Source organism: Cherax quadricarinatus, chromosome 45 (assembly GCF_038502225.1).
Source record: "Cherax quadricarinatus isolate ZL_2023a chromosome 45, ASM3850222v1, whole genome shotgun sequence".
NCBI lineage: Eukaryota > Metazoa > Arthropoda > Malacostraca > Decapoda > Parastacidae > Cherax > Cherax quadricarinatus.
This window is the reverse complement of record NC_091336.1, coordinates 25,688,268-25,810,163: the sequence shown is the minus strand read 5'-3', so window position 1 is coordinate 25,810,163 and position 121,896 is coordinate 25,688,268. Positions and strand designations below refer to the sequence as shown.

Genomic DNA, 121,896 nt, shown 5'->3' with positions numbered 1-121,896 from the left:
CATCACACCGTCATGGAGGTAACATCACACCGCCATGGAGGTAACATCATACCATCATGGAGGTAACATCACACCGTCATGGAGGTAACAGCACACCGTCATGGAGGTAACATCATACCATCGTGGAGGTAGCATCATACCATCATGGAGGTAACATCACACCATCATGGAGGCAATGTCACACCGTCATGGAGGTAACTCCATACCGTCATGGAGGTAACATCACACCGTCATGGAGGTAACATCATACCATCGTGGAGGTAACATCACACCATCATGGAAGTAATATCATACCATCATGGAGGTAACATCATACAGTCATGGAGGTAACATCACACCGTCATGGAGGTAACATTACACCGTCATGGAGGTAACATCATACAGTCATGGAGGTAACATCACACCGTCATGGAGGTAACATTACACCGTCATGGAGGTAACATCATACAGTCATGGAGGTAACATCACACCGTCATGGAGGTAACATCACACTGTCATGGAGGTAACATCACACCGTCATGGAGGTAACATCACACCGCCATGGAGGTAACATCATACCATCATGGAGGTAACATCACACCGTCATGGAGGTAACATCACACCGTCATGGAGGTAACATCACACCGTCATGGAGGTAACATCATACCATCATGGAGGTAACATCACACCATCATGGAGGTAACATCACACCGTCATGGAGGTAACATCACACCGTCATGGAGGTAACAGCACACCGTCATGGAGGTAACATCACACCGTCATGGAGGTAACAGCACACCGTCATGGAGGTAACATCACACCGTCATGGAGGTAACATCACACCGTCATGGAGGTAACAGCACACCGTCATGGAGGTAACATCACACCGTCATGGAGGTAACAGCACACCGTTATGGAGGTAACATCACACCGTCATGGAGGTAACATCACACCGTCATGGAGGTAGTAGGACAGGACAAGTTCAAAACAATCTTGATCCCTGAAAATATAAAGAACTGAATCTTGGGCGCAAGGGATTTTCTGGATCGCGATTAGTGAACTGAGAATCGAGACTGCACCTCTATTCAAGATGCTATAGCCAATCCTAATATCTAGTGGGCAATATTTACAGTGTGAGATCATACAGGTTCAGAGACTGGTGGGTGCAGCCACGCCCCTGCCTGCCATTGACAACTCCTGGTCCCGAAAGTGAATGTAACTCTGTAACCTCCCACACATTGTGTGCTAGTCTCAGTGTACACACGAGCCGTGCTCACGAGAGCACCTTTGTGTGTGTGTGTTTGTGTCTGCCTCACTGGCTGTGTCTACCTCGCTGTCTTCCTGCGAATTAACTTTGTTGCTCTAGTGTTGTAGCTGTTTCTTTCTAGACGTAGCTACAAGAGGTAATTTTATGGGTGTGATCTGCTTCATTAAGCTGTGTTGTATTATTATGGTAATATTCCACGTGGTATGCTAATTGTTAGGAGGATATTCCATGTGGTATACTAATTATTACCAGGATATTCTACTTGGGTGAGATTGAACCCATGGCGAGTGAGTCATAAAACTCTAGCCCAGTGGCTTATGCACTGGCCTATAGTTTTATGACCCACTTGCCATCGGTTCAAACCTCGTCCGTACCGTGGCTTCTTTGCATTCGTATTATTACAATTTCGTGAGTCAGATATTAACTCTGCATAATGTGTTCGTAGGTACTACAGTACACATGTAAATAATACAATTAATGCTTCAGCATTATTCATTTACAGCATTGTCACCAGATATTTCACTGAAAGCTCACGCTTACTGAATATCTGTGTTAACCGGCACATTGTCATTGTCTGGTATTACGCCATAAACACGTGAGCGATTCTGCAGCCAGTTTTACATGAAATAAATTACAAGATTGGAGAGGTCGCAACTAGGGACCCAAAGCATGGGTTTCACATGTTTACATGTGATTATCTAACACCACATCTTAAAAAAATGTTACATAGCTGTGAATATTGCAAATGTGTTCCACCACACTGGAGCACATGTTCGATCACACACACACACACACACACACACACACACACACACAGTATAGGGGACCCAAGACATCATTTCCTCAGTTACTCAGCCAGTGACGGGACACGTGAATATATTTATAAATTCATAATGTCAAAATGTCTGTAAAAATATTGATAATATCGAATTGTTTGGTAAATATTTCTTGCATGTAACATTTTAATGGCACCTAAACATTAAGTATTTCTCTTTATATAAAGCTTTCCTTTATTTGGATATAGTTTAAAAAAAAGAGCCCTTTTTGTTCTGTTCCACAGATTGAATAACATCATCCAGGAATAATGAAGAAGAATCCAAGTCTCTTGCCACTGCTGCTGGTGAGTGTTTGTGTTATATACTTCAGTTATTTATACCTGAGTTCTATTAAGTGTTGTTCTGAGACTAGTACCTCAAGGAAGGGTACTTCTGGTCTAGTGCCTCAAATGAAGGTACCTCAGATATTTTTGACAGTATTGGAAGGTGACACTGGTCTGTGTTTTTATTTTTAATGTGACTTATTCAGTCCAAGTAGTGATGGGAACCTCGATCTTCCGTCTGTTACTCGTGAGACAGACACCTCCTCTCACAGACTCCCTCGTAGCGAGTCATAACATTTAAGGTAACAGGTAAGGTAATTAGTCAGGAAAGGGTCTCTCATTATGCGTTAATAAATTTTGCAGCACTCTACTGTGATCCCAGATGTGTTGCGTGAACTTCAATTAGAAATTTCATAGGATTACATAACAAATTTAGCGACAATGAGAAGGTAAACTATAAGACAGTTGCTCCGTCTTTTAATTAATAAAACAGTTCTCTTCTGGGAAGGTCAATATGAGTGCCACTGGATGGATTAGTTCACTAGTTCACAACACTATTCTATTTTTTCTGTAATATAATTCACCGTAAACCAAGGGGAAAATATCACTCTCATAAAGGATATTCATGTTTCCCCCAAACACTGTTGACCCACAAACCTGGTTACCCTTCACAGTGATGTATTACCCTTCCTCTTCCCACCACTGAGGTTACCTAAATCTTCTGAATACTTCAAGTGGAAAGAGAAAAAATAAATTCACTGAAATATTTCTCATAGTGGTACACTCACTTTTTACAAATGCTTTACATTAAATTTACGATATCTGTGGTAGTTAAGGATGACACAGTGCAGGGGTACAATTTTCTTAACAACTACTGATAGCGTTCCTCTACATTGACTAATTTTTAATGAAATCACATGAAATTCCTAAATGACTTTCACTCATCACTATTGGGATCTCAGTACAATATTATAAAATTTATTAACACACAATGAGTGACCCTTTCCTGACTAATTTCCAGACAAATCGCTAGATCAGTTATAATGCTAAGTGACTTACTCATGGAAGCAGTGTAGGACAGAACAGTAGTGAGCCACAATACAGGGGCCTCGTGTCGAGTTTAATAGGGCCCTTGGGACTTACTGTATTTACTCACCACCATCAGTTATATCACACCGACTCATATAACAGTCGAGACACATAATACATACAACTGTTGTGTGAAAAAGTGGCATTTAAATTAACAAGGTTTCTGTTCAAAACTTTACTTAGTCAAATATTTAAATATAAACAATATTCACAACACAGCTGGAGTAATATTGCTAGGAATGGATATTTAAAATAAACTCGTCGCTCACAGGCACAGTGTTACGGCCTCAATATGTGGACATTCATCATCAAGTTCCGGCTCCTTAGATCTCGCCTTCCAAAATCCTCCACATAGCCTAATGCCAGCTCTTATTTCTTTTAAAGCAAGTTTTCTTTCGTAGTTTGAAGCCTAATTTCCCTCTGCTTCCCATAATGGTGGACTCGAATACTCGACCCTGGTTTCAACGTCAGTTGTGTCACCTTGGCGACTAGTTTATTATGCAATCCATGTATATCCTGTGAGAGGCTGTGCTAAATAACAACAACAACTGGATTACAGAAGTCACAATTGTTTTTTTTTATCAGACCTATTGATCATAGTTACATCAAAAAATGTTATAATTTCAGATATTACATTTACTTCGTATAGTTAATACATTTAAAGCAGAAGTTATCCACGTAACCAAGTAATAGGAATGATGTCAAACGAAATTATCCTTCAAAATCAAAACTGTTCGTTAAATCCCTAAGATACTTCGCCTCTGGTAAGAATTTCAGAAAGAATAACAGTTTCCTAGAGAATTTAGAAGTGTCGTGTCTTGCTGAGGCGAGCCAGTGTCTTACCACTCTTCCTTGTTAAGATATTAAGAGAGTTCAACATTAGAACTTTGTTGTCTTGGCTGGAGACGTCTGGTCAACTCTGGCCTCCTGAAGGGCCTTCACATTCTCCTTCTCACATCACGTAGCGTGTCGGCTTTATGCAAGTATTATGATTTAGATTAGCAGTCACCATATTCGTCTACCCATCGCTAACCCACATCCAGCCGACTACACCAAACATTAACTACACATTATGCCCACCACACTACACACGATGCTTACCACAGCACTACATTACTCCTCCTACACCACATCCAGCCTACCACGCCACATCTTGCCCACCCCACCCCACCACAACCTGTGTTTAAATCAATAATGCTAAATTTAGGATTGTTATTATATCAATGGCAAATATTTTCACTGTCTCTCATCTTGGATAATGTTTAGAACCACTGTTTTAATAACCCACATTTTCACAATTTAAAATTTTTGTTCTTGTGTGGAAGGATTTTAAACATTGTGATACTGAGGGAGCCGGGGGTAGTCTCATCCTGGTAAGAACTACCTACCAAACAAGCTGCGAACGTCCAGTCCCATCCCCCCTTTACTTACTCAGAGGATATTGGGAAAACATTCTCTCGCTGATTAGGGCAGATATGAGCGGCCGCTCTTCTCCATTGACAAAGATATCTTTTAAATTCAGTCAATTTTGGGAGTTAGAATTTATGCATTGTTTTGTGTCTGCTACGTATAATGTGTGGACTCTGCCATAATAAATGAATTATTGATAAAGCTGCTGAAAGGACTGGTCGTCATTCTGAATTGGTCGTCATTCTGAATTGATCGTCATTCTGAATTGATCGTCATTCTGAATTGGTCGTCATTCTGAATTGGTCGTCATTCTGAATTGATCGTCATTCTGAATTGGTCGTCATTCTGAACTGGTTGTCATTCTGAATTGATCGTCATTCTGAATTGGTTGTCATTCTGAATTGGTCGTCATTCTGAATATCCATAAAACACTGCCACACTCTCCCAGCAGATGTAAGGAAACATTCCCAACATTCCCACCTAGTAAGTGGCGGAATATATATGACAAACAACTTTTTTAAACTTATTATGAAACAATATTTTAATTATATTCTATCATGTACTACTATTTCTTATGCAGACTGTAACAGTATTTGTACAAAACGTCTTTACTCAGTATAGGTGCATTTTACACTTCATTTATTACCATATTCCTAGACCGGTGACTAGAAGATTTTCGGTTTTTAACGGTGAGATGACTTGCCTACAGAAGGTTTGCTTCGCAAGCATGGACAGGCACGTCTCGCAAGAAAAAACCTCACAAGAAAAAACCTCACCCTGACCGACATGACAAAAACCAACAAATCTTTTTCTTTTTATCTCCAAGACCTGGAGGAGGGGAGTCATTACTGGAAATCTTTTGACGTTGCGGTTAAAAATATTCTGGAGAGGAGGGGAATTCCCTCAGACAGGATATTGATTGCACCTAAATATAGACTGGTGTTGTGCGTGTGGTGGCGCCGAGGAACTTATGAGCTCATGTTGACTTGAGTGGCGCCGAGAATTTCCTGATGATGATCGATGTGTCCTCCTCTGAACCCATAATAAAACTTGACTCCACGAATGAATAAAGTAAATTAGTTGATTTATGCGATGTGATGTGTGTGTGTGTGTGTGTGTGTGTGTGTGTGTGTGTGTGTGTGTGTGTGTGTGTGTGTGTGTGTGTGTGTGTGTGTGTGTGTGTGTGTGTGTGTGTGTGTGTGTGTGTGTGTCTGTATGTGCACTCATCGAGCTTTCTTTTTTTTTTTTTTTGGCTCGAGACACTCCTAGACTCTGTCGTACCTACTCCTAACACAGTGAATGAAGTAAGTTTCCACAACCTCTTCGTTTACCTCATTCCACTTTCAGTCACAGCAAGGTTAAACGTATTATTTTCTAACGTCACTATGGCTCATCTGTTTCATTAGCTTCCATCTGAGCCATCTTGTCGTTAGTCCCCTCGCCTCGGAAAGCATTCTTTTGTCTACGCTGTTGATGCGTCTTAGGATTATAGACATGTTGATCATATTTCCTCTTTCTCTCACTTGAGTCTAGGTTAGAAAGGTTTGGTTATCAGAATGTTTCATGTTATCGCATTTCCTTCGGTCTCAGATTTACAAAAAAAAAAAAAAAAATATCTTTCTCCTCTGCAAACTTCCTCATGTACAGTTTTACAAAGTTGCTCCATAATGGAACATTCATACATTATTTTCTCCTACGAGATTCTTTAATTAGATTCCTGAATATTATTTCAAGATTTGCAAGACTACAGAGACGCAAGACCCATCGCCAGGGAAGACACTCAGTATCACATTCTACAAGACTGATGGACTGAACACATCGACTCCAGGCTGAGGGACTGATTACCTCAAACTCCTCCTCTCCTTACGCCTTTCTACTTTGTATTGGACTGATGAAGCCACTTTGTGGCGAAACGTTTCCTGAATAAAGATTCCCATATGTTGCATAAGTGTCTCAATCTTAAACGAATCTTGGAATCATTACTTTTTGTACATCTAACACTTTCAACCAGGCTTTTACAACGTAGCTGAACCCACTTGTCAGGAAACTTCACTGTTATCATACATAACATCGTAAACACTCGCCCGTTCCTGGCAGGTCCGTCTCATATCCAACCTGCCCAACATTCTGCATCCTATACATACTCATGTACTCTTACCCAAGTAGATCTGTTTATGACTGATAAAGCTCTCTGTATGGGCGAAAGGTAGTTAATAAAGGATCGCATTATACTGTATTTGTCTTTATTTATTCCATCGCGCATTCTACTGACCTTACCTCTTTTATTTGTATCTCTTGTAATGCCGAACCCGCGGTTCTTTTCCTCCGCTGTTAGACTCAGCTTTTTTCCATTTCCGATCCTCAAAATCATACATGTACTTTTCCATTTTTTTTATTTAGTCACCGGCTTCACATCATTAGCAAACAGATACAGAGGAATCAACCTCAATAGTTAGACAGTTCTACTGATATAGGAAGTTGCAGAGACCCAGTAACGAGCCTTGTGATACCTCACTCGTCATCCTCGTCCATTCTGATGCTTCTTGTTATTCTCTGTCGCGACTCTCATGTACTCCATCACTAGAACACTTAACACTTACCTCTTTTCTCCTGCTTATTTGTACTGCCTCTTAATTAATTTCTGTATCAAACACTTTTTTAGTCAAGAAAATTACTATATCAAACACTGTTCTTCATTCAAGAAAATTAATGAATTAAACACTTTAGTCAAGAAAATGTGGAATACCCGTTCTTGTTTTATCTCGGCAGCCTCATAGTGTGTGTGTGTGTGTGTGTGTGTGTGTGTGTGTGTGTGTGTGTGTGTGTGTGTATACTCACCTAATTGTACTCACCTAATTGTGGTTGCAGGGGTCGAGACTCAGCTCCTGACCCGCCTCTTTACTGATCGCTACTAGGTCCTCTCTCTGCTTCCTGAGCTTTATCATACCTCTTCTTAAAACTATGTATGGTTCCTGCCTCCACTACTTCACTTGCTAGGCTATTCCACTTCCTGACGACTCTATGACTGAAGAAATACTTCCTAACGTCCCTGTGACTCGTCTGAGTCTTCAGCTTCCAGTTGTGACCCCTTGTTCCTGTGTCTCCTCTCTGGAACATCCTATCTCTGTCCACCTTGTCTATTTCCCGCAGTATCTTGTATGTCGTTATCATGTCTCCCCTGACCCTTCTGTCCTCCAGTGTCGTCAGTCCGATTTCCCTCAACCTTTCCTCGTACGACGTTTCCCTGAGCTCTGGGACTAGCCTTGTTGCAAACCTTTGTACTTTCTCTAACTTCTTGACGTGCTTGACCAGGTGTGGGTTCCAGACTGGTGCTGCATACTCCAGTATGGGCCTAACATACACAGTGTACAGTGTCTTGAACGATTCCTTATTAAGGTATCGGAACGCTTTTCTCAGGTTTGCCAGGCGCCCGTATGCTGCAGCAGTTATTTGGTTGTGTGCCTCCGGTGACGTGCTCAGTGTTATGGTCACCCCGAGGTCTTTCTCCCTGAGTGAGGTCTTTGTCCACCTAGCCTATATTCTGTCTGCGGTCTTCTTTGCCCCTCCCCAATCTTCATGACTTTGCATATGGCAGGATTGAATTCGAGAAGCTAGTTTCTGGACCACATGTCCAGCCTGTCCAGGTCTCTTTGCAGTCCTGCCTCATCCTCATCCGATTTAATTCTTCTCATCAACTTCACATCATCTGCAAATAGGGACACTTCAGAGTCTATTCCTTCCATCATGTCGTTCGCATATATCAAAAATAGCACTGGCCCTAGAACTGACCCCTGTGGGACCCCGCTCGTCACAGGCGCCCACTGTGATACCTCTTCACGTACCATGACTCGTTGCTGCCTCCCTGTCAGGTATTCCCTGATCCATTGCAGTGCTCTCCCTGTTACATGCGCCTGATCCTCCAGCTTCTGCACTAATCTCTTGTGGGGAACTGTGTCAAAGGCCTTCCTGCAGTCTAGGAAAACGCAATCAACCCACCCCACTCTCTCGTGTCTTACTTCTGTTACCTTGTCATAAAACTCCAGGAGGTTTGTGATACAAGATTTGCCTTCCATGAACCCATGCTGGTTTTCATTTATAATCTTGTTCCGTTCCATGTGTTCGACCACTCTCCTCCTGATAATCTTCTCCATGACTTTGCACGCAATACATGTCAGAGACACAGGTCTGTAGTTTAGCTCCTCGTTTCTGTTTCCTTTCTTAAATATGGGGACTACATTTGCTGTCTTCCATTTCTCAGGTAGATGCCCAGTTTCAAGGGATGTGTTGAAGATTGTGGTTAGAGGCACGCACAGCATCTCTGCTCCTTCTCTAAGGACCCATGGGGAGATGGAAATAAATGGTATAAAATACCGACACAATGGCAATATAAACACAAATGCAGTATAATGTGATCCTTTATTGACTACGTTTCGCCCACACAGTGGGCTTTTTCAAGTCACAAACAGAACTACCTGGGGTGGAAGGAAAGCGAGTATTTATAGTCCGGCTGAGGTCAGGTGAAGAATGCTGCATCTGATGATGTACCGAGTTGGGTTGTAGAGTCTAAAAACTTGGGTAGCTTGGAAAGGAGACTGGACAAGTTTGTGAGCAGACCTTCTACAGTGTTCTTATGTGGGATAGCGATGAAGAAGTTTCTTGGCAAGTGGTTCAGCTATGTTATAGAAGCCACTATTCTGGTTGAAGTTGTCGGATATAGAAATAAGTGATGATTCCAGGATTCTTCGGTATTGGGTGTTGTCTTCTGTGGCGATAAGTCTTGAGTTTCTGTAGTTTATTAAGTGGTTGTGTGAATTACGGTGTTGTACGCATGCATTCCTTGTGTCGTCAGACCTGCTTGCGTATTGGTGTTCTGAAATACGTGTTTGGAGGTCCCTTGATGTTTCGCCCACGTATAACTTGTTGCAGTCATTACAAGGGATTATGTATACCCCTGCAGAGGATGGAGGCTTGTCCTGCCTACTACTGGTGATGTCCTTGATGGTCGTGGTTGTGGAGGTAGATACTTGGAATGATGTTTTGGCAAAGATGTTGGAAACATGTTTGGCAATGGAGTTGGTGGGAAGGACTATGTATCTCTTCTCGGGGTGTGTTGAAGATGTTTAGTGCTCGCCGTCTGCAGTCTCTGATGAAGTGACGAGGATAGTGGAGTTTGGAAAATACCTGTTCAATTATAGTGCATTCTTCCTCAAGGAACTCGTTGCTGCAGATTCTGAGTGCACGCAGGAAGAAGCCTATAATTACATCACGTTTGGTTTTGGTGTCGTGGTGAGAGTAGAAGTGGAGAAGATCGTTTTGGTTGGTGGGTTTTCGATAGACTTTAAAACGAAGTTCGTGGTCAGCTTTGCAGAGTAGAACATCAAGGAAAGGAAGAGTGTTGTAGAAGGTCTGCTCACAAACTTGTCCAGTCTCCTTTCCAAGCTACCCTAGTTTTTAGACTCTACAACCCAACTCGGTACATCATCAGATGCAGCATTCTTCACCTGACCTCAGCCGGACTATAAATACTCGCTTTCCTTCCACCCCAGGTAGTTCTGTTTGTGACTTGAAAAAGCCCACTGTGTGGGCGAAACGTAGTCAATAAAGGATCACATTATACTGCATTTGTGTTTATATTGCCACCCATGGGGAGATGTTGTCCGGTCCCATCGCCTTTGAGGTATCAAGGTCACTTAGCAGCTTCTTCACCTCCTCGGTTGTTCGTATGTCATCCGACACTTGTTGGTATATTCCCTCTTGATGTTCCCTTTTGTGCTGTCTTCCCACAGCCCTTCCTGTCTCTACTGTAAAAACTTCCTTAAATCTCCTGTTTAGCTCCTCACATACCTCCTGGTCATTTCTTGTGAGTTCTCCCCCTTCTGTCCTTAATCTGATCACCTGGTCTTTGACTGTTGTCTTCCTCCTGATGTAGCTATACAACAGTTTCGGGTCAGTCTTGATTTTCGATGCTATGTCATTTTCATACTGTCGCTGGGCCTCCCTCCTTACCTGTGCGTACTCGTTCCTGGCTCCGCGACTGATCTCCCTATTTTCGTGTGTTCTCTGCCTTCTGTACTTTTTCCATTCTCTATTGCACTTTGTTTTTGCCTCCTTACACCGTCGGGTAAACCAGGGGCTCGTTCTGGTCTTCCCGTTGTTTCTGTTGCCCTTGGGAATAAACCTTTCCACTGCCTCCTTGCATTTTGTTGTTACATATTCCATCATTTCATTTACTGGCTTTCCTGCCAGTTCTCTGTCCCACGGGACCTCCTGCAGGAAGTTCCTCAACCCTATGTAGTCCCCTCTTTTATAGTCAGGCTTTTCCCATTCAACTCCTGTTACTCTCTCCACTTGCAGCTCTACTATATATTCAAAGCACAGAACCACGTGGTCGCTAGCTCCTAGGGGACTCTCATACGTGATGTGCTTAATGTCTGAACTGCCCAGGGTGAACACAAGGTCCAATCTTGCTGGTTCATCCTCCCCTCTCACTCTGGTAGTGTCCTTAACATGTTGGTGCATGAGGTTTTCCAGCACCACGTCCATCATCTTGGCTCTCCATGTTTCGGGACCCCCATGTGGGTGTGTGTGTGTGTGTGTGTGTATACTCTCCTAGCTGTGCGCCTACATGCATTTATTTATATGTTATATGTCCCTGTCCCTGCCTTCAAGCAGGGTGTCACTAGATTCATTCCAAACATCGTCGGTCCTGTCATACCTCTCCTCAAAGCTATGTATGGACTCTGCCTCCACCAGGTCTTTACACGACCTAACCACTCTGTAACTGAAGAAATAAGTTTTCTTATCCTGATAAATGTGCTCCATAAGCTTACTCTGTTGGTAACTAAATTTACTAAAAGGTCTCCTCTTTTTATTGTTATTACCTGGTTTTTACTTCCATCTTTCTTCTCGTGTGACTGTGTAGTAGTTGTGGTTCACCTCTGGGTTTTGTTGTGTCCTTTTCTGAAATTTAGATATTACAAATGAGTAAAAATTATCATGACGATGTTTGCTGGGTGTTATCATGGAGATATCTCTACCTCACTTCTCCCTTCCTCACTTGGCTCTAACCTGAATACTTCCCAATCTCCAGGTTCTATGCGATCCATATGTGTTTACCGCTTCCCGTGATAATAGTTGTAGTAGTAGTAGTTGCTTTCAGTACCAAAGTCTTTCTTCTCACATAACTCTCCAAGTATTATCGTTCACAAAATTTTCACTATTTCCAACAATTCATGCATCGAGATTTTCACTTTAAGGTTGATCCTTCCCAAAATATATTTTTTTTAGTCAGTGTGGGGAAGTACATACCATATATTCCCCTCACCACAGTCATTCATCCTAGTGTATAATCTAGTGTGGGGAAATATTTTTCCCGAACATACGCATTCTCTCTCTCTCTCTCTCTCTCTCTCTCTCTCTCTCTCTCTCTCTCTCTCTCTCTCTCTCTCTCTTTCTTGCCTAGCCCACCTAAAGTTTTATGGAGGAACTGAAAGCGGCTCAGTGAAGCCGCTATAAAAGATTCTGCCAAACATATTTACTGTACTGTTATATTTTGTTTACAATAACAGGGACAAAGTCTTCATAGATGTATGTACATAGACCGTCAGAAGCCATGTGATAAAGTACCAAACAGGAGATGTCTAAGGAAACTGACATAAAATACTACTGGAACAAGTGCAGAGTTATTAAAAAAGAAACTGGACTACTACCTTCGTAAAGTGCTGGCATGGCTATGTGAGCCTGAGGGCCACTGACAGTAAAGGTTTAGGTGAACTGGTGATGAAGAGGGAAGGCTGATTTCAGATCGGTCTGCCAGGGTAGAAAACCATCGAACCTAGTCGAACCCTTAACTCCGTAGTCCAGAGGTCACCCTCCATGGCTAGCACACCACCGCAGTGTGAACATTAACATCCTCTCCTAATTTAAGGGTATTCGCTTACTTGAACAATAATACCCGAGAAGCCAGACTACAGGTGTTCTTTCTTGGGACATTCACACTCTCGTCTCGTGGTCTAATGGCCGCAGATTAGGGGGACTCATGGTGACCTGGTATATATGAGATGGTTCATCCACTTGCTGTGGACAACAAAACCGATAGGACACTTGGCTTCGTAACAAAATAAAAAAAAACTGAGCACAAAACACCTGAAATATTATTAACATTATACAGTGTTCTTGCCATATCTCACCTTGATAAAACTGTTCATTTCTGGTTCCCTAATTATATACAAGATGTCATTAAACTCAAGAGGGAGTAAAGAACAGTACAACTTATTTTAAAAATCGTAGCCATATACAGAAAAACTTAAATCAGCCAACCTCTCTTTACTCAAAATAAGAAAGATATATGGAGCACTGGAAGCGTCTTTTCCCAAACGTAGACGACACCAAAGCAATTCATCCCTTTAAGAATCGACAGAACGAACACTTTCGCAAATGCAGCATTATAGTAGCCACAGACAATAGCCGCCGTCATAGTTCCAGGGAGTTTTATAATTTCACAGGATGATCGGTTAGTTATGCTACCATCTAGAACACTGCATGAGAAGCAGTGGTAATAGTTGTAGACTATGTTCTCTCTCAACTTGTAGCTTTCCAATTAAATGCTTATAGCTGTTTTTTCCAGTGCAATATGCATTTTACACCGTTTTTCTGCAGGCACTGGTCTGATAATAGTAGAGAGTCCTTCGTCGAAACAGTAGTACACAGAACTTCTCGGTACACAGTCTAGGTGCGAACTATCAACTCCTCGACTATCTGTCTTACCCTATGTACTCTCTCTCTCTCTCTCTCTCTCTCTCTCTCTTTACACAGGGTTTGACAAGGTTAGGTTAAGGATCCCTAGCTTTATTGACAAGCTATTTACAGGTTAAGGATTCCTAACTTTATTGACAAGCTAAGAGCTGTTACCTACATCAGCTCATTTGAAAGCATTTTTATTATGAGACATACAAGTAGGGAACAGGATGAAGTTGGAGCCATCTGTGGGCCAGCATTTTCATTTGATCAGCTGACTTTATCTCGTTGACATCATTATGCTGTACAAATGTGTTCCATACTCGAGTCATCCTGGGTATATATGATCTCAGATGGAGTGATGTTCTGGAGAAGGGTACAGCCAGAGTGAAGTTGCTGCTTTCTGCCCGTCTTGTGGCATAAAAGCTTGTTTCACGCTGTCCTCGAAGTGGATCCAAGTGTGATACTTTGACAATATTGGCCTTGTACATAACAGTAAGGCCACCCATATCCCTCCTGTGTTGAAGGCTCTGTTGAAATGACAGATCTATCCAGGATGGGTCCAGGCGAGAGATGAGACGTCTTGCTCTGTTCTCTACTTTGTCAAGCAGGCTCTCTCTCTCTCTCTCTCTCTCTCTCTCTCTCTCTCTCTCTCTCTCTCTCTCTCTCTCTCTTCTCAATCTCTCTGTCCACTTCAGCTCGAGGACGACTCATCCCTATTACCTGCTCTTGCCCTCGTTTCCCAGCCCAACTCTTGACCTACTGCATCTTAACCAGTTAATCCCAGTCGTAAACTCTCTCTCTATCTCTCTCTCTCCTACTTTAACTCTTCCTTCATACCCTTCACGAGGACTTGTACACATTGGCCATCGTCCTTGCTGAAATCTGAACTCCCTTTGTACTTCTTTTGTATTTGCCGTGAAGTAATTCATTAACTTCATGACAAACACATTAACTGTTTAGAAAATGGAGGTGAATATATCTGGGGAATGTTTTTCGCAGCCTGGAATTTACAGGCAGTAAGTTATTCTCCCACCTGAGCTTATTTTAAAACCCAGCCGTGTCTAAAGTATACTACCATCCTTCCTCCTCCACAGGTAGCCAATTCTTCAACTTTTTTTTTTACTGTTCGTGAGAAAATGTATGCTTGAGGTTTTACGATACGGCTCTCCTCGCTGGCAGATATAAGCCACCCTGTTCTGAATGTTTTTATTGTCGGGTAATTATGTTTAAATATAGGTTAACATGAAAAAAATACCACAATGGAAAATAAGAAATAAAATCTGAGCGCTTTCATGTGCTTACACACACACATTCAGATAAAAATTGTGAAGAAATAAATGTCTGGAACATCAAAAGATTAAAAAAGAAATTTGGTAAAGATATATTTCAGATCATATCTTTTTGCATGCAATACTTGGTTGTGACATCACGTCTGTCTTGTATATCTTGGAAAAAATCAAGCAAATAAAATCTTTCCAAAAATGCTAGCTTTCAAAGCCAGGCAACTGTTTTCACCAATATTTCAAATAAAGGAAATTTACTTGCAAGCTAAGCTGCATCCGCGTCTGTATGAAGGCAAGACAGGTGACCTTGTCAAATAGCCTTTTTCTTGGGACTCAAGTCGGAAATAAACAAAATCGGCTCAAGTAATGACATATGATTCACAAGGACTTTGAAAACATGGGGAACATGAGCAAGCCAATAATAACTTTGTATCGAGTGGAAGTCATGCTTTGAGCATGTAATAAGAAATCAAAAGTTTAGAGTCTCATAGGAGGGCCTGTGGCGCTCGCGATGGAGCTTGGCCTTGTGTAACAGACTACAGAAAAGATTAGTCTTCGCTCTTGACCAGAGGAAGAAAAATTGCTCTCGACACTCCACTTGAAACTAGAGCAATAAAGAGTCTGATGGTAAAGACAAACATCCAGAAGGGTTTCGCAAGGAATTCGTGGAAGAGAGGAAAGGAGCTTATGACGTGTGTGGGCCCCGGGAATCTCCGTGCAGCAGTGGTCAACTGAAAGACGAGAAACTAAATGTAAGTCACTTGTCCTGTTTCCTGACAAACCTTACCTAAGAATTCTTGAATTCAATTAGAATTTTTCGCTTGTTGCATTCAGTGGGGAATTTTCCCATTTTGAAGTGCATAAACAATTTCCCCAGTAAATTTCACCGTCAACTCAGTATGTCCCTTTCTGCCTCTCTGATGTGTATAATCTTGTGTTGATGGTGAAAATATAACTATTGGGTTGCCATAATTTCTTGCAGCATACTGTATAAAGTTTACAAATATTCCTGATTGTAGCCATAAGTGGCCAATGTAGGAGAGAGCCACCATCAAGGATGTACTGAACACTGTTGTATTGTACGTGAGTCTCAGCGCTGGGACATGACCATAATGCATCAGCATTAATACCAGTTGGAGCTGCAAGAATAAATGACCACTTCAGATCTCAAAAAAAAAAAAAAAAATCACAAATTCACACGAAAATGTATTTTTCTTTACGCATTTGAAATTAACTCTTTTTAGACAAACTATTTATAGGTTATATTAATGAAAATGCTATTTACCTATGTTACCTAAATTGTCCAAAAATAAAATACATTTACACTAATTAAAATCATGCATAGGAAATAATTCCCAGAAAAATTATAATTTAGTTTCACAAAAAAATTTCACAATCATATTTTTTTTTGCATCATGTAACATTTCTCATGTATATATAAGCTATATATATAGAATTCATTTTGTCAGATTTTTTGGCATAATGTTTTCGAGTGTAGGATGCCAGGTATTGCCCAAAAGTATAGAAGGATACTTGGAGCACAACGAAATCAGGGCCACACCACTCTCACGAGCCCTCTTAGGGCGAGGAAGGTACCAGAGCCAGAGCTTGCTACCACCTGCAGCTCACAAGACTGCCACTCCCATGGGCCCCTCCCTGGGGCGGGGCAGATGGCAGACCAGAGGCCTAGCTTCTCCCTACGAGCCCCATGAGGGCGGGGAATGGGGCTAGGCCTGGGGACAGTTGGTCCCGAAGATGAGGAGGTCCTTGTACCTCCTCTCATGGGAGACACAGGTCTCAAGACACTCCTAAGACAGGGAGCCAACGCCGGGTCACCATCTGGAAGAGACCCGAGCCGGGAGAGCACCGGCTAATCAAGAACAACAATACAACAAACCATTTTTATGGAAGTGTCTTTCAGGCCCCAGCTTTATCAGGCATGAGATGTTCTCAGAAAGCTACGAAAATATGGTTCTAGAAACTCTAGCAAATTTCTTAGAATTAGATGATGTTATACAACACATATTTTCCTAGGCTTTCCATATGTAAATCAGCAATGATTTCCGAGGACACTTAAATGTTACTACTCATTATTTGGCCTCTTTTGTTAATTACTGTTTGTCAGAAGCACTTGTTGATAGTGTGCATGTGTACTCACTTGTTTGTGGATGCAGGGGTCAAGTCACAGCTCCTGGCCCCTGTGTGTGTGTGTGTGTTATGTTTTATAAGTAATGTGAGTCATCAGTATATAAACGAGTTTTATGAGTTCTGAAGAGATAAAAAAAAATATTAACAACCACATCTCTGGTAGATGCAGAGTTATTGATAGTTGAAAATTAATAATGTGTGTGAGCCAGCTGACCTTGACCTAATTATTTATTTCCGTCCCCCTCCATGAATGCCAAAACCTCTAACGCATATTTCATTATTAATAATGACTCTGATGTTGGTCACATACACTTCATAACCATCATTCATGGTCACTGTAGTTTTTAATAACATTGTATCAAAATTCGTTCCTAGACATGCTCTCTCTCTCTCTCTCTCTCTCTCTCTCTCTCTCTCTCTCTCTCTCCATCTGTCTCTCTCCATCTCTCGCTCTCTCCATCTGAGACGAGAGAGCAACCAAATCAAAAATAGAAAAAAAAAACTGTAACGTAGAGACTAACTTATAAAGCTCTCACAAGCAAACAAAGCTGAAAAACTCAAAGTTTAGACCTAAAGGCTATAATAAACGAAAGCAAATCTCGCATTCTATATCTAACTAAAGCCAAACTGAAAAAAAAAATCACTTTCTAAATGCAGTAGCGAATTACTTTGCGGAAGAGACAAAGTAAGGAAAACAAGGAGATCTCGCAACTCTGGTGAACTACCTCGAGCTTCTGAGATCGAAATCCACATTATAAATATTGTCGATACTTGAGGTACAGAGTCCAAGAAGAAAGATGGAAAACAGGCCATTGTAAATGCATTCTGTTCTCTTTTGGCATTACTTAATACGTGTAGATTGTTTGTTTAATTCATGTTAAGCACTAAACCCATGTGGGTTATTCAGTGCAAGACATGGTGGAGGTTTAATCCTCCACCACATCCTGCGCTTCCTATTGACACTCCTGCGTTTCCTATTTGCTCTCTTGCGCTTCATATAATGAGGATATCAACCATGATGAATTATTTTGGCTGGCCATCGAGGCAGCATCGAGTAACATGTTGTCCTCTAGCTCTCTCAGCACAGTGACTCAGATTCTCTTTTTTAAGCATTGCGGAGAAAACACACGCTTCAGATATGACAGTGCCACCCGCACTGCCTGACGTAGCAAGTTTCCTTTTTTCTATAATCTTGTTATTGCTTTTCAATATGTGCAAAATATGTATGGAATGTGTGAAAAATGTGTTAATATAAGTTAATCACACCTAACGTAGGACAGACTAAGAAAATATAAATTTTCTGGAATATTTTAAGCGTGCAAAGTTGAACGAATGGCAAGTCAGAAAAAACATACGTTGTCCTAATATATATATATATATATATATATATATATATATATATATATATATATATATATATATATATATATATATATATATATATATATATATATATATATACACCACCGTCTACCAACACATCACAAATTTCAACACAATGTATGAGCCCCATCCTGTGTAATGGAAAAAGGACACAAGTGCAACTAATGTGACACTGTATTGTGTATATGATGCACATATGTCCTTTTACCTAACACATAGCCGCTATGTTGCAACATCATTGCAACATAGTTTTTGTTCCCACTGCGTAACTATCCCATAAAATAAGGTAAAAACTGATGAATCCAATTTTCCTAAAAATTGGATTCATCTCGGCAGTCACATTTCCTCTATTACCGAACATTTTACCCAATAACTGTGGAACCAGTGGTGCGGCATTTATTTATCTAGAAATAGTTATAATTGCAACACATATTACCTTAGCATAGTTACATTAAATTTACCAATAAAAGTTATTTATTACTTTTTATTATTTTCACTCTAACCAAAAAAACTTTCAAGAGGAGGGGTGCTTTGATGATGGTGAGGGGGTGCCTTGATGATGGGGAGGGGGTGCCTTGATGATGGGGAGGGGTGCCTTGATGATGAGGAGGGGTGCTTTGATGATGGGGAGGGGGTGCCTTGATGATGGGGAGGGGGTGCCTTGATGATGGGGAGGGGTGCCTTGATGATGGGGAGGGGGTGCCTTGATGATGGTGAGGGGGTGCCTTGATGATGGGGAGGGGGTGCCTTGATGATGGGGAGGGGGTGCCTTGATGATGGGGAGGGGGTGCCTTGATGATGGGGAGGGGTGCCTTGATGATGGGGAGGGGGTGCCTTGATGATGGGGAGGGGGTGCCTTGATGATGAGGAGGGGTGCTTTGATGATGGGGAGGGGGTGCCTTGATGATGGGGAGGGGGTGCCTTGATGATGGGGAGGGGGTGCCTTGATGATGGGGAGGGGGTGCCTTGATGATGGGGAGGGGTGCCTTGATGATGGGGAGGGGGTGCCTTGATGATGAGGAGGGGTGCCTTGATGATGAGGAGGGGGTGCCTTGATGATGGGGAGGGGGTGCCTTTGATGATGGGGAGGGGTGCCTTGATGATGGGGAGGGGGTGCCTTGATGATGGGGAGGGGGTGCCTTGATGATGAGGAGGGGTGCTTTGATGATGGGGAGGGGGTGCCTTGATGATGGGGAGGGGGTGCCTTGATGATGGGGAGGGGGTGCCTTGATGATGAGGAGGGGGTGCCTTGATGTTGGGGAGGGGTGCCTTGATGATGGGGAGGGGGTGCCTTGATGATGGGGAGGGGGTGCCTTGATGATGGGGAGGGGGTGCCTTGATGATGAGGAGGGGTGCTTTGATGATGGGGAGGGGGTGCCTTGATGATGGGGAGGGGGTGCCTTGATGATGGGGAGGGGTGCCTTGATGATGGGGAGGGGGTGCCTTGATTATGGGGAGGGGATGCCTTGATGATGGGGAGGGGGTGCCTTGATGATGAGGAGGGGTGCTTTGATGATGGGGAGGGGGTGCCTTGATGATGGGGAGGGGGTGCCTTGATGATGAGGGGTGCTTTGATGATGGGGAGGGGGTGCCTTGATGATTGGGAGGGGGTGCCTTGATGATGGGGAGGGGTGCCTTGATGATGGGAAGGGGGTGCCTTGATGATGGGGAGGGGGTGCCTTGATGATGGGGAGGGGGTGCCTTGATGATGAGGAGGGATGCTTTGATGATGGGGAGGGGGTGCCTTGATGATGGGGAGGGGGTGCCTTGATGATGAGGAGGGGTGCTTTGATGATGGGGAGGGGGTGCCTTGATGATGGAGAGGGGGTGCCTTGATGATGGGGAGGGGTGCATTGATGATGGGGAGGGGGTGCCTTGATGCTGGGGCGGGGGTGCCTTGATGAGGGGGAGGGGGTGCCTTGATGATGGGGAGGGGTGCCTTGATGATGAGGAGGGGTGCTTTGATGATGGGGAGGGGGTGCCTTGATGATGGGGAGGGGGTGCCTTGATGATGAGGGGTGCTTTGATGATGGGGAGGGGGTGCCTTGATGATGAGGAGGGGTGATTTGATGATGGGGAGGGGGTGCCTTGATGATGAGGAGGGGTGATTTGATGTTGGGGAGGGGGTGCCTTGATGATGGAGAGGGGGTGCCTTGATGATGGAGAGGGGTGCCTTGATGATGGAGAGGGGTGCCTAGATGATGGGGAGGGGGTGCCTTGATGATGGGGAGGGGTGCCTTGATGATGGGGAGGGGTGCCTTGATGATGAGGAGGGGTGCCTTGATGATGGAGAGGGGTGCCTTGATGATGGGGAGGGGGTGCCTTGATGGGGAGGGGATGCTTTGATGATGAAGATGGGTGCTTTGATGGGGAGGGGGTGCCTTGATGATGGGGAGGGGGGTGCCTTGATGATGGAGAGGGGTGCCTAGATGATGGGGAGGGGGTGCCTTGATGATGGGGAGGGGTGCCTTGATGATGGGGAAGGGGTGTCTAGATGATTGAGAGGGGGTGCTTTGATGATGGAGAGGGGTGCCTTGATGATGGAGAGGGGTGCCTAGATGATGGGGAGGGGGTGCCTTGATGATGGGGAGGGGTGCCTTGATGATGGAGAAGGGTGCCTTGATGATGAGGAGGGGTGCCTTGATGATGGGGAGGGGCGCCTTGATGATAATGAGGGGTTCATTGATGATAATGAGGGGTGCCTTGATGATGGGGAGGGGTTCCTTGATGATAATGAGGGGTGTCTTGATGATAATTAGGGGTGCCTTGATGATAATGAGGGGTGTCTTGATGATGGGGAGGGTGCCTTGATGATAATGAGGCGTGTCTTGATGATAATGAAGGGTGCCTTGATGATAATGAGGGGTTCATTGATGATAATGAGGGGTGCCTTGATGATGGGGAGGGGTGCCTTGATGATGGGGAGGGGTGCCTTGATGATAATGAGGGGTTCATTGATGATAATTAGGGGTGCCTTGATGATGGGGAGGGGTGCCTTGATGATAATGAGGGGTGTCTTGATGATAATGATTACTTTTGGCTTTGATGAATTCTTCGAGAAGTTATGGTCTGTCTTACTTTAACGAAGCATATGACCACGACACTATTGTGTACTACTCACATGACAGCTTTATAGCGACCATAACGACCAGCAACTCAACAGATTAATTGTTTTACAACACCCAGCTCCAGAGATCACTTGTAGAGCTACCAGAGGGTCCACAGATCTCTTGTAGAGCTACCAGAGTGTCCACAGATCACTTGTAGAGCTACCAGAGAGTCCACAGATCATTTGTAAAGCTACCAGAGGGTTCACAGATTACTTGTAGAGCTATCAAAGGTCCGCAGATCACTTGTAAAGCGACCAGAGGCTCCACAGATCACTTGTAAAGATACCAGAGGGTTCAAAGATCACTTCTAGAGCTACCAGAGGTCCGCAAACAACTTGCAAAGCTACCAGAGGGTCCACAGATCACTTGTAGAGCTACCAGAGGTTCCACAAATTAGTTGTAGAACTACCAAAGAGTCCATAGATCAGCTATTTTGCAATGAGAACTCTCGATACTTACAAGGCACTCATCTCATACACCTGGACATGTATAAAGCGATGTATCTGTCCTTCTGCCAGTAAGGTGTCACTGGCCATGTTCCCACGTTCTTCCTCTCACACAAGATTTCTTCTTTAGTGAGACTAATTTTCAGTTTCCTTTTGCATTAATCCATTTGTTCCGATAAGAGGAATCTTTACTTGCTGTCTGGCGAACAGTTCTTGATGTGAGATTTTTTCCCCTGTAAGATGACTCTCACTATTGCAATATCTCTTTCTCTCACTCTTAACTATATTTTGCTTTATCTTAACAATGATTTCGAGTAGTTAATTACTTTTCTAAAGGTTCTGTGCATCAACGAAACATCTGAAATCAGTTATTATTATTATTGAGGCTTCACTTCCGACGAGGTTGGCATTATCACGAGACAGCCTCGCATGATTGATAATTTTGATATTGTCTTTCTGGTGTTACCATTACGATAATACTTTTTGCATTATGAGAGTATTTATTTGTGTTCTGTGTTTATGTTCGTTGCTTTTATTGTGTATGCTGTATATTTTTTTGGCTGAGCTCTGAGTGACCAACGTGGCCAAAATGCTTCGTTAATGTCACAACCAGTAAAATAATAACGAGTACCGTTTCTCTCTCTCTCTCTCTCTCTCTCTCTCTCTCTCTCTCTCTCTCTCTCTCTCTTCTGGTGGTAGAAAAAATAAAACTAATTAGGTACAGTTAGGCAGTGTACCTGTCTAGAGCTAAGTGAACGGTGGACCGAGTCTCCACTGCTCCTTGCTCTCAATAACGTGCTTGGAATGAGTGATTCAAATGTATAAGAATGAGCTGTAAAAATTGTAAAAAGCGTAGCTAAGAGCATCGCACAACTAAACGGCTAATGTTTCTCATTGTTGCTTTCTTACACAGGTGAGCAGCGTCCTTGTTCTCATTGAGTCACCAAGATGCGGAGCACTACCCAGTCACACCCTGGCTAGCTCTCCCAGCCACATCCTGGACAGCTCTCCCAGTCACATCCTGGCCAGTTCTCCCAGCAGTGAGCTACTCGGCCACACCCCAGCTAGCCTTCCCATCAGTGACCTACCCAGCCACACTCTGGCCAGCTCTCCCAGCCACATCCTGGACAGCTCTCCCAGTCACATCCTGGTCAGCTCTCCCAGCAGTGAACTACTCGGCCACTCCCCAGCTAGCCTTCCCAGCAGTGATCTACCCAGCCACACCCTGGGCAACCCTCGCAGCACCGCATCGGAGTGAGTAATAATGTTAGATACCAGATAAGGTACGATACTGATAGTTAACTATATTAGAAGCCATAACGAAGTTAATATGAGAGTGAGAGGGTAATAAAATACCGTGTCTAGGAGTATTACCTGGAGTTTACCTGGAGTTTACCTGGAGAGAGTTCCGGGGGTCAACGCCCCCGCGGCCCGGTCTGTGACCAGGCCTCCTGGTGGATCAGAACCTGATCAACCAGGCTGTTGCTGCTGGCTGCACGCAAACCAACGTACGAGCCACAGCCCGGCTGGTCAGGAACCGACTTTAGGTGCTTGTCCAGTGCCAGCTTGAAGACTGCCAGGGGTCTGTTGGTAATCCCCCTTATGTATGCTGGGAGGCAGTTGAACAGTCTCGGACCCCTGACACTTATTGTATGGTCTCTTAACGTGCTAGTGACACCCCTGCTTTTCATTGGGGGGATGTTGCATCGTCTGCAAAGTCTTTTGCTTTCGTAGTGAGTGATTTTCGTGTGCAAGTTCGGTACTAGTCCCTCTAGGATTTTCCAGGTGTATATAATCATGTATCTCTCCCACCTGCGTTCCAGGGAATACAGTTTTAGGAACCTCAAGCGCTCCCAGTAATTGAGGTGTTTTATCTCCGTTATGCGCGCCGTGAAGGTTCTCTGTACATTTTCTAGGTCAGCAATTTCACCTGCCTTGAAAGGTGCTGTTAGTGTGCAGCAATATTCCAGCCTAGATAGAACAAGTGACCTGAAGAGTGTCATCATGGGCTTGGCCTCCCTAGTTTTGAAGGTTCTCATTATCCATCCTGTCATTTTTCTAGCAGATGCGATTGATACAATGTTATGGTCCTTGAAGGTGAGATCCTCCGACATGATCACTCCCATGTCTTTGACGTTGGTGTTTCGCTCTATTTTGTGGCCAGAATTTGTTTTGTACTCTGATGAAGATTTAATTTCCTCGTGTTTTCCATATCTGAGTAATTAAAATTTCTGATCGTTGAACTTCATATTGTTTTCTGCAGCCCACTGAAAGATTCGGTTGATGTCCGCCTGGAGCCTTGCAGTGTCTGCAATGGAAGACACTGTCATGCAGATTCGGGTGTCATCTGCAAAGGAAGACACGGTGCTGTGGCTGACATCCTTGTCTATGTCGGATATGAGGATGAGGAACAAGATGGGAGCGAGTACTGTGCCTTGTGGAACAGAGCTTTTCACCGTAGCTGCCTCGGACTTTATTTAAAAATATACCACCCTAAGCCTCCACACTCCGTAAACTACACAAAATGTAAACAGATGGTCAATACTTTAGGTTTGATTACCAAGAAGAGCAGATAAACTCACCTTTTTAAAAATAAACATATACAAAGCAATATATACAACACAAAGCCTGCCTTCTACACATTTCACATATTATAAAATAGCTCAGTAGTACACTGCTACTAGTTAATTAAAGTTAGGTCATATGAAATACATATCCAGAGCAATGGGTGTCCATGGCCCACATAGGCCCCACATAAATACCAGGGCCAGGCCCAATGCCAGGGCCAATCAAGGATGCGCCAGTGCACTAATTGCTATTTCCAACACCACAGAACACAGAGCTGGGAAAAACGTCAAGTCAACTACACTTACAAATGTGATACTGTGTCACGCTGATTCCCTATTGCCATAGGCAGGTACGCCCATGATGCCTCGTATCTTATCACAAAGTCCTTGAGCTTGCCAAGACTAATATAATTCCTAAGATGTGCACCCTCACGTGACACTCCATAACTGAAGGAACACAACATTCTCCAGGTTGGTAGACTGAGGTCGATATTCAGGTGTCACTGAACGGGTACATTTATGTGCTTGCCTGAGGTTTTTTTTTTCTTCTTTTTCTTTAAAACTTTCGTTCATAACTTGGTAACGTCTCATCCGCTCGGCTTCAAATTTTCAGGCGCCGTTTAATTGTACCGGGGAAAAGGTTCATGCAACTATTGTCCTTATGAGAAAGGTCATAGAGCTCGTTCTTCAAGTGGCTTTTGCCGTGAGATAACTTAAGAAAGCCTCTTCTGATCAGCTTCAAACATCAAAAACTGTGACACTTATGCAGCATATGGGAATCTTTATTCAGGAAACGTTTCGCCACACAGTGGCTTCATCAGTCCAATACAAAGAGGAAGGCGTAGGGAGAGGAGGAGTATGAGGTAATCAGTCCCTCAGCCTGAAGTCGATGTGTTCAGTCCATCAATCTTGTAGAATGTACAGCATAGGGCCGTAGACGTGGCTTATATACTGTAGTGAGGTGAGGTGAAGCAGGCGGAGGCGGGGTCATAGTGGTACCATCCACTAGTCGAAGTAGGTCTTCGTCCAAAGGTTGAACAAGTGTTGAAGAATTTCTTGGTTTTTCAAACCATTCATCACACACATCAAAAACTGTGTATCGTAAATAGAAGAGTTTAAATTATAACTGGAGTTTGGAGGTAACAATTTTGCCAGTGTGATGTGTAAGTATGAATTTTCCCCCTTCAAATCAGGAAAAAATATAAATGAGTATACCTCTTTTGAACGGCTTTATAGCTGATCGTAAGATTATGTTTGGGCAAACTGGTCAATATACTAAATTACCTGCATAACTCTGAATCTCTGGAATCCATGCAAAAACTGGAGAATGCCTTTTTTTGTTCATCTCAAATTTTCAGCCCTTGTATGTTTTCCAGGGATCAAGGTTTGTCTTGTTATTGAGCCACATAAGTCCCAACTAGCTAATTTTATTAAATAAATAGCGATTCTGAATTCCATTCAGTATTTAAAGAAAACCTTTACTTATTGATTTCAAAAAAATAACTCTGATTCTTTTCATGAAAATGATGATACTCTTTAAGTTTAAGCTGAGAAGGTAAACATTTCAAGTTTCACCGAATTTGCCGAGAAAGAAAACTTGGTAGAGGTTGAATGACGTGGAGATGTCGTGTTTGAGGGCCGTGTGTGGTGTGAATATTATGCAGAGAATTTTGAACATGGAGATGAAAAGGTGTTGGGGAAGCTAAAGTATCAATGAGAGGACCGAGGAGCAATTATTGAGGTGGTGTGGGCACTGACAGTGGAATAAAATAGGACGACTAGGAGGATACAAAAATCGGGAATGGGGAGAACGAACGGTAGGGGTAGACACAGGAAGGGATGGAAGGAGAGGGTAGAGGAGGTTTTCAGTGCTAGGGGCTTCGACATCCAACAGGCTTTTGTGAACGTATTAGATCGAAGTAGAGACAAGGAGTTTTTGTGACCTGACTTGAGTCCTGCAGGTGAGAAGCACAGTCTCTGCATTCTGAAGGAGTGAGAATACTGCGCTTTGGATGCATATCTTTCAGTATATTTATACTTCGTGAGGTGCATACCTCTTAGTATGTATACCGAAGGGTGCAAATCTACGTGTATTTACAAAAAGGTGTATATTTTAGTGTACTTACACTGTAAAATGTGCATTTCTCAATTCATATACTCCGAGATGAGTGAATATCCTAGTGTATAGTTACTTTACTTTGATTCCTATTTCAGAGGTAAAATATTTTATGCTGTTAATAAAAGAGTAAATTCAAGCAAAATGACTCACGTGCAGTCCAGAGGAATTTAAATCTAACAAACTTGATATAACAGTAAACTATAATTACGTACATATATATATATATATATATATATATATATATATATATATATATATATATATATATATATATATATATATATATATATATATATATATATATATATATTCCTTCCGTCTGACAGGGGACACTGATCGCTATATTTAAGCTCTTAATCCCCTGCTATTCTCGGGTGCTGTTAAAAATAGCCATCCAGGAAAGGTAAGCAGCCATTGGAGTGACTCATGCAAGAATTACCTGCTACGTCGTATGAGAGTACAGTAGTGAACAGCTGTTGTGGTACAGTGATCATTTGTTGTTGTGGTGCACTGACCAGCTGTTGTGGTGCAGTGAACAGCTGTTGCTGTGGTGCAGTGATCGGCTGTTGTTGTGGTGCAGTGATCAGTTGTTGTTGTAGTTCAGTGATTAACTGTTATCATGATGGAGTAATCAGCTGTTGTTGTGGTGCAATGATCAGTTGTTGTTGTAGTTAAGTGATTAACTGTTATCATGATGGAGTAATCAGCTGTTGTTATAATACAATGATCGGCTGATATTTTGAGCTGTAGTAATCAGCTGTCGTGGTTCACTAAGCAGTTCTTCTGTTTCAGTGATCAGCTGTTGTGGCTCAGTGAGGTGTGGTGGTGATCGCTTTGTGCATGATTGAGATTGGTGAGGCATGTTGGGTAATGGTGAGATATGATGGGTAATGGTGAAGCGTGGTGGATAATGGTAATACATGTTGGGTAATGGTGAGACATGGTGGTTAATGGTGAGATATGGTGGGTAATGGTGAGACATGGTGGGTAATGGTGAGGCATGATGGGTAATGGTGAGGCGTGGTGGGTAATGGTGAGGCATGGTGGGTAATGGTGAGGCATGGTGGGTAATAGTGAACATCATGGAACCTTGGTTCAGAGGGTATCTACATAACCTTCTTCACGGCTACTGCAACTGCTACCACCACTAATCCATCCCTTGGGTATGACCTACTTCCACTGAGGAATCCCGCCTACCAGTAACTGTGCCCTCGTCTGCGCTTTCTTTCCGTGACAGTGCTCTGGTTTGTGCTGTCTGGTCTGTCTGTTTTAGGAGGCCTGGTCACAGACCGGGCCGCGGGGGCGTTGACCCCCGGAACTCTCTCCAGGTAAACTCTCCAGGTAAACTCCAGGTATGTATGTGTGTGTGTGTGTATGTGTGTTTACTCACCAATATGTACTCACCTATATGTAGTTTCAATGGTAGAGTCACAGCTCCTGGCCCCGTCTCTTCGCTGTGTGCTATTGTGTGTGTGTGTGTGTGTGTGTGCGTGCGAACGCAGACCCGTTTTTGTGTCAGTTCTAGTTTTTTAGTGTCGACCTCGTAGCTTCCTCCGCATCAGGAAACTTCAAGTGATACTCGACCTTTAACGAGGCTCATGAGTGGGAAGAATCACACTGCAGTTTAACACTTGACAAGTGGTGGTCCCAACACACTGCAACTTAATACTTGACAAGTGGTGGTCCCAACACACTGCACTTAATACTTGACAAGTGGTGGTCCCAACACACTGCAACTTAATACTTGACAAGTGGTGGTCCCAACACACTGCACTTAATACTTGACAAGTGGTGGTCCCAACACACTGCACTTAATACTTGACAAGTGGTGGTCCCAACACACTGCAACTTAATACTTGACAAGTGGTGGTCCCAACACACCGCACTTAATACTTGACAAGTGGTGGTCCCAACACACTGCAACTTAACACTTGACAAGTGGTGGTCCCAACACACTGCAACTTAACACTTGACAAGTGGTGGTCCCAACACACTGCAACTTAACACTTGACAAGTGGTGGTCCCAACACACTGCAACTTAATACTTGACAAGTGGTGGTCCCAACACACTGCACTTAATACTTGACAAGTGGTGGTCCCAACACACTGCAACTTAACACTTGACAAGTGGTGGTCCCAACACACTGTAGCTTAACACATTATAAGTGGAACATCACCACACACTGTAAAAACACCTAACAACAAGTGTAGCATCAGTACTGTAGTTCATATTCTATAACTAATATATAACTTATCACTATATATCGAACCCGGTCAAATTATCCCATATCAATTCGTTGTGTCAAAAAATATACAGAAATTTCTGGTGGGGCAATTTTGGTAATGTCGTGCCGAATAGATAAACCTTGAGATTTTGGCTTAAATAGCAACGCTCTTCTTGTCGAATAAGGCAAGCGAAAATTTGTGTGTGATTTCTTCGCAAAAATCATTCAGAACCTAACGAAAAAAAAATATATTTCATTGTATTTATTATTAAATTATTGTAAACTTAACTGAAATATATTTAGTTGGAGTAGGGTAAATTAAATCGCGCTTGTTATAATAAGGTTAGGTAAGCTTTCTAAGGTTCTTTTGGTACAAAATTATTAATTTTTCCATTAACATAAATGAAAAAATATATCTTTAAACGTATAAGAGAAAATTTTAGAAAGAACTTCATTTTAAATGAGTTCTTCCTAATTGACCAATTTTACCTATTCGGTATCTGCAATATGTACCAATGTATGCTTTGTCAGGATGTAAGATTGTAGTCATAATCTTTGTGTTTAGTCGTTCAGGTGATTGTTGTATTTCAGAATCGCAAACTAGTATATAAATCTAACAATAATAAATGGATGGGTATTGTATAATTAAACTTAATTGCGTCAATTCCAGGCTTCGATTTTTTTGCAGACCAATATATTTCCAACACTATAAATTCATAACCTTGTAAGTAGTTATCACAGCCGAATCTCTTGGCAATCAAGTTACTGGTTGTAAATCAATGTAGGTCAGGGCAGATGAGGTTACACCTCGTAATGGTGATGGTTGACGCTCACTTTCCTCATGTCAAATACAGAAGCTATGTGATGTTGCACAAGGAGTTATTTGTCTTTTGTAATAGTGTAGATGTTGCAGTTCTGAAGATCATCCGAACTGTGATGTTAGCACAGTTGCGGTAAGAGAGTGACTGACTGCATGACTTTTTTCCTCTTCTTATGGAGGGTCTGCCTTGGTGTACTCACCTAATTGGGATTGCAGGGGTCGATTCATAGCTCCTGACCCCGCCTCTTCACTGGTCGCTACTAGGTCACTCTCCCTGCTCCATGAGCTTTATCATACCTCTTCTTAAAGCTATGTATGGTTCCTGCCTCCACTACGTCACTTTCCAGACTATTCCACTTCCTTACAACTCTATGATGGAAGAAATACTTCCTAACATTTCTGTGACTCATCTGAGTCTTTAACTTCCAGTTGTGACCTCTTGTTGCTGTGTCCCATCTCTGGAACATCCTGTCTCTGTCCATCTTGTCAATTCTTCTCAGTATTTATACTTCGTTATCATATCTCCCTATCTCTCCTGTCCTCCAGTGTCGTCAGGTCGATTTCCCTTAACCTCTACTCGTAGGACATACCCATTAGCGCCGGGATTAGTCTCGTTGCAAACCTTTGCACTTTCTCTAATTTACTGACGTGCTTGGTCAGGTATGGGTTCCAAACTAGTGCTGCATACTCCAATATGGCCCGGTGTACAGAATCTTGAACGATTCCTTACTGAGATGTCGAAATGCTATTCTTAGGTTTGCTAGGCGCCCATATGCTGCAGCAGTTATTTGGTTGATGTGCGCCTCAGGAGATGTACTCTGTATTATACTCACCCCAAGATCCTTTTCCTTGAGTGAAGTTTTCTGCTCGTTGGCCCCCTAGACTGTACTTTGTCTGCGGTTTTTCTTGCCTTTCCCCAATCTTCATGACTTGGCACTTGGTGGGATCGAACTCTAGAAGTCGGTTTCTGGACCAGGCCTGCAGCCTGTCCAGATCCCTTTGTAGTCCTGCCTGGTCCTCCTCCGATTGAATTCTCCTCATTAACGTTACATCGTCTGTAAACAGGGACACTTCTGAGTCTATTCATTTCAGCATGTCATTCATATATACCAGGAATAGCACCGGTCCTAGGACTGACCCCTGTAGAACCCTACTCGTCACTGGGGCCTACTATGACATCTCGTCACGTCTTCCCGTCAGGTATTATCTGATCCACTGCAGTGCCTTCCCTGTTATACCTGCCTGGTCCTCCAGCTTTTTCACTAATCTCTTGTGTGGAACTGTGTCAAAAGCCTTCTTACAGTCCAAGAAAATGCAATCTACCCCCCCCCCTCTCTCTCTCTCTTGTCCCTGAATCCATGCCGGTTGTCGTTGATAAGCTCATTCCTTTCTAGGCACTCCACCGCTCTTCTGATAATCTTCTCCATGACTTTGCGTACTATACATGTCAGCGCGCGCGCGCGCGCGTGTGTGTGTGTGTGTGTGTGTGTGTGTGTGTGTGTGTGTGTGTGTGTGTGTGTGTGTGTGTATGTGTGTGTGTATGTATGTGTGTGTGTGTGTGTGTGTGTGTGTATGTGTGTGTGTGTGTGTGTGTGTGTGCTCACCTATTTCCACTCACCTGTTTGTGGTTACAGGGGCCGAGTAATACCTCCTGGCCCCGCCTCTTCACTGATCACTATTAAGTCCTCTCTCTCCCTGCTCCATAAGCTTTATCAAACCTCGACTTAAAACTATGTATAGTTCCTGCCTCCACTACGTCACTTTCTAGGCTATTGCACTTCATGACAACTCTGTGACTGAAGAAATACTTCCAGACAGCCCTGTGATTTATCTGAGTCTTCGGTATTTCATACCATTTTAATGTTCATTGTGACAACTTTGTTTCTGTGTCCAGTCTCTGGAACATCCTGTCTTTGTCCACCTTGTCAATTCCTCGCAGTATTTTATATGTCGCTATCATGTGTGTGTGTGTGTGTGTGTGTGTGTGTGTGTGTGTGTGTGTGTGTGTGTGTGTGTGTGTGTGTGTGTGTGTGTGTGTATGTGTGTATGTGTGTGTGTGTATGTGTGTGTATGTGTGTGTAATAAAACCAAAATGAGAGGTAACAAATCTCATAACGTTTTTGTGAGTTTTTTAGTCACTTCCTTGAGAATGTGATAATAATAATAATAATAATAATAATAATAATAATAATAATAATAATAATAATAATAATAATAATAATAATAATAATAATAATAATAACGATAGTCTTGTTTTCTACAAGCACATAATATTGAGAGATTATCTAGTGCAACATTATGTATCATTTATTGACGTAGTATTTCGTGTGGGCTACAAGCTTTATCAATCGTATAGAGGGATGAATTATAATCCTGGAGACAGTGGAGGAAGCAGAGAGCGTGAGGTAATCGGTCCCTGAATCCTGGTGGAAGATCAGGCTAAGAGACTGTTAATCTTCCATCAAGGTTAAGGGACTGATTACCTGAAACCACCTCTCCACATCGTCTACTGTCTCCAGCAGAACTGTTTCGTAAAGATACATAGCGACTCCCATGCATCTTTCCATTGAACTTGTCGGATTGATTTTTCATCTGAAGTTCTCTCTCTCCCAGATGTAAGTTTTTTTTGATTGGTTCTAACCACAGAAATGTGATTTTTATTCTTCCTAATACCCGCTATATTTCTTTTAAAGACAGCTCACATTACTTACTCCAACATCATACACCATCATGACGCTGCTGGCAGCTCTATCGCTGCAGAATGTTCTCTTTATTTAACCTTTGACCTTTGCTTGGCCTGTGATGAGGAACCTTCAGTAAAGTGACCCAACCAACTGACGCCAGCAGCGGCTGCCTCTCTCTCTCTCTCTCTCTCTCTCTCTCTCTCTCTCTCTCTCTCTCTCTCTCTCTCTCTCTCTGCCTCTGTCTCTGTCTGTCTGTCTCTCTCTGTCTCTAACAACCCAGCTCCGTCTTGGATGAAGATGCTGTCAGATGGTTATAATTGACTCAGTCGTCAGTCTCTACGTACTTGTGTGTCTGAGCTAGATACAGAGGCGTTCTAACGAGAGTGCTGAAAAAAAGACACAGGCACAGAGGAAAATTTTGACCTTGATAATGCTTCACGGTCAAACGTTGTCACAGCAAATGCTTGCTCTAAAGCTCTTGTAACCCATTCTCAGTTTTGTTACGTCAATTTTGGAATTGGTGCTCAACATCATGGCGATACTCCAGCCAAGACTCACTAAACTGTGAGGTGGCTAATTTCTGAGCCCCTGCTCTTATGAGCAAGAGTGGGTACTAGATCTGAGCGCTCTGTGAGTATTCTTTGGAGCACTGAAACTGACTGGAGATGGAATCAGAGAGAGAGAGAGAGAGAGAGAGAGAGAGAGAGAGAGAGAGAGAGAGAGAGAGAGAGAGAGAGAGAGAGTGAATGATAAGTGTCCTGGGAAACTGTAAGTGCTGAAGAGTAGTGTGGCTTGATTTTTGACAGGTCTTACACAGGGACCCAAGGAGGAAGGTACTTGCTTTGCCAGCGCTGGGAAGTTCACGAAATTTTAATAACACGACTTCAGACAAATCATAAAACGGATGGGACCTGAAAATATGGCAAGTGAGTTCTAAAGCTCACAGGCCAGTGTATAAAAATATACCTAGTTGGATAAATCTTAGTAGAGGCAACTGGCCCAGTGGTTAACGCACTGGCTTGTGAGTTGTAGAATTCCCTTGCAATGAATTCAAATCCCACCCGTTCCATGATTACGGGTCATTTTTAAGGAGGATGAACTGGAAGGACAGACTGACTAAGTAACAACGCTGCCTTATACAAGAAAAATGTTCGTCAATTTAACTACGAAATACATTATTTAAATGTTTATTGACGACCGTAATCGACATTCCCAAATTACTTCACGTAGATTAAAAAAACAAAAACTATATAAATCCAATACGCTATAGGACGGGTGCCTAGATGCTGGCGACGAGCTCTTGATCACAGAAACTGGAGCTACCCTTCCATTCACTGGACAAGACATGATTCCTTTTCATACCCCAAGACTTGTAAAGTGCCTCAACTTGCGCTTTACATAATAATAATAATCATAGTAATAATAATAATAATAATAATAATAATAATAATAATAATAATAATAATAATAATAATAATAATAATAATAATAATAAGGAGGGGTGTTAATGTTGCAGTTTAAAAACTGTAGTGTAAAGCACCCTTCTGGCAAGACAGTGATGGAGTGAATGATGGTGAAAGTTTTTCTTTTTCGGGCCACCCTGCCTTGGTGGAAATCGGCCAGTGTGATAATAATAATAATAAAAATAATAATAATAATAATAATAATAATAATAATAATAATAATAATAATAATAATAATAATAATAACACTACGTTCTATTAAGTAACATAAATTCCTAAAATAAATTATTTATGACAGAGGATTGTTAGGTAAGACACATATGCAACAGTTAGACAACTTTATTCCGAAACGTTTCGCCTACACAGTAGGCTTCTTCAGTCGAATACAGAAAGTAGGCAGGAACAGAAGAGATGTGAAGACGATGTAATCAGTCCATCACCCTTAAAGTCGTAGAATTTGAGGTTGTCAGTCCCTCGGCCTGGAGAAGTTCAGTTCCATAGTCAGGAACTATCTGATAGTTCCTGACTATGGAACTGAACTTCTCCAGGCCGAGGGACTGACAACCTCAAATTCTACGACTTTAAGGGTGATGGACTGATTACATCGTCTTCACATCTCTTCTGTTCCTGCCTACTTTCTGTATTCGACTGAAGAAGCCTACTGTGTAGGCGAAACGTTTCGGAATAAAGTTGTCTAACTGTTGCATATGTGTCTTACCTAACAACCTGTCGGTATTATATACCATTTTGATGTTCATGACAGAGGATTGTTTCACTGTATTTCGGTTCAATTTCACGCATTTATTCTGTTCATTAAAGGTCATGATTCCCTTTAATAGTCATCCGTTGGCCCAGGAAAAGTTTCAGAAAATGAAGGCAAAGGTTACCTTCAGGGGGATGAACGTCTGTATTATCCGGGTGTCTGGTTCATTCTTAAGATCCTCTTGCCTTCCATAATATTATTTCAATTTTGATATTTTTCATTATAGATAACTTGAGGATTTAAGAACATGAGAACATAAGAATGGAGGAACACTGCAGAAGGCCTACTGACCCGTGCAAGGCAGGTCCTTATCAAAACGACCTCTACCTAGAGCTACCCAAGAAATAACTCCCGTGCCCAATGACACCAATCAAACCCAGCCCCTCCCATTCACATATTTGTCCAATCTCTTCTTAAAGCTACCCAAGGTCCTAGCCTCTATCACCCCACTGGGAAGATTGTTCCACGCATCTACAACTCTGTTAGAAAACCAGTACTTACCTATGTCCTTTCTAAATCTAAATTTATCCAATTTAAATCCATTATTTCTGGTTCTTACCTGGTTCGACACCCTCAGTACTTTATTAATATCTCCTTTGTTTATGCCCGTCATCCACTTATACACTTTAATGATATCTCCCCTCATTCTTGTATTTCGACGACCTGGCTCACTCTTGGCACTCTTCTGGCCCTCTCCTGGTACACTCTTGGCGCTCTCCTGGAGCCTTCGTGTTTTGTCAACGAGTTCCACTCACCAAGTTTTATTAAGCTGTAGTCACCAAGTTGTGAGTGAAAGACACGTTTCGCCACGAGTGCTTCTTCCATTAGGGCTGAAGAAACCACTCGTAGCGAAACGCTTCCTTGATAAATGTCTTGATCAATGCTCATACGTCTTTTGCTTTCCACTTGTGTGTGTCACCTCAGCAAGCACTTCCACCAACACGGTGTGACTGTGAGAGTCAAGTCCCACCAGTTAGTTTACCTCTCAACCTACAATCGACCAGCGTCGAGTGTATCGTGTTGGTCCCTATCATGTGTAACTGGGCATAGAATTAGCTTCCACATTATCTTGCAGTTCAGTCCACTTTATTATATTCAAAAGACTGAAAAAGTACTTCCTAATATCTCTGAGATTCATGTTTTTTTAGCATATATTTATAAACCCCTCATCCTCGTTTCTCATATGTGTATCAAACTCTTTCTATCCATCCTGTCAATACACCTGTGTAACTTTTGTCTTGATCATGTCTCCTCTGGTTTTTCTCTCTTTCAAGGCTGTGAGATCTAGTTCATTTAACCTGTTCTTGTAGTTCATTCTTATTAGTTTTGTCTCATATTTGCATGTAACCTCTGGACTTACTCGAGTTTCTGTATGTTCTTGTACAGATAGGATCTCCCTACTGGTGTAAAATACTCTGAAGAAGAATTGGACATATATCGTGTATAGTGTTATAAAAATCTGTCTATTTGTCTGTTTCTCTGTCTATCTCACTCACACATACACTCTGTCTCTGTCTCTGTCTCTGTCTCTCTCTCTCTCTCTCTCTCTCTCTCTCTCTCTCTCTCTCTCTCTCTCTCTCTCTCTCTCTCTCTCTCTCTCGCTCGTCCTGAGACCAGATTTCAGCTTGGCCTGTGTTACAGATGTTGCCGATGTGATTCTGTTAATGCATGTCTCGGGCGAGATGGTCCATGTAATTTTCGCTTCGAGGTCTTTTTTCACCTTTTCCGATATTTGAAGTTGCATCTTTCTTAGTTTATCCTTCGTGGTAGGTTCCTTGATACTAGTGGAATATTCTTGATGCAAGAATTCGGAACTGCCATCCTATCATCTACATTTTTTTTTTTATCACACTTGCTTCTCCCAACCAGACAGTGTGACCCAAAAAGTAAAACACATTCACCATCGTTCATTCAGTAGCTGTCTTACTCAAGCGCTCATTCACCATCGTTCATTCAGTAGCTGTCTTACTCAAGCGCTCGTCTAAACTGCAACAGCCCAGACGTTCTTCAGAAAGCGGGTTTTGTACTTCCCACCTCCCGAAGTGAAGTCCGGCTAACCCGCTTTCATAAATCCCCTCCTAAGTGTAACCTAACTCACACTCCAATTGTCTCGTCAGACCATAAGAAAAAACACTTGTCTCCATCCACTCTGACGTTCTCTTACACTAGATGCTCAGGCCTCTACCACTAAACCACTTTTCCCCACTCTTCCAACCCTTCCAGGGACGACCTTGCTTCTCTCAACCCCAGACTTGCTTCGAGTTCTTCATTCTTCCTATACATAGGCAGTTCAAATTTTCACAATTGAACAATCTGTTATTTCCATTTACCCATTGGTAGTCTGTAATTAATCCTTATGTTCTGCCTACAGGACGTGACAACTATTATTCGCCACAGACTGAGATGCACGAACACCATTAGTGTTAAAATGTCATATATTTAATAAAATGTTCAATACCTTGAGAATACCTCGTTCGGTAGACCGTAAACACAAGCTGCGTTTCATGAGGTTGAACTCTAGCTCTTCGGTCTGTTGAGGGAGATTGAGCTATAGATCTTGGGCACACTACTGATCTATTTAGCTCCTGGGCTTGTTATAGGTGGTGGAATCCAACTCCCAGCACCGCTACTAAGCTTCAAGATGTGCTGGAGGAGATTGAGCTCAATCTTCTGGGTAAGGCACGTACCACACTAGGAGACTGAGCTCAAGCTTCTGGGTCAGGCACGTACCACACTAGGAGACTGAGCTCAAGCTTCTGGGTCAGGCACGCACCACACTAGGAGACTGAGCTCAAGCTTCTGGGTCAGGCACGTACCACTAGGAGACTAAACTGCAGATCTCAAAATTGTTGAGGGTGTTAATGTTCAGTTTCTCTTCCAACTACTCCTCTATCTAGCTTAGACGCTACATCCAGCTACTTTGCTTTTCGACCTCAACCTGCTAAGCTCTCTTATGAGTAAACTTAACTTCTGGGCCTGACACTTAACCCTAACTTCTAGTCCTGCTACTAATCCAGCTGTAATTGAAAGGGTTAAATTCCAGCTCTTGGAAGTAACATCAGCCGTACTGATCGGGAGGCGAGTTAAGAGCGGCCGACGAAGAATCTATCCTCTACCACTCCTCGCGCTGAGTGACCCACACTGGTTTAGCACTTCATTGGAACACAACCTGCTTCTCATCTATTTACCTGTGTAATGTGGGTCGTACTCTAACCTGCCAGCGTCGTACATGGGTCTTCAAGGGGCTGAGCTCCAGTTTTTGTGTCTGCTATAAAAGGTTGTCTTTTAGCTTCTGGGACAGTTAGTCGTCGTCTCCTAGAGTCCCACAACTCGCTCTACACCTCTACCTCAAGAGTTCTGGTTCTTTTGAATCCTAGCCAGAAGCCATGATTCATTGTTGACTGCAGTTCTAATATTTTGAAACCTAGTCAGAAGCCTTGCTTCGATTCTGACCGCAATTCTAATACTTCTGAAGTCTAGCAGGAAGCCATGTTTCATTTTTGACTGCCATCTTAGCCCAACTTTCGCCGTGACATTTATCACAGCCTGACAGCTTAGAAATTAATGCATTAGTTATGTTAAATAAGAGGCGAATTGCATTCGTAATGAGGATGAATGAGACACTTATGCATCTCTTGGAAATCTTGATTCTGGAAGCTTTTCTCCAGCCAGTGGCTTCTTCAGTCCAGCACAGAGAAACAGTAGAAGATATGGAGGAGTTTGAGGTAATCAGTCTCTCAGACTGGACTCGATGTGTTCAGTCCATCAATCGTTTACCAAAATTGATGGACTGGACACATCAACACTAAGTTGAGGGACTGATAACCTCAAATTCCTCCTCCTCACCTTCCACCATTCCTCTGTATTGGATTGAAGAAGCCACTGGCTGGCGAATATGATTCCCAAAAGTTGCACAAGTGTCTTAGTCGTCATCCCGTAGGTGGTCAAAACCATTTATTCAAAATTTTAATGACCAACGAGCAGTCGATAGTGTTCAGACTGCGCCGCATAAACAATGCGAGTCACTAAGGATGCACTGGAATGCATACAGGGTAAATATTAGAGTGGTGAGTGGGGCTGAGTGTAGACGAGTAGCAGTGGTAGAGGTTGTTAGTTAGTGAAATGTTATGTGGGACACGCACGCCTGCACCCCCGGTTTAAAGATGACTCTTCACAAGCGATCCCACTGTGTTCTCCTTCCTAATGGCCTGATCCACTGACTGTCTGTACTAACAACCTTCTGCAGTGGCTGTCTGTACTAACAACCTGCTTCAGTGACTGTACTAAAAACCTTCTGCAGTGGCTGTCTGTACTAGCAACCTTCTGCAGTGTCTTTCTGGACTAACAACATGCTGTAGTGACTGTTTCTACTAACAACCTGCTGTAGTGAATGTAGTGGTCCACTCCAGTGATGTAGTGGTCTACTCCAGTGAATGTAGTGTCTACTACAATGACTGTAGTGGTTCACTACAATGACTGTAGTGTCTACTACAGTAACTACAGTAGCCTACTACAACAGCTGTAGTGACTATTACAATAGCTGTAAGGGCTTAATTCAATGTCTATCTCTATTAGCCATTTCCAATATTTACGATACCCTTTTAAGCTCATTCAATTCATTCGTACACCCTACAACCCATTCTACAACTCATTTATACACCTCTACAACTCATTTTACAATCTGAAACTCATTTTTACACTACTGAAACTAGTTTTTGTGGTGCAGGAATAAGTGGTAAGGGGCATGCACTACCATGCGCCTTACCACAATCATTCCCACACCAGTAAAACTCATTCCCACACCAGTAAAACTCATTCCCACACCAGTAAAACTCATTCCCACACCAGTAAAACTCATTCCCACACCAGTAAAACTCATTTCCACACCAGTAAAACTCATTCCCACACCTACGCAGCTCATTTAATATCCTATAACTCATGAAAGCTCATTTCCTTTGCTCTAATTCTTCAACCTTTATCTAACAGCTCATTCTTACCCTCACATCTGTTCAACTCACTCCTCCCACACCTGTACAACTCACTTCTACTTTTACACACCTGTACTGCCCGCTCGTCACACCTGTACATATCACTCCTCCCACACCTGTTCGACTCACTCCCACACCTGTTCAACTCACTCCTTCTCCCACACCTGTACAACTCACTTCTACTTTTACACACCTGTACTGCCCGCTCGTCACACCTGTACATATCACTCCTCCCACACCTGTTCGACTCACTCCCACACCTGTTCAACTCACTCCTTCTCCCACACCTGTTCAACTCGCCACTTTCCCCAAGTCTTTCCAACTCTCCCCCTCCAACAAAGACAGAACGCATTCCTATCGTCACACCAGTGCAACTCTCACATCCATCCCACGGACACTACCACTCCTCTCAGTCATCTACATTTCCTGTGCGTTTAGTATATTTCACCAACTCATGGTCCAGAAAAAAGGTTTTTTATTTTTATTAAATGCTCTGTGTATGGCTGACTTGATAAAGCTCTATACAAAGTGAAATTTCGTCCCGATAAAAGATCGCTTTACAACATGTCTTTCCACTATTCTCGGCAGTACAAAATTTAAATCCATCTCTTCAACCCGGACTCTCATTCATCTAATTTTCTCTCACACTTTCCATATATTTTAAAACCCAATAAAATTTATTTTATTATTTTTGTACTATGCACTCACACTCAACGCACTCATGAGTACTCAACCAGCAGACGTGCCTACCTTCTGGTTGAGTACGGTGCACTCTCTGGCTTCTGCTTTGCCCTCTGTTACCGTGGTATACACTCAATATTATTCCATCTGCCCATGTTATACATGGTGTACATACCTGTATATAGTGGGTGAAGGCAAAATATACATTATAGCCTACTACTAAGTTTGTTTGCTCCAATTCCCTTTACGACCAGGTCTCACAGGCCATTTATTACATGTATTTGTAATAATCAGTCTGATTAGTGGTCTTCTATTGCCCTCTTCCTTGTGATGTTGCTGTGTAGAGGTTTTGGTCGGATTTGGCGTTTCCTGCTATAATTATGATAATGAAATACGATACCGACAAGTAGATGACTGGATATCTGTGTTTTCAAAACGTTTCGCGCATACAGCAGGTTTTTTCGGTCGAATATAAGGAGACACCAGCAGCAGTAGAGAGATAAAGATTATGTAATGAATCTATCGTCCATGAAGAAGTAAAGTTTCTTCAAGATTGATGGCCTGCTTCTGCTGTCTCCATATTTAGTCACCTCTGTATTCGACTGAAGAAGCCTACTGTGTAGATGAGACGCTTCGACATCAGCGTTTCCTGATTTGTCATTCTCATATTGTAAAAATGTTGGTGGAAACACCGACACAAACACACAACATTCTCAGACTGCTACTTAGCTTCTCTTACCAGCTGATCCGACCTCTTGACCTTACTGATGTCGCCCCTCATCACTGCTGTGACCTCTGATGTCAATGGAATATGTCTTTTCACATCTTTTTTTGTGATTTTTGACATAACTGTGTAAAGTCTGACATCATTTATGTGATTTAAGGGGCACGAAAGTTCCCCTGTCTTCTAATAACATGTTAATTTTTCCACTATAATCTACCTTATCCATAATTACAATCGCATTTGCTTTGTTTCGTAAGGTGAAGTCTTAGATCTTTCCTTAATTCATTGTATAACTTAACAAATCTTTGAGGACAACTGTGCTGCAGAGGTTTGACGCGCTTGTGATTCCTGATATCAGTGATTTGACCTCTGTCATCAGTGCAGTGTGACTCCTGACATCATTGGAATGACTCTAACATCAATGGCGTGACTTCTGAAGGCCTTCATGTGAACTATGACAAGATATTTTTGATCTGACATCACTACTGCGGTTTCCAGAAATCACTGGTGCAATCACTGACGTCCCAGCTGTGGCACTTTACATCACTGCTCTGACCTGGTATCATTGTTGTAACCTGACGTCGTTTGTTACCTTTGACGTTACTGATGTGATCTTTGACATCACTTTTGTGACCTCTGATGTCATTCCTATGATCTCTGATGCCACTCTTGTGACCTCTGACGTCGTTGCTGTGACCTCTGACTTCAGTGATGAGTTTGGCCATGTAACACTGTTATGGCTACTATAAGAGCTGACGTGACTTTTGACCTTTTGTGTAAAGGTTGGTGCTATGTCAACGTTAGGGATCTCGTCTGACCTTTACCTGCTAATGACCTCTTAGCTTCTTTTCATGGTGACCTCTCAGCTTCTTATCAGTGTGATTTCTCAGCTTCTTATCATTGTGACCTCTCAAACTCTTATCATGGTGACCTCTCAGCCTCTAGTACTGACCACTCAGTCTCCTCCCATGCTGACCTCTCACTTCCTGCTCATGTCAGCCACTCAATACCTGCTCATGTCTACCTCTCAGTCCCTGCTCATGTCGATCTTTCAGTCCTTACTCATGTCAACCTCTCAGTACATGCTCATGTCAACCATTCACTCCCTGCTCATGTCAGCCACTTAATACCTGCTCATGTCAGCCACTTAATACCTGCTCATGTCAGCCACTCAGTACCTGCTCATGTTTACCTCTCAATACCTGCTCATGTCTACCTCTCAATACCTGCTCATGTCTACCTCTCAATCCTTACTCATGTCAACCTCTCAGTACCTGCTCATATCAACCTCTCACTCCTTGTTCATGTCAGCCACTCAGTATCTGCTCACGTCAGCCACTCAGTATCTGCTCATGTCAACCTCTCAGTACCTGCTCATGTCAACCTCTCAGTACGTGCTCATGTCAACCTCTCAGTACCTGCTTATGTCAACCTCTCAGTACCTGCTCATGTCAACCTCTCAATATCTGCTCATGTCAACCTCTCAGTACTTGTTCATGTCAGCTTCGCAGTTGCTGATCACGTCGACCTGTGGGTCAGTGAAGCATCAATACACCAAATGCAAGTGTGAACGTTGCACTTTAAGTTAGTGGGCATTCTCTCTCTCTCTCTCTCTAGAGTTCAATAGGATTAGACAAATCATTCTAGCATTTTGTCTCTACCCTAGTGATCATTCTACATCACGTAGGTAGACATTGGTACAAGCCGACATGTAGGAATGATGACACTGGGTACCAGAAAATCCTTTTAATACAAGCGTTTCTTCCAAGCCTTGGGCGAAACGTTGAATTGAAGGGATTTTCTGGTACCGGTGTCTTTATGTCCTTCCTTCACCAGGTTATTGCAGTGCCTGGCCCTCACATAGAGTTTATTTTTGTTTCAAGGCAAAAGGAGGCAAGTGCAGCTAATACGGCACTTTATTGTGGCAACACTTCCCTCTCCAGGAGCTTTGAGGAGCCAGTGTGGCACTGAACACGGGAACATAACAGTGGAGAAAAATGAAGCAGGGCTTCTGGCTTGACGAAGCTCCTGGAGAGCGAAACGTTGCCACAATAAAATGTCACATTAGTTGCACTTGTATCCTTGTACCCAACATATTGTCGGTAATTCTACCAACATTATCAGAACTTTATTCTTGCGGTATTATAGTTTTTCAAGCACTTCTTTTGTAAGTCTTCATATTCCCTTTTTCATCAGTAAGAGGCACATGCAGGAAGCAGTCTTCCTGGGCAGGGTGTTGACGTGTATTAGGGTCGCATGGTTGGTTGGTTGGTTAATGAGGTTAAAAGGTTATCGACCACTCTGGGGGATCGTTAAGACTAGGTGTAAGCTTTTCATCACCAGTATTTTCCGGCATATAAGGCGCACGAGTGTCTCTTGTTTGCTGACGCAATGTTTACAAGCAGTTGTAACGTAACGTTAGTAAGCAACTGCTAAAGGGTAACCCAAAGCCTACCCTTTACCCTGACCTTGAGCATATAAGGCACAGGGCGATTTTCCCAAAGTGTGTAACACTTGCGTTACATCACTGGAGGAACGCATCGCCAAAAAGTGTCTAATTCATCAATCTGAACGAGTTATCTACAATAATACTTTAGTCCATCAAACACAGACTGAAGCAAACTCTCATCATACATGTCGTGAAAGGTATACGCCTCTTCGCGTATATATCCTGTGGTCGTATGCGACCCGCAAACCGAAGGCGGGTCATTTGACCGGGTAGTGCGGCTAACCTGAGAGTTTTAATATTTTTTTTAAAACCTAATTACCTCGTAACTATCCACTTTGGTATTAGGTTAGGTTAGGTAACGTTACGTTAGTCAGGAAACATGACAAGTGTCTCTTAACGAGGGTCTTAGATGATGATCCGCCATTGTAGCTTTTGCCCAATTGACCGAGGCCTTCCGCTGGCTTACCGGTCCACCCCTTCAAAAATTATAGTCAGAATAATAATCATTTGGTAATAAGAAAATAAATTAATCTAATGACACTCCAACAGCACGTCAAGTCCAAAAAATCATTCGTCTCCATTCGCTCCTGTTTAATACGCTCACTCATGCTTGCTGGAAGTCCAAGCCCCTCGCACACAAAACCTGGCACACCATCGGAAGAATGAAAAAATCGCCATAGACCAACAACATAGGTCAGGGTAAATAAATACAATATGCAAAACAAGCATTTGTTGAGAATACATTTAGGGTAGAGCTTGATAAGGCTCTACCTTGAGAGAAACGTTGTCCTAAAAAAAGCTTCATATTGGCGATATACCTATAGCTGTGTGTGTGGGCTTTACCCATGTATATCCACCACGGGTTCAGACAAGACAAATCATGCACTACTGACCTACTTGCGTGCTTAGAATGGATGATCCTTCGAGGGGAGGGCGCCTAGATTCTGGTGAATGGCTAGATTCCATTATCCTGGAATATGTACACTAACAGAATGTAAATAAGACACTTGCGCAATACCAGAATGTTTACTTGGCAATATTTCGTTCCAGGAAGCTTTGTCAGTCTAATACAAGACACGAGAGATTCTCATTACATGTAGGGGATGAAAAATCAGGTGCGGGAAGCATCAGGAGTAGTGATGTGCCGATCATGTCACCTACCTGCGGTGTCTTGCCAGGGTGGCATCAGATTGGTCAACGCACTAGAAATATTTGAAACTACCGGATTTCTAGACTATAGGGTTGAAAACTGCTACCAAAGTAGCGTCTTTCCAGCAAAATCAGGTTCTTTGATTACGAGGATGGCTTCTCTTGTCTTAATGAATTAGACACATGTGTAACACCTGGGTGCATTCATCTGAGACACATTTTTGCACAGCAGGGGCTTTATGAGCCAAGTACAGAGACATGAGAATGGAGGCTTTTGTAGGGAAGTTGTTAAGGTGATGCAGCGGTAACCTATGTGGTCACATGTGGGTGGGACCCACTAGTGGAAATTGGTTAGCACAAAAATATTGTATTGTTCCAGTCACGGTATTGTGCCTTCTTGTTCTTTCAAATTAGGTCAAGTTTGACGATTTCGAAACGGAGATATTTACGTTGTCTGAAACACTGGTCCAGATTTCTTGCTGTCTCTCACATGATTATTTTATCATAACGGCTCGGGATGGCGCAGATCCATCTATTAGTGGCTTTGGTTGTGCTTGTAGATGATGCTTGTAGAAGAAATGGTGGACACACTCATCTCACAACTTGTAAAGTTAATGGTTATGTTACCAAAAGGGTGCGTATAGATACGCCTCTAGCAGAAACAACATAAATAAGGCGATCCTGGATTACCTTAGTTCGCATGGCCAGAAATAATTTTGAAATGCGTGACTGCAAATATACCAAAAAATGAGCTGAAAGAAAAAATAATACTTAAGCCTATTCGGCCATTCATAATTTAGGGTTCCCCAGAGTGGTCAATATCGACCCCTGACGGACAATTTGACTATCGAAGGTGTCTATAAATGGTTAGGGGTCAAAAGAGAGTCATGTTAAATCTTATGTTTTTTTCATAATTTAAATATTATCTAATTTTTATGAACTCATTATTATTATTATCTATTATTTTTTCGGAGTACTATTTTTGTTACGTTATTTTCATATAATAAATGTTTGGGGGTCGATGAACCATCTGAAACTTCATGAAGGTGTCGATGAGCTGAAGAGTTTTGGGACCTCTGGTATAAATACACACTTTCGTAAGAACTAAAAAAGACAGGAGACTCGGGATAATAACTTACATTAGCAGCACCTACAATGTTTACTAGGCTGCTGGTCTTTTTTCGACAGGATAGAGCTGCAGCGAGCAGCTACAAAGCCCTTCAGCCCAAGTCAAGTCACCTCGGCGAAGACTGGTGACTACTCTGAGGCTATCTACGCCGCCAGGCTGGCCAACGAGCTGCTCAATTTAGAGAAGTCCAAGAAGAAGGTCTACGTTGATTTTATCTGTGAGTGTCAGCACTAGAGATTTTTACTTATTGAGATTATTCTTAATCACATGTATTCATTTAATTTGATATTGGTAATGACTTCGCAACTAACCAACAAATTGGAGATAAAACTAATCGACTAATCTTTCTCCCTCCGTCTTTGAACTTCATGAAACAGCTTTATAATGCCACAGGACAGAACAAAACGTTGTCTGGTATCATTTTTTTAAATCTGTGGGATTCGTGAATATTTGCAGCTAATATATAGTGACTTACATGCTTAATAATGTACCATTAGGCCTCATTCCTGTTCCCAAGTGAAAGATGAAGTAATGTCGTTAAGATGGAATGTGTTGTGATACACAGATAACAAACACATACAAGAATGAAACTTGTGTCGACGTGTCAGTCCGACTTGGATCATTAACAAGTCACACAGAAACGTGAAGGGAAGCAAGCCAGTATGTTTTTTTTTGTGGGACTGAGGAAGATAGTGACAATGAAGGCAGTTTCCTTGCATTTCAACTTCAGATGGTGACTTCAACGGATGTCAGGAATCGTTCTGTTTCGCTGGGCGTCTGGGTTAGTCCCCGTGTTGCACGCTGGTGTTGCTGCAGTCGGGGACTTTATTTAATTTCTAGCGATCAAGCAATTTCCCCTAGAGTATATTCCTAAGTTGATTGTAGCGTCACTTATATTTCTACACCAAGTTTCTAATAGATGACAAAGCTTATTATTAAATTAATTAGCCATTGTATATAAACGTCTTTATCCACACGTATTATTTACTGTTATGCTGTTAGTTTCATTGACGTCTCATATTTGATTCGTCTGTAAATTCATTACGTAAACGGTGCTTTTCTATATTTTTCTGTACCTTAGCTTATATAATTATAATCCGCTGCTGCCAGTCATGTCTTTTTAACATTTATTTCGCAAGTTATCTGTTTTAGTTAACATGTGAACACTTCAACCATATCTTCTCTAATGCTACGTTAACATAAGAAAGGAGGAACACTGCAGCAGGACTACTGGCCCATACTAGGCAGGTCCTTCACACTCCATCCCACTAACAGAATATTTGCCCAAATCAATTGTTGTTCCAGAGAATGCAACTTTAATGATTAAAAAGGTTTTTGATACTTGGAATTAACGTTGTCATTCACGTTTCAGATAAAGTACATAATTCTGATGGATATATAAAAGACACGTGTGCAGCATTAGATAACTTTATTAAGGAAATGAATCACATTTGAAGCTTGAGCAATCCAATATAGAGACAGAGATACTGGGAAATATACAGTAGCGTGGAGGTCAGATATAGCGTAGGTGGTCACTAATCTGGGCAATAGTTGTGCGGAACACAGAGAGTTTTATTGTCTCCAGTTTCGGTTGAGTTTATTTCAGGCGTTCAGGACACTACCGTCAAGTGACTTCACTTACGATACATAACAGTTTGCCTAAACGGCCCCTGACATCCATACTACTATATTTCCATAATTTTGTGTCTCAATTTAACTGTTAAAGTCTCTGGTGGGCAAAACGTCTGCTTCATGTTGCCCAACATTATACTTCCGCCTATTTCAAACAACTGTCATCCTTCTCTGAATATTTTTTACGGCTCACGTTCATTCTGTAGTTTGAATACCCAGACTGAACTATATATACATTATAAAGTTGTAGCAAAAATTTGTAGTTTCTATTACATTTCTTGATACAAGGATAAGAAATTATTAAGCTATAAATATCTGTGGTTTGAGGACAACAAGTGAGTTTTGGAATTAGAAGAGATAGAAAAAGAGGAAGTAGATGGAGAAGTCGATAGAGTTGGGCAAACTGAGAGAAGAACAAGCAATGATACTTTTTTTTATTGCTACGTTTCGCTTGTCAGGAACTTCGTCAAGAGAGTAAAAGTGTCTAAGTCTATAAACTATTAGTGATTAAATTATTTAATTTTCGTTTCAGCCTTTACGATCCATACTAGGCTGGCCATATTAGCTAATTAATCATGTTTACGTCGGACTGGAAAACATGTGAGTAATTTCATGGGGAATCAGTCAAGGATCTGTTAACTCTTGTGATGTCTGGCATGAGGGTCTCTGCAGTGTCCTCGACAATTATATTAACCATCTCTCTTAAATAGTGATATAAGAGGAATTTATTACCTTCTTGATAATTAATATTCGTATGTTTATATGTAATTATCTCTTTAACAGAATTATTTTTTTTCTTACATTATTATCATTCCTTTTGCGAATACTGACTTTTATACTGTAGGCGAAGTGTGTGACACTTGCCACTGCTGATGATGTGACTCAGGTAGGTGAAGTGTGTGACACTTACCACTGCTGATGTGACTCAGGTAGGTGAAGTGTCTCACACCTGTCACTACTGATGATGTAACTCAGGTAGGTGAAGTGTGTCACACCTGTCACTGCTGATGATGTGACTCAGGTAGGTGAAGTGTGTCACACCTGTCACTGCTGATGATGTAACTCAGGTAGGTGAAGTGTGTGACACTTGCCACTGCTGATGATGTGACTCAGGTAGCTGAAGTGTGTCACACCTGTCACTGCTAATGATGTGACTCAGGTAGGTGAAGTGTGTCACACCTGTCACTGCTGATGATGTGACTCAGGTAGGTGAAGTGTGTCACACCTGTCACTGATGATGATGTGACTCAGGTAGGTGAAGTGTGTCACACCTGTCACTGCTGATGATGTGACTCAGGTAGGTGAAGTGTGTCACACCTGTCACTGCTGATGATGTGACTCAGGTAGGTGAAGTGTGTCACACCTGTCACTGATGATGATGTGACTCAGGTAGGTGAAGTGTGTCACACCTGTCACTGCTGATGATGTGAATCGGGTGGGTGAAGTGTGTCACACCTGTCACTGCTGATGATGTGACTCAGGTAGGTGAAGTGTGTCACACCTGTCACTGCTGATGATGTGACTCAGGTAGGTGAAGTGTGTCACACATGTCACTACTGGTGATGTAACTCAGGTAGGTGAAGTGTGTCACACCTGTCACTAATGATGATGTAACTCAGGTGGGTGAAGTGTGTCACACCTGTCACTACTGATGATGTAACTCAGGTAGGTGAAGTGTGTCACACCTGTCACTAATGATGATGTAACTCAGGTGGGTGAAGTGTGTCACACCTGTCACTAATGATGATGTAACTCAGGTAGGTGAAGTGTGTCACACCTGTCACTGATGATGATGTGACTCAGGTAGGTGAAGTGTGTCACACCGTCACTGATGATGATGTGACTCAGGTAGGTGAAGTGTGTCACACCTGTCACTGCTGATGATGTGATTCAGGTAGGTGAAATGTGTCACATCTGTCACTGCTGATGATGTGACTCAGGTAGGTGAAGTGTGTCACACCTGTCACTGCTGATGATGTGAATCGGGTAGGTGAAGTGTGTCACACCTGTCACTGCTGAAGATGTGATTCAGGTAGGTGAAATGTGTCACATCTGTCACTACTGATGATGTGACTCTGGTAGGTGAAGTGTGTCACACCTGTCACTGCTGATGATGTGACTCAGGTAGGTGAAGTGTGTCACACCTGTCACTGCTGATGATGTGAATCGGGTAGGTGACGTGTGTCACACCTGTCACTGCTGATGATGTGACTCAGGTAGGTGAAGTGTGTCACACCTGTCACTGTTGATGATGTGACTCAGGTAGGTGAAGTGTGTCACACCTGTCACTACTGATGATGTGAATCGGGTAGGTGAAGTGTGTCACACCTGTCACTGCTGAAGATGTGACTCAGGTAGGTGAAGTGTGTCACACCTGTCACTATTGATGATGTGACTCTGGTAGGTGAAGTGTGTCACACCTGTCACTGCTGATGATGTGACTCAGGTAGGTGAAGTGTGTCACACCTGTCACTGCTGATGATGTGATTCAGGTAGGTGAAATGTGTCACATCTGTCACTGCTGATGATGTGACTCAGGTAGGTGAAGTGTGTCACACCTGTCACTGCTGATGATGTGACTCAGGTAGGTGAAGCGTGTTACACCTGTCACTGCTAATGATGTGACTCATGTAGTTGAAGTGTGTCACACCTGTCACTGCTAATGGCATGACTCAGGTGAAGTGTGTCACATCTTTCACTCTGATGATTAGACTCAGAAAGATGAAGTATGCCTCATTGCACTCAAAACGGAGAAGTGTTAAACCCATAAGGTCATATAGCGCCTGGGTGAATGGGTGGTAATCAGATTTGACCTAAGAGAGGAAGGAGCCAGTCCCAAGGTTCAAAACTCCTGTCCGGCGTCTAGGTACCTCCCTTGATAGGGACGGAGTAACAGAGGTTCCAGAGCGATCATTGAGGTTTAATCATATTAACTACCGAGTCTGTTAACACCTGATATCGAATCACTGTTAGGTCAACAGAAGCAACAGTTGGCTAATACATAGATATCTAATTACTGTTAGGTCAACAGAGGCAACAGTTGGCTAATACATAGATATCTAATTACTGTTAGGTCAACAGGTGCGAGGAGATTTGCCGGTCTTCACTCACCCAGTATGAGACAGACAGACAGAGACAGAGACACAGAAAAAACCCATCCCCCCCTCCCGCACAACTGGCAACAAAAAAAAAATCGCCTACATAGTCGCTTTAAGAATTGAGCGAAAAGTGAAAAATTAAATCAACCCCCCACCCTCCTCCGAAATGATTTTTGCTCTCTTGGGTTTGCAAGAACAGATTCTTTTCAGAGGCTAACAAGGACTTTCCTTTGACGAGGTGAGCAACGCTGGAGCGCTCTTTAAAAAAAAAGGCCCTCTTTATAATTGTGTTCCCTTGTGACCTCCCGAGGTGTGTAACTTGCGCCGCCCCTCCGCGTCGTGATCAATAGTGCTGGAGAGCCACTTGTGTTAGCCACGCTCTCTCTCTCTCTCTCTCTCTCTCTCTCTCTCTCTCTCTCTCTCTCTCTCTCTCTCTCTCTCTCTCTCTCATATCTAACTTCTCCTCAATACATTTTGTTTTAGTGTTTCATTTGTGATTTTCTTCTTATATTCTTTTCTTCCTTCCTTCTTCACTTCATTCTTTCCTTCCTTCCTCTTACGGTCTTTGTTTCTTTTCTTCCTTCGTTGCTTTCTTCCTTGTTTGTTTCCTTGCTTGTTTGCTTGCTTGCTTGCTTGCTTCCTTACTTGCTCCTTCTTTGCTTGCTTGTTTTCTTGCTTGCTTCCTTCCTTACTTCCTTTCTCTTCCTACCTTCCTGTCTCCCTTCTTTCCTTTCCTCTTTCCTTCTAGATGAAATAACCTCAAACAATCCCTTTAACAACAGTCACAACAACCTCAAACAATTCCTTCAACAACAGATACAACAACCTCAAACAATTCCTTCAACAACAGATGCAACAATAGAACTTACAAACAATTGTTTCAGTAAACACAAACAGTTCCATTAAAATCCAGTCAGTTTCCACTTGATGCCGCTGAAAGTTCATGATGCAAAGAGAGCTGCCATTTTCTTCCTCGGATCAAGCCTAATTACCTCTCATTAACAACTTTCAAAATTTAATGTGACTGAAATCTCCTTCGAGCATTCGTTAACCTTTGTGGATCCTGTGGCTCAGTTGGTAGCACCCTCAGCTCACATACTGATGGTCCTTGGTTCGATCACCGGTATGGGCAGGTATCCTTACACCTGCTGTCCCTATTCACTTAGCACTCAGGTACTCACCTAACACTCAGGTACTTACCTGGGTGTTGGTAGACTGTTGTGGGTTGAACAGTCTACCTAGTAGGGTGATTGAAGCTAAAACCTTGGGTAGTTTCAAGTTTATGTTGGATAAATACATGAGTGAGAGGGGCTGGATTTGAATGGGACTTGCACATGAGTAAATAGATTTATCAGAGCTTACTATTAGTGTAGCACTGAAAGTGGGTTGGGTAAATATTCTGCTAGTGGGTTGGATTGTAAAGGACCTGCCCAGTATGGGCCAACAGGCCTACTGCAGTGCTTCTCCTTTCTTATGTTCTTATGTAGCAGCTCTTAGCCTCTAAATTCAACTGTGCAAAAGAAAAATTTTGCTATTTCATTATAAATCTAAGTGAAGGGATGACTTGCAACACTTAAGTTAAATGGTTCTTCTTATAATAATAAAATATGCAAAATTTACAAATGTACAACGTATAACTCCCTCTTTAATATTTGATGTTGTTTTAGAGTAAGTTAATTTAATAGTTAAAGTTAATTTAATATTCCAGCAGAGTCGTAGTGGGCAGTTATAAACAGCTTAGGTAGGTATACAACATACATACGAATTTAACGTATTGAAGTACGTCACTGGTTAGCTAATTGGGGCCCGATAAAGGTACAGGAAACCTCTAGTAGGCACTGGTACATTAAATGACAATATATACACAAGACAGGTTTGGCCTGATTAGTGGAATCCTGTGGACGTTGCATGACCATGTTACCGAGATCATGAACCACCTGTTTCACAGAGATAAGTAAATAGGTAGTTCTATTCAAATGCAGCTTGGGGTACGTCAGTAACTTGAAGAGAACCCACTATACCAGAACGCACAGGAAGATGAACAATAAACAGGAATGGTGTAAGACTTATTTTGATCTGGTCAGTCAGCCTGCTAGCACCCAGCCAGCTCCTCGTTGAACCTCTCACCAGGATGTTGAACTACATTCGAAGGATCGGGGCTGCTAGAACTGCGTAACGAAGAATGTCAAAGGATACAGGAGCATCTAAGAACCGCTACGAAGAGATCAGGACCCAGAAAAGGCTGAGGGATACCAACACCCCATTCTGACACATAACCATAACAACGCAATCCAGATACCATTACAATCCCCACACTATTACAATCCCCATACTATTACAATTCCCATACTATTACAATCCCCATACACACATAATCAATCCTCCCGTTACCTTATCCCAATTAAGTAATCATTTAAATATTTACATTTCTCTATTGCTGCGTCAGTGCTCGCCTCTAGTGATCCAAGCCCACGTTCACACACTCCCACGATCACACTCTCCCACGTTCACACACTCCCACGTTACCGCACTCCAACTTTCACCCTCCTTCACTCACTCTCCTTCACACGTCCACAGACACAAATGCACGCTCATACTCTTAAACATATATACACACAAAGTTTTATATTCATACAGTCAGACTTAAACTCTTATACACACATTTCCCTGCACGCAAAATACACACGCAAACACTCATAAACGCCCACGTTCATATGCACACACACACACACACACACACATTCATTTAAACACAGACGTTTATACACACACCCTAGTAGCGACCAGTGAAGAGGCGGGGTCAGGAGCTATGAATCGACCCCTGCAACCACAATTAGGTGAGTACACTTTCACAATCATTTTTACCCACACGTTCATTCAAATTCTCTTATACATTCATACAAGCTCATTTTTATGTACACATTGCTACATACACATTCACCCACCAGAAGCTGTGACTCACCCCTGGAACCACAAATAGATGAGCACATGCATACTCCCCAGGAGTTGAGTCTTAGTTCCTGGCCCCGCCTCCCCATTGGCCGCTACTGGGTACACTCTATCCTGATTGCGTGAGCATTGTTATACACATTCTTAAATCTATGTATGGATCCTGCCTCTACCACTTCACTATCTAGGTCGTTCCACTTCCCAACTACTCTAAGGCTAAATAAGCATTTCCTGTTACTTATCAGCTGGCTTGTTGAAGATCAATGCTAGTGGTTCACACAGTTCTTCTGCCACTTTGTCTAGTTTCTAGTCTAGTTTCATTGCCTTTGTGGTATCTAACTCATTCAGGTATTGCTTTCACCTTGCCTCTCGTTGTGTGTGTGTGTGTGTGTGTGTGTGTGTGTGTGTGTGTGTGTGTGTGTGTGTATTAGTTTCCATTTTGTCTTAGGCACATGTAAACCCACGCTTATACTCTTACGTTCATAACACTAACACGTTTACATAAATACACACACGGCCATATATACACGTTCACACACACGTTCATACACATTCACGATAACGCATAAACACGTTCATCTACATACGCATTCATAACTTAAGCAAGTTCACACATATACACACACACACACATATGATAGTGGGATGTGATAATGACATAAACACTGAGAGGAATTTACCAGGTGGATAGTGACATGATGTTCCAGAGATGGGACAGAGCAACAAGGGGGTCACAACTGGAAGCAGAAGACTCAGATCAGTCTTAGGGGTGTTAGGTAGTATTTCTTCAGTCACAGAGTTGTCAGGAAGTGAAACAATCTGTAGAGTGATGTACCGGAGGCAGGATCCATACATAGCTTTAAAAAGAGATACGATAAAGCTCAAGGGGCAGGTAGAATGGCACTAATAATGACCATAGAGGGGCCAGGAGCTGTGAATCTACCCCTACAACCACAAATAGGTGAATACACACACACACACGTCCACACATTTAAATTACTTTACTCCCTCCCACTAATAGGATTGAAGTAATTTCCCTGCAATCCGCCGCCTGCCGGGAGACCCAATATAGCAACTATAACACTAAATATTGCCATCTCTTCTTTATCGTCCTTTTCTTTATCTTCCTCTTCTTTATCCTGCTCTGTCTTCATTATCCTCTCTGTACACACTTATATATTTTGGTACTCTAACGTTTTTCTTCCTCTGTTGTTTTATACAATTTTCCTTCACCTCTTCCTACAAATCTCATCTTCCTCCTTCTAGACTCTAGAGCCTCTTAATCCATTTCAACTTTTTCCACAAATTTTTTATGCTATATCTATTTTCTCTGTAATCTTCCATTTCTTCATCTTCTTTATCCAACTATATATTTTTCCCCACTACTATTATTTTAATTTTCTTATTATCCTCTCTAGAATCGAGGGTGTCTGTGGGTTATGACTGATTAGGTTAATGATCCAATCAAGTCACTTGTGGAATTTAGCCCAGAAACTTGCCATCCCATTTCTACTATCTCAGTTCTTGCCTTTAGTTTACACAGGACAGACTGTTGTAAGCCAACTGCAGGTATGTTGCATCTCTGGTGGGCTGAAGGATGAGGTAACACCCTTCACACTCTTCAGCCTCAACAGGACGAGAAATGTGCATTAATGATACAATGGGTATTTACTCGTGGAGCGTGGGAGTGTATAGCACCTCAGTGAGGAATCCCCGAAGTATCTCTATGAATCACAATCTGCAGCTACCTTGCTAGCAGCAAGATAGCCGTTTATTGCTGTGAAAATGTTATCTAAATCACTGTATAATGTGTTATCGAATGTTGAGAGTACTTCACTGCACATAGGCCAGTCATAAGATAAGTCATCCTAACTAACTAGGCCGTTGCTATTTCGGCTCTATTCGACAAAGCTTCGTGCACTAGCCTCTTCACTTGCTATGAGTGCCCACTGCATAGGCAGTGGGCACTCATGACACTCATTCGGTAGGTTGTAGGTACTAAGCTAAATTGCTTTAACTTAGTTTAAATACATACGGAGGCTTCATTACTAGATTAATCTTACAAATTAAGAGTGTATAAAAAAATGTGTCCCCAGGACATAGGCCTATGTGGTGTCTATTGCTCGTCCCTCCTTTACCCCCCCCCCCTTAGTACGGAAAATCAGTCAGTCCCATGATTTCCCACATATATCCACCTCTGCTTTATCCACTCCCTCTCTATCGCCACATCTTTCACTGTCCTCTGTTACTCTTCCCTATTTACCACCTTTCTTCTGACCCTATTCTTCTTTAATGTGACCTTTTGGTCATCGTTCCTCATTTTAATTTGTTTCGTTTCACATTTTATTTTGTCTCTTTTTTTTTTTAATTTGGTCATTGTTTTCATTTTAAATAATTCGGGTCACATTTTAATTTTTGTTTCTCATTTTAATTTATTTTGTTTCTCATTTTTTCGTTTCTCAGTTTAATTTGCTTGTTTTCATTATATATTTTTTTGTTTCTCATTTTAATTTGTTTCGTTTTCAGTATAATTTGCTTTGTTTCTCATTGTAATTTACTTCGTTTCTCATTTTAATTATTTTTTGTTTCTCATTTTCTTCACTTACATTATACCTCGTTCTTACTCTCCTCCATTTCCTTCTCTTCTGCTTTTCTTTCGCCTTTTTTTTTATTCTTCCCCCATTCTCAGCTTTTCCTTCCTTTCTGTTCCTGCTCTTTCTTCTCCTGTTCCTCCATCTCTCCTCACTTTCACCTCCTGCACATCCTGCTAGGCTGTTGCTGCGCCAGCCACCAAGAAAGAGAGGGTTATGTCGTACTCCATAACCCTAGTCTTTCTCTCTCATTCTCTCTCTCTCTCTCTCTCTCTCTCTCTCTCTCTCTCTCTCTCTCTCTCTCTCTCTCTCCCTACTTCATTTCTTCATTCATTTCTTTCTCCTTTCTATTTTCATCCTTTCCCTCTCCTTCCTCTCCCTCTCTCTCCTGCCTCCCCCTCTCTCTCCCTTGCTCTCTCTCTCTCCTTCCTTTCTGTCTCTCTCTTTCCTCTCATTTTATACAGAGGGTTTTTACAAGATTAGGTTTAGGGTTCCTACCTTTATTTACAACCTAAGAGCTGTTACCTACATCAGCTCATTTAAAAGCCTTTTTATTGTTATGAGACACAAAGAGGGAACAGGATGAAGTTGGAGCCATCTGTGGGCCAGAGATTTCATTTGATCAACTGACATTATTTCGCTGATATCATTATGCCGAGCAAATGTTCGTCATCTTACGAATAAATGATCTCCAATGAAGAGATGTTCTGGAGTGTAGGTCCTGTTGGCTGCCCATTATGCTTTGTAGAAGTTCATTTCTCGCTGTTCTTGGAGTGGAGCCAAGTGTGGTACTTTGACAATATTGGTCTTGTACATAACAATAAGGCCACCCATACCCCTCCTGTGTTGAAGGCTCTAACGAAATGACAGATCTAGCCAAGATGGGTCCAGGCGAGAGATTAAATCGTCTTGCTCTGTTCTCTATTCTGTTGAGAAGTTGCAGATGAGATGGAAGGCAGGCAGTCCATGAAAATGGAGCATAAGGAAGGTGTGAGCATAACTGTGCCTGGTACAATCGCTACTGTCGAGATACGTCGAGGCCCTGTAAGCTTCCTGGCCGTTTTGCTTGCAAGATTTACAAAGTGGTTCTTCATGGTTTGGAGTAAAATTTCACCACCAAGGATATCAACTTCATCCCCGGGTACTAACACTGTCCCATTCATGCTTACCATTGTCCCAGCATTACCATCACGGTGACTAGAGACCATCGTTATTTGTGTTTTCTCAGGAGCAAATGTGACTTGCTATCTTTTTCCCCAGGCTGATATAGCTGTAAGCTGGTGATTGATGTAACTTAGAGCAGCTAGAATTTCCTCTCTTGGATAAGTAAAGGTCAGGGTACAGTTATCTGCCTATGCATGGAATTCTGGGATGAGTTGAAGATCATTGAAGTAGACATTCCATAACAATGGCCCAAGTACAATTCCCTGTGGAATACTTGCACCAACAGGATGTCTTGCAGACTCTGTCCCGTTGACAAGTAACGCTTAGAGTTCTACCTAGGTGATAAATGAGGAAGCATAGTGTAAAGATTGCAGTTCCCAGTGCTTGCAGTTTTGCAAAGAGTTCCTGGTGCCATACTTAGTCTAAAGCACCAGCAATGTCCACTTCTACTACATAGCTGACTGTGAATTCATCCGGCATTTGGTGCCACTTAGTAGAGAGGTTTAACAGCAGATCAGCAGCAGAGTAATCTTTTCTGAAGCTGTTCTGACGGTCACAAAGAAATGAGTGGTAGTCGAATTATTCTGTCATCTGCCTTAAGAGTTTTGTCTCAAGAATCTTGCCAGTGTTTGACAGGAGTGACACTAGTCTGTAGTTGCTGATGTCAGCACTGGTCATCTTTTTGTGAACAGGGACTGTATTTGCCTTTTTCTTTCTCTGTCTGTCTGTCTGTCTCTCTCTCTCTATCCCTCTCCTCTCTGTCTCTCTCTCCCTCTCTCTTCTTCCCTGTACCTCATGCCAAGCAAGAAACCTGCTAGCTGCACGTCGGAACCCTTAACAAAGGAGTTGCACTCACCAGACACTTATTAACCATTAACGCCACTACCAAGAAGTACAGAATAGGTCAACAGTCACATGATGCGCCTAGCAACTGAAAAATAATTATATCAAACACTACTATAATTTACAATCAGTCGTGTGAAACAAGGTAACGGAATCTTCAGGATTGTTATTATTATTAAAATAAAAGAAAACGCTAAACCGACAGAATCTTCAGGAGGTCTAAAGAAGCCCCAGAGCTGTGACTCAGCTGAGTCGGTGTGAAAATTTCAGATGAACCAGATAAAACATTGTGAAGATATTATTATCAGTCTGGCAGTCGCCAGGTGATGGAGAGAACGGAGTATTACAAATGCAATATAATGCAGTATGATGTGATTCTTATTGAGGACGTCTCGCCTACACAGTGACCTTCATCAAGTCACAAGAGCGAAAATGAGGCTATTGAAGCAAAGAGTCACGTAATGTGTGTTGAAGTTATTACCTTATGTAGCTTAAAAATAAGTTGGGCAAATATATAGCTGAGAGATAGGCTTATCCTCTCTCTCTTTCTCTCTCTCTCCAGGTATATCTCTTTGTTTATTAACGTTGTTAATAAAAAAATTGCATTAAGTTGTATCTGTGTCACTTTTTTCATCGTGTCGGTGTTTCATACCATTTATCTTCACACACAAAGTAAATTAGTTCCTCCAGATCACAAAACCAATTGCTGACACCTTGTCATCACTGATTACCTTTTTACTTTATAAATTAAAAATACCTGCTAAAAATTTTTTTTTTCCATTAAATATTATGTAATACTAAAATACAATATTTTTCATCATTTTGTTCTACCTTATTTTGTCAGGAAAGTGACATGTAGCCTTTTGGCAAGGTATACAAGAGAGCGAGTAATAACCTTGTAGAGATTTAATGATTTTTGTTATAAACACGAAGCTTGTTTCTGTAAGTTGTAGGACTCACCTGTTGTGGGTTCTGTAAGTTGTAGGACTCACCTGTTGTGGGTTCTGTAAGTTGTAGGACTCACCTGTTGTGGGTTCTGTAAGCTGCAGGACTCACCTGTTGTGGGTTCTGTAAGTTGTAGGACTCACCTGTTGTGGGTTCTGTAAGTTGTAGGACTCACCTGTTGTGGGTTCTGTAAGTTGTAGGACTCACATGTTGTGGGTTCTGTAAGTTGCAGGACTCACCTGTTGTGGGTTCTGTAAGTTGTAGGACTCACCTTTTTTGGGTTCTTGCAACGCCCGTTTCCTGATTTATTTTTGCTAAGTAGTTGATAACTATTCCAGGTTGAAGAGTCCCGTTGTAATGTCTCTGGGCTCATGTAGTGTATCAGTTCTCTTGTTCTAATTGTAATATGTGATATGTAGGAATTACTTTCCAAAAAAATTAAGACAGGGTATTATCATGCAGAAGCCTAACTCCTCTAGCCAAACCACTTCACTAAGTTATCAGATTTCCTTCTGAATTCCAAATCATGCATTGAATCTAGATGATTTAAAATTATAGCTAAGCCATATATTTTTTTCATTGAATAATATTAGAGAACTTACGTATTAAACAACTAAAATCTGAGCTCATTGACAGTGGTTCCGTAGTTACCTTGTTTACAATAAAATAATTATTGTGCTCCCTATTTATCTGAATTTAGTTTTCTTTTTATATTCAGTGTTGTGGCTTGTCTTGCCTGATTCATGCAGGACAAATAAACATTTTCTTACTGGCTTGTTAACTCAGTTTTAATTATTGGTTCTATCTCATGTACGCTATAGGTTCAAATCTGTGAATTCCGATTATGAAGCACAATGTCTGGACCCGCCATAAGCGAGTCCAGACATTTCCTGGTGATGTCCATTGATTTGTCACATTACAGAAGCCTAATGCTCGTATCTGTTCCTAACTGGTAAACTATCCTTGCAGACTCGGGGTTCACCAGTTCTTCAGTGCCCCGTAGCCTCCCCTCTGACCTGCTGCGACTGTCACGCACCATCCCGGTCTCCTCTTCCGTGGGCGGTGGCGATGCGGTCACTTTTACCACCGGCAATATAGGACATAGTACCGACGTTGTCTTTCCTGGGGCTCGAGGGGTAACAGTTCTACCCTCAAAAGTCAACACTTTTCCCAGCAGTGAGTGGAGTTTATTTCCTAGTACCAATCTTAAGATTGTGAGCTTCATCTTGGCCATATCTCTTATTGGCTGACGCTATACTTCCTTTTATGTTTTTGGTGTCTGTTGTAGCCATCTCCTGTTGGTGAATTATAATATATATTTTTTTACTATTTTTGAGTAATCTTGGCCTTATTTTCGTGGTATGTTCATGCATTTCGATACTGGATCAACGACTCGTTAGAGATTGTCATTGGTGGTCGTCAATTGTTGTGCCATTTATGTGTAGATTCTTGCTCTCTCTCTCTCTCTCTTTTTCTCTCTCTCAACGCTGAAGAGTTCTACACAAGTAAAGCTGAAATTTCTTATATATAGGTTTAAAGCTTGGAGCTAATAGCCTAATAGCTGTATATGTGTTATTAGAAGTTCAAGGATACATTTGGAATGCTCCTCCAACTGTTCTTATGAGCTACCATCTACAAAATCATGGTTCACTTGCTAAGGCAACGTGCAATGTTATGTCTAAACCTTACATGCAATCTGAAAGTAATTTCATGTGTCATAAATCTACTAGAAAAAAATAGCCCTTATTACCTGGAGTTTACCTGGAGAGAGTTCCGGGGGTCAACACCCCCGCGGCCCGGTCTGTGACCAGGCCTTATTATATAATACAAGTCCTAATTTGACTACTCATGTAAATATTTAATATATCTTTGTAAATTTTTGCACTTGGCCGATAGTTGGTGAAATGGAGTATTACTAACAAGCACCAAAGTCAAATTGTATAACAAACTTTTGCCGGATAAAAATGCATTGTTCTGCAAATTGTCTTTGACTTCCTACTCGCCAGTAGTAATGTGTTTTATAACTTTCTTCCAACAGCGTTCCCAGCAAAGAGCTTCCTGCTGAGAGGCTCCAACAGGCTCAGCTTCCCGAAGATCAAGAAGGTGCAAAGGTTTCCCTTCGCTCGAGGAGCTGTGGGCGAGATTGCAAAATAATTCTAATTAAACTCTGAGTATTGCTAATTTATCCAAAGAGAGGTATGAAGATCGATAATTATAGAATTTGAGTTTAAACGTAGTTATTGAAATATAACTGCTTAAATAAAAAGGGGGGTATAAACACAAGGTAATAAAAAGAGGGGTATAAACAAAGAGCAATCAAAACAGAGATCTAAACTGTACCATTTAATCCCTAACTGAAAAAATAAATGGTTTGTTATTTAATAAGAGTGCCCAAGTGGATGTACTTTTAAGCAATATTAACAATAAACATTCACAAAGAATATAACCACACAATTAACAAAAAAAAGTTGCCTCATTGTTAATTAGGCCATTTTGACCCAAAGGCTTATTAATGAGAACTACTTATTTTCTTGGAAATAAATATCATCGATAACTGCAACCTGCATATAGATAATATAGGTAAGTGCAACTTTGAACATTAAAATGGTATAAAATACCGACAGGTTGTTAGGTAAGACACATATGCAACAGTTAGGTATCTTTATTATATGTGTAGGCGAAACGTTTCATAATAAAGATACCTAACTGTTGCATATGTGTCTTACCTAACAAGTGCAACTTTACATAGATATTTCACCCCCACATCAAAACAGTTCTATCCGTATCAACATATATATTTTTATTTTCTCTTCTGTAATAAAAAAAAGTTTCCAGATTTCTTTTTTTTTAGGATTACTTAAATCTGCATTACTAAGAGATGATCAAAATCCATGTCATTTTCGGTGTCATTAGGAAAAGGATTATAATTATGACCACAATTTTTAATTAAAGGGGTGGACCGGTAAGCCAACTGAAAGCCCAGGTCAGATGACCAAAAAGCTCCAAAAATGGGTCATCATATGACTAAGACCCACGCCAGGAAACTTTTGTCCTGTTTCCTGACAAACCATATCTAACCTAACCTAACCTTACCTAACCTTACGTAACCTTACGTAACCTTACCTTACCTTACTTAACGTAACGTAACGTAACGTAACGTAACGTAACGTAACGTAACGTAACGTAACGTAACCTAACCTAACCTAACCTAACCTAACCTAACCTAACCTTACCTAACCTAACGTAACCTAACCTAACCTAACCTAACCTAACCTAACCTAACCTAACCTTACCTAACCTAACCTAACCTAACCTAACCTAACCTAACTTTACCTAACCTAACCTAACCTAACCTAACTTTACCTAACCTAACCTAACCTAACCTAACCTAACCTAACCTAACCTAACCTAACCTTACCTAACCTAACCTAACCTAACCTAACCTTACCTAACCTAACCTAACCTAACCTAACCTAACTTTACCTAACCTAACCTAACCTAACCTAACCTAACTTAACCTAACCTAACCTTACCTAACCTAACCTTACTAGGAAAAGAGAATTACAACAGAACTGCTGCTTTTAAATTGTTAATTTCGCTTTTTTCTTTATAACAGATGCTTGAATTACAAAAAAAAACTTTATAGATCCACCAAGAAAAGTCACTTTACTCGTACATTCATGTATATTCACTTCTTTTTGCCACAGCGACTGTCTCTACCACGGTACATTTTAATACACATCAGTTACATGATAATAATTGGCTCTTCTCAAATTAAATTTTGAGACAGGGACTCAGTAAACTCTCAGTTTATATAAACATTTCTCAGTGCATATACACTGAATGATACTCACTTTTCAGCGTATATACCTTGACAATTGTATATCTCTCGGTGTATATACGGAGATTCACACCTTTGGGTATAAAAGATAGTCTTTTATGTTTTCTCATTGTATATACACTGAGAAATGTACATATTTTTATTTAATTATATTTTTCAACTTAAATTTAGAGTAACGCTTAACGTTCTCGCTTCCATTCTATTTGTGTACATGGGTTGAAGAGACGAGAAAAAATATAAATATACCGTGGCGCTGCTCTGACCACCCGTGAAAGAACAACACATTTAAACAGGGTAATACCAGGTATTCTAGTTTATATTCCTTAGTTAAAAAGGTGATTGGGGAATGTTGAATGTTTAAAATGCCATGAGTGATGCTAAATAAATCAATAACTTAATAAAATGCCCTGGAAAAGTGAATTTCACAGCTGATGGCTCATCAGTCGTGAGTTACTTAACTTAGTCTGGTCGAGTGTTAGTGAGGTCAACAACCTTCACTGGAAATTGTGTTCGTACGTGGATGTGGTGACTACCTACCCGAGGTCACGTTTCAGGCAAAAGCGAGGTGAATAACTCAGAGTGATGTCCGACACTCAGTTAATGTGAGAGTGATAAAATGTAAAAATTATCGTAGAAAAGTTGTGGTAATGAGATAACTGACCTCGGACGAGAGAAACCTGGTTCGGGAGTCCAGTAAGTAAGTTTATTCAGGTATACACAAATACAGTTATATAGATTATCATACATAGCATATGTGTAGAGAACCTGGGATAACCCAAAAAAAAGTCAGACAAATTGATTTACTTCCATTGGTAAGGAAAGGTAAAGTAATTTCAAATTATTAATGAGTCTTGGCATTGTACTGGTGAGTATTAAGAGGAGACATCAGGTTAAACTCTTCAATATAGCTCATGCTAGGCTGCAGGACAGTTACCCAGCAAGAGGCAATAGTATGATTTTTAAAGTTTGTTTTTGAGTAATTAAAAAAAAATATTAATAAAGGAATCTCAAGATAATTAAAACCATTATTAAAGCATTTAATGTGACAACACTCCTTCGTAAAATGAATAAAAGAGGCAACTGAAACGTAAACAGATAATAAGATATTAGGAAGCTTTTCACTCCCAGTGGATGTCTAACTCTGTACTTGCCTTACTTTTCTGTGTTCGTCTATAGCGTCTAGTTTTACTATGAGACACATGTGCAACGTTAGATAAATTTACGAGTATTATAAAAGTATTTAGCACACCTGGAACTATACACAATCGTGATTTCTTGTTTCTTGATTATAAGTATAACCATAATTTTCAAAGGGGTTAGGTTAGGTTAGGTAAGGTTCGTCAGGAAACAGGACAAATGTTTCCTGACGCGGGTCTTAGTCAGATGATGACCCGCCTTTGGAGCTTTTGGTCATCTGACCGAGGCCTTCCGCTGGCTTACCGGTCCACCCCTTTAAAAATTATGGTCATTTATAACCTTTTTATTTTTTTTTTTTTTTTTTTTTTTTTTTTTTTTTTTTTTTTTTTTTTTTTTTTTTTTTTTTTTTCAAAGGGGTGGACCGATAAGCCAGTGGACGGCCTCCCTAAGATGACAAAAGCTCCAGCTGAATAAGACCCGCGTCAGGAAACATTTTCCTGTTCCTGACAAACCTTACCTAACCTAACCTACCATACCAGCTCTGACAGATCCTTGTTATGTGAGGAGGTGACACTGTTATTACATGATAACAGAGGCATTATTAAAATTACCAGGCACGTGTATTTATGTTCATTGATGCGGGTGTGCAGGTCTTCACCTGTTTATCCCTTTTATGTATAATTTCTCGCATCCTCCACATGGTATGACATAAATACCAGCTTAGGTTTCAACTAGACTTGTGGATTTCTTGCTATTTAATGATACTTGATACTTCTGTTACTAGTGGCTACTTAAGCTTGCAGGTCTAACTGGCCCATACTAGGAAGGTCTTTCTCAAACCCAAACCAACTACCAAAAATATTTGCCTAAAACATTTCCAATGCTACTTACCTAGTAGATGTAACTATAAGGGATTTAGTACTATAACAAAACAGTAGAGGTGATCATTACCGAACTTTTATTTTCCCTTGTTCCTTTGTTTTGTGGCTAATTTGGGAAAAAAGAAAATCCTATTATTAAGCTATTTTTATTTTCTATTTTCTAGACTTTATTTTTTTGAAGCGCAAAGCCCGTAGGGGGACCATATAGCACTCAAAGAACTAGAGGTAACCGGGTTTGATCCAAAGAAGGTGAAAGTCTTTCCAGTTCCTTGGAATAAGAACCCCCCTCGCCAGCCTCAAGCAATTTCCCTTCAGAAGCAGAATTTTTTTTTTATGGAAACTAATCGTCAGTGACGCAGATGTGACGTCAGCACATAATGTAGACGTCAGTGACGCAGATGTTGTGACGTCAGGACATAATGTAGGCATCAGTGACGCAGATGTTGTGACGTCAGCACATAATGTAGGCGTCAGTGACGCAGATGTTGTGACGTCAGCACATAATGTAGGCGTCAGTGACGCAGATGTTGTGACGTCAGCACATAATGTAGGCGTCAGTGACGCAGATGTGGCGTCAACACATAATGTAGGCGTCAGTGACGCAGATGTTGTGACGTCAGCACATAATGTAGGTGTCAGTGACGCAGATGTTGTGACGTCAACACATAATGTAGGCGTCAGTGACGCAGATGTTGTGACGTCAGGACATAATGTAGGCGTCAGTGGCGCAGATGTGGCGTCATCACATAATGTAGGCGTCAGTGACACATATTGTGACGTCAGCACATAATATAGGCGTCAGTGACGCAGATGTTGTGACGTCAGCACATAATGTAGGCGTCAGTGACGCAGATGTTGTGACGTCAGCACATAATGTAGGCGTCAGTGACGCAGATGTTGTGACGTCAACACATAATGTAGGTGCCAGTGACGCAGATGTTGTGACGTCAACATAATGTAGGCGTCAGTGACGCAGATGTTGTGACGTCAGCACATAATGCAGGCGTCAGTGACGCAGATGTTGTGACGTCAGCACATAATGTAGGCGTCAGTAACGCAGATGCTGTGACGTCAGCACATAATGTAGGCGTCAGTGACGCAGATGTGGCGTCAACACATAATGTACGTCAACACATAATGTAGGCGTCAGTGACGCAGATGTTGTGACGTCAGCACATAATGTAGGTGTCAGTGACGCAGATGTTGTGACGTCAACACATAATGTAGGCGTCAGTGACGCAGATGTTGTGACGTCAGGACATAATGTAGGCGTCAGTGGCGCAGATGTTGTGACGTCAGCACATAATGTAGGCGTCAGTGACGCAGATGTTGTGACGTCAGCACATACGTTGCACATTATTATTACGTTCAAAATTCCTATCACACAGCACCTTGGAAATGAGAGACAGTCAGGTTTGATCCGAGGAAGAAGAGGTTAACTCCAGTTCCTTGAATCATGAGCCACCCCCCCCCCTTTCTTCCACCAGCACTAAAGCATATTTTTCCCTGTTATATTCACGGGGAAGCGTTAAACCAGTAAGGGTAATACAGCTTCTTGAAAATGGGAGGTGATCAGATTTGCTCCACAGAGAAGTGTGGCTCTATTTCCCTGGATCAAGAACCCATGTTGCGGCTCATGAACCTGACCATAAACAAAAGAGTCATCTTATCGGTACACGATACCAGCACATGTGTAACACCCGTGTGGCTATATTTGAAGACGTCTCACCAACTAATGGCTACATCAGCTCAATAAAGAGATATGCGAAGACAGTAGAAGATGAGGTAATCAGTCCCTCGGCCTGGAAGCCTGTGTTCAGTTTCACAGTCGTGATTCATCACGAGTATGGTATTAAACACCGGCTCCTAATCTGAGGGACTGATTGCTTCACCTTCCAGTGTGTTCTGCCTATAGTTCTGCATGACTGAGGAACTGTTACATCTTTTAGTGTCTTCGTTTATAATCTCTGCACTGAGTTAAGAAAGTCACTGGTTGAGGAATCTTCAAATAACGTTACCCGGGTGTTGTACATGTGTCTAATTCTTCAGTGTCAAAAACCGAAAGTTACATACATACTAAGAGTTTAGTCTCTATTTTAGGGATTAAAGTTTACTTGTCTGGTTGTAAAAGTCTACGTGTTTCCTTAATTACCCTAATGTAGTCGACAGGCTTTAAACCCCCATTAACCAACTAATCAGCCATAACCTCTAATGTGTCTTCATTTACATGACCACGGCAGAGGACAAGAAAAAAAAAACATTTGGTTTTGGGAAGACATTTATTGAGAAATATGTCTTTGTACAAACACTGCTTTATATTACTGAGCAGAGAGCTAGTTGGAGGGGGGTAGGTGGCCCTCCTGTGAGATACAGCAGAAAGTAACCAAAGGTTGTGTAGCATCTAGATTAGTCTACCATATGAGCCATCCTTGTGGTATTGTCAGGTCTCTGTCCGCTAAGGTACAACCTCAGGTCTGTTAGTCGTTCTTTATTTGAGCTCCGTTTGATTATTTCATACACATGGGGCTTAACACATGTGGCTGTTTCATACGCATGACTTATTAACGGGTGTCTTGTTCATATAATTGTATCCGAATGCGTACGGATACATTTATATAAAATGTGTGTGAATGGTGACTTAACATGTGTTTTTATTCATATATGTGTCTTATTACAACGTTCGTTTACTCTCATATATTTTTCACACACGTCTGTGACTTAACACGTGTTTTTATTCATATGTGTCTGATTAGAACGTTCGTTTACTCTCATATATTTTTCACACACGTCTTAACATACGTGCCTTAAAATTCGTACATGTGTATCTAATTAACACACGTCTCTTTTTCATAAATATGTATCTTATTGCAATACGATCACAAGAAGCAAGTTACATCTTAATAAGCAATTATACCACCTCACATTCTCAAGAAACTCTTATCAGACAACTGTTCCTTGAGAATGGTATTGGGGAGTCACGAAATAATTTACAAGTTACTTACCTTTTAAAATTGTTAAACTGTCACATAAATGCATTTCTCTTACATGTGTATGTTTCTTTTGGCAGGTGTGAAAGACTACTCTACAATAAGAAGTCTTCGTAAGATATTTTCGCAAGATAATTAATCTTTCCCACCTGCCAAAATTATAATTCTTCAAACTCAATTATCTTTTCATACTTGTGTACCTTTTACTATACCCATGTATGTTTCATATACATACGTCTTTCTCATGCATGTCTTTCGAATGTATACGTTAAGCTTCTCTACGTAAACTAGGAGAGCCGCAGTTCGTATTCAAACTGATTAAATGTATCCTGACGGGTAGTGACCTTACAACAACAGACGATGGAAAATATGATCTGTCGACTAGGTGCCCTAGTATGAGGTTGTGTGTTTCTAGAGAGAATACCTTTATGCAGAAGAATATGACGTAACATTTCAAGGCACAATTTAATATTCACATTTTATTTTTTTTTACACGTATATAAACATGACCCTCAAACACAGCATGCGATTGTCGCCATCACCTCGATTGATAAGAGTTCAAATTTATTGGTAATTGTACAAAAATACTTTGAAAATTTAGTTCAGTGTTCTGTAACTCCAGTTTGGCTCTAAAGAGGTAAAAAAATAAATATCTAATTTCAGAAGAAATCAAAATCAGTCACTTCAGTAAAAAACTACCAAATTTATTAAAAATAGCTACAGGCCTTTGTTGAAAAATTGTCACTGTTGTCCTCTAGCTCCGGAGTTCACCTCAGAACAAAATAATACGAGAGTGTTATATAATTACAAAATATAAATCCGTATGCTTAATAAAAATGCTTTAAAAATCTAATACTTTTCGATATGTTTTTTTTCCCTTTAAGATGAAGTGATTTGGCACACCCTAAGCTTGTTTGTAAATTTCTAAACTTATTGAACATCACCTTCACTTATCCAGAACCCGACGACCATGAAGAGAAATGAAGTAAAAGGGATTTCGGAGTCTTCCTTTTCAAAAATATTCTAATACAGGTATTATTTGTAAAGGAATATACTGACTTGCTAATTCAACAACAACACTATAAATTTTTAATGCCCCTTAAAAAGGAACTCTCGTAGTTTAAAAACATATATATAATATATATATACATATATATATATATATATATATATATATATATATATATATATATATATATATATATATATATATATATATATATATATATATATATATATATGCACCTAAACTACTGAAATTCCCATTCCTTTGTCTTTCATTGCATTGTTCCTGAAGACGCGACTGCAGTTTCGAATGCGAAAGGCCTAGAGAGCCTCGATTCTCCCCCTTCTCCCTGTGGTTGTTGTGCATATATATTGTATTTCGAAAATCTGTTAATACTTTGAAAATTGGTTAGACAAAAGCAGTATTGTTGCTCCACATCTCATGTACTCTTCAGTTTGGTCGGATCATGAATAATAAAGTTAAATGATCAAGTAACTGAGAATAGTTAAGTGGGTCATGGGATAGTTAAGAACCTAGATTTTACTGAGTTTGAGGAGCAAGAACCCAGACACTACTCCCAGCTAGAGGAGTAAAAACCCAGATGTTACTCACAGCTGGAGGAGTAAAGGATAGATAAGGACCCAGGTAACCTGTTCTGGACAGTCTCATACACATTGAATGACATTCGAGGCATAGACTTTAAAAACGACGGCACAAAACACTAGTGAACATCCTCTTCTAGTAACTACTATCAGTAACTAGCACTAGTAACTACTAGTGTCTACTAGTGACCACTTGTAACTACGTCAGTGTTGAGTGCTGCGGCTTTTCATCGTCAGAGAACACATATATATATATATGTATATATATATATATATATATATATATATATATATATATATATATATATATATATATATATATATATATATATATATATATATATATATATGTCGTGCCGAATAGGCAGAACTTGCGATCTTGGCTTAAATAGCAACGCTCATCTTGCCATATAGGACAAGCAAAAATTTGTGTATGCAGTAATTTCGCCAAAATCATTCTAAACTTAACGGAAATTTTTTTATTCCATTGTGTTTGTTTAGTATTAAATTACTGTAAACGTTTTAAAAATATATTTAGTACGATTAGGCTAAAATAAATTGCGCTTGTTATAATAAGGTTAGGTAAGTTTTCTAAGATTCTTTTGGTGCAAAATTATAAAATTTTACATTAACACTAATGAAAAAAATATATAACGTATAAGAGAAATTTTTAGAAAGAACTTATTATTATTATTATTAAAGATTAGCCGGTATTCTCCCGGCCCGGGCCTTTTCCAAGTGGTGGCCCGGCCTTGGCTCCCTCTTTAGGGAGTGTCTGAGACCTAAGTCTCCCATGGGAGGAGGCACAAGTACCTCCTCATCTTTGGGACCAACTGTCCCCAGGCCTAGCCACAAGCTAGGCCTCTCTGGTCTGCCATCCCCGCCACAAGGAGGCTAATGGGAATGACAGTCTTATGAGCTAAAGGCTCGGGCTCAGGCACCTACCCTACCCTAGAAGGGTTAGGCATGGTGTCGATCAGAAAGAACTTAATTTTAAATGAGTTCTTGCTAATTGACCAGTTTTACATATTCGGCACGACATATATATATATATACATATATATATATATATATATATATATATATATATATATATATATATATAAATATAATATGTATATATATATATATATATATATATATATATATATATATATATATATATATATATATATATATATATATATATATATATATATACATATATATATATATATATTTTATATATATAATAGGCAGCCGGGATTGATGGGATAAAGATAGAAATGTTAAAAGCAGGTGGGGATATAGTTTTGGAGTGGTTGGTGCAATTATTTAATAAATGTATGGAAGAGGGTAAGGTACCTAGGGATTGGCAGAGAGCATGCATAGTTCCTTTGTATAAAGGCAAAGGGGATAAAAGAGAGTGCAAAAATTATAGGGGGATAAGTCTGTTGAGTGTACCTGGTAAAGTGTATGGTAGAGTTATAATTGAAAGAATTAAGAGTAAGACGGAGAATAGGATAGCAGATGAACAAGGAGGCTTTAGGAAAGGTAGGGGGTGTGTGGACCAGGTGTTTACAGTGAAACATATAAGTGAACAGTATTTAGATAAGGCTAAAGAGGTCTTTGTGGCATTTATGGATTTGGAAAAGGCGTATGACAGGGTGGATAGGGGGGCAATGTGGCAGATGTTGCAAGTGTATGGTGTAGGAGGTAGGTTACTGAAAGCAGTGAAGAGTTTTTACGAGGATAGTGAGGCTCAAGTTAGAGTATGTAGGAAAGAGGGAAATTTTTTCCCAGTAAAAGTAGGCCTTAGAAACAAAGAATTTCTTAGCCAGAAAGAGACAGCAACGGGTGAAAAAGCGACAATTGTTTTGGTATCACCCATTTTTGTCGGCACTTTCCTTCCAACAAAAAGACAACAATGCTCTTTATGTATGGTAATATAAAAAGAAAATATTCAAGCTTTGCCACCAAGAGAGGCTCTTAATAATATGCATGGCAACAAAAGGCAATATACAGCATTTTATATGATAGTATTAGGCCGTCTTAAGGTTTGCATGAGAAGCAGCCTAGAAGCGATGCCGTCTGTCAATACTCTATTAGTAACGCTGTGCAAACTTTGCCTACAAACAGCTAGTATCAAGGTTCTTTGTGATGACCTTCGGGTATACTTCAGAAAACGGTACTAATCGTTACAAAGGTGTTCTTCGCAGTGGTTAAATTTCTCTTATTTTTGGACGAAAATAATATAATAGAAGATAAGAAAAGTACTGTACATTTCAGTCTACCATTGAGACTTTCTTCAGTAAGCTGCAGACGAGAGCCTCAGTTATCCAGCAGAAAAGACAATATTCTTATCATCTAATGTAATTGATTCATATTACTTTGTTTCTATTATAAACCAGTGCGCATTACTTTTATTTTTTGCTCTCGTTTTCCTTCATTTTTTTTGTTTACTGGGCGCACGTTGTAAGATACTCTCCTTCCAAGGGATGGGAGTGAGGGACACTTACAGACCACCACAGCCCTGAGCTTCACGGTTTGAACAGTAATGTAATCTGTAGGGATGAGGGTCATCAACAGAGGGGTGTAAGTAATGTACTTACCCTGCTTCTCATTTACCTATGTACACCATATGTCTTCCTATGACATTTCTCAACATAAAACATATGAAACGAAAAAAAAAATCTTTGTAAATATATTAAAAACTGTTAGAAGTAGAGAAAATGTTTAATTAAAATATTTCGTTTTTTAGCATTTGCCTAATCTCTTGATCCCTGTGAAGGGATTGTGATCTCAGGAACTGGAGCTACCCTCCCTTTCCTTGGATCAAATCTGATTGCCTTCCATTCCATAGGCGCTATATGATCCCCCTACGAGTTTAGCACTCCCATATGAATGTAATAATATAGAATATAATATCGTTATTTGATGGGTATTGCACCTTTCAACCCACAATAGAAAATTACGTTGCTTTCTATCTTACAGTCAGATATGATTAAAATATTTTCTATGAAGAAAATATATTGAAACCCTCTGAGATGCTATTCAAACTGGTCCCTTGCAGGGGTCTTGTCGGGAAAAATCCCCTCCGAAGTCTTTGGAAAAAACTGCAAAATATAGCCTATATTCAATTGCCCACCGGATACGCACGGAGCCAGGTACATACCTGACTACGTAAGATAACTCCAAGAGGCACCATTTGAGTGTCAGTAAATATAAGGTATCGTCTCGACAGGAGTCGAATTTTATTTAGTTTTCGTTATTACTTTCCTAGAGCGGCGTCGTTGCGGGGTTTTGAGCAATGCTAAACCATAATGAAACATTGAATTTGTGCATCAAGTCTTATCTCAATAAGGACCTAAACGATACTACCGAGAGGAGCCCTGTCCTTTTCCGAGTGAGAGATATCACTCTTCCTGGATGAATGAAAAAGTCACTTTCCTTGGCTGAATGAGAAAATCACTTTCCTTCGTTGATTGGAAAGTCATTCTTTCTGGCCGAATGAGAAAGTCACTTTCGTTGGCTGAAAAAGAAAGTCACATTCTTTAGCAGAGAGAAGGAAATCATTCGTCCTAGGAGGATGAGAGAGTTACTTCTTGACTGCGTGAGAAAGAGATATCTCTTGAGAAAATTGCTCTCTCATATCACCGAATGACACACTATACAGCCAAAGGTTTAGCGACTTCGTCATTTGATGACCCAGGAAAGAGTGACTTTCTGACCTTAATCTACACAGCCTAGAGGTGAATGATCTTTGTTCCTAGTGGTCGAGGCTGCTTGACCCCTGACCCAAGTAATCTAGGGTTGCTTCACCTTAGTGGTTCAGGGTTGTTTAATCCCTGATCCTAGTAATCAAGGGTTGCCTGACCCTCGATTTGGTCTAATGAACTAGGAGACGTAAAAGGCATTAGTTGTCTCGCGCCAGGACGCTACAGCATAAATTGGCTTGAAAATGCTTCATGCTGCTATGTACAAAGCAGAGGTGGTAATGCTTGCGCGCGTGTTTTGATTAATGGAAAAAGGATGGAATTAAAAGTTTTAAAAAGATACCCAAATCCTGGGAGGATGCCCTACTAATATGCCCTAGCTCCTATAGGGAGCAAACGTGACCTACAAGTGTTCGGGTTAGTAATAAATTCCTCTATAACATAACGAGTACAGTTTGTTTTTCATAATGCACTAATCTCCACAAATCTTAGTTATGTGAATAGCGGGCGTCTTCCTCTTCAGAATTTGAGCAGGAGGACGACGCTAGTCTCAGCCACAGGAAAACTATGAACTCCATGTCCATGATCCCAGGTGTTCTGTGCACTATTTGTCCACGAGGCATGAGGGAGTATTTTTTAACTCATTCTCAAGAGGTGAAGAGCTGTGAACCCTATAACCACGAACTCTAGAAGAGCTGTGAATACCGTTTCCTTAGACCTGAGCAGCAGAAAACTTCGTGTCTGCAAGTCCTGTGGCAGCAGGAAACTTCGTGTCCACCTTCCCTGATCAGCTTTAAACTCTGTATCTACGAGCCATGGGAGAACAGAGCACCTTAGCGGCCTGACAGTGGCGACGCCCTCTAGAAAGCCAGTCAGCAGTGAACTTCGAAGTGGCAGGAAGCCGCCCCCTACCGAGCCTCTGTTGGCCTTTGTGCGAGTGGGACTCCAGCAGGGGCGGCTTCTCTCTCTGATATAAAAAAATGTTCAGCCTCCTCCTGCTCCTACCAGGCTGCTCCAGGCACGAAGAACCTCACCAACAGCTGCAACACACACACAAAAAAAAAAACATTGTTGGTTGGGTGATAGAAGAACCTGTGAAGATCAACACGAATTAAAATCTTCATTGAGTTTATTCTTGAGCAAACTACAATTCTAATTATTTGTAAAAATGCAGTCTGTAACTTATGTGGCCACCGTTTGTTATTTGTTTGATATTTTTATTGTTATTTATATTCTTATTTCAGTTTCGAAATGAGTAACATAAAACTGGTTTACTTAGCATCTCTTCTACTGTTATTTAACTTTCATATTAAATAAAAGGTAAATTAATATACGTACATTAACAAAGACTTGAAGCACAGACAAAAAAAAAAAAAATGGAAAGACAACGGGTAGGAGATGAAAACAATATAATTCATACCAAACTGCAGTCAAACTACATCCCGAAGACCCAAAAACTGTCACCTTCACTGGATGAAATAAGGAGTGCTTGCACCTATCACCATTTAAAGGAATGGAGCCACATAGGATGGTGCAAGAATACTTTAGCCAAGCACCCCAGCACGACTTAGAAAAGTACTGATTTTCTCCAACAAAATCATCAGCTCAAAGACTCTAAAGTAAAGTATCTTCTTGTATATTTTGTAAAGAGAAAATGCCTAAAAAACAAAAGTGACAGCAAAAGTTCGTTTCAATAAAGGCTGCCTTGAATGACAGCTACACTGGAGGTTTATTGAACTGTGAAGGCTGGATCCCAAAATAATTTGCCTATACGTAAGAGAGTGAACAAGCTGCAGGGAAGAGTAGTTCTCAGTGTGAAGGATTTATTTACAGACGACTTATAAGATCATGAAATGATGTGGTGGAAGTCCTTGGAATAAAATGATCAAAACCCAGGTAAGGAAAAAAAAGGCACAATACTGTGACCGGAACAATACACAATTAATGGTCCAACTCAGACTGTTAATTAGTCACCTATGTGCCGGTTATTTGTGTAAAAACCAGGTAATTATAGTTATAGAAGCCAAGGTTGAGAACGGAAGAGTAATTGGCTGCACAAGTGAGGACGGTCTGCAATTACATACTCTACCAGGGAGGTTTCTGGATAACGGTGGGGAGCTCTTCATGCAAGGAAGCCAACCTATTCTCCCTTTCTCTAGATCAAAGTGCGGATGTAGCTCATGATAGTCTCATAACCCCCAGATGCTGTACAACCTTGTCGGGTTAAGCGTTTCCCAATATAATAAATAATAATAATAATAATAATAATAATAATAATAATAATAATAATAATAATAATAATAATAATAATATTATTATTATTATTATTATTATTATTATTATTATTATTATTATTATTATTATTAGTAGTAGTAGTAGTAGTAGTAGTAGTAGTAGTAGTAGTAGTAGTAGTAGTAATTAACTATAAAATCTTGAAAATCCTCTACATTTTTTGTCCTATTTGGAGACTTCATTTTTCAAAATGTATATGGAAGGATGTTAGACAACTGATTTCTACGGGAAATAACTTCACGGAAATAGGAGGAACAACAGATACATACCAGAGAACTGCTAACAACTCGATATTTTTTTTTGCGTTGAATCAACATTTAATAGAGCCTGATAGAAATAACAATAGGCTTGGACAATCTGAAAGCGAAAGCCTGCGAAGCCTAAACGAGATATGTGACTACTAAGAAAGCCTAAAAAAAAGAGGTAAAACATAGAAAATTATCAAAGTAGAAAACAAGGTTACTGAACTGATAGAAAAAAAACATATATATGCCACAATAAATAAAACTTACACAGAGAAATTACCGATATAAAGCAGACAATATTCCATAATGAAACACTAAGACCAAACCAGTTATAAACACACAAAATAACTTAAGAAGTTCGGTAAATTAGTATGAATCCAAAATATCTGGGCGACCTATTAACATTATCAATAAAAAAATCCATTTTTGACAATCTGAGAGAAATACGTTGTCAACATCAGTGGTCCATCAGGCAACTGCTTTCAGTTGGAACATTAAAAAAAATATGAAAGAAAGTGGACTCTGTAGGCTACTACGGACACAAGTGTTTCACTACGGACAACATTAATGCCAATACTGATACCACTGGTTCCACTACGGACACACTGGTGCCACTGCAAACACCCCTAGTCCCAGTACTAACACCACTGGTGCCAGTACTGACAGTAAGGTGTTTACCTACCATTTCTTCACCTCCACGTTCTCTCATTTACTCTCCTCTTTCTTCTTGGGTTCAGTATGCGTGTCAGGTGGGGTGGTGACTGTAGTCTTGGTGCTGCCGGCACTGTGCAGCTTGGCTTCCTTTAACTTCTTCTCCTTCAGCGAAGGCTGTGGAAGACAAAGCCTTGCTTACTGTGAGGATAAGGGATGCTGGATGAGGGAGCAGGGCTACTGAGTGATGAAACAGAGAATATTAGGTGATGTAATAGAGGCTGGGTGAGGGAACTGACTACTGGGTGATGGAACAGGAAATACTAGGTGATGCAATAGGGGGTGCTGGATGAGGGAACTGGACTACTGGGTGACAAAACAGAGAATGTTAGGTGATGTAATAGGAGATGCTGGGTGAGAGACAAGGGTTGGCAGATGAGGAGACAGGGGCTGTCAGTTAAGGAGACAAACAGCTGTCAGTTAATGCTGCTTAGGTAAGAGGACACAAGAAAAGAGCTGTAGGGAACAAAGCAGAAAGAGCCCACTATCTAAACAAACTCTGGAATCGGAAAAGAGGGACGAATGTTATTACAAAACTGCAACAATAATATCCTCATATCAGCGGCTTTACATCTAATACTTTTTTTTATTTATTTTGATACAAAAGGAAAAAAAGTTTTTAAGTGCAATTTCCGCACCATGAAATTTCTTCTCCAGTTCGATTGTGCATTTTTGTATGATGATGTAAGGATAAATATAAGGGTCCCACAATAGGTTAAATTGTTTCACAATAGATACAAGGATTCCACAATATGTAAAAAGGGTTAACTTAAAGATAAAAAGGGTTCCACAATATTTAATAAGGTCCCACGATAGTTAAAAGAGTCCCACAATATTTAATAAGGTCCCACAATAGTTTAAATGAACCCACAACAGTCAGGCAAATTAATCTGGTTTTATGTCAATATTTTTTACTATAATTTCTTTAATTTATCGTATATTTTGATCGTCCCTTGTGATACTGTTATATTTTGGTTCACGAATTACCCTCCTAGATGATATTACTCTTCATTATCAAAATTTAGTCGGTTTATCATTTTTTCCTCATGTCTAGTGATGGTCGTGGTGATTCACTGGAATTGATTTTTTTTTCTTTTCTAGTGATGTAGGGGTATATGTGATCTATCCTTTATTTTTTCCTTTCCAGGTCTAGTGGCGTAGTGATTTATTCAACCTGTTTGACTTTTCTGTTGGTTATGTTTACTGCTGGGTGATTTTACATGCGCCAGGAAACAAGGAAAATTATTATGTTAAATGATGAGGATTATGTGTTGAAACACCCACTGGTCTACTGGAACCAGTTTATACGCTCAAGTTCGCTGTCTAGTAGTCTTGTAAGATCTGCTACGAGTGTTATTTTTAATAGTACGTGATTGTTTATGCCAAGTGTGATGTAGTGGTTTAAAAAAACTCGACAAGTTGAAGAATGAGACACATGTACAACATTTGGGAATCTTTAGAAGAATGAGGTAATTAGTTCCTTCGCAGGGAATCGATGAGTTCAGCCCATCAGTTTCAAAAATGACGGTATGTCCTCTTGGTGGGAGCCAAGAGGCCATACCAACAATTGTTATTTCTGCCTGGTACCTCCAGCGAACTGTGGGGCAGTTAGTGACGAAGGTGGTGAAAGATTTCACCATGAAAGTACGAATTTTTGAACATACTGTACGATCTGTTACTTACGAAATCGTAATAACACTTGCAAACAAACGACGGAACGGATGGGATTTGAACCCATGGGTTCAAATCACAATGGGTTCAAATCCCACCCATTCCTTGGTTTATATGTTCTATTGTTGGCCTCAGTTATGGGGTATATTTTTATTAAGACGGGTTCCTCACTGAGTGTCCTGAAAGTAGTTCAAATAGATGAAGAATATATCTGTGTTAGTAAGAGCCTGGGGACAGGGTTGCATGTCGGCCATTAAGCCCTGTATCCTCTCTGACGTAATCTGCTGTTTTCACTCTGGTGGTTCAGTTGTGTTTTTCAGAGCGAGTCGGTCAAGCAGGCCCATCTGACCCGAGAAATATTTTTCAAAAAACATTCCCTCGTGCATTAACATGTGTATCTCTGGACATCATTATATACAAATTTTTAAAACTTGCAAGAAATATTACTTAGCATTTTCATCTAATCGTGATCACAGTTGGAGTAATATAAAATAGATTAATCCTACCAATCCGATTTTAACCTAATGTCAGTTTAATTAGCATTACTAAATCTAACATTCCGTGTCTAAGGTAAGACAAAGGTTCTCATAAAAGGGACGATAGCAAGATCTGCCTTGAAAACTTAGTATATTGTACCTAATAAGCTTGAACACTGGTAATTAGCTTCTGAGCTATACACATCACTGTCATTTCCTAACTTTTCAGCAATTCACATGCATTATTTTGGACAAAAAAATTCGTGTCATCCGATTAAATCAATTTGTACAAATCGATGTCATCAGAAATGTCATTCACTAATACAAAGAACGAATTAAGTTTGTGAAATGATTGATAAAAACATTCTCGTTATTGCTTTTCAGTTCGGCGTCTATCATGTTTTCCCAGTTATTCCATTATCCAGTTAAATCCTTTTCCTGGTATATCATTCTCCTGTTTTTTAAATAGTTAATAAATCGCTTATGAAACACAATATCATTTGACCTTAGTACAAGAAAAGCAATTGATCTTCTCGTTCGTATTACACAGCCTCACGCTGGATATATATGAAAGGTGAGGTGGCTGGGAGAGGTGGCTGGGAGAAGTGGCTGGGAGAGGTGGCTGGGAGAGGTGGCTGGGAGAAGTGGCTGGGAGAGATGGCTGGGAGGAAAGGGACATAATTCTCACAGCATTCCGTATATATATGTATATATGTATATATATATATATATATATATATATATATATATATATATATATATATATATATATATATATATATATATATATATATATATATATATATGCAAAACAACCACTCTGAAAGAATAGAGAAATTCCAAGCGCTTTCGTGACTACTCACATTATCAAGGAAGTATATATAGTTCCTTGATAATGTGAGTAGTCACGAAAGCGCTTGGAATTTCTCTATTCTTTCAGAGTGGTTGTTTTGCAAATTTTGAAATCACCTGTTTACTGTGATCTTATTGCATCTATATATATATATATATATATATATATATATATATATATATATATATATATATATATATACTACATACTGTATTGTTCTATATTATATTTATATACTGTCATACTTTCACTGTCAACAAAAAAATATTAAGGAATACTCACAGGAATCCCTCCGAAGCCATAAACTGTTGATAGAAGAAAATAGAAACGTTAATACATCAACATATTCATGTTTCAAGAGTGTAGTGCATAAGAAATTATCACATAATCTTAGTCAATTTGAGAATAACTTGTCAAATATCAATGAGCTGGTAATGAAAATTTTCATTTTATTTTATGTATGTGCGTGTGTGTGTCCTAACTTCATGTTCAGTATATCTCTTTTTCATATATTTCTGACTCATTCGTTTTGTGTTTCTTTGTCTTGGCCGCAGACGCTGCTAAAAGTTTTTCGTTAGCTACCTGCACGGTTTGAACGATTCTTCAGTAATTGAAAAGGAACAATTCCCTTGCTAGAGCATCATTTTTTTCAAAAATTGTTTTTGGGTTGAACAAAATCTTTAAAGATTCATGTTTCGAGAAACTTAAATAGCCTTTATTTTTGCCATCCGTGCATATACTACTGAAGTTTTCCAGTGTATTTGCATATCATACGATGGGTTATTTAGAATATATTCACTCTGGGTCCGTCTCTCTTCCCAGTGTGATGCAATCAACTGTATCATATTTCCATCTATATTAAATTCAATCTATAAAGAGTTGAAATCCAATAACCAGTTATCATTCCAGAAACTTGATGCTTTTTACCATCATCTGTGATCTTTTTTCTCTCACTAACCAACACTCATTACATCAAAGCAAACATATATGTAAATTATATCGCAGCCTGAGGCAGGGCTTTGAAATGTATCTTGAAGATAACGAGACAGAATTGGTCATGTCGAATATTCTGCTTGTTCATCTGTTCAACTTGGCCTCACACTCTAATTGCGTTCTGTTCAGCACGTATCATTTATCCTCTTTCGAAAACTTAGGAGCGACGACTTTTTCACTTTTTCTAAATCTTTTCCTTGAAGAGCACTTAAAAACCTTATCGTAATCTAGGAATATACAGTCCACCTAACTTTAACTTTTTTGTCTGGCCGGCATTATCGTGTCATAGTATTATATTTGGTAGTTTGGTTTTCCCATTACTTACTTTATTCATGGGGCTAAACCTATACAAGAAATGGATGGGGGGTCACTGGCTTTGTTGTTAGGAAGGGAAGTCTTGATCCAATTATTTCAAAATAAGAACCCTTCGGCATCATAGAGGTTCCTTCCATGAAGGTTTTTTCCTTTCTTATCTTATGTCGAGGCTCCTGAAGCACCACTCTGAACTCATGTTGTGGCTCCTGAAGAACCACTCTGAACTCATGTTGTGGCTCCTGAAGAACCACTCTGAACTCATGTTGTGGCTCCTGAAGCACCACTCTGAACTCATGTCGAGGCTCCTGAAGCACCACTCTGAACTCATGTCGAGGCTCCTGAAGCACCACTCTGAACTCATGTCGAGGCTCCTGAAGCACCACTCTGAACTCATGTCGAGGCTCCTGAAGCACCACTCTGAACTCATGTTGAGGCTCCTGAAGCACCACTCTGAACTCATGTTGAGGCTCCTGAAGCAGCCTTTGCTGCCCCACGTCACAGAGTATGACTGCGAGGGATATCGGCCTATAGTTTAATATATATACTTTTTTGCCTACTGCTATTTTGATTTTTCCTTCATACATATGTTACAATCTATGACATAATTCCTATTCTCTGCCATACGTTCTATATGATTTGAAAACTGAAAAGGGTATTTTCTAGACAGTAAATCTAAGCGAATACCTTGGATGATAAACTTTACTTACAACAGTATCTTAGTGAAAAACACAACTCTTAGTATCCAGTTTGTTATTAGTTTTGTTACAAACTGTAAAATTAATTTGACTTACACAAGTGGTTCTTTCTTAATATATGTTCGTTATGTTTCTTAAGTCATTTATTCTTGGTATTATTTTTCTCTAGGTACAGTTCTTTCCATTCTCTCTCTCTCCCTCCCTCTCTCTCTCTCTCTCTCTCTCTCTCTCTCTCTCTCTCTCTCTCTCTCTCTCTCTCTCTCTCTCTCTCTCTCTCTCTCTCTCTCTCCCCTCTCTATCTCCCCGTGCGCGTAACACACACACACACACACACACACATTAACTAAAACTGACACCGATGATCACATTTTGAGGTTAATAAAATCATATAACGACACCAGATTGCAAAGAAACTTTGAATCAATGCATTCTAATGAACATTGTAGTCTAAATGGGGAGCAAATTAAAAAAAAAAAAACACACCTTCAGAAAATTGTAAAGAATAATCTGATAAACTGGGGAGATATTTGAATTTATAGGTTAAAATAAAATTAAAGAACATAGAGAATTATACTAAATATAGAGGTCACATTACACAGGTTACATTATAGATGTTACATTATAGAGGTTACATAAAAGAGTTTACATTACAGATGTTACATTGTAGGTTATAGTTTAGAGGTTACATTATAGAGGTTACATTATAGAGGTTACATTAAAGAGGTTACATTATAGAAGTTATATTATGGATTTTTACATTATGGATTTTTACATTGTAAAGGTTGCATTATACAGGTTACATTACACATGTTACTTTAGGTTACTTTACACAGGGTACATTACAAGTTACATTAAATATCAAACAATGCAAACTGCGACTCAGACAGACTTATCGTATTAAATGCAATTCCAAAGAGTCGGTGATTTAAATACGAAATAAGCCAGGAAACAGACACAGGATCTTTACTGAAGCTTAAGTGGACACTATCGGTAGCGAGAAATGTGACAGCCAAGAAATAGGTTCACTGTTCAACGCAAGTGTCAGATCACCATTTAAGGCTTAAACAAGGAAAAAAGTAGTGGGTTAAGTGGACACTATCGGTAGCGAGAAATGTGACAGCCAAGAAATAGGTTCACTGTTCAACGCAAGTGTCAGATCACCATTTAAGGCTTAAACAAGGAAAAAAGTAGTGGCTGGAATGATGTATTGTTGGTATAAGTTGAGACGAAGACAAAGATGTGCAGAACAAGCATTTGCTGGAATGAACTTTTCTCTGTGTGTGTAGCGCTTTATTAAGTGATTCCTTATGAGGTGACCTCCATCCACGACAAACCTCACTTCTGCTCATCTATATCCACTTCCCCTTCGTCAGATACGTGAGTAATAACTGTAATCTACAGTTATTATGTGAGTAATAACTGTAACCTAGAGTTATTACGTGAGTAATAACTGTAGGACTTAATAAAACTTTACAAAGACTGCAACGTTTTCCCAATCAAGTCTTGTTCAGGAACGTTTCCTTATCTTAGTCAGACATGAAATATACTGAACAGTTTCTGAACTAATTAGTAATAATATAGAGTGCTAGAGTGGTCGAAAGTATTATAAAATAGTACTGATCAATAACCTACCGCAATAATGTCTCAAAAACTTTATTATAACTATTGTGTCAACGACATCACAGATTGATTGTAACTAGTGACGATGACAGGTAAAACGTGTCACTGAAAAAGTCATAGGAAAAAAGTCTTAGAGTACAGATATAATAAATTACTAGAATAGGTTACTTTAAATGTGGTTAGCTTTTGTTAGCTCATTTTCCAAAATTAGGTTAGTCTAAGTCATGAGTTTACATGGCCATCTATGAGTACATCGTCGCGATATTTACGTCACGGTCAGCGACTGGATCCAGGTGGTGCTGACTCTCGAGACGACCCCCCTACAATCTTGATTTTTTTTTTTTGTCTTGATCAAAATTTAAAAAAATTATGAGACTTTTTTTTGTGATCAACATTTAGAATTTTTGTGACTTTTCTCCTCTGTGATTTTTCTTTATCAAAATTAATCAGCAACAACTCCGAGAGCATTTAACTTATCTATGCATCACTTAATTTGGGTTATACCAAATTCACGGAAAGATACGTCGTCGACACAACAATATTTGTAGAGTTAACCTAACTTACGTGCTTCCCAGGAAACTGGCAACTGATAGTATCCAACGACACCTTTATTATAGAGTCCTGGGAATTTACTATGCTAGATCATTTCTCCTTATCCTTCATTCTCTCCATAACTCTGGAACATCACTGTTATACACTGACAAATATGTTAATGTGACAACATAACGTTTATGACATTTTATTAACAAGACGTTTCGCCCACCAGGGACGGATTCAAACCCATGGCAAGCCAGTCCTAAAATAAGCTAGTTTTAGGTCTAGCTTTCACAGGTTCGAATCCTTCCACATCGTGTCATAAAGAATAAATTAGCAGTACATTGTTGATGTTTCCTATTTTGCTAAATTAATATATTAGCCATTTTTTCCTCGCTCTCCCTTCTCAATATCTTTATTTTCCCTGTTCTTTACCCTCATCATCTTCTATTACATTTATCTTACCAGCTGGTAGGCATTAAAACTTCCTCCTTCTCTTCACCCTCCTTCTCATTTTCCCTCTCCTCCTCACCCTCCCTCTCCTCTTCACCCTCTCACTCTTCTTCACCCTCCCACTTCTCCAAATGTCATCCCCTCCTCTTCCTCCTCCTCACTTTCCCCTCCTAACTCTTCCTTGCACCTTCCCGTCTGGACTGACGTCGACCCCCGCCCCCCCTGCCATTGTTTACATCCCGTGTAAACACTCTTAATGCGTCTCTTGACTCACTTGGGCACATCATCTAAAAATAACTGTTATTTTTTTCCAGGTAGAGTGTGTAATCCACGTAAGAATGTGTTGTGTGCATTGTGCACACAGTTATATACATAACTTTACACACACACACACACACACACACACACACACACAATCACACACACACACACACACACACACACACACACACACACACACACACACACACATACACATACATACGCACACACACACACACACACACACACACATACACACACATACACACACACACACACACACACACACACACACACACACAGGAGCTCGGACTCGACCCCCGCAACCTCAACTAGGTGAGTACACACACACATACACATACACACACTTGGACTCGACCCCTGCAACCTCAACTGCAACCTCAAATAGGTGAGTACACACACACACACACACACACACATGCAAGAGGTTCGACAAAGCTCATGGAGCAGGGGGAGAGTGGACCTAGTAGCGACCAGTGAAGAGGAGGGGCCAGGAGCTATGAATCGACCCTTGCAGCCACAAATAGATGAGTACACACACACACACACACACACACGCACACACACACACACACACACACACACACACACACACAGTAAGGCTCATGGAGCAGGGAGAGAGTGGACCTAGTAGCAACCAGCGAAGAGGCGGGGCCAGGAGTTGTGAGTCGACCCCTGCAACCACAAATAGGTGAGTAAATAAGTACACACACACCTATACACAAATATAGGCACCGAAGGAATATCTGTGGGAACGGTCAGAAAGACGCTGGTGAATCAGTGAAGCTTGGAGCTGACAGGAGCATTTCTCATATACACCCAATGGCCACTTTATTGCCTGAATTCTCCATGGCATGGAATTAGCAAGGTGCTAGAAACATTTCTTAGATTCTGGTCCATCATGCAGTTGCTGCAGATTTGCCGAGAGCATATTCATGATGCAAATCTCCCATTCCGTCACATCCCGGAGATTTATGCCAAATTCTGACCCTACCATCTGCATCTCGCAGCAGAGCAGGTGAGGGTTTTTCTTGTCGTCAACTGTCTGGTTTTCGTGAGCCTGCCCCCACTGTAGCCTTAGTTTCCTGTTCTTAGTTGAGGTGAGTAGAATCCGGTTTACTGTTCTACTGCTGTGCCCATCCACTTTAAGATTCGATGTGTTGTGTATTCAGTGATGTTCTTTTGCACATCAATGTTGTAACATGTGGCTATCTGAGTAACTGTCACCTTCCAGTCAGCATAAACCAGGTTGGCTATTCTCCTCTCATCTCTCTCATTAACAAGGCGTTTTCGCCCACATAACTGCCGTTTACTGGATGTTTTGAATGTTTCACACCATCCTTTTAAACTCTAGAGACTGTTGTGCGTGAAAATCGCAGATCAGCAGTTTCTGAGATATTCAAACCACCTTGTCTGGCACCTACCATTCCACGTTCAAAGTGAAAATTTACTATAAGAAAATTGATAGAATCAATGTGCTGTTACCTTTCTCTCTCTCTGGTAATTACTCACTGACAACAAAATACTCCCTTCCCACCCTCTAAAACTTAACTTCAAGGAAACCACCTCTCACAAGCATTTCTTCACCCCACTCCTTACCCTGCACCAATGTAAACAATCCCCTCCTCAACTTTCTATCTAGTCTCTCATCCTATACTTCCCTACCTCGCACAGAACTCCCTAGAAAGAAAAAAAATCCCCATCAGTCCCCAACCTAAATTAAAATGACATATTTGTGTTCGTGTTTTTACGATTTCATGAGTCATGATAACAGCTTACATGGGATGTGAACTAGAGCAAGCCACACCCATGCTGGTGTGACATTCGCCTGTAGAAGCCTGATTTTTGGTCACAGTGTGGCCACTGCTTACCTTACAATTACATGCACTCAGTTTCTCTCGAGTGCTGGAATTCCCTCCCTTACACATCTTCCTTAACTCTCACTCAACCGACAAGTGAATCTTCATTACATATACTTCATCAAGATATCTCAAGAAACATAGTAAAATAATGAGAAAGATCAAATAATTGTAAATGAATGCACATAGAATACAGTACATATATTTTTTTAATTAAGGTAACAGCCTGGTTGATCAGACCCTGATCCACTATGAGGCCTGGTCTCAGACCGGGCCGCGGGGGCGTTGACCCCCGAAACCTTCTCCAGGTAAACTCCAGGTAAGGTAAGAAACAGCAGAAGTAGTAACCACAGAGACAATTAACAAGAGCAAAAACAACTGTAATATTTCCAGCAAGATACCATGTAACGAGGTTATATGACACATTTATTTAAGGACAACGAGATGACTGACTCTTTAGTTTCTGAACTCTTTTTAAAACTTTTCATTTTTGAGTGTGGTGCTGGAGTGAGTTGGTGGAGTGAGATGGTGGAGTAAGAGTGGTGGAGTGATTGGTGGAGCAGGTGTGCTAGAAGAGTGAACACAGTGAAAGTGTGCTGGAAGAGTGTAGCGGAACAGGTATACTGGATAATATATATTTTTTATGTACTTTTCAAATGATTTTTTGAAAATATGCGAAATATTTAAAATATAGAAAAATGCGCTAAATTTTTTTTTTTTTTTTTGCATATTTAAGTGTGTGTGTGTGTGTGTGTGTGTGTAGTGGAGCAGGTGCAGTGGAAGAGTGAGTATAGTGGAACAGGTATACTGGAAGAGTGAGTTGTAGACAGTAAGCCTACATGGCTAGTTTCCAAAGTTTCCACCAGAGGGCAGGCCTCTAGGTAGGCATACCCAGACCTGCCTCCCTCTCACTTGGCGACCAGGCATCCTAGAGTCAACAGCTCCACTCCTCTCTCCCTCACGGGCATGGCCCTCGGGGTCGCCCCAGGGCACTTACACACTGCCTGTGTACTAAAAATCCAAATAAAGGAACGTACTCTCCGAAGCCTTATCATTCATACCGGCTTGTACATATCCATCATATCAATGACAATAAATGGTGGCTTAGCGGTGGTCCCAGCAGTTGTGCTGTTCGGAGAGACGAAGGAACGCAGATGTTGTTTCTACTTCATCACCCCATACAAGAAGCATCCGTCTTTCTACGCATTATCCTGAAGTAGTGTCTGCAAGTTTCATCATTCAGACACAGGATCAGAAGGATCCAGGACGAAATTTGACGAATTCCTTCGAGAAAACTTCGTGGCATCACCTGCCACTTCACAGCGTCCCACGCTGTGAAGTAGCAGAAACATATAGGTGTTTATCATCACCTGTATGTTTTTGCTGTTGCTGTTCAGCTCAGCGCAGCTATTTCAGCAAGTCAGAGAGTTTTTGTGGCGCTGTGTCCATTGTGGTTGATTCTCCACGTGTGTATGGGTGAGGAGGGTAGGCGTGGTGGTCCGGGCTCCACCATACACACTTCCCCTCACTCACCCACGCTCATCTCGCACCACCATACACCACTACACTCTCACACCTCTGCTGGTTTTCTTGGAATTGAGCGTGAATTCTTTGCCAGAGTTGTGTATCTGAGTGTCCGAGGTCACTCGAAGCCACGTGTGGATACGGCCATGTGGGTTACCAAGCCAGATGTCCAAAGCCACTTGCTGTTGTCTGCTGCCAGCATCACTCCAGGACATTGCTGACATCACCCTGACGTCACCATGTTGCCTGACGTTATCCACGTCTGCCCGACGTCACCTCGAGACGTCACCCAGGACGTCTGCCTGACGTCACCCTGGACGTCTGCCTGACGTCACCTCACGACGTCACCCACGATGCTGCCCGACGTCACTCCAGGACGTCTGCCCGACGTCACCACGTCTGCCCTGACATCACCTCGCGATGTCACCCCACGACATCCCTCACGACATCACCACATGATGTCACATCTACAGTGTTATAGTTTCACAGTGAGCAATTTGTTTCAGTATTGTCGAGAACGATTGACAGACGATATGTGACTGTTACATGTTAATTCCTCTCAGTCAATGTTCTCATAAGTTCATGATTGCCTTAATGTCGATTTTTGCAAAAAACAAAAAACAACAACAAAAAAAAACGTCATTTGCTAGTGCAAGCCATGTTGTAGCAGCATGTGCAGTGCGGGTGTCTGCAACTTTTCTGTGTCCCAATGTGTAGTCTGAGCTCAGATGTGTGTGTAGACTACAGGGTGGTCTGAGCCCAGACCATTGGTAACTCCCTCATGTTACATGTCATCCCATTGTGACAGTTGACAGCTGACATTAGACAGTCCATGCATCAGTTTACGAGCGTCTGAGCCCCGGTGTACAGAAAGCTCTTACGCTCGTCATTTGTAGACTAACCTCTGCTATGGCTCAAACTCTGTCGAGAGAATGACATCGTCAAGCCGCAGTAGCCCTGTCGGCAGGTGACTGTCTGACTCATGTCACAGGTTTAGTGAGCATCCTGCACAAAATATGATGCCACTTTGACTGCTTGCCTGCTGACTCCAATTACGGTGTATGCTGCTACGGCTCCCTCGCCTGAGTTGTCCTAGCCAAGACTCATTCTCGCCGGCACCACTAAGCTGTTCCCGGCAGTGACTGCCCAGCGACAGTACCAGTCAAAAAATGTCCTCCTGAGTCACTTGCCAGAAGAAGTCCTCCCCAGTTGCTGAGTACTGATGACAACTCACTCGTGGGCACCAGCAGGTGCCCAGGATGAGTAAACCCTGCAACAACTACTATAATGACTGCTTCACGTTCCGGAGAAGCTTGTACCCTGTTACGTCACAGCTCAGCCGCAGTGATGTCTCCTGAGTTGCAGTATCTGTCCAGACGCAGGAAGGTGTGCAGCAACGCCTGTCGAAGCTCACTTGCCTTGGACCATGATGTTTAGCACACCCCAACTTTTTTTTTCTTCCTTTCCTATAGGAAGTTTTTTTTTTTATGTCCACATGTATATATGTATTTTTATTTTGTGTTCTGTGCCCTGTTCCTGCGAGAGATCGAGTTTTTTTTTCAGTTACGCATGGTCGAGGACGACCACAACCATGGGTAGGTGGCCGAGCAAAATGTAGACAGTAAGTCTACATGGCTAGTTTCCAAAGAGGGCAGGCCTCTAGGTAGGCATACCCAGATCAGCCTCGCTCTCATTTGGTACCCAGGCATCCTAGAGTCAACAGCTCCACTCCTCTTGCGGGCATGGCCCTCTGGGTCGTCCCAGGGCACTTAAACACATTGCCTGTGTACCAAGAACTCAAATAAATAACCTAGCCTCCGAAGAGTATCATTCATTCCCGTTACCAGAACAACACGTAATTTTCGACGATAGAGTTTAGTGGAACAGGTGTAGTGGAAGACTGAGTGTAGTGGGGCAGGTGTAGTGGAGGAGGTGTAGTGGAAGAGTGAGTGTAATGGAGCAGGTGTAGTGGTGTAGTGGAAGAGTGAGTGTAATGGAGCAGGTGTAGTGGTGTAGTGGAGCAGATGTAGTGGAGCATGTGTGTTGAAAGTGTGAGTATTTCGAAGATGAAGTGCTTAGAGCACTAAACCCGAAGGGGGGTCATTACAACGCCTGATACTTTGAAGACAACCAGATTACACCTAGGTAATTGGTTTTCCGCTCCAATTCCTTCAACCAAGAGCCCTTCACTGGCATCAACGCACCCTCCTCGTCGATTCCATGGCTCAGACAAAAAAATAAAATTCAACATCCAGCTTAGATTTAATGCCAGTTTTAACACATCATTCCCTCCTATGAAGATACAAATGTGGTACAAGATTACAACCAGGGAGAATAAGCATCCAGTAAGGGGAAGATTATCCATTATGAGGGGTAGCAGAAGAGAGGAATATCGTTAAAATTATTTTCTGTCGGTTAAAGAAAAGTATCGTTTAGGATGGACAGTATCAATTTGAAAAGATATTATCTACGGGAGGGATGTGGTCCAGGAGGGAGATTATAGCAGGGAGAGAAATATCGTTTACAAGGCGTCAATTAGGAAGGTTATTGTTGGTGAGGAGATATCATCCATCATGGAAACTATCGCCCAGTATGATAGACACCATTCAGGAATTAAATTATCGTCCGAGAGGGAAAGTATGGACCATGGAAACATCATCGAGGTAGAATATTAGTCCATTACGAGGGATTTATACATGAGAAAACAGCTCAGGTCAAGAACATCATTCAGGAAGGTATGTAGCAACACTAAGGACGGTAGTTATCGTCTATCAAGCGGATATCGTCCGGGATAAACAATATTAGGGAGGATGTGGGATATGGGATCCCCATTACGTGGTGGGGAAAAAATCCGTGAACTGTACTTGGGAAATTATTATCTTCTAAGCACAGTCCACACACGACATAGACAACCAATTTCTCTGCCTTAAATTTCGAGAATATTTCAACTTCGAAAATTTTCAATTTTTAGCGCGTTTTCATTGATAGATTAAAACAAAAGGGACCACCTTAATGAACCAAACTTTCACACCTTTCATAAACGAAACACAAAACCAAACTTGGTCAGTATTTTCGAGCGCCATCTTTAGATTCGCTGGACTTCCAGGAAGACATCAAAACCATGTTCACTCACACTCCGCGAACTCACTTGTCAACCCAAAAAATAGGATAATTTTAATTTTTTCACAGGTTCTATATATCGTACTGAAACAGAGTTGAGCAAATGGTGACATCCCAGACATTTCAAAGCCCAGTCACACGGTTCTATTTCACAAGAGAAGAAATAATGATAAAAATATTTTTACCGGCATCATCATCATCATCATCATCATCATCATCATCATTGTAACGAATGATGAAACCCTTAGTATTCTTCTACTTTATTATTATTATTATTATTATTATTATTATTATTATTATTATTATTATTATTATTATTATTACCGCTATTTTTATTATTAATTATTACTATTTTTATTATATTATTATTATTATTATTATTATTATTATTATTATTATTATTATTATTATTATTATTATTATTATTATTATTATTATTATTTTATTAATTATTATTATTATTATTATTATTATTATTATTATTATTATTATTATTATTACTAATATTGTTATTACTATTGCTGTAATTTTTATTAATTATTATTAATATAATTACTGTTATTTTATTAATTATTATTATTAATATAATTACTGTTATTTTATTAATTATTATTATTAATATAATTACTGTTATTTTATTAATTAGTATTACAATTAGTGTTATTATTGGTTATTCTTATTTATAATTATTATTATTATTATTATTATTATTATTATTATAATAATAGAAGCGTGAAATCCGTGTGGGTGAAACAGCGCTGCACGAGACGCTAGCCAAGTACTCAGACTAGTAAAAAATACCGAGGACAACATTAAAGGATCCAGGAGGCTGGTACCTCCTACAACTGATGCATCGCAAAAGACATTAGTACAATGGAAGTCTTCCAGGCGGTCGACGTTCTATACAGACTTGGTTAGAGCCTTCGGCAAGTGTGACCTGGCCAGGGTGTAACACTACACAAAACGCGCACAAGAGGAAAAACTGGAATAAGGGGGAGGATGGTTTTTTTAAATGTTTATCAAACCAAGGAAAAGGACAAATATTAAACCAAGAAAGTGAGAGAACTTCACCATGAGAAGCGCTGTTCCCCAGGGCATGATGCTCGCCCCAATACTGTCTCATCCTCATACCTGACATAAACAAAGAGAACAAAATTGCGTTCAGTGAATGTGAATTCCAGTTAAATAATGAGAGAGAAGTGAAAAAAAAATATAGTTGAGACAGAACACAAAATGGCTTTGAACCATCCCATAGAGAGGAAATAATGTCTAGGAGACCCCTTGGTGAAAGATGCAGGAAATAAATATTTTATACATGAGATACCCAAGTAATAATTGTATTATTTTACGACACGTGACTTTTGTTGACTCGGAAATTATTATATATTTAAGACAGAAAATATGCAAATAAATATGTACAATCGCATCTACTCAAATACTTAAATTATTAGGAAACATATAAAAGCCATTAACATGTACCCAATGAAGTACATTGCAAAAAATGATGTCAGATTTAAAAACCTGGAAAATAGTTGGAGATTCAAAAATAAAGGAATAAAAACCGAAGCTTTTGAAAGTCCTTCTCTAACAACAAAGGAAAATTACCAATTGATCCTAATCTGTGTTTACAAGGGAACATGGCAAGGTCTCACAGGAGGTATTTGTCCAGACTTTGACTAGGAGCTGCCAGCACCAACAGTCTTGAGAGCAGAGGTATAAAAATACCTATAATCAATAAGGTAAGTGGACACGCATGCAGTGTGCTGAATATTTTTGCTTAGGTTTTGTTTCACTTGCCAGGAGATTTCGAAATCGAACCAGGGTCCCTTCGTCTGCGAACTGAGCACTGTACCACAGTCATCTCCTCTGCATCTCTACCGAAATTCTCCTCCGATCAGTTCGTCCGAACTTTTCCTATCTTAAATCAATACCTTCCCACCGCAAAAATTGCATTTCGTTCTCTTTCTCTCCTTTAAAGGGAGGTGCCTAGACGCCGGTGAAGGCCTTTTGATACATGGAATTGGAGTTACTTGCACTTGCTCAGGTCAGACCTGATTACTTCCCATTCCCCAGGCACTATATGACCCTTATGGGTTGAACGCTTTCTCATAAATAAATATAATAATGATAGCCATTTTTTTTGTTAGGTAAGACACATATGCAACAGTTAGGTATCTTTTTTTCGAAACGTTTCGCCTACACAGTAGGCTTCTTCAGTCGAGTACAGAAAAGTTGATAGAAGCAGAAGATACTTGAAGACGATGTAATCAGTCCATCACCCTTTTCTGTACTCGACTGAAGAAGCCTACTATGTAGGCGAAACGTTTCGAAATAAAGATACCTAACTGTTGCATATGTGTCTTACCTAACAACCTGTCGGTATTTTATACCATTTGAATGTTCATTTTTTTTTGTCTGCTTCTTCCCCGACATTTAAATTAGTTTGTTACTGAAATTAAGGGAAAGTGGTAAACCCACACGGGTAATACAGTATCTGGGGTTTTTAAGTCATCAGGAAGGGGAGGATAGCTCCAATTTCTAGGTTAGTGGTTTAGAGTTCTAGGATGCGTGTTAGATAAGAGCGAGTGTAGGAAAATGGTTTTTATGATTTGATGTGCTGTTGGAGTGTGAACAAAGTAACATATATGAAGGGATTCAGGTAAACCGGATAGCCGGACTTGAGTCCTGGAGGCGGAAAGTATAGTGACTGCACTCTGAAGGAGGGGTGAAGATATGTTGAAGTTTTTAGTATGTAGTGTCGGCACCCCTCTGACAAGAGTGGTGGAGTGAATGATGATGAAAGTGTTTCTTCTTTTCCGGGGCACCCTGCCTAGGTGGGAAACGGCCAATGTGTTAATAAAACAGAATAGCCCTTCACCAATATGAAGGCACCTCCCCCTTCCTGGTCTCCTCCGTCATTTAAGAGACTAATTTTTAGAATATATATATATATATATATATATATATATATATATATATATATATATATATATATATATATATATATATATATGTCGTGCCGAATAGGTAAAACTTGTCATTTTGGCTTAACAGCAACGCTCTTCTTGCCGAATAAGGCAAGAAATGAGAAATGGCAGTCTGCATTGACAAACCTGAAGAGGAGGCGGGTTAATCCCTACCTCAAACCTGCGTAGCCCTGTATGTTATGTAAAACATGGTTAGGAGAAAGAATGAGGTCTATGGTAAAAATGGTCTATGGTAAAAGCGAGTCATAGTGTAAAATAAAGATTTGCTCTACACCAAGTGTCTACCCATTATACTTGTTGACAATACCTGCCATCGTTCAAATGGGCCTTTGACAACTGACAGAGAGTGTAAAAATCGTCTCAATATATATGCGCCATTGTGATGGAAGTGTTGAGGTTAGAGACCATAAGACGGTATATTGATACAAATTATTTCATTAACTACTAACACCCACATTCGGTATTAGGGCATTCATTGAGGGATCGTTTTACCCACCAGAAACTGTATCAGTCTAATGCAGAATAACGAAGTTTAGTGAGTTTCAGGAGTCAATTTCATGTATATATAGTTAGTCACAGCAAGTCACAAAGTCACACTGGTCCAAGACGGACCGAAACGTCGTGGTAAGCTCCTCTCTCCAATGTGCTGGTTATTTATGTATTGTTCAAGTCACGGTATTGTGCCTTTTTGTTCTTTTTAAGTCCTGCATTTGGGTTTGGGGCTATGTGATCACTGTATCCATATCAGGAAGGATGAGTCAGGCAAGAACTTCCGAAGTCGTAAAACTACCGGAATTCTGTGTGACGGTATTGCAAAAGGAACAGCTTCTAAACAGCGCCAGTCGTGCTGGTCAATTTTTCCCTGATGAACAGGTTGGCGTCTTTGGTTGTGGGAGTTTTGTTGCACGGTGCAGGCATTGCTTAATTCATTTCCTGGACATGTGTACATATGTCCATTGATACATTGTTCCAGGTTACTAAAAGTCTCGACCATGTATAGTTTTTGCACCCTCACACATTAGACAATACAGTTCTTCAGTCATAGAGTGGTCAGGAAGTGGAACAGTCTGGCGAGCGATGTAGTGGAGGCACGAACCATACATAGCTTTAAGACGAGGTATGATAAAGCTCATAGAGCAGGGAGAGAGAGGAGCTAGTAGCATTCAGTGAAGAGGCGGGGCCAGGGGCTGAGTCTCGACCCCTGCAACTACAATTAGGTGAGTACAGATGCCAGCAGTAATTTGTATTGTATTTCTTCTTCTTATCAAGTTCTTGACTCAGCTGGATATGATGTTACCTATACTGGTTTACTCTTGGCAAGAAGGCTGAAGATGTCCAAAATATGTCTGAAGGGTAGCATTAAGAATCAACCTGGTGACTGTCTTTGGTTGTCTGACTTCTTTTTGCATTTTTTTCCCTACAATTGTTAATGAAGTGTGCTGAGTGTTGGTAAAGGCCAGATGTATGTAGTCATATTCATCTTTGAGGAAATCAGAGATAGAGATCATATATGCTTTCGAATAGAATCCCATGATGTTTTCTCTCTTTGTTCTCCTATCATGGCCTGATAAGAAGTGTAACAGGTCGTCTTTGCTTGCCAGTTTCCTTTACACACTGAAATCCAATACGCTGTTGTTCTGAAATGGTTATGTCTAGAATAGGTTAGCTTCAAATTTGCTCATTCTCCACAGCGAATATGATTTAGTTGATTTTAATGAGTATGTGTTGAGTCGCTTGGATACAATGATAGAATCTCATCCACATATCGAAGCCAGACTATTCGATTAGGGATGCGCGTTTCATTGTCTTCTCCTCCAGATTCTCCATATGCAGGTTAGGAAGGACTTGAATGAGAATGTGAATCTTCGGCGCTCCCAAAGAATTGCCTGCACTCAGAGTCGCCAAATAGGACGCACAGCTTCATAATGTAAACGAAATTCTTAGTTGGGAGAGGAAATTCCGGTCGTTAATTATGTGGCTGAGTAGAGCAATGACTTGTAGTGAGTGCTCTAGTGAACAAATATGGGATCTCGTAACTGAGATCACCTTAGGCTCAGAATTATTTTTGCGAAATTAGTGCATACATAAATTTTCGCTTGCCTTATTCGGCAAGAAGAACGTTGCTATTTAAGCCAAAATCGCAAGTTTTACCTGTTCGGCACGACATATATAAACTTTGCTACGTACACAAAGATTTTCACGGAATTACTATAGAAGTAAATTTACACTCTGGTGGTTTGGCAAAACGACTGATGCTTTATAACCAAGACTACAAGCTGTTTTAAAAATATTTATACCAGGAACTTCTCTATAACTTGTCATACGTGTTACTCAAGATGCATCGGCTGACCGATGAATCTTATAGCGAGGACGCGCTACAAGAGGGTCATTCAGCGCCTGGGGAATGGGAGGCAGTCGTCTTCAATCACAGGAATGGGGAGGGTTGTTCCTAGTCTTTAAAGTCCTTGACTGACATCAAGGAAATCCTCCCATCCCCTCTGTACATTGAAGTGTAGGTGATGTCTTAGTCTAAGTATTTTAACCATGCATAGAAACTAGAATAAAACATACAGTGGATAAGGTTTTTCTGCTAAACAAATGGTTAAAAAAAAAAAAACTGAAAAACTCACCATTGGCCTTGCCAGGGATTCTTCCCCCGGTGCCCATGCTGCCCAGAACTGACACAAGAGACATAATGGTGGCGATATCTGACAAGTGTAGAAAATGTGGCAGGTGGAGATCTCGGCAAGCAGATCTTTCAAGCTCCAGAGGATGTGCTGGGAACGATCACTCCTACTGCGATAACCTGCGTGAGAGAATCATCCTTTGTAGTTACGTATCGTCAGTGGTGTTGGTGCTGGAAGAAGTACTGATGGAAGATAGGTTTTAACACTTAATGAGTTACTTTCTTAGAATTAATACTTACCGACTACACGAAAGTTATCAAGTCTGCAGTTCGTTTAATTCTATACTCTATCTTCAAGGATATGTCAATACCAGACACACCACTAGTTGACCTAATTCTATTAGTTTTGTTTTTCTTTGACTTAACTGGGACATGATGGCTGGTGCGCCTGCGTGACCATTATGTAAGGTTGTTTATTGGCCAGCAGAATTTTGTTTATGGTGGGAGCAAGCACAAAGGAAAATATTGCCCATATAACACAAAATAATGTCAACTTCAGAAGTTATACTTACTCTTGAAAGAAGATTATACATGTATGTACGCAACAGGTTCACATAACCTGTCCAGTTTCTAATTCTAAGATCTATTACCAGTCTACAAAAAAAAAAAAAAATCTACTGATACATGCTTTTTAAATTATATTATTCCCATCACTGCAATTTGTGGATACCTTTCAGTTAACACTTCAATAAATCCAGCAGAACTGGAGTCTCTTTCACACTGACAGTTTCGTCTTGCATATGACTTTCTGCAAGAACAGTTTCTAACACTTTACATAGTAAATTTACCTTGGATTCTTCCCACAACAGTCGACTAACACAGATAGCTACATTTACTGCAAGGTGACTAATTGAATAGGTGAAAAATTCTTGGTACCTGATGAGGCGAGTGGTACTTTCATTAGTACCTGACGATTGCTATGCCTTGAATCTGCTATCTTTAAGCGAGTGCTTACCTTGGAGCGGGCGAGAGAGCTCCTATTCCCAGCGGTATAAAGAGATAATCACAGAGTTGTAGCACTGATCTAGCACATGACCACCCGCGAGGTATATGTGCAGTCGACTGAGGGGTCTCGCCTGGGCGTCCTCTCATATAATGTGACTCACAACACGAAACTCAAACAGGTGTTCGACGCGCATGCCCATACCTTCCGGTCGATTAACACTTATATATGAACTAATTTCTGGCCAGATCGCTATTATATTAGATTTAGTTGTGTTTGGTTTGTGATGTAGTAAGAAAGTGATGGGGAGAGTGGGTAATTACGACAGCAGGGAGGATTCGGACGTTCGTTTTGTTTTTCAGAGGCAGGGATCCGGAGGCAGGAGTGACGTGATGTAGACATGCGTAGACGTGATCCTTAGCGTGAGTTCCGGGAGCTGAGTCACAATACAACCATTACAACCTGTGGATGGTGGTGGTTGTGGATAGTGGTGGTTGTGGATGGTGGTGGTTGTGGATGGTGGGGGTTGTGGATGGCGGGGGTTGTGGATGGTGGTGGTTGTGGATGGTGGTGGTTGTGGATTGTGGGAGTTGTGGATGGTGGGGGTTGTGGATGGTGGTGGTTGTGGATAGTGGTGGTTGTGGATGGTGGTGGTTGTGGAGTGTGGGAGTTGTGGATGTGGGGGGTTGTGGATGGTGGTGGTTGGGGATGGTGGTGGTTGGGGATGGTGGTGATTGGGGATGGTTGTGATTGGGGATGGCGGGGGTTGTGGATGGTGGTGGTTGTGGATGGTGGTGGTTGTGGATTGTGGGAGTTGTGGATGGTGGGGGTTGTGGATGGTGGTGGTTGTGGATAGTGGTGGTTGTGGATGGTGGTGGTTGTGGATTGTGGGAGTTGTGGATGGTGGGGGTTGTGGATGGTGGTGGTTGTGGATGGTGGGGGTTGTGGATGGTGGGGGTTGTGGATGGTGGGGGTTGTGGATGGCGGGGGTTGTGGATGGTGGTGGTTGTGGATGGTGGGAGTTGTGGATGGTGGGGGTTGTGGATGGTGGTGGTTGTGGATAGTGGTGGTTGTGGATGGTGGTTGTTGTGGATTGTGGGAGTTGTGGATGGTGGTGGTTGTGGATCGTGGTGGTTGTGGATGGTGGGGGTTGTGGATGGTGGGGGTTGTGGATGGTGGGGGTTGTGGATGGCGGGGGTTGTGGATGGTGGTGGTTGTGGATGGTGGTGGTTGTGGATTGTGGGAGTTGTGGATGGTGGGGGTTGTGGATGGTGGTGGTTGTGGATAGTGGTGGTTGTGGATGGTGGTGGTTGTGGATTGTGGGAGTTGTGGATGGTGGGGGTTGTGGATGGTGGTGGTTGTGGATGGTGGGGGTTGTGGATGGTGGGGGTTGGGGTTGGTGGTGGTTGTGGATGGCGGGGGTTGTGGATGGTGGTGGTTGTGGATGGTGGGAGTTGTGGATGGTGGGGGTTGTGGATGGTGGTGGATGTGGATGGTGGTGGTTGTGGATGGTGGGGGTTGTGGATGGTGGGGGTTGTGGATGGCGGGGGATGTGAATGGTGGTGGTTGTGGATGGTGGGAGTCGTGGATGGTGGGGGTTGTGGATGGTGGTGGTTGTGGATGATGGTGGTTATGGATGGAAACATAAACACATTTATTTTCAATGGTTGTGGATGATGGGGTTTGTGGATGGTAATGGTTGTGGATGGTAGAGGTTGTGGATGGTGGGGGGTTGTGGATGGTAATGGTTGTGGATGGTGGTGCTTGTGGATGGTGGTGATTGTGGATAGTAGTGGTTGTGGATGGTGGTGGCTGTGCATGGTGGGGGTTGTGTATGGTGAGGGTTGTGGATGGTGGGGGTTGTGAATGGTTGAGGGTTGTGGATGGTAGGGGTTGTGGATGGTAATGGTTGTGGATGGTAGGGGTTGTGGATGGTAATGGTTGTGGATGGTGGGTGTTGTGGATAGTAATGGTTGTGGTCGGTGCTCAACGGCGTTTCTCTTCACCACCTTCCGTGTACAATCGGGGTTGTCATGTTTCCTGACAATTTATACCTAACCTATCATTGACTTAAAAAAACTCGCCAACTGATGATAAACATCTTCAAGATAAAGATTCCCAAGTGATGAACATGTGTCTAACTCATCAATCCTCCTTGAAGACAGTTGGTGGATTAAATGTCCCCTCACTCAACTCTTTGAGGAAAACATTTGTTGAAAAATACTTGAAAGCATTTATGCTCGTTTATTTTCTTTTTATTTTGCTGCCGACACGGCTGGTTTATTGTGCACTCCGTATCCATCCTGTGGATGGTAGTGGCTGGTTTATTGTGCACCTCAATTTCATCCTGTGGATGGTAGTGGCTGGTTTATTGTGCACCTCAGTTCCATCCTGTGGATGGTGGAATAATGGATTTAAGTTGGATAAATTTAGATTTAGAAAGGACATAGGTAAGTACTGGTTTTCTAACAGAGTTAGAATTCCAGTCAATTTGGCTAAAGTTAAAGTCCCCTACTATGACTACGTTACTGTGTACAGAAGCCCTGGTATTAATGTTCTCTGTAGAAGTCATTTTTTACACTAGCATTCCTCCATTCTTCCCTCCCTCGTTCGCTCTCACTCCGTCTTAGAAAACACTGTCTGTGGCGCCAGTATCTTTCATCCGTTATATACAGTTTCTTAGGCCCTCAACTGTATGGCAAACTTATGTGTTTTTGTGGGCTGGTAAACCCGCCGTCACACTGTATAATGCAATGTACTTTTTACAGTGTGGATCGGTAGACCAGGAGAAAACCTCAGTCAAATGACCGATAGCTTCAGTGAGTGGCAAAGACTCGTTAGGTCCAATGAATGGCAAAGGCCTGTTAGGTCCACTGAATGGTAAACACCTGTGAGATCCACTGAGTGGGGTTATCATATGTCAAAGGCTCGTTAGGTCCAGTGAGCGTGGTTATTATGTCAAAGGCCCGTCGGGTCCAGTAAGTGGGGTCATTATGTCAAAGGCCCATCAGGTCCAGTAAGTGGGGTCATTATGTCAAAGGCCCGCCAGATCCAGTGGGGTCACCATATGACAAAGCCCCATCAAGAGTTTTCCCCTTTAGCTCTGACTAATCAAATACCACCGTCACCTCTAACTCTGCATCTGTTAGAGCAATATCAACAAGCCTACTCTCACATCTTACACGATTTATAATTTATCTCGGTGGACTGATAAGCCGGTGGAATTCCTTTGTCAAATGACTGAAATCTCCACTCAGAACTTTACCTAATACTACCATGACATTAATAATTTAGTGAGGTTTATAACCGATGTTGGTTATCTTAAAACCGGGTATGATAGTATTCATGTTGGGTGTCCTACGTGGTCATTGTAATCAGTAAATGCCACAAGTGATGAACAAAAACGTGTCGCCATGTCAGCACCACATCTGAAGAAGCAATATGAATATGTGAGGACATATCCAGGAGAAGCGACGTGTTGACGCTGCCAGGCTCATTATAACCAAAGTAAACATCCGAGCGGAAACTCGTCAGCACAACGCTGATGCTGGAGGCTGTCTTGTCTATTAGCAGAAAGTTTTTGCCGTTTTTCCTAACTTTGGTCTTAGTCACAGGTTGAGCCCCTCGACGTAACTTGTCCTCTTACAGGTTAGGTTAGATAAGGTTCGTCAGGAAACAGGACAGGTGTTTCCTGACGAGGTCTTAGTCATCCTCTTACAGAAATTATTTCACTGTTGTAAAGGCAATCAGTTAGGAGACTGAAGAAAGTCCCTTAAACAGTGCTAATCTGACAGTTATCTCTACCACTCTCAGTGGCTGTCAGTGTTCTGTTTTAAAAATGGTCTGGTGATACCGACAAGATGTGGAAAAAGACATTTATGTACAGTTTAGGGCATTAGAGGAAATGATTCGCCAAGAGTGGTATCTTCAGTCATTAGAACTGAAGAAGCCACTATGGGCGAAACGTTTCCTCTAATAAATGTCCTGAACTGTACCTAAATGTTTTTTTCCACACTGTTCTGTTTGCTAGGCAGAACTTTTTATAGCCTTTATCGTCTATTTCTACTTTTTCATCGTGATATGTTATAACTGGTTATTTTTTTATGGATAGAAGAATACTAAACCTAACGTAACGTAACGTAACCTAACCTAACGTAACCTAACCTAACCTAACCTAACCTAACCTAACCTAACTTAGCCTAACCTAACCTAACCTAACCTAACCTAACCTAACCTAACCTAACCTAGCCTAACCTAACCTAACCTAACCTAACCTAACCTAACCTAACCTAACCTAACCTAGCCTAACCTAACCTAACCTAACCTAACCTAACCTAACCTAACCTAACCTAGCCTAACCTAACCTAACTTAACCTAACCTAACCTAACCTAACCTAACCTAACCTAACTCAACCTAACCTAACCTAACCTAACCTAACCTAACCTAACCTAACCTAACCTAACCTAACCTAACCTAACCTAACCTAACCTAACCTAACCTAGCCTAACCTAACCTAACTTAACCTTTCCCTAACCTAACGTAACCTAACCTAACCTAACCTAACCTAACCTAACCTAACCTAACCTAACCTAACCTAACCTAACCTAACCTAACCTAACCTAACCTAACCTAACCTAACCTAACCTAACCTAACCTAACCTAACCTAGCCTAACCTAACCTAACCTAACCTAACCTAACCTAACCTAACCTAACCTAACCTAGCCTAACCTAACCTAACCTAACCTAACCTAACCTAACCTAACCTAGCCTAACCTAGCCTAACCTAGCCTAACCTAACCTAACCTAACCTAACCTAACCTAACCTAACCTAGCCTAACCTAACCTAACCTAACCTAACCTAACCTAACCTAACCTAGCCTAACCTAACCTAACCTAACCTAACCTAACCTAACCTAACATAACCTAACCTAACCTAACCTAACCTAACCTAACCTAACCTAGCCTAACCTAACCTAACCTAACCTAACCTAACCTAACCTAACCTAGCCTAACCTAACCTAACCTAACCTAACCTAACCTAACCTAACCTAGCCTAACCTAACCTAACCTAACCTAACCTAACCTAACCTAACCTAACCTAACCTAGCCTAACCTAACCTAACCTAACCTAACCTAACCTAACCTACCCTAGCCTAACCTAACCTAACGTAACCTAACCTAACCTAACCTAACCTAACCTAACCTAGCCTAACCTAACCTAACTTAACCTAACCTAACCTAACCTAACCTAACCTAACCTAACCTAACCTAACCTAACCTAACCTAACCTAACCTAACCTAGCCTAACCTAACCTAACTTAACCTAACCTAACCTAACCTAACCTAACCTAACCTAACCTAACCTAACCTAGCCTAACCTAACCTAACCTAACTTAACCTAACCTAACCTAACCTAACCTAACCTAACCTACCCTAGCCTAACCTAACCTAACGTAACCTAACCTAACCTTACCTAACCTAACCTAACCTAACCTAACCTAGCCTAACCTAACCTAACTTAACCTAACCTAACCTAACCTAACCTAACCTAACCTAACCTAACCTAACCTAACCTAACCTAGCCTAACCTAACCTAACTTAACCTAACCTAACCTAACTCAACCTAACCTAACCTAACCTAACCTAACCTAACCTAACCTAACCTAACCTAACCTAACTCAACCTAACCTAACCTAACCTAACCTAACTCAACCTAACCCAACCGAGAAAATCGCTGCAAACCATATGGGAGAAATTCACACAGATGCCAGTGAGTGATAACATGATGGGCGTGGAAGAATGACTCTTGGTGAAGACCGACAACCTTTATTTTAGATTAAATTTCTATCTGCGTAGAGCTTTGCTGTCAAATAGTCTACAATCAATGTTAGCTCTGCGCCAAGTGTTTTCTATCTTGTTTGCATTGGGTATTCTGACTGAGGTTACCCGTTGGTTCGCTGTTTCGTCCCATTAATGTCTTATAAGATGTGTTTCCAGGCGGTAAGGTTCTCTCGAGCTATAGGTAACATGAGCACCCCTTTCCTGCTAGTTTTACCAAGCGTTGCCTACTGGTCGCGGCTTTAAGCCACTCCTCTGCGCAGGTGAAAAGGAGGACGATCGATGCTTCCCTCACGTAGGTACCCTGGGAGGCAGGGAGGTGGCAGGGAGAGGCAGAGAGAGGGAGGGAAGGAGGGAGCGGGAGATAGAGGTGGGGAGGGAGAAAGGGAAGGAGGGCGGAACAGCAACAAGGGCGTGGCACCAGCTGGGAACACGAATTTCGCAGAAAAATGGAGACTTGAGAAGAAACGCGCACTCAGAACCGTGACGCGTCAACCATAGGAAGGGGAGACAGCGTGTGTGTGAGTGTGTGTGTGTATGTGTGTGTGTGTGTGTGTGTGTGTGTGTGTGTGTGTGTGTGTGTGTGTGTGTGTGTGTGTGTGTGTACAGTATATGAAAACAGAGCAATAATTATACGAAATATGTGACTTGTGACATGAGGTATATGCGAGTAGTATACACACACATAGGAAGGTTGTACATGTTGCAACACACATGGATAGGAATATATATGTAGTATAAGCAAAAAAAAAAAAGTTTTTTTAGAAGCATATATATAATACACAGAGTTTAGTATGAATGATACACATGTTACAAACAAACATAGAAAGTATGTGCAGCACATGAATTATATATACAGGCAGAAGGGATGCACATATGACATATACACACAGGTAGGAGAAATACACAAATGGAATATACACCATTAAGTAAGTACAAGTGTCACCCATGACCTTCACACAACATAAACCTTCATAAGAACAAATACACTCATAAGAGCATTCACTCATAAGAACAAATACACTCATAAGAGCATTCACTCATAAGAACAAATACACTCATAAGAGCATTCACTCATAAGAACAAATACACTCATTAGAGCATTCACTCATAAGAACAAATACACCCATAAGAGCATTCACTCATAAGAACAAATACACTCATAAGAGCATTCACTCATAAGAACAAAGACACTCATAAGAGCATTCACTCATAAGAACAAATACACTCATAAGAGCATTCACTCATAAGAACAAAGACACTCATAAGAGCATTCACTCATAAGAACAAAGACACTCATAAGAGCATTCACTCATAAGAACAAAGACACTCATAAGAGCATTCACTCATAAGAACAAAGACACTCATAAGAGCATTCACTCATAAGAACAAATACACTCATAAGAGCATTCACTCATAAGAACAAATACACTCATAAGAGCATTCACTCATAAGAACAAATACACTCATAAGAGCATTCACTCATAAGAACAAATACACTCATAAGAACATTCACTCATAAGAACAAATACACTCATAAGAGCATTCACTCATAAGAACAAATACACTCATAAGAACAAATACACTCATAAGAGCATTCACTCATAAGAACAAATACACTCATAAGAACATTCACTCATAAGAACAAAGACACTCACAAGAGCATTCACTCATAAGAACAAATACACTCATAAGAGCATTCACTCATAAGAACAAATACACTCATAAGAGCATTCACTCATAAGAACGAAGACACTCATAAGAGCATTCACTCATAAGAACAAATACACCCATAAGAGCATTCACTCATATGAACAAAGACACTCATAAGAGCATTCACTCATAAGAACAAAGACACTCATAAGAGCATTCACTCATAAGAACAAAGACACTCATAAGAGCATTCACTCATATGAACAAAGACACTCATAAGAGCATTCACTCATAAGAAGAAAGACACTCATAAGAGCATTCACTCATATGAACAAAGACACTCATAAGAGCATTCACTCATAAGAACAAATACACTCATAAGAGCATTCACTCATAAGAACAAAAACACTCATAAGAGCATTCACTCATAAGAACAAAAACACACATCTTGAGAACGGAAGATAATGAGATTTGTACCAAGGAAGGCTTGGGGTAGCTCCAGTTCCTTTGATCACGAGCTCACCAACATTGAGGTATCTGCCTTAAAGGGAACTCATCACTGAAGAATGTTGGCTTCATGTACGTAACACCACTCCGTAATTCACAACTCAGAATTTGCATAATCAAGAACAAATGTACAACGTAGAATTTGCATACATAAAGGCACGAAATATTATAGGTTTGTACAGTAACATACATAACAATGTAGAGTGTACCCTTTTAATTAAAGATAACACAAAATTGGAGAATACTAAGCAAAGTACAGTGTAAACCTTGTATATGGAAAACTCGTCGGAACAAGCACATCAGACGTCATTTCGGCCCGTAGTGAACCATCATCATGTTGCTCCAGCTATGTCATTGTGACATGTTATTCTATGCAAGAGTGTAAAATGATTTCTTTTGTACGTGGGACAATATACAACAAACAGTTTACCCAGTGTTTACATTACCAAAACAATCACCAGTGAGCAATGTAAATTTTGTGCTCAGGAGAATACACAACAAAAACAACGGCAGCTTCACCATCTCCGAAGTCTTAGCAAGAATCCTCCTGAAAACAGTAAACCCTGCCATCACATAGTCTCTCCTGTTATACTACACAAAGCACAGAGAGTGAACACTGAAACAACCTGCCTCATTCCAGTTTATATTTGTCCAACCTATTTTTATGTTACCCAAGTAATAGCTTTTATATCCTTTTACTCATGTACGAATTAATTGCTTTTGTCACTACCACTACTACTACTACTACTACCACTAGTGAACATCGAAATGGTACCTCACTAGTATTCACCTCACTCTGAGCCTTTATATACCCTCTGTGTCCATGTATTGTTTGTAATGGCTTGATAAAGCTCCTGGAGAGCGAAACGTTGCCACAATAAATGTCACATTAGTTGCACTTGTGTCCTTTTACTTTACAGAATACACAACAACGCTCAGGGTATAATTTATGCATGGGAGAAAGAACATTTATGCATGGTAGAAAGAACATTAATTTATGCATGGGAGAAAGAACATTAATTTATGCATGGGAGAAAGAACATTAATTTATGCATGGGAGAAAGAACATTAATTTATGCATGGGAGAAAGAACATTAATTTACAAAGTGGATTTTATGCATGGGAGAAATACAACAAACAACACGGTAAAGTTTATACCCAGCACAAGGTCTAACAAGGTACTATATTGATATGCGAATTACAGCTCACACGTCCATGTGCAATGTAGAATTTAATCATGGGGAGAATACCCAATTAGGTACAATGTTGTAATGATTGACCATACACCACACACACACACCATACACTGCAAGAAACATGACCATAATACCATACACTATACAAAAGACATGAGAGCAACAAACTTAATTAAGACACTTCAGACCAGAAGGTACAGGAGTAAATTCTTGGGTAGTTTTGGGCATATAAGGACCTGCCTTGTGTGGGCCAGTAGGTCTTCTGCAGTGTTCCTCCATTCTTATGTTCTTATGTTTTTATGTGTTTAGAGAAGAATGAGAGGAAGTGTAAACAAAATAATTTATACAATATAATCATCCTAAGACATGTTTGGTACAAGAACACACGTGCAAGTAATGCGATATTTTTATTGTGGCAACGTTTCGCTCTCCAGGAGCTTTATCAAGCCGTTATAAACAATACAAAGAGGACCTCTGTGTCCTTGTATTGTTTGTAACGGCAAGACAAAGCTCCTGGAGAGCGAAACGCTGCCACAATAAAAATGTCGCATTAGTTGCGCTTGTGTCCTTTTACCTAGGATATGAAAATGTGATTATTTTAATGGGGAAACGTAGCTCCGATTATGGTGAAGAAAATACCAACGTTTCGGTCTGTTTAGGTCATTATCAAGTCATGACTTAATAGAGATCTTAAGAGATCGAAATGTTGTCCCGGAAAAAGCTTATGCTGAATTAATATATATTTTTTCCTCTGTTATCGGTACCAAGGCCTGGTCACAGACCGAGCCGCGGAGGCGTTGATCCCCGAAACCGTCTCCAGGTATACTCCAGGTATACCCTGGCAAGCCAGTGGATGCTTGACTAAGGGTGTAGTCACTGTAGTGCATCTATACCACAGCTGTTGTTGAACGAATCATTGATAGCAACACCTGTATAACTGATGTCCATCACCTGTACCACAGCTGTCGTTGAACAAATCATTGGTAGCAACACCTGCACTACGGCGGCTGTATCGCAGCGGATGTTTAATGAATCATTGACACTAACACCTGTACCACAGCGATTTTTAATGAATCACTCATACCAACACCGGTGTGACAGTGTTAACCTAATCACTAAGCTGGTTATCGGCTGACAGACCCGCGTCAGGACCCTTTCGTGTTCCCTGACGAATGAACTATGACCACCAAAAATAATGCCCTCACGAACTCAGCCACATTACCACAGATGTTGGAAAAAATAAAACGAAACTATATATAACATCTACAACATTACCATGGTCCTTACTCATTATTCATGGGGGGGGGACATTATTCATTGTCCCAAACACGTTGAGTGATTATTACTGATCAATGTCCTACATACGTGAGAGGAATCACTACATCATATACTGTATATACATATATATATATATATATATATATATATATATATATATATATATATATATATATATATATGTATATATATATATATATATATATATATATATATATATATATATATATATATATATATATATATATATATATATATGTTACTGTGCTCACGAACGAGTGGTATTGATCAATAATAACACTGCGAATAGCCAAGAACTCGAACCCATGCTGCTTTTGCCTGCCTCATGGTGGGCGAAAACTCATGGCGCCTTAATCCACTGGACCATACAATCCATGTATGGTAGGCCATGTAAGTAGGCCAAAGCAGCATCGGTTCGAATCCTTGGCTAGTCGCAGTGTTGTTATTAATATATATATATATTATATATATATATATATATATATATATATATATATATATATATATATATATATATATATATATATATATATACATATATATATTTATATATATATATATATATATATATATATATATATATATATATATATATATATATATATATATATATATATATATATATATATATATATATATATATATATATATATATATATATATATATATATATATATATATATATATATATATATATATATATATATATATATATATATATATATATATATATATATATATATATATACAACAGGTGGGGCAATTTGCAACTGCACTAGGAAGTACAGTTTGACAACGAAGCAACCATGACAACAATAGCAATGGTGGAAGAAGTAGACGGTTTTGACAGTCATAACAGAAGGAGAACCATTGGTATACAAAGCTACGTCTGACTTGAGTCTTGACTTTAGTCGAGTAGAGTAATTCAGTAGATGCAGTTGTATCTAATGTCTTTGATCCAGATCCATCTCTCTTGTAAATTCCATACTTTCCCAATATGGTATGCTGCATCTCTTCCATATGTTTCGTGCCAGCAGTAGCTGACATGCAACCGTATTGAGAGTCATACACCTCGATAATATGCAATACAGCGATAGTTAGCTCTTTTAAATGGCCTCGATAATGTATGACAGTTCTTAATCTAGGTAGAAATAGGTAGTTCTTTTCAGTAGACAGCCTCGATCATCTGGGGACAAATAAACAACTCTTTCCAGTAGATAACCTCGATAATATACGACAGTTCTTAATTCAGGAAGAAAAAGGTAGCCTCGATGGGAATTTTCAGGTTCTCTGCTCTCTCTGTTTTCCACGTACTTAAATGTACATAAATTCGCAAACTCTTGGAGGAATATGATCACTGTCTAGTGTTCCCACACTTATGATTGAAGATGAACACTGCTTGGTATCCTCACCCTCACGGAGAGATGTTCAACAGATGTTCCCATAAACAAGGAACCATCAGTGGTTGTTGGAATTTGTTTTCCTCCAAATTTTTAATTTATGACTAGAGAACTTATCAACCATGTAGTGTGTGATAAACCACGCATTGTGTGATAAACCAGGCAGTGTGTGATAAACCATGCAGTGTGTGATAAACCAGGCAGTGTGTGATAAACCACGCAGTGTGTGATAAACCATGCAGTGTGTGATAAACCACGCATTGTGTGATAAACCACGCAGTGTGTGATAAACCATGCAGTGTGTGATAAACCACGCAGTGTGTGATAAACCACGCAGTGTGTGATAAACCATGCAGTGTGTGATAACCATGCAATGTGTGATAAACCATGCAGTGTGTGATAAACCATGTAGTGTGTGATAAACCATGCAGTGTGTGATAAACCACGCAGTGTGTGATAAACCACGCAGTGTGTGATAAACCATGCAGTGTGTGATAAACCACGCAGTGTGTGATAAACCATGCAGTGTGTGATAAACCATGCAGTGTGTGATAAATCACGCAGTGTGTGATAAACCACGCAGTGTGTGATAAACCATGCAGTGTGTGATAAACCACGCAGTGTGTGATAAACCACGCAGTGTGTGATAAACCATGCAGTGTGTGACAAACCACGCAGTGTGTGATAAACCATGCAGTGTGTGATAAACCATGCAGTGTGTGATAAACCATGCAGTGTGTGATAAACCACGCAGTGTGTGATAAACCACGCAGTGTGTGATAAACCATGCAGTGTGTGATAAACCATGCAGTGTGTGATAAACCATGCAGTGTGTGATAACCATGCAGTGTGTGATAAACCATGCAGTGTGTGATAAACCATGCAGTGTGTGATAAACCATGCAGTGTGTGATAAACCATGCAGTGTGTGATAAACCATGCAGTGTGTGATAAACCATGCAGTGTGTGATAAACCATGCAGTGTGTGATAAACCATGCAGTGTGTGATAAACCATGCAGTGTGTGATAAACCATGCAGTGTGTGATAAACCATGTAGTGTGTGATAAACCATGCAGTGTGTGATAAACCACGCAGTGTGTGATAAACCATGCAGTGTGTGATAACCATGCAGTGTGTGATAAACCATGCAGTGTGTGATAAACCATGCAGTGTGTGATAACCATGTAGTGTGTGATAAACCACGCAGTGCGTTTTAAACCATGCAGTATGTAATAAACAAAGCAGTGTATACAATAAACCATACAGTGTGTAATAAACCAAGCAGTGTATATAATAAAACATACAGTTCGTGATAAACCATGCCTCAATATGTTGCCATTCATATTTATCAGAATGATTCATCACTCGTTAACGTTTCTCACGAGGTAATTGAGGACACGTGTCTCAAATTACGTCCGTAGAGAAATTTGCATTTAATACAGCTACGTCAACATGAATGGCAGCTAATTATGAATGAGAGAGACTTTGTATGAATGGTTAAGACCATATGCTAGGTAAGTCAGGAGAGGGGAAAGAGGGGAGAAGGAAGAAAGTGAGGGAAGAGAGGAGAGCAGTGAAGGGAGAAAGGAAGAGGGAAGGGAACGAAGGAAGAGAGGGTGGGTGAAAGGTGGAATGATGAGGGGAAGAGAGGAGGAGGTGTGAGAGGTCAGAGATGACGAATTATGGAATGGTGGAGAAGACAAAGTGTGGAAGATCGGGGATGAAAGAAGAACAGAAACACCAGAGAAAGTGAGGTGTGTGTGTGTGAGAGAGAGAGAGAGAGAGAGAGAGAGAGAGAGAGAGAGAGAGAGAGAGAGAGAGAGAGAGAATAGGATAACTGGAGGGGAAGATAAGTGACAAGAGAAAAGGGGAAAAATCTTAATTATAGTTCTCAAGATTCGCTAGACGATGACCCAAGAAAATATGGTAAAGTGCCTTGAAAATATAACAGAGGATGGACAGGGAGAATTGCGAATAAGGAAAGAGATAACCACGCATAATACACAAAATAAACCAGGATTAATATATAAAACACTGAGATTAAACAGACCAATGAGTTGGTATGAAATAAGAAGACATGAGAATGTTATTTGTTTAAAAAAACCATACCCCCGGCCGGGATTGAACCCGCGGTCATAGAGTCTCAAAACTCCAGCCCGTCGCGTTAGCCACTAGACCAGCTAGCCACAATAAGATTAAGCCAAATTAATATAAGTGGACAGTTAACATCAAAATTTATTTTATTCCAAGGCAGTTTTGTAACCCAGGATAACGCCAATGGCTAAAGAGCTATAACACAACCTACAATAAACGTACATTGCAAGAGGCTCTTGTAACACACAGCTTAACCCTAATGATGAATAAAAATGGCTAGAAGAAGGAAGAACAATAGAAAGGCTCTGAAGTGGACAGGAGCTCCGAGTGAAGCGAGGGTCGATTCAGTGCTCCGCTTCGGTCTCGGCCACTTCTCAAAAATGAGAGAAATTTTTCCCACAAAAACACCATAAATAATATATAAAAACCCACAAATTATGTTATAAAATTTAACGAAAATACATAAGAGAAATTATAGTATTTGAAGCTGTTGCTCAGTTTCCCTTCCAATCACATGTTATTCATTTTGGTTTTTAGCTTCTCTGTTTCTTGTTCCCCTCAAGGAAGGTTCCTTGATGTTGGTGAGGGGCTCTTGATTTAGGGAATTGGATCTGTGCTCCAGTTCCCCGAATTAAGCCTGAATGCCTTCCACATCCCCCCCCCCAGGCGCTGTATAATCCTCCAGGTTTAGCGCTTCCCCCTTGATTATAATAATAATAATAATCTGTTTCTTGTTGTCTTCCTTACTTATACCTTTTTCATACTCATTTTCTCATTTTTTATGTCTGAAGTTTTGACTGAACAACGGACTCTTTGTGTGTGTGTGTGTGTGTGTGTGTGTGTGTGTGTGTGTGTGTGTGTGTGTGTGTGTGTGTGTGTGTGTGTGTGTGTGTGTGTGTGTGTGTGTGTGTGTGTGTGTGTGTGTGTGTGTGTGTGTGTGTGTGTGTGTGTGTGTGTGTGTGTGTGTGTGTGTGTGTGTGTGTGTGTGTGTGTGTGTGTGTGTGTTAGTTACCATTTTGTCCTAGGCACTTGTCGATTAGACACTAGGCCTGTGTGTGTGTGTGTGTGTGTGTGTGTGTGTGTGTGTGTGTGTGTGTGTGTGTGTGTTTTCTTGGCACATTCTTTTAGAACTTTCCATTATGCCGTGGACTGACCCCGTCCATTTCCCTCCACCATTCAATTACATTATGAAAAAGTTCACAATCCTGCGTAGTCTCCTGTAGGCTACTCTTCCATTACTTCATATATTCCTAATTTTTTATTACAATGTTGACCAAGTTTCCATGTTGACCAAATTAACTAATGTGTCTCAGTAGTTAATTATCCTCCTGTTCATTTTATTTTTTTGGCTGAGGATAAGAACCAGTCGTGCTCAAATTTGACGTTATTAACTCTCATCCTTGTTCCTTTAATATCTTTTTACCCTTCAAAGTGTATTTCAATTAAGTCTTAATCTTTTCACGGCCATCAAGTGAAACCGCTATTTAACAGATTCATCCAGATCAGTAAAAATTTTTTTTTGATATTTTTAATAGATTTTTTTGAGTACATAAATCAGAGATAAATTTCTGGAACATTATTTTCTCCACTTCACGCGGGATCAGTACTGTACTGACGACTTACAGAACATAAAGTGCCTTCAGAGTCTCTGGTGAACCCTGTAACCTATAGAGCAGCTATAGTTATGGAAATAAATGGTATAAAATACCGACACAATGGAAATATAAATACATATGCAGTTTAATGTGATCCTTTATTGACAACGTTTCGCCCACACAGTGGGGTGGAAGGTACGTGAGTATTTATAGCCCACTGTGTGGGCGAAACGTTGTCAATAAAGGATCACATTAAGCTGCATATGTGTTTATATTTCCAGCTATAGTTATAATATAACGATTGACATGAGCATGGAATGACCTTTCCTTTGTACGATGAAACTAGAATGACGCTCAGCTTGGCGTCCTCGAGGTCATGCTGGAACAACACGGACACTGACGCCTAGTTTACACTTGGACGGCCTTTCAGATTCCTCTGGTTTGGGTTCAGCGGAAGGTTGCATCTATAAATAAAAAAGGTATCTTATTTATTTGTTTTGGGTGCCGGTTCAACCTGCCACATATAACTGGAAAACAGCGCAGCGGAGGAGGGGAGACAAAGCAAAATGAAAATCGGAATAAATGGTGTGTGTATGTGTGTGTGTGTGTGTGTGTGTGTGTGTGTGTGTGTGTGTGTGTGTGTGTGTGTGTGTGTGTGTGTGTGTGTGTGTGTGTGTGTGTGAATATTTAACCATAAAGGCTTACCTGATCCTTACAGCTTTGTATACATAATATAATTATGACGAAATGATAATCTCGGAAAGATTCCTAGAATTCGCCGGGAATATTACCCATGAAAATGAACACCCGAAAATTGTATTTGAGTTTACGAACCTCGTATACCCTCCCCATCCCCCATCCCCCCATCCCCCATCCCCCTCCCCCCGTGCAGATAAGCGGCCTCCAGCATCATCCAAAGGGAAGAGTACGGCTGCTAGGCGGAAAAACATCGTTGAGTGTAATCTCGGGGGATTGGATGGTAATGAGGAGGCTGTTAACATTACTTGGTAAGGCACGCATGAAGGCTTAGGCAAGGAGAATGTGAGAGCGATAGTAAGAAATACGAAATGAATAATGAAATAATTTAACAAGACAACAGAGTTTTTCGTTGTGAGAATATTATAAAATTTTTCAGGTAATTGAGAATGAGGTGGCGGAGGTTAACTTCAAAATTAAATTCAGATTAAAGTGCAATTTTTTTTTTTTTAGATTTTGGAGGATCCTTTTTGGATCATCCAAACTTGGCTACGGCTGTTGAGGATAATAAGAACAAATAACAAATATATATGTGCAGTAGTTTGAACTTGATTTAGGATTGCACACACACACACACACACACACACACACACACACACACACACACACACAGAGGTCCTGTCAAACCCACATGGGGCCAAAACAAAGACAGGGAGCACTCTAGGACAGAAAGAGAGGTTGGAAGACATTGATGGAACTAGGACATGTGCAAGGACCTTACCAGATACCTGTGGGGGCCAGGAGCAAGTGAGCAGGAAGGATAAACCAAGAAGCATAGGGGCCATAACGAGGGAAGGGACTGAAGGAAGGAACACTCCACGGGAAGGAACTAAAACACATCAGAGGATGCAATGGGAGTCACAGTGGGAGGTGGAAAGGGAGAGATCCGTGTTTGTCTATGGGCTAGACGAAGCTAAAGGGGAAACTTATGATGAAAGAAAGCAGGAGGAGAAAAAAGCGATTGAAGACATCATGAAGGTGATAGGCGAGGGGGACATGACCCAGGTGGCAAATTTTCGGAGAATTGGGTGGTTCACAAAGAAAAGGAATCGGCCTCTCAAAGTAATTTTCAAGGCAGAATCAACCCGAACCATGATCCTGCAGGAGAAAGCACGGCTGAGAGGCAAGCAGGAGTTCCGGAGTGTGTACCTCGACCGAGACAGAACACAGGACGAAAGGAAGACAATGAAAGAGAGAGTTCAAAAACGAAAGGAGAAATGGGAGGAAATGAAAAAGGAGAGCAGAATAACCCAGGATCAAATGGAAGGACAAGCGCACCCCCCAGAAACACCTGCAGAAGGACTCCAGCCACGACACCCCCAAGGCAACTGAACATTCCAAACCAACCATCACACACCGATCCCTCTGTTTCCACCCCCCGCACCACAGTTACAGTATTAGAACAGAAGTTGAAGGTTTGGTACACAAATGCAGATGGATTAACGAATAAACATGAGGAATGGCAAGAAAGAATCAATGAGAAGTCCCCAGACATCATAGCAGTTACAGAAACAAAACTCATGGAGACAATAACAGATGCAATCTTCCCACAAGGATACCAGATCATGAGGAAAGATAGAAGGGGTAGGGGGGGAGGTGGGGTTGCTCTGCTCGTAAAAAAACAGATGGAAATTCGAGAAAATGGAAGGAATAGATGAGACAGGAGAAAGAGACTACATAGCAGGTACACTTCAGTCTGGGGAACACAAAGTGGTCATTGCAGTGATGTATAATCCACCACAGAACTGCAGGAGGCCAAGAGAGGAATATGAAGAGAGCAACAGAGCAATGGTGGACACACTTGCTGAGGTGGCAAGAAGAGCTCACTCCAGCAGAGCAAAGTTGCTGGTTATGGGGGATTTCAACCACAGGGAGATTGACTGGGAAAACCTGGAGCCACATGGGGGTCCCGAAACATGGAGAGCCAGGATGTTGGACGTGGTGCTGGAAAACCTCATGCACCAACATGTTAAGGACACTACCAGAGTGAGAGGGGAGGATGAACCAGCAAGACTGGACCTTGTGTTCACCCTGGGCAGCTCAGACATTGAGGATATCAAGTATGAGAGTCCCCTAGGAGCTAGCGACCACGTGGTTCTGTGCTTTGAATACATAGTAGAGCTGCAAGTGGAGAGAATAACAGGAGTAGAATGGGAAAAGCCTGACTATAAAAGAGGGGACTACATAGGGTTGAAGAACTTCATGCGGGAGGTCCAGTGGGACAGAGAACTGGCAGGAAAGCCAGTAAATGAAATGATGGAATATGTAGCAACAAAATGCAAGGAGGCAGTGGAAAGGTTCATTCCCAAGGGCAACAGTAACAACGGGAAGACCAGAACAAGCCCCTGGTTTACCCGACGGTGTAAGGAGGCAAAAACAAAGTGCAATAGAGAATGGAAAAAGTACAGAAGGCAGAGAACACACGAAAATAGGGAGATCAGTCGCAGAGCCAGGAATGAGTACGCACAGGTAAGGAGGGAGGCCCAGCGACAGTATGAAAATGACATAGCATCGAGAATCAAGACTGACTCGAAACTGTTGTATAGCCACATCAGGAGGAAGACAACAGTCAAAGACCAGGTGATCAGATTAAGGACAGAAGGTGGAGAACTCACAAGAAATGATCAGGAGGTATGTGAGGAGCTGAACAGGAGATTTAAGGAAGTTTTTACAGTAGAGACAGGAAGGGCTGTGGGAAGACAGCACAGAAGGGAACATCAAGAGGGAATATACCAACAAGTGTTGGATGACATACGAACAACTGAGGAGGAGGTGAAGAAGCTCTTAAGTGACCTTGACACCTCAAAGGCGATGGGACCGGACAACATCTCCCCATGGGTCCTTAGAGAAGGAGCAGAGATGCTGTGTGTGCCTCTAACCACAATCTTCAACACATCCCTTGAAACTGGGCAACTACCTGAGAAATGGAAGACAGCTAATGTAGTCCCCATATTTAAGAAAGGAAACAGAAACGAGGCACTAAACTACAGACCTGTGTCTCTGACATGTATTGTGTGCAAAGTCATGGAGAAGATTATCAGGAGGAGAGTGGTCGAACACCTGGAAAGGAACAAGATTATAAATGAAAACCAGCATGGGTTCATGGAAGGCAAATCTTGTATCACAAACCTCCTGGAGTTTTATGACAAGGTAACAGAAGTAAGACACGAGAGAGAGGGTTGGGTAGATTGCGTTTTCCTAGACTGCAGGAAGGCCTTTGACACAGTTCCCCACAAGAGATTAGTGCAGAAGCTGGAGGATCAGGCACACATAAAAGGAAGGGCACTGCAATGGATAAGGGAATACCTGACAGGGAGGCAGCAACGAGTCATGGTACGTGAAGAGGTATCACAGTGGGCGCCTGTTACGAGCGGGGTCCCACAGGGGTCAGTTCTAGGACCAGTGCTATTTTTGATATATGTGAACGACATGATGGAAGGAATAGACTCTGAAGTGTCCCTGTTCGCAGATGACGTGAAGTTGATGAGAAGAATTAAATCGGACGAGGATGAGGCAGGACTGCAAAGAGACCTGGAGAGGCTGGACATGTGGTCCAGTAACTGGCTCCTCGAATTCAATCCAGCCAAATGCAAAGTCATGAAGATTGGGGAGGGGCAAAGAAGACCGCAGACAGAATATAGGCTAGGTGGACAAAGACTACAGACCTCACTCAGGGAGAAAGACCTTGGGGTGACCATAACACCGAGTACATCACCGGAGGCACACATCAACCAAATAACCGCTGCAGCATACGGGCGCCTGGCAAACCTGAGAATAGCGTTCCGATACCTCAATAAGGAATCGTTCAAGACACTGTACACTGTGTATGTTAGGCCCATACTGGAGTATGCAGCACCAGTCTGGAACCCACACCTGGTCAAACACGTCAAGAAGTTAGAGAAAGTACAAAGGTTTGCAACAAGGCTAGTCCCAGAGCTCAAGGGAATGTCGTACGAGGAAAGGTTAAGGGAAATCGGACTGACGACACTGGAGGACAGAAGGGTCAGGGGAGACATGATAACGACATACAAGATACTGCGGGGAATAGATAAGGTGGACAGAGATAGGATGTTCCAGAGAGGGGACACAGGGACAAGGGGTCACAACTGGAAGCTGAAGACTCAGACGAGTCACAGGGACGTTAGGAAGTATTTCTTCAGTCATAGAGTTGTCAGCAAGTGGAATAGCCTAGCAAGTGAAGTAGTGGAGGCAGGAACCATACATAGTTTTAAGAAGAGGTATGACAAAGCTCAGGAAGCAGAGAGAGAGAGGATCCAGTAGCGATCAGTGAAGAGGCGGGGCCAGGAGCTGAGTCTCGACCCCTGCAACCACAATTAGGTGAGTACAATTAGGTGAGTACACACACACACACACAATGAGTCAGAGAGATATTAGGAGGTATTCCTTCAGTCATAGAGTTGTAAGGCAGTGGAATAGCCTAGAAAATGACGTAGTGGATGCAGGAACCATACACAGTTTTAAGACGAGGTTTGATAAAGCTCATGGAGCGGGGAGAGAGAGGGCCCAGTAGCAACCGGTGAAGAGGCGGGGCCAGGAGCTAAGACTCGACCCCTGCAACCACAAATAGGTGAGTACACACACACACACACACACACACACACACACACGCACACACACACACACACACACACACACACACACACACACACACACACACACACACACACGCACACACACACACACACACACACACTACAAATAACATTAAGATATATTAAGAAAAAGAGAAAAAGAGTTGATAAAGAAAGCTAAACATAAAGAAACTGGAAACCTCAACAAACAAATGAATTGCATAAGACCTTTCCAAAGATAAGGTAAAAATTAAAGAAATTTTAAACACTGCTAAAAGGAACAATAAGGAAAGAAATGAGGAAGAAAAGACGGGTTTTCTAGAATGCCGTTGGCCATACCAACCTGTTGAATAGTCTCTTAAAGAAACTTACACAGTATAGTTCGTAACCAGACCAAGATTAATGAAAATAAACAAGGAACTAGTTACACACTGGTAATATTCTCATATGCTGACATACATTGGAGTAATTTCAAAAGGCCTTAGCTGAAAGACATTTTACATAGAAGAAACCTGATTTCATCTGCTCACCTGAAGCCAAACAGGAAAGCCACATTTTAAACCTGGGTTGCGTTTCGTGAAAAATTCTCAGTGTGGAGAAGAGACAGAGTAGCGTAAAAAGAAAGAGGGACTGGCAATAAGAGTATTTTTTAATTTTTGTAATAATACAAAAGAGTAAATTATGGGTTAGTGAATACAAGCCATCGATTAATAATAGATGGAAGAGAGAAGAATATGACAAGGTTACTGAGAGAGTTCTTAATATAAGGGAACTAATACCGGAAAGTGGTGGAGATATTAAGAAAATTTTTATAATTGGCGAATTGGGCTGAAAAGAAATGAATTGGGTAACCTATTAGGTTAGAACTGTAAATAATGTCAACAGGTAACAGTCAAAAATGTTAATACTACCAGCTTTTCAAACCATGATATTGGAGGTACAGGGTAATGGCGTTGCCTCATGAGGGAGAGAAAAAGAGATGAAATATCCCTCATTGATCCTGTTCTTATTTTTTGTGGACAAATCTCTATTGCTTTTTTCCTCACGTGAACTTTATCTCCCTGCTTGTAGGGAATGGTGTAAAGTCCTACTTCTGTTAAGGGAGAATTAGATGGGGAGTCTTTTTATGGCAAGGTCACCAGTCGAGGTGGTGGCATCAGTGTCGATCTTTAACATTACTTCTGGCAAGAGCTAGAGTGAAGTGTGTAGCCATATTGTTGCAAGGTAACACTAGAAATCAATGGTTATATCTTACCTCTGGTTGGTTGTGTAGAGCTCTTTTGTGTTTGAGCTAGTTATCTGCAGTCCTGGATAACATGGGAAGGAAAACGTAGAAAAGTAAATGTCTGCCAAATACAGGAACATTCTTCCAAGAATTAAAATCAGGAAATAAGTATATAGCCTTCAGGATGAATCCTATGACCATGGAGTCATGGTGCAGAAAGGAGCGAGGTCGCGGTTGTTGTTAGGCTTCCTATAAAGACTGAAGGACAAGGTATCCTTGTCGAGTATCCTGCTGAGGAGTGTCGAGGAAGGAAAGTCTTACCATCAGGCTCGAGTTCAAGTTTAAACCTGGTTGTTGCTTCTACGCTGTTGAATTTATGTGGGAGCTCTTGTATGTTCAGATATAAATGATAGTTCTAGGATGTCTTCAAAATACCAGAGCCATGTTACTGTGTCAGGGACTAAGAAGCTCATACCTTCGGTTTCCGGGTTCCCCTTCAGTGGGTCGGCTAGGTCCTTCCCTTACCAAATATTTAACGCTCATTAGTCTAATCTATGTTTTAATCTATTCAGGCCATTAATTTCAGTAAATATAACAGATCCTGTGTTCCACTCATCTACAACAGTATTACCTGTATCCTTTCTAAATCTGAATTTATTCAACTTAAATCCACTAAGTCTAGATGGGAAAGGTGACCATGTATAATAATTACAAAGGTCTCAAACTTACTCTCCAGCTGGTCAGTTATCTTTCTTAGAGGGTTGTCAAATTATCTTCAATAGAGGCTTGACGTTCTCGTAATTAGTAACGAAAAGGGGTGCATACTCTAGCTTCCCTTATCTTTCTCTGTTGAATGTTATTCCATCCCATCAATACTCTAGCATCACTAAAATTAATTCTATTGTATCAGTACTTATGTGTTAAAACACCGAATTATTATTCTCTGAGAGCGAAAGAGAGAGAGAGAGAGAGAGAGAGAGAGAGAGAGAGAGAGAGAGAGAGAGAGAGAGAGAGAGACAGACAGACAGACAGACAGACAGAGACAGACATACAGACAGACAGACAGGCAGACAGACAGACAGACAGACAGACAGACAAACAAACAGGCAGAGAGGGAGAAGAGAGGAGGGAGCCGTCACAACAAAGAGCTGGAAGGAGAGCACTGAGAGGTGTAAATTCAGAGCCCAGAGTGGTCAATAAGAGGAACGAGGAAAGAGAGGCGCAGCAGGAGAGGAAGATTAGTTCAAAGACGAAATAGGAGCAGTGTAGACGACATGGAGTGGAGGAAAGAAGGGATGTACTGAACTGAAGGGAGGTACTACCGTCCTGCAAAATAAATGTGACAAGGAAACCTGTAATTGTTTTACACAATAGTAGGATTGTTGATGTTTGTCTTTCTGTCTCATAAAAACGCAAGGTAGCAGGTGCATCTTGCTACTTCTACTTACATTTAGATCACACTACACATTTATGAACACGTATATACATACACAATCATCTGAGTTTTCTTCCACTTCGCCATGGGAAAGTGGAAAAGAATCCTTCCTCCGTAAGCCATGATTATCGTAAAAGGCGACTAAAATATCAGGAGCAATGGGCTAGTAACCTTTTCTCCTGTATAATTGTTTTATGTAAACAATAAAAACTTTATAGTTTTCTTGTTTTTCGCATATATATATATATATATATATATATATATATATATATATATATATATATATATATATATATATATATATATATATATATATATATATATATATATATATATATGTCGTGCCGAATAGGCAGAACTTGCGATCTTGGCTTAAATAGCAACGTTCATCTTGCCATATAGGACAAGTGAAAATTTGTGTATGCAATAATTTCGCCAAAATCATTCTGAACCTAATGAAAAAAATATGTTTGATTGTGTTTGTTTATTATTAAATTATTGTAAACGTATTTAAAATATATTTAGTTGGGTTAGGCTAAAATAAATTGCTCTTGTTATAATAAGATTAGGTAAGTTTTCTAAGATTCTTTTGGTGCAAAATTAAAATTTTTTACATTAACATTAATGAAAATGATATATCTTTAAACGTATAAGAGAAAATTTCAGAAAGGACTTAATTTTAAATGAGTTCTTGCTAATTGAGCAGTTTTACATATTCGGCACGACATATATATATATATATATATATATATATATATATATATATATATATATATATATATATATATATATCTATATATATATATATATATATATATATATACAAGGCTTAAAAGATACATTAATTGTACATAGTGGTATATACAGAACATGAGGCTCGAGGGATACATTTCAAGTATATATTGCTATGTGTTTGTCAAAAGTTACTATGTAAAAGTCTCATGCAGGTCCTTGGAGCTG

At 41.0% G+C, this 121,896-nt stretch overlaps 1 protein-coding gene across 1 annotated transcript; it reads left to right on the top strand.

The window, feature by feature from the left end:
• The first annotated feature begins 1,235 nt into the window (after positions 1-1,235).
• On the top strand, positions 1,236-62,088 carry LOC138854007 (uncharacterized). The gene is made up of 6 exons (XM_070094371.1): positions 1,236-1,382; positions 2,307-2,366; positions 22,867-23,207; positions 45,774-45,931; positions 59,906-60,112; positions 60,975-62,088. Exons 2-6 carry the CDS (start codon positions 2,331-2,333, stop codon positions 61,088-61,090), a joined length of 858 nt encoding a protein of 285 aa, XP_069950472.1. The 5' UTR covers positions 1,236-1,382; positions 2,307-2,330; the 3' UTR covers positions 61,091-62,088.
• Positions 62,089-121,896: the final 59,808 nt, after the last annotated feature.

Excerpts from the sequence above, each read along its gene's own strand:
- LOC138854007 (XM_070094371.1), top strand. The coding sequence starts at position 2,331 with ATGAAGAAGAATCCAAGTCTCTTGCCACTGCTGCTG. Across the intron at positions 45,932-59,905 it reads GGTCTACGTTGATTTTATCT|ACTCGGGGTTCACCAGTTCT; the intron begins GTGAGTGTCAGC and ends CTATCCTTGCAG. Across the intron at positions 60,113-60,974 it reads AGTCAACACTTTTCCCAGCA|CGTTCCCAGCAAAGAGCTTC; the intron begins GTGAGTGGAGTT and ends TTCTTCCAACAG.